The following is a 104,269-nucleotide window of genomic DNA, read 5'->3' on the forward strand; positions in this document are numbered from 1 at the left end:
CACAGTAATTCATTAATTTTCCTAAGGGGCGTTTCAACTGTAGTGTTTTACATCAAGATAAACCATTTTGCCACAACACTGTCAACCATTCGAAGTATATCTCTTAAAATTTCGTCTTGTTAGTGTTCGTAAAACAATTACACAAATTGAGGAAATTCACATTCTATTAGAAATTTCTTGTGAAATAAGCATTCAAGAATTTTGGAAGCAAGCCTGCTCTGTGAACTTGCAGTTTTAACTTGTTCTCTGTGACGAACATTGTATGGCCATATGGCAGATGTGTGTGGACAGAAACTAACTCCTCGTCGACTTAGACGTCATCAAGGTCGGCGCAGTTACCAAAAGGATTTGAAACGTGGTAACAACCGAGGTTTTTAATGAAACCACACCTGTGGCTTAAAGAATACCCTGCACTCTATTACAGTATAGGATGATCGAAAAAAGGTTATTCCGAAGGAAACAGTTACCTACAGAGAAATGGTACCGTAATTATAATTTCGCAAATAAATATTGGTTGTACAAAACAAAAAATAGTGTGACGTGCGGATACGTCACTTGTTTAAACAAAGAACACAAAGCAGAGATATAGGAAGAAATATCTATACTAATATTTTATTTCGCAGCGATTTTTGTAAAAAGCTACTTTTAAAACATGCAAAACTACTTATGTGAAATATTGAACAAAAGTTTCGTAATGTCGAAGTGCTAATCTAGTATTCAGAATCTCATGTAACTCTCGTCAGTAGGTCCCGGGGAACGCCTCCAATGGCACGTTATCGTTCCAGAAGTCCATGCGTTCACCAAGCCTGTTGTGTGCGAGCGTGAAGTTGGCCTGCATTAGCAGGTAGCTGCGATTGGTCAGGTTATAGGGCTCCCACACCACAGGATCCGCCTCGGGGGTTGGATTCCTGGGAAAACGTTCGAATGAAACCGTAATTACGTTTAATTTTGATATGTTACCTACAGTTCAATTAACACATCACTTAAGCGATTTTTCTTACTATTTTACAGTAGCTGTTAAGGAGCGATCACATAGGAGAGAGAGACGAAAGAGGAGAGGCATAGACTTGTAGGCAGTGGTCTTGAGTTAGGGATTATGTGAACGATTATTAGTTTTCCTTACATGTTTTTGGTACATGTCGCGCAATAGTGTAATACAAGACTTAATCTCATAGTTATGTCCATACGGCAGCCTAAAGTAGCTGCATAGTGTAACATACATTTAAATAATTTTGAATAATGTACCATCATACTAGTCTTCCTTCAGTTATCACTATTCTTAAGCAAAGTGTAGGATGTATCGGAACTACAACCACAGAAAAATAGTTGATGAACTGCAGAATATGATATAGTATAAGACGACAGTAATGGAACTATGGGCATACCGGCCCATTGGTCTGGGAGCCCATTCCCCGCCCTTCATGGTCAAGTACACACTCTCTCCTCTCCTTCGCCCCTCCCGTTAATGTTGGTTGGTGAACTTGCATGAAGTGTGTTTATTTAGGACCTCCTATTTATCATTCACTTTATTGCCCTTACCAAAACAACTTATTATGCAACTAATTTCTGATCAAACATGGTCCCCAATTTGAGTGCCAAAATCAAACATGGTGGTCCAAGATGGCAGGAAGGTAAAGAGTCACCAACATGATGGATGTTTAGAGTTCATATTAGCCGACCCTCGACGTCACCCCATGACATCACAGTGGACATAATCCAGTGTAAGACGACGTTAAATTAAGTAAAAATCTTACTGAGATAGCTTATTTGACATTCTTAAAACAGCTACATAGTTCATGATCTATTTCTTTAAACAATTAGGGACGTTCCTGAGTCCCTACAGAGATGTGTGTAGCAATGCTACGTTACTAATATACAATGCAAGAGTTCTTATATTTTTCGTGTGGTCGCGCTGTATCACAAGGATTATCAAGGATATATCTGTTTTACACAGTTACATATTACGTGGTCTATTTATTTAAATATTTAGGAAAGTTTGCAGCTCGTCACAGGACATGTGTGTGGCAGTATTTAAATACAAACTCACTGGAGGTGGCATGCTCAGACTCTCAATACATCGCTGATTGAACGAGCCAACACCTTCTGCCGGCTTCTACAGTGGACCTCACGCTATGTGTGCAGCCACTTGCTTGTGGCACCCACACCACGCCAGAGCTGGAACCGTCTTTTCTCCCAACCACAGCCCCACACCACGCCTGTTGTGAGTGACGTGCAAGGGACATATATTTTGAACCCAGTACGCAAAGGAATATCAAGGAGAGCATGGGCCAGCACAGCTAAGAGAACCTGAATATTATTAGTACATTTCTCGACAAAATTTCTTGTAGAAATTCAGTTTAACTATTCATCACTAAGGCTGAAAGTCAATTTACTTTTGACTCCTTTATCGAGTCGTACACTTCCACGTATGGAATGTGCGAAATATGCAGGAACAGCTAATGTTCGTGCGCCATCGACTCTACTGCATGAGGGAGCTATGAGATACTGGACCGATCACAGGCAGTCGCACACTCCAATGAGTTGGCCTCCATGGCGTTCTACGAGTCGCCTTTTCTTGTTACAGTGTGCATGCACATAAAATGGACGGGTGTTATGACTAAACTTCATTTAAATACAGCATGGTCTACAGCAGAAGTTTTCTGAATATCAGAAGCAACTGCATCAGTTGTACATCGGTTTTAAATAAGCATGTGACAGCCTGGATCGGAATAGACCCTCAAAAATATGAAAGGTTTTAGAATCCCAACAAAATCATTGAGGCTGATGGGAGTGAGAATAAAAGTGACAGTCTGTAAGGACAGAATAGAACAAAAGTTGACAACAGAGTTCCATGCAGGGAGGGCAGGAAGATGTGATCTCTGCACTACTCTTTAAGTTAGCGCTAGAGAAGGTAATGCGCAAAGACCGATTAATCCTGGGAGTATATTATTTAACCCATGGGTCCACGTGGTTTCGTACACTAATGGTGTAGCATTAAGTATGAGGAATGACACAGGTCTGAAGGATTATTATGCTCTATTAGAAGGAGCAGCACGGAAGTTAGGAGTGGAAGTGAACACGGGCAAAAAAAGGTATTTGATGATGGGGCATCAGGAGGAGATAAAGAGTAAAGAATTTAAAAGACTGGAACAGTCTAACCGAAGATAACAGGACAGCAGTAGAAAAGGAAAACAGGCTAACAAGTGGAAACTCGCGCTATTATTCCTTTCTTATTACATTAAAGTCCAGGAATGTTTGTAGGAATAAAATAATTAAAATGTAACTGATTATATTAAGACCTACAGTAACGTAACTTATGGATCTGAAGGCTATGAAGAAAAATGGCAGGTTACTGAGATGGGAAGGAAGATTTTGTCTGATATATTTAGGACAGTGAGGGAGAAAGAAAGCAGGTGGTTGAGAACCAACTCAGAACTACTAACACTTTCTGGGCAGATAAATATTGCAATGAAAATAAAGCAAGGAAGAATATTATCAGATAATCATGTACAGAGAAGACCCAGAAAAAGATGAATTAAAGTTATGGAAGAAGAACTCAAAGCAATAAGAGTCAGGAATTGGAGAAGGAAAGGAATGGACACAGAAAAATGGAGTCAGGTGCAACGGAAGACCTGGTTTTATCAGTATTTAAACATCCAGGATCATTTCTAATTAATTGCAGGGCATCCACAAAGCAGTATTTAGTTACAAAAACAGTGCACGTGACGGTCTCGGTCACGCAATACATTCTGACCACGCAAGACAACGCATGTCGCACTCCTCTGCAGTGCTACGCTCAGTATGGCTGTGGCTATCCTTTTGCAGCAACCACACCACGACAGTGACACAGGTCACCTTAACTTCCAACCTCACACCACACCCAGCGCTAGGGGCGTATTTTTGCCTACAAACATGAAGAAACACCTCAGAGACCATGCACCGGCACAGCCAATAGTTGCTGATTACGCCAAAAACTGTTGATTATAACGGAAACCGCTTGCAAAATTCAATTTTCTGGTTTTTAATTTTTGACAGAGGCGCAGTTCACGTTTGACGCGATTTTTAGGTTGTGTACTGTACACGTGAAATGTTGGAAACGAGCAGGAACAGCTGGTGTTTGAGAGCCGTCGTGCCGTCAGCCTGTGGAAGCTCTGTGGCAGTGAATCCATCGCAGGCAGTTATACTGAACAATGTGTGCACTGCTGTACTCTCCTCCAAGTCGCCTTTCCTTGTTAAAGCATGCTCATAATGAAGGTGGGTTTTATGTACACATTTTATTTCAATTTAGAATGGTTTATAGCAGAAATTTTATATCCCACTGTTGTACACAAGTTTTTCTATACAATTTGTTTAAAGTAATTTGTTAGCCTTACTTGCACGTGTTCAATAAGCTGCTCTTTCTCCGGTAGTAGTTAATATTATTCCTTCACGGCAATTCCTTTCAACCATATGCCTCAGCTTTCATATTTTGACTTTGATCCCCTCCAGATCTAGTATTAGTTTTTGTAGACATAAGCATTAACTGTACCTAGAGGAATAATAACTTTAATAGAGAATGGTTCAAGTCTGTTTGACATAGTATTTCTTTTTCTTTCCTAAGACCTGTGGAATAATATTGTTTGCTTCACAGATACGAACACACAGTCCGTTCCATGGTTATAAATCGTACTTCTAGTCTGGCAATGCCATGTTCTTTTGACAGTAAAAGTTTCTCACTGCTGCATATATGGTGACCTTATAAAATCTGTAAAATGGTTACCAGCAACTTTGTTCACTCCTGCACTTGTGTTTTGACATATCTGAGACGGATTGCGAAAAGGAGCATCTTGCCAATATTGGATTTTGAGTTATTTTTATTTTTAAATTCAGCAATAATTTATGAACATCTCTTTAAAAATAGATTTCTATTTCTAAATTTGGGTAAGTTATGAAACAGCGAAACTTTGAAATGTAAAAGAGATGTTTAGAGATAATACATTTTAAAGTTTAATTTTACTACAACTGTTTAGTTGGGCATATTTGAAAAACAAATACAGCATATATCTTACCCTTAAAATGCGTTTTGCCAAATGGTACATAATTTTTTTATTTAAATTTACATGTTGTGTGGTTAACCCCTTCAGAATTATAGCACACTTTATTGTATATAAATTTAAAACCAAATAAATTGGCCCTACACTGAGAAAAATTAGTGAATCCTCTGCCCTTTTATTCTCGCAAAGTGTTGTACTTTTATTCTGTGTTACGACAAATTGCCATTTGACAACATCTGAAAGGATTTTTCACTCTAACATAAAAAGTGAACACTTGCCTTCTTTGACATTATTGTAAGCACAACATGTTCTTCTTTTATACAGTACTACTCTGTGCTCCTTAAAATGCCTTTAACGTGTAGGAGATGCCATTTTGTGAAGCGTTGCATACCAGGTGCGAGATTTCGAAAAGGTGTCTTTCGTCAGGCCTATTTTATTTCCCCATGACGACAAGAGAACCATTTGCAGAAGACTGGCATCCATTGCTTTTGATGATATTATTGCCTCCTTTGTAATCGATACAGTCATATACAAAATAAAAAATTTTTATAAAACACAAAAAACGAAAATGGGTATTTTAGGTATTACCGAAAGTTTTTGTGTGTCCTGAAAATTTCGATACTCCTACAAGAGCTCCTTTCACGCTTTCTGTGTGCTCTGTTAAACACCTTTATTCTACCACAGGATCTTGTCCATGTTAATCAGTATATTCCGACTGTCTTATCGTTGCTTCCAGTCAAATTCCTTTTTCCTTGGTAGTCTCCTCTCACACCAAACTCTGCAAAATCATGCATTATATCCTCGCCCATGAGATAACAGTCGTGTATACGATGATGCAGCAAACTGTAGGCAGTTGATCCATTTCACATCCATTTTAATATCAGACAGTATCAGTTTGTGTTCCACCTACATGATTTGTGTATTTCTTCGAAATTGTTCTAACACATTTATTCGAATACGCATCTTTCTGTCATGTTCCCATGTGGAAAAGTGGTACTTTTTTCCTTTACACCTTGTCTTGCAGAAATGATCTTGAAGAATTTATCAAGTAGATAAGTGTAATTTTTTTCATTAATATTACAAACCGCACTTCTTTCGTTGTTCTTGACATCCCACATGATAACAGACGTTAACCACCACAACGTTGTCTCGAAACAGTCCCGCAATGGATATGTAAATTTTTCTTTTTAAGGAGAATGCTATTTATGGAATAGTTCACGTTACCAACGTTAATAAAATATTGTCCAGAGTCTTCAGTAACAACCACAAACCAAACAGTTCATCGGTTGGCCTCATCTGCACCCCTAATAGCTGAGAGATTTTTAGCACTTTGGAGCGAGATATGATGACACTGTCTGGTACCACAGAACACTGATGAGGTGCGGTTTCATGTCTTGTTATTTACTATGAGGATCCAACATGCTGACGCTTCTAGTCATGTGACCACGTTAACAGTTCCAGTTACACGCCCTACATTTAAAAGGCAGTCGAATGCCGCACTCTTGTTTCATGCAATTAAAAAGTCATAGCATTGTGTATGTATAGACAAAATTTACCGAAAAGCAATTATTTTTAAAACATGTCATCACCTTTTAACGTCTCCGTTAATAAATATACAGTCCGCCCACGTTAGCTGAGTGGTCAGCGCTGCGGAATGCCCGCCAGGGGGCCCGAGTTCGATTCTCGGCTGGGGCAGGAGATTTTCTCCGCTCAGGAACTGGGTGCTCTGCTGTCCTCATAATCATTTCTTCCTCATCTCCGACGGGCTAGTCGCCCAATGTGGCGTCGAATGCAATAAGTACTTGCTCTCGGCGGCCGACCTTCCCCGAATGGGGGAGTCCCGGCCCACAATGCCGTACGCTCATTTCGATTGCCAATAAATATACAGTCCTAAGGGTAACAGTATGCATACAAAACACATGGAATTTACTTATCATAATACGTACAGATCTCTAATCATGAACAAAGGAAGCTAATTGATGTTTGATCCAAGCAAAGGTGTGTTATTACCATATCTAAATTATCTGCATCATTTTGCAAAAACCAACTGGTCTTATTACTTCTAAAATCATATCAAAGTCTTTCATTCATTAAAGTGAGCCCCCAAGCAAGGATACCATTTGACATTAACACCTGGTTGTCATTCCCTTGTTTTTCTTCAGTTGTTCTAGACATTTTCTTCGGCGGGATGTAATGTTCACTTGGGAGAGACATGTCACAGTATCAAGACCTTGAGGCTGCTCCTTTACCGACTGCACACCGCTAAATTTCCTCCATGGGAAAGTGTTTCAGTGGGAAGAGCAACACCATGCATACAAAAAATTCCCAAAAGTTGCATGTCGTGATGCACACTTATGATTACAGCTCCAAGATGCTGATCACAATCATCGAAAAAGCTGTAAATAGATTAGTGTTTTTCAGCATGTACCACTTCACTGTGCAAGGGAACAGTTTGGTTGCCAAAAAATACTAAAAATGGAGGGGGGCGGGGTGATTGTGTTTCAATACATATACACCGAGAAATATCCTGTCTGTGTAAGTGTTGTGGGGTGGAGCGTAATAGCACGTGTGTGAAAGATGTGCAGGTTGCTTATCATTATATGCAACTACTCCCACCGATCTCTGAACAAAAATTTATTGGATCTTGTTTCATAATAAACTTTTCCATATTATTATTTTTGAAAATACATTATATTTCGAGTACAAATGCCCATGACACTTCAGTGGTAAATAACTTCTTCTTTAGTAGTAAAAAATACGTATGGATCACACATAGGCACTATCGATGAAATGTCACTTGTTTGGATATGGCTAACCTGCAAAGCAGCAGCACCAATATAATTATCCTGTGGATAAAGTCTGAAACTTCGTGAGGCTGGTTGCAGATGAGGAGATGGGAATGCGAGTAGAGTGTAGCGAATTGCAGGCAGATTTGCAGAGGATCGATGGTTGCTACAGGAACTGGAAGTTGGCACTGAGTTTAAGTATGTGTGATATATTGTACCTACATAGGGCAAAATATCCAGTCCTGTATGGTTACACGATTGATGAAGAATCACTACAACCCAAAATAATCGCGGAATGCCTGGAAATAACCATCCAGTACAACATAAAGTGGAACGATTACATTAAAATAAATGTACAGATAAGCGGACGCTAGGCTCAGATGTATTGGTGGTATCTTAATGGAGTGTAATTCATCCACAAAAGAAGTGGCTTAAAAACACTCCTATAGATTTTAAGAACATTATCAGGTCACATCAATGGAAGAGTTAGACTAGTTCTAAGAACATGATCGTTTAGATGGCGAAGCGACATTAGGGCGTTACAGAGACGCTGAACGAACTGCAGTGGTACACTGTACAAGAGCGGTGCATCACGGAAATGTTTTCTGGCGAAAATCCAAGACAATATTTTCCAGGAAGAATTTGTAAACATATTACTTCCTTCTAAATAAATCTCGTGAAATAACCACAGCGAGAAAATTAGAGGTAATATGGTGGTTTATCGACAATCGTTCTTTCCTCACATCATCCACTAACGAAGCGGGGACCAGAAGTACTCTCCACTACATATCACAAGGTAGCATACGGGTGTTACACGTCTGACCACTGGTACGGTTTTCGTATATACAGTAGCATGGCCTGGGAAAATCTTTATGACGCGTACAACATTATCTATTGTAAACAGCGCTGGGAGCGCACACGTGGATTGAGTAAGAACTGAAACGTAAATTAGACACGTCCTTGCCTAGGAAACTATCTATCCTATATCGTAAAGATTCTGTACCGCGCGGCAGTACACTAAAAGAGGGCTAACAGGCGTAATGTAGGCAATATCTTTTGGTATATTTACTATACCTTCTAAGTTTTCTGACAGTAACACACAGTATTCAGCTTTCCCTTCGCTGTGACCTAAACACTGTTGTAGAGAGCAGTCGCGTTACTTCACACTTTCTGTGTATGTGCAGGTGTTATTCATAACGTGAAACACGCTAAGTAATGCACAGTTATTACTAATTTAAAGAGGGAATTTTTTACATTATGCTCCATTGGCACAGTAATACACATTTAATGGAACAGAAGAAATCTATGTTACGTATCTGACCCATTTTGCTTTCTCACAGTCAGTGTCAGCTCGTGGATGCTATAAAGATTATAATACTATGACAGCTGACAAGTCTTCCTTGGTCTGTGCATAAGTAACGAGCTGAAATTTACACTGTGTGACTACTAGTTGAGATAAACACATCAAAATAAGTTTTGCATTACCCCGATTCCCAGAACACCTGAGACAGACTTTGACTGTCTATATTTTATCACAGACACATTCCCTTTGACTGTTCAGAGATGTCACTAGACCGGCCCAAAGATGTAAACAACCAGGCACGAGCACCGCCTATTAGGCGGAGGGGGTCCGACAGACGATCAGTTCCAGTCATTCCGCCACGAAAGAGGTACATGGCTCGTGTAGCTTTTAACATTAACATTTAGGTGGATACTCTACAAATCACATTCAAGTGCCTGGCAGAGGGTTCATCTCTATTATTCCAATCTCGTATAGTGCCATGAAAGAACGAACACCTATATCTTTCCGTACGAGCTCTGGTTTCCCTTATTTTATAGTGGTGATCGTTTCTCCCTATGTAGATCGGTGTCAACAAAATATTTTCGAATTCGGAAGAGAAAGTCGGTGATTGAAATTTCGAGAGAAGATTCCGTCTCAACGACAAATGCCTTTCTTTTAATGAAGTCCAGCCCAAATCCTGTATCATTTCAGTGACACTCTCTACCATATTTAGCGACAATACAAAAGGTGCTGAACTTTTTCGATGTATTCCGTGAGTTCTATCTGGTAAGTATCCCACACAGCGCAGCACTAATCTAAATGAGGACGGATAAGCGTAGTGTAGGCAGTCTCCTTAGTATCTCTGTTACGTTTTCTAAGTGTCCTGCCAATAAAACACAGTCTATGTCTAGCGTTCCCCAAACATTTTCTGTGTGTTCCTTCCAATTTAAGTTGTTGGTAGTTGTAATTCCTAGGTACTTTGTTGAATTTACGGCCTTTATATTTGTCTGTAGTTCAACCATGCCTAGACGGTCAACACCGCGGTTCGATCGATTGTTACTTTGTGCCAGAAAGGGCTCTCAACAATGGAAGGGTTCAGGCGTCTCAGAATCAACCGAAGCAATGTTGTTCGGACTTGGAGGAGATACAGAGAGACCAAAACTGTCGATGACATGACTCGCTCAGGCCGCCCAAGGGCGCTACTACTGCAGTGTATGACCTCTACCTACAGATTATGGCTCGGAAGAACCCTAACAGCAACGCCACCATGTTGAATAATGTTTTTCGTGCAGCCACAGGACGCAGTGTTACAGCTCAGTCTGTAAGCAACAGGCTGCATGACACACAACTTCACTCCCAACGTCGATGGCGAGGTCCATCTGTCCACAGCTCGTGGTCATGTGGTAGCGTTCTCGCTTCCCACGCCCGGGTTCCCGGGTTCGATTCCCGGCGGGGTCAGGGATTTTCTCTGCCTCGTGATGACTGGGTGTTGTGTGATGTCCTTAGGTTACTTAGGCTTAAGTAGTTCTAAGTTCTAGGGGTCTGATGACCGTAGATGTTAAGTCCCATAGTGCTCAGAGCCATTTGAACCATTTGAGGTCCATCTTTGCAACCACGACACCATGCAGCGCGGTACAGATGGGCCCAACAACATGCTGAATGGACCGCTCAGGATTGGCATCACGTTCTCTTCACCGATGAGTGTCGCATATGCCTTCAACCAGTGAATCGTCTGAGACGTGTTTGGAGGCAGAACGGTCAGGATGAACGTCTTAGACACACGTTTCAGAGAATGCAGCAAGGTGGAGGGTCCCTGATGTTTTAGGGTGTCATTATGTGGGGCCGACGTACGCCGCTGGTGGCCATGGAAGGCGTCGGAACGGCAGTACGATACGTGAATGTCATCCTCCGACCGATAGCGCAACCATATCGGCAACATATTGGCGAGGCATTCGTCTTCATGGACGACAATTCATGCCCCCATAGTGCACATCTTGTGAATGACTTCCTTCACGATACCGACATCGCTCGACTTGGACATGCTACCGGGTATTAGTGGTACCGGTGTGCACAGCAATCTGGACCACCACCTCTGAAGGTCCCACGGTATGGTCGTACAACATGCAATATGTGGTTTTCATGAGCAATAAAAAGGGCAGAAGTGATGTTTATGTTGATCTCTATTCCTGTTTTCTGTACAGGTTCCGGTGCTCTCGTAACCGCGGTGATGGAAAACTTTTTTTCGTGTATGTATTTAATCTTGTCCGTTAACTGCTGTGCAGTGTATGGTATTTAAACAAAATGTGGAAGTAAGCAGCTATCTGGTCTATGTGTGCACACACTACAGCGAGAAAAGGCGACTCCCAGAACGGCGCTATGCTGTACACATCCCAGCACAGAACTGCTTGTGATCAGCCCATCGCCTCTTAGTTCCCCCATGCTGATGGCTCGCAAACATTAGCTGTTTCTGCGTATTTCCCACATTCTACATGCGCCAGCTAGTGATATCGACACTTTTATATGTCGTCTCACAGTTTTCATGGTCGTATAATGAAATGCAAGTGCCTAGTCTTCTCACTTGTTTAGGATTCCTGCTAACTGATTTCAAACCTAGTGAAATATTGAAAAAATAACAGACTTTTGCTTTTTGGGTGACGAGGAGGGAAGTTAAAATTATCGTTCACCCTTACAGATCGGTTTCCCTTGAATCGCTGATTCACTAGAGACAAACATTGTAGTGGTTCTTTTAGGTAATGCGTGCACGATTTCTTGTTCCATGTTTCTCAAATCGGAGTTGGTGCTTCGCATCTAACGTCGACATATCATTAAAACATTTATCTTCCCTCCTATTTTCTTTGCGGAGCTCTGCATATGGAACTGCTTCAATAAATTGTTATTGTGTTTAATATATTCATGATGTCTAACGGATTGTCTCTATGATACTTAAGTATTTAATAAACTTTAACATGACTATGCAGTTTCACTCCCATGAATGAAAACATATGTTGATATTTTACTACTGTAACTATTTTCTTTCCAATTCCAAGGCAGTGTGTCGCTAAATCTCAGAGCCCGAGTGCGGATGCTGTTAATAGTTTTTAATAGCAGGTGGAATATATAGCAGGTCTATTGAAGTCGCTACTCCGGTTACACCATGCTGACGCTTACGTACGGGAGATCCAAAGACGCTGTTCACAGAGAATAGCACGGTGCACAGCTGACAGAACATATTTAACGAATTTTTCGAAACTGTTCTTCTTGTTCTAGTTTTTAAGGTAACTGCTAATGACATATATTTCTCTCACAGGTCTGCGCGTATAACTGCTCAAAGCAAGCAAATGAAAAGCAGAAAGTCCAACAAGCTTTCGTCTTGAAATGTATTTGTGCGACACAAAAGATTAGGCGGTCGCACTCAACTTCAGGTTCCAACACGCATTTCTGTATGTACTACCAAGTAGTCTCTGCAGCAGCTAAATAAGGTAATCTCTTGCCGAAGGAATATGAAAAGCAAAACCCATTTCGTTAGCATAGTGAAAAATTTCAGTTTGTAGTCATCTTCTGTAGAATTTCACATAAATTAGGCACTCTCGTAATTTCTAATTAGCGATTTCAAGAAAAAACAGAATAAAATTTTTGCCGGTAAATTTTGGTACATTACACACTGATAGTGATATCCTGAGGAGGACTACTAAAGTAAAACATCGGTGCCTTCCATATCTCATCTTTGTAATGTGGAAGACCGAAAATGTGATTTTATTTCTATAAGTTGTAATAGTTGTTTGATAAATATAGCATTATCATTACATAAGAAAGACAAATACTACAGATCACTGAAACAATATAAAACCCTTCAATAATTATTTACATACAGACACCACATATTTGGACTTAGCTATGGAGATCCCCTGATCTCCTCTGTTAATCAAACTTTTGTACCAATCCTATTTAGTAAGAAGAAGTATTCATACCCGTATTTTACGAAGTTGGTCCATAGACGCAGCATGTTCCTCCGCACTTGATCCTCTTCAGATTGTGGGTCCAAGTTGTAATTGAGGTCGTTATTATAATGGAGAAAGAGGAATCCTTGCTCTCCACCGTGTTCAACGCCTGAAACAGAGACGTGTACCGATCACAGATAACTGGTCGGAGCACAACATGATGGGTTGCACCTGTACCTTAAGTAATTACATAGAATGCTACTATAGTGTAAGAATGACGTCCCTCATTAATTTGGGAAAGGTAGGTTGGTACTGAACCAAGAAATCTCTTTCTCAAGGAAAAAATCTTAATTAATCTGGAGTCTTGTAACACTTCGCTGTACACCATTAATAAGAATCTACAAAGCAGTCATCTAGCCTTTGAGAAAAACAGTAGCAGAGTTTATAGTGCGAGCGCACTGCCCGCCGCCAAATTTGTGGTAAGTTCCCATGGGACGAAACTACTGAGGTCATCGGTCCAAAGGCTTAATATAACTTAAACTAAGTTGCGCTAAGGATAACACACACACCCATGCCCGAGGAAGGGCTTGAACCTCCGACGGAGGGAACCGCGCGAACCGTGGCAGTTGGGTAAGGAGTGCAGCTCAAGATTACTTTCTTTTAGCAAAGCTGCGCAGTCAAATCATCGAGGCGAGCCAACCTACGTCCTTGTGAATCTGCACATCACACACATTTCATTTGCGACATTCCTCTGGTCGAAATCCAGAAGAATCTAATATACATTTAATACAAGGATATGAACATCAATGTATTCTTCTATAAAACTGGTACCAATGAGAGTCTTTCGATCATCCATTTCTTAGCGTTACTTTGCACAGCACAGGGGCTAATCATTTTAAAATACGGGACGATACCACTGTGCCGTGATTATCGCGGCACGGTTGTAGTCCTGTCCGGAACTACAGGTGGCGCCAAAGCTGCAAGAAGTTTTCTCTCTGAGAGCAAAAGGGCACTGGAATCATCAGGGCAGGCCGCAGTTAGCGCCACCGGTGTCCACTTAAGAATGACTGGAGCCAACACGTGGGGTCTTGCTGAAATGAGCGGAACGAGTGGCTCACCTGGCCAGCGGCATAAGAGATACACTTGGCGGCTGGCGGCTTAGAAGGCGGACGAAACATTGACCTCATTTTAGCGTATTTAAGAGACTTGCAAAACTGCAAAGCAAGGCGCTCCGAGAATTTTTGAGGAAAAATAAAAACACTGCAGAGCCCTCTCTTTGTTAGCCCATTGGCTGTCTAGTTGTCCAGTGTACACAGGAGCATTACGGTCACTTTTGATCCTGGCACTACGAGAGTTTTTTTTCCTGAAGTGTCCCGGCAGCGCCTATGCATTGCCTTGAATTGTGTGCTCTCTACTTCAGTCCAAAAGTAGAACACTTTTGTGCTTTATTGACGTTACAATGAATTGACTGTCTGTGTCATACGGTAGAGCATGCATAATGTTCATGTATCTTAAAAGGTGAAACTTTGCAGTGTATTGGTAGTGAGTGCACTACTGATTTCCTGTTGAAGCTTCTAAATACGCTAATTCCATTTCGTTTTACATATGTTTCCTGCACTGTTAAAGGGTGTCAGTAGGTATGAGGAGGAGACTGAAACCCAGGAGCAGGTAACAAGCAGCTTGGCCAGCGGTGAAGAGGCTAAACCGTATCTGTTGAAGGACTCGACTGTGTATTGCAAGGCACTCTATTACCGCCCTAAGATTACAGTCCTCCCTGAGCTTGTCCTGACGCTATTGGCCAACTGTCATCAGTTACTCTAAAAGGTATACAATACTTGTGTCAATATTTCTGAGGAGCTTACTTTTAAGGGTGTGGATTTCAGCATAAGAACGATGATACGGACCTGTAGAATATGTTCTATTAGTAAACCTTCGCAGGACACCAAGCAATATGTGATGATTTCGCAGCTAGCAGACAAATGTGGTGGTTGTCTCACTCAAGTTTCGGAAACCAATAAGTGTGGATATTTTTCGAGGGTTTCTTGGCTGTTTCCCACCTGTGTAGCCACGAGAAAGGCGTCGTTCGGTTATGTAAAATGATTATTTGATGTCAGTGGACTTTACGAAATTTTGATATCGGATGCCGCTACCATTTTCAGTACCATTCAAGCAGTTTTGTTTTGTATTACAGGTAAGGTACTCTATCACCACTGGTTGTTATCCGAACCCCTCATTCGCAGAGAGGGTCAAAGGGAACCCTTGCAGTGCGATTATTGCTTAACAACATCAAAATCATGGGATGACACATTGGGGTTGTTGACGTATGCCTTCAACACTGATAAAACGTTTTACACTCATGATCCCATTCATTAATATTTATTATTGACGACCGTTTTCAGTTGCTGATACTGCCATTTGCAGATCTTCAATTTTTTTTCGTAAACCGTGTTCAATTTATAGACAGTAAATTTTGAAGATCGTAAGATGACACTTCCAGCTATTGAAACCGCTCGTCGATAATAAATATTAATTAATGCGATCTTGGCTACAAAATGTTTCATCAAGTTAAATATAGATCGCTCTTTCCATTTTGTCATCATGAGAAACTTCAGCCTTCAACATTCCCAAAAATGAGTAGCGTAAGGACACACCAAGGGGGCTTCGGTCTTCTGTACGGCCGAATGCACTCGTGTGATTTAAGGTGTATCTACATATAACTACCTAATAAAAGAAATATTTATTTGAATTTCACGCTACGCGTACACCCTGCTCTTATTGCATCATTGTTATCCCTAGCAGCATTTCTTGTGTATAAGTCTTTGAGACTATTTATTTCCAATAGGTATAATTAATGTCGTATGCAGACAGTTGATAGTACACGGTACTAGAATCAAGAAAGTGTAGTAAATGTGGGCTCAACAATGCAAACGTGAAGAGCTGTTCAATTGAACATACGTCTTTCGCAGTAGTGAAGATGAACAGCTACTCATAGCCTTATAGGTATGCGCTTCAGATCCCAAATTAAATGGACCCTTTTTTTCTTTTATTGGTCTAAACTAGTACTGGTGGTTGAGCAGATTTGTTTCGCAGTATGGAAGAGGAAGAAGTGAGAATACCTCTTAAAGTTTTAGAACTCTTGCTTACCGGACGTTTGTGCTCTTATTTCATTTAATTTCAACTGCATGCGTTTACGCCATTAATTATGACGCATCTTGTATTTTATTATGGTTTCATAATACCAGACACGTTTTTATTATCCTATCTCGTTGTTGCTAAGATATATATCCATTATGTGATCAAAAGTATCCGAACACCTGGCTGAAAATGACTTACAATTTCGTGGCATCCTCCATCGGTAATGCTGGAATTCAGTATGGTGTTGACCCACCGTTAGCCTTCATGACAGCTTCCACTCCTGCAGGCATTCGTTACATCAGGTGCAGAAAAGTTTCTTGGGGAAAGGCAACCCAATCTTCTCGGAGTGCTGCACTTAGGAAAGTGCGATCCAAAAAATCCCAAAGGTATTCTATAGGGTTCAGGTCAGGATTCTGTGCAGGCCAGTCCATTACAGGGATGTTATTGTCGTGTAACCAATCCGCCACAGGCCGTGCATTATGAACTGGTGCTCGATCATGTTGAAAGATGCAATCGCCATCCCCGAATCGCTCTTCAACAGTGGGAAGCAAGAAGCTGCTTAAAACATCAATGTAGGCCTGTGCTGTGATAGTGCCACGCAAAAAAAAAAAAAAAAAAAAAAGGAGGTAGAAGACCCCTCTATGAAAAACAAGACCACACTATAACACCACCGCCTCCGAATTTTACTCTGGCAGATAACGTACACAGGGCATTTGCCATATTCACACGCTGCCGTCGGATCGCCACAGTGTGTACCGTGATTCATCACTCCACACAATGTTTTTTCCATTGTTCAGTCATCCAATGTTTACGCTCTTTACACCAAGTGAGGCGTCATTTGGCATTTACCGGCGTGATGTGTGGCCTATGAGCAGCCGCTCGACCAGGAATCCAAGTATTCTCACCTCCCGCCTAACTGTCATAGTACTTGCAGTGGATCCTGATGCTGTTTAGAATTCCCAAGTGATGTTCTGGATAGATGTCTAGCTATTATACATTACGACCCTCTTCAACTGTCGGCGGTCTCTGTCAGTCAACAGACGATGTCGGGCTGCACGCTTTTGTGCTGTACGTGTCCCTTCACGTTTCCACTTCACTATGAGATCGGAAACACTTGACGTAGGGATGTTTAGCGTTGTGAAAATCTCGCTTATAGACGTATGACGCAAATGACACCCAATCACCTGACCATGTTGGAAGTCCGTGAGTTCCGCGGAACCTCATTCTTTTCTCTCAAGATTTCTAATGACTACTGAGGTCACTGATATGGAGTATCAGGCAGTAGATGGCAGCAAAATGCACCTAATATGAAAAAGTATGTTTTTGGGGGTGTCCGCATACTTTTGATCACATAGTATATATAAAATATTTTGCATCACCTCGGTTCCGAGAGTTCGGGAACCTGCACAGAAAATTGGAACAGAGATCAACATAAACATCATTTCCGCCTTTTTTATTGCTTATGAAATCCACGCATTGCATGTCGTATCACCATACACCGAGACCTTCAGAGGTGGTGGTCCAGATTGCTGTACACACTGGTACCTCTAATAGCCAATAGCACGTCCTCTTGCACTCATGCATGCCTGTTATCTTCGTGGCATAATGGCCACAAGTTCATCAAGGTACTGTTGGTCCAGATTGTCCCACTCCTCAACGGCAATTCATCGTATATTCCTCAGAGAGGCTGGTGGATCACGTCATCCATGAACAGCCCTTTCCGATCTATCCCAGGCATGTTCGATAGGGTTAATGTCTGAAGAACATGCTGGCCACTCGAGTTGAGGAGGAGGAGGAGGATATTAGTGTTTAACGTCCCGTCAACAACGAGGTCATTAGAGACGGAGCGCGAGCTCGGGTTAGGGAAGGATGGGGAAGGAAATCGGCCGTGCCCTTTCAAAGGAACCATCCCGGCATTTGCCTGAAGCGATTTAGGGAAATCACGGAAAACCTAAATCAGGATGGCCGGAGACGGGATTGAACCGTCGTCCTCCCGAATGCGAGTCCAGTGTGCTAACCACTGCGCCACCTCGCTCGGTAGAGTTGAGCGATGTCGTTATCCTGAAGGAAGTCATTCACAAGATGTGCACGATGGGTACGCGAATTGTCGTCAGTAAGACGAATGCCTCGCGAATATGCTGCCGATATGGTTGCACTATCGGTCTAAGGATGGCGTTCACATATTGCGCAGCCATTGCTGCGCTTTCCATGACCACCAACAGCTTACGTCGTCCCCACATAATGACACCCCAAAACAGCATGGGACCTTCACCTTGCTGTATTATCTGAAACCTGTGTCTAAGACGTTCATCCTGACCGGGCTGCCTCCAAACACGTCTCCGACGATTCACTGGTTGAAGACATATGCGACACTCATCGGTGACGAGAACGTGACGCTAATCCTGAGCGGCCCATTCGGCATGTTGTTGGGCTCATCTGTATCTCGCTGCATGGCTGTAAAGATGGATCTCGCCATGGACGTCGGGACTGGAGCTGTGCATCATGCAGCCTGTTGCTTACTGTTTGTTCCTAACACGACGTCCTGTGGCTGCGCAAAATGCATTATTCAACATGGTGGCGTTGATGTCAGGGTTCCGCCTAGCCATAATCCTTAGGTAGCGGTCATCCACTGCGGTAGTAGCCGTTGGGCGACTTGAGCGAGTCGTCTCACCGACAGTTCCTCTCTCTCTCTGTATCTCCGAACAACATCGCTTTGGTTCACACCGAGATGCCTGGACATTTCACTTGTTGAGAGCCCTTCCTGGCACAAAGTAACAATGCGGACGCGATCGTACAGCGGTATTGACAGTCTAGGTATGGTTGAACTACAGACAACACGAGCGATGTACCTCTTTCCCGGTGGAATGACTGGAACTAATCGGCTGCCAGACCCCCTCCATCTAATAGGCGCTTCTCATGAGTGGTTGTTTACATCTTTGGGCGGGTTTAGTGACATCTCTGAACAGTCAAAGGGACTGTGTCAATGTTAGAGTATCCGCAGTCAACGTCTGTCTTCAGGAGTTCTGGGAACCCGACCGATACAAAACTTTGATATAAAGGTCAACTTTATTGCCTGTAATACAGCATACAGTCACCTACAATCCTTATTTTACAATCGTTATTGCCTACTTTGGCCCAAATAAACGTCTTCAAAGTAGAGCTTCTTCTTTCTTCCAGTAGACAAAAAAAGGGCCTATCTTGAACCAAAGTACCATACGGGACCTTAACTAGCAGTCCTGTACTGTCTGTTATAGTCCGGATGTCCCAATCAAGATTATATGTATCAGGGAAAACTTCAAGGCCACCATAATGTGCATGATTCCCCCATATAGAAGCAAGGTAACCAGGTACTGCTTCCAATCACAGCACAAACATCACAAATGAACTGCACTCCCAGTTCACAAAAGTCTTTTTGGACCACCAATAAGCTGCTGCTTATTGAATTGGCCAGCAAGGTCAGTGACTATTGCATTCAAGCACTTGCACACATGCACACTGCGCCGCCAACGGCGACGATAATAACGTCTGATATGCATTGCACCGGTATGTTTACACACAGTGTATGGGGGAATCATCCAGATTATGGTGGCCTTGAAGCTTTCCCTGATGCAAATATTCAGGTCTGGAAGACTTGGAGTGCATCAGAGACATCAGGACTACTATCTAAGGTTCCGTATGGCACTTTGGTTACAGACAAGCCTTTTGTTTTGTCAACAGAAGAAAGAAGAAGCTCAACTCTGACGAGTATATGTATATTATTTATTATTATTTTCGATTATTCCCTTTGAAGAGAGCGATTGAACTTGAGTAGTTCTGGTTTCTTCTTCTTTCTTCGTTCTCCCCAATTCTCTTCATACGTTCACTGTGTTCTCTCTTTCTTTCTTCTGACCATCTTCCCCCCCCCCCACCCCCACCCCCGTTGCTCTTCATGTGTTCTTGTTTACATATATACCATAAGCTGTTATCCGTGCGTCACAACTGTAGTACTAATTCTGGCAAGGTTATACCTTATTTCATATTAAGAACATCCTAACCTTAATAACGTGAACTAGCGGAAATTTCCCAAACTAAACTTAGAAACAACTGAGGGTAATACTGTAATAAGGATCTGATTTTTTTTTGTCCAGAGTGTCTGACATGATCTAAATGGAGACACAGGACATCCTTAATTATAGGGAATGATTTTGACGTAATTTCAACACCAGATATATTTATTTCACGCAGTTTCGGTTTCGGCCCCCAAAGCCAATGTCAAGTGTGATTATCTCAAGTGTCATGAGTGACGAAGGCTGAGATAATGCCCCTCGGGACCGAAACAAGTGATGTGCAAAATAAAATAGCAATTGGTGTCGAATTTTTTTTCACTTACCCCATTCGTTTGTAGGTACGTTCTCTCCGCGGTAGTCGAACTCGTAGTAGTAGACTGGTAGATCGGTAACTTCCACTATTTTCCTGACGAGTGCATCAGTGGGATTGAAGAAATCTATGTCCACCTTAAGCTGTAAGAAAATGAGATATATGTGTTACTGCCGAGTGTACAGAATATTCTTGACTTACTTTCCAAATACATTCAAAATTCGCAGATCTTGCAGTAGCCGTGTTAGCGAAAAAATTACTGGATATTAGTTCTACCAGTTATGCAAATAACTGATTTTTACATACTGGTATTACCTCCAACTTGTTTCAGCACATCTTTGACAGCGCGAGTGGGAATTCCTTATTTAATTTTGTAAAATGCTAATTTGTTTTAAGTAATAGTTGTTCCATCGGAATTAGACCAACAAACGGTTTTTCTCTGTTTGTGTCATTACCTTCATTTTTCTACATTATTATGTTATGTAGGACGCTTTGTGCATAGTTGGATATTGGTAGCTTGTCATCTGCATCTGAGTATTGTTACTGTGAGTTTTGATGATGCTCTAAGACGTGCCCATAAGACCTTGCGCAACAATACCGAAAAACGCAACACACAATGATCGCACACAAGACACAATATGTATCGTGCAATGTACCGAAATTATTATTTTATATGTCTCTATTATCTGACGGATTGTAGCGTTAAGGCATAGCAATTTAGTTGTAAGTTGTATTAAAATGAATATTTGGAAAGAAAGTGCGAAGATGCAGGTACAAAAATATGCCAATAGGAAACGGGCGATCGACATCTTAATTAGTTTTAGTGTCAGACAGACACAGAATATCGTTAAACATTACAATAATTGTTAATTACTGATTAATTATTTCAGGTTAACAATTTCATCGAATATAATGATTATTAATAGCATTACATCATACATATACCACTACAAATTCTTTCTCGTAGACATATCAGCATAATGGGGATAAAAATGGCAGAAAGGTATTTTATAGTTTCTCTTATGTCGCGATCGAACAAAGTACGACAAGAATCAAGTTGTGCTTGCAGAGCATCAATGGATTCTTGCATTACTGAGAGCACAGGCTACTATGGTCGCAGATAATAATATTCTAAACTTCATATTAAAACATAGCAAGAACCAATACACAAAACAAAATGGCACATACTCACCTACAATAATAAAGTAGTTTACAAAATAAGCAATATGTTAAGGAAACAGCGACATCAAATAGGACACAGCACAAAGAACACAGTATAGAAAAGCTTTGGAACACAGAAAATATCCACAGACAGATCCAACGGATCAGACATATATAAGCTTATATGTAACTCTTATCATTCATTACACAGAGTGAAAACATGCAGCAAGTTTAAAACCAAATATTCAGAAAGTCCCACAGCTCTATTAGGCACCAGCTCTAATAGCACATTTGGGGACCACTGATTAACCCATAACCATAACTCAACTGCAACAGAAAGTGATTTAAAAATGCTAAAATCCTACCATATCGATATCATAAATTTGCTCTTTCAGAATCCATTAGCAGAAGGAAGACAGATTATGAACAACAACACTACACTATGCCATTAGAGACTACGTATGTCATCAAAAGGAACTCTACCAAAAAGTCAAAACACACACAGACACACACACACACACACACACACACACACACACACACACACAGGAAGAGCAATTACAAGTAAATGTTAAGATCTGGTGCTAAACGGATGTAACAAATGAACATCAACAGGGCTGGGCACACAACAGCTTTATTAATAACGTGTTTTGTAAACCGAATGAGATAACTGCTAATGAGGTTCCGCAAATACCTACGACGTTTGTGTTTGTGATTCAAGAAGAAATGAGACTGCAGAGGAAAAAAGATATTTTGAAAGCAGTCTTTAAATAATCACAAAATATAGTCACGAGATACTTTTTCACAACAGAACTGTGTTTGGAAATAAAGTCATTCGCCAACAAAATGCACAGTAACATAATTTAGTTGCAGGTGACAAGTTACCGATGCCCAATAATGTACAGTGGGTCCCTCATAACCCAATAATGGAAAAATTAAGGTAATGACAACAAGAGACAAGAACAGATTTTAGACATAATTGTTACTTGAAACGTGTTTACGTATCACAGGAATGAATACGAACTATCCAGTGGCTTTGGGGCACAGGTTCTGAAACATGTTTGGGTTTATGCATAAAAAGTAGTTGTTTGCGTAAGAAGAGAACGTCATAGGCGGTAAATTCGAAATACAAGCTACGGACTTGAATTCTACACGTGGGTATGATCTTATGTGGAAACATATACAAACAGCCATGGCTGAATCAATTATTTTATAAGTTATTGTGTTTCATGTCACTATCAGGTGAACAGCGACAGTTGTAAAATGTGCTTATTTAACAAGAGCTGACACTTGCAAGTAAACGACATGCACACATAAATTTTTAAAGTTATTACTTGGAGCAGATGGCACGAAATCAGATCCGCCTCATATCATGTGACACAAGGGGCTTGTAATTGTGACATAAAATCAAGCAGGAATAATGGAACAATACTGCAAATCAGTAGGAGTATTGCACAATTGCTGTATTGGTCACTCAATAAGAAACCACCAACTGATACACCAATGATTATATTCGATGCGTTTCGGATAGAATCTATCTTCAGATTGTTATGAACATCTTGATGATCATATATATAAAGCCTGTCAAGACAGCTTTGTTTGTTACATAGTGTAAATGGCGAATCGTGATGTGCTGCTAGCTGCCGAGAGAAGATTTCACCTCCGAGACTACAGCCAGCGGACTGTAGTGAGACTTAACCAGTGGAAGGGCCATGCAAGGTGCCATTACTGTTCGACAGCCCCCGAGTTTGAACAAGATGTCCATGAACCTGGCTCTACATTGTATTGCTGGTACGGGTCCTGGGCCTCCAGCTTCACGACATCCGCCGTCCGTGATATGCTGCTGGCACCCGCTCAAGTGCACGCCCGTCTTTCAAAGCACTGGGGTGGGCCGCACAAGCTGCCGGTGAGCCAGGATAGGCTGGTGCCTCAGCTGACTGAAGTTTGTTGATTCATTGCCCATCAAGGTGAATCATTTATATGAAGGTGTGGTGTCTGTTCTTTCAGACATGTCCGAAAGAACTGACACATGTATTCGTATAATAAGTACGATTCCAGCGACGCCTTACAGCCTATGACAGCCGTCCACACCTGTTCTCCAGCTCGGCCTCCCGCACAGATAGCGTCACAACATCACCTGATCAGCTTATATAACCCCAAAAGGTCTCACCCGAGAGCTGACCGCTACACTGCTGTATAATTTTCGGGAACTCTGCAGTCTTAAATGTTTCAGCGCAGTGAGACTGCGCAGTTATTAAATTGCTTTCCGTTTTCTCAGAGCTGAAAATGTGGCACGGGAACTACTACTTCATGGTTAGTATCTGACAGCTTTTTGCGACCGGTGTGGCCGCGCGGTTCTAGGCCCTACAGTCTGGAACCGCGTGACCGCTACGGTCGCAGGTTCGAATCCTGCTTCGGGCATGGATGTGTGTGATGTCCTTAGGTTAGTTAGGTTTAAGTAGTTCTAAGGTCTAGGGGACTGATGATCACAGATATTAAGTCCCATAGTACTCAGAGCCATTTGAACCATGTGACAGCTTTTCCGCTTCCTTTGGTACCAAGTAATTGAAGTTTCTATTGAATGGGTACAGAAATTAATAGCTTTCAGACTGTTAGCCACGTTAAAATTTATATTCATTTGGATATTAATGGTATTAGCTCGCAACCTACGCACCAATGTAGTCGAGGTCAATAACGCACGCCTGTGGTGGCCTAGCCTCGGAAGTAAGCCAGTTCGAATCCTGGTGCTCAATTAAAGTATTTAGCCGTCGAGTGTGCTGGTTTAAATTCCAGACCACCTCAGAATGTATCATGAAATGAGGGAGTGTGATAGTTCCGGTTGTGATCCCACCACTGAGAAGGGATATTAAGCTCAGAAACTCCTTTGGTGCATATCTCATCTTCATCGAACAACACAAGCATAACAGTACACCACGTATACTTTACTCTCCACAGCTACACTCTGCACACTTACGAAACAAATTTCATACATCCGCAAGAAAAGGGTCAAGCGTGAGCGGAGGAAGAACAGCCTTCCGACAGACGACTGAACCTATCCCGTGGGATACCTCAGCCAAGAACGCCATTCGATATTTACATTTATACAAGAATTTCCGTTCAGTTATGGTTAAACGATCAATTGCACAAATCTGAAGATTGTTCATTGAACTAAATACCTTACGATTACAATTTCCTACTGTTTAAATTGGAACCATCAAACTAAAACTATTGGGAAGACGAGTCAAAGACTGTGTTTTAGTGGCAGTTCACTTAGGCATCGCAGCAGATATATTAACGGCAGATATCTAAAAAGTTCAAAAAATGGCGGCTCGTTTCGTATTATCGTGAAATACGAGAGACTGTCACCAATATGATACCCGCAAATATAGAAACAAAGGCGTTTTTCGTTGCGGCGAGTCCGATTCACGAAATTTCACTCACCAACTTTGTCCTCCGAATGCGAAAATATTTTTTTAACTCCCGCCTACATAGGAAGAGACGACTGTCATAACAAACAAGACAAATTACACCTCTCACGGAAAGATTTATGTTTCTCTTTTCCCGTGTGCTACTCGGGAGTGGATCGATCGGGGAATACTCTGAAAGTGGTTCTCTGTACCCCCTGCCCCGTAATTAAGCGTGAATTGCGGAGTAGTCATGTAAATGCATATCTAGACGTAGCTGCTGATATAGTGTTGATGGTTGTTTACTTTTAACACATTTTCCACTGCTGTTTCTCTGTCTGCGTGTCTTCTCTACTCTGTTTGTGACAGACTTCATGTCTAATTGTCTTTAACATGTAACGTTCTGATCAGTTAACTGTTGTTTATGGCTATTTATAGCGAGATGGCCACGTAACAGAGTCATTTCGTAGAAAATGTGTCCCCAAATCTCACAGTCGTACGGACTTAGAAAGACGGCGACTTGACGATGTTATGTTCCATCTTCGGGTAACTGACTTCAATATCTATTTTTTATAGAAACTATTATTACTGATACGATAACATAATGCTGAGCTGGGGATGCGAGCCCTGCTTCCGGTGCTTAGTGGCAGTGCGATACCAGCTGACATTGCTCGGTATGGCTACAAAACTTCAACATGCCATAGGGTTGAAAATCTATGGTGCCTTCCTATTAGCTGATATAGAAAGAATAGGTGAGCCAGTGATGCATTCATAGTCTGACACAGCACTCAATGATCTGAAACCAAGAAGTCACCATAAGCTGATGATACACTTTTGCAGCTACTCAAGTCTGTGGTAGTTGAAGGAAAGGTTATTTGCATTGATGTTGAAGTATCTATGAAAAGTGTGAATTAAGCATCGGATACCCTATAAACCATTACCATCGCATTACAGAGAGAAGTAAGTATGAGAAACTGTGAAAAATTTGTTTACTAAGCAGTGCGTCATTTTCACTGCGCGCCTCTATCCAGCTATAATAACGTCAACGATATGGAGGACAGACAGCTACAAATAAACTTAATCAGAGGTGTTTGGTAAGGAAGTAGACGCTCGTAACCATGCTCGTAACGTATACTAATACCACTTGTTGCTTAGGAAGCTCATGGTCTAATATACAGTCCACCACGAGGTTATTAGAGATGGAGGACGAGCTATGAAAGTATATTTTTCTAAAAAAAAATGGAAAATATGACACCCTTGGTCTACTCAATAACACCGTACTCTAAAAACATATAATACCAGAGATTTGTTGCTACTTTCTAAGGTGCTGCTTACACGGCTTTTCATTTATCTTTTATATAGGAAAGTGTCGGAATCCCCCTTTTGGCTGAACAAGGTCACTTACTGTTTTAAACATATTTACCTTGGTTGGAAACATAATGTGTTGTTCATATAAATTATTCTCTGATAATTAATGAGTTATTTATATAAAAGTATTCTATTTGGTAGCAGTGTATGAAACACCCAGTTAAATGTAATTAATTAAACGTAACTGTAAGTTAGCATTTTCACAGGAGGCCGTTTTGAATAGGTTTGCAACCCCAGTGTTCAATGACTAAACGATTTGAGTTTCATGTTGGCTCTTTCATTAATCATTCCCGCATTAGAGAAAGAATCTATCCTTGTATCAGAAGAAGTTCGAGCGCATTAATTTTTTTCTTTGCGCTTTCGCTGTCAAAAGGTCATGGAAAACTAGTAAGAGATACCCAACGATGGGAGATAGGTAAATGAAAGTGTTTAACATCAAAGTAATTACGTTTTCTTGCAGCAGTCACTCAGATTATGAGAAATAATCCCATGGCTATTAAAATGTGCTCTCAGCCGCGGCATAATATGTACGCGAAACTTTTCGATTACTCGCATCGTAACATACCACGTGACTGGAGGATCTTTCCTTTGTGTACTTACCACTAAGTTGAAGGTTCATTTCAAAGTTCGGAATGGGAAAGAATGTCTAAGAAACTTAAAAATGCCTATTCAGACGAATCATCCCGCCATTTACCTTTAATGATTTCGCAAATTCAAGGAAAATCTTAACCTTCGTTATCAGCCTGGAACTTGAGCAACAGTTCTCCAGAATACAAGTCCACATTCTTCCCATTGCACAAGTCATAACCAAAACACAAGTTTCATAACATTTTTTGGATTGAATTTTTAATTATCACAGTATTTACTTACCTGGACCAAAGGCTCAGGATTATCTAGGCTGATAGTTTCGTTGCCAAAATAGAAATTCCTAACTGTAAGTGCTGCTTGCGTCTGTTCATTCGTCGTCTGTAGATGAAGACATGGCCCCACCACACCTTCAAAATTTTCGTTGAGGTTGGCAACAACGTCTGTTTCATTCAGAATATTGGCCCCTAGATGAAACCACGTGTTATTAATGACTCATCGAAAAATTAAAATGTGCAGTAGAACTAGTAATTCATATCTATCTTAACTTACTTTCTGAGCCGGTCTCACCGACTTTATTGTTCACTTATCATGATGAAATCGTCAAGTGTTACTGTTTTATAAAATTTCGTCACTCAGCAATGAGTATGATGTACACTGACTTCCTAAACCAGTTAATTATTTCTTAAGAATAAATTTGTCAAAAACTGTAACATCTATCTCACGACCCACAATACCAAACGACTCTTAACATTCGCATACACTTTATGAAAGTCGTAAATATCTATTGTGATTATGATCCATGGCTTAAAGCGATCGTGGAGTTACTGAGAGACTTCATCTTCGATGCCTTAGCTGTGATTCATACGTTTATACCACGTAAAATCCTAGTTTCGAACTTTATATTCATATCAACAATCTGTAATAGAAATACAAGTGACTTTGTAAGTAGGCTGTTTAGGTTTTCTTATTGGTAACGCCACGTAGCGCTCTGTGTGAGAATCACTGGCTGTGTTGTGTGCAATCTGTGGCTGGTTTGCATTGTTGCCTGCTATTGTAGTGTTGGGCAGTTGGGCTGTTAACAGCGCGTAGCGTTGCGCAGTTGGAGGCGAGCCGCCAGCAGTGGTGGATGTGGGGGAGAGAGATGGCGGAGTTTGGAAATTTGTAAGACTGGATGTCATGATCTGTTATGTATATTATGATTTTTCAACACTATTAAGGTAAATACATTGTTTGTTCTCTACTAAAATCTTTCATTTGCTAACTATGCCTATCAGTAGTTAGTGCCTTCCGTAGTTTGAATCTTTTATTTAGCTGGCAGTAGTGGCGCTCGCTGTTGTACAGTAGTTCGAGTAACGCAGATTTTTTGTGAGGTAAGTGATTTGTGAAAGGTATAGGTTAATGTTAGTCAGGGCCATTCTTTTGTAGGAATTTTTGAAAGTCAGATTCCGTTGCGCTAAAAATATTGTGTGTCAGGTTAAGCACAGTCCTGTATAATTTTTCTAAGGGGACGTTTCATATGTCGACCCTTAGCCGAGGATACCTCACTGGAATGTTCTGATTTTTTTCTTGTAGTTTGTGTAATTAGTGTAGCTATTGTTTATTGCTAGCGCGTAATTGTAGAGAGAATCTCCTTCGTAGTTGCAGTCTTTCATTGTTATACAGTAAAACAGTTGTGGCATGCATGTAGATTTGCGCCAAGTATTTCGCAGCTGCGCTTGCAATTAACTACATATTAGTTTCAGTGCTATGTTAATGTGTTCTCTTATTTTTGCTCTTCAAATTGTGCTTTCCTGTGTTATCGTGTGAAATATTGTGACAATAATGGCGCGTGAAAAACGTAACACTAGGCTTCAAAGTAAACTGAGAAATAATAGTGACGACGAGCGTAGCATATCAGCACCACTGTGTAGTGAATTAACAGACATTCGAAGTAGTAATTTGGTAATTGTGCATAGGGAAATGGAGCGGGCGGCAAATAATGGTGTAAACAGTGAAACAGGTAGTGAGCAAGGAAGCATTATCGATCAATCGGTCGGCAACAGCTCGCCTCAGGAATCCGAAATGACAGAACACAATATTGCAAATACTGTAGACTTAGGTTTTGGATCCTCACCGTTTTCTCAAATGAGTCAGGACACATTTTCTGCTTGTCAAAATGTGAATGTTGCCGGTGAAAATGCACTGCCAAAAAGCATAGAGAAACAGATTCCAGACACTAATACATTATTATTGCAATTAATGCATCAAATGGAACAAAATCAGAGACAAATGGGACAAAGGCTTCAAAAGTTAGACACAATGGAACAACACCAGAGACAAACACAGCAACAGTTACACACAATGGAACAAAATCTTCAAAAGTTAGACACAGTGGAACAAAATCTTAAAAAGTTACACACAATGGAACAAAATCTTCAAAAGTTAGACACCACGCTTGAACAAACAGGTGAAGATTTAACTACTGAGTTACATAACATCGAATCGAAATGTCAAAAAGTCTGTAATGACGTAAAAACACAAATTTGTGAGCATTTCTGACCTATTTTTTCGCGTCATGAAAATGCATTACAGAATCACGAAGCAGCCATAAAAGAACTGCAAACTATTGTTCATGAAAATCACGACACCTTGCAAGTTAAAATTGACTCAGTTGCATCTACCGATTCGGTTACGCAACTTGCAAAAACTCAAGAAAACTTAAAGGACACAGTAGACACGATTTCAACACAAATGGACACTCTGAAACTTGGTTCAGAAAAACACACTGAGGAAATAAGTACACTATCGGAGAAAGTAGCCGAACTTTCGGATCAGTTCACTAACTTAACTGCAAAGGTAGATGATGATCTGAATGACACAAGACCTGTAGCCATCACTGACACAGAAGAGTATGAACAAATTAAGAAATTCAAACAAAATCAGAATCAAATTAATACGCAATACAAGATAGAAATCCGGGAAGTACAAGATCAGTTGGTACAAGTAATACAAAAACTTCATATTTCAGAGGACACTCGTGCTCCAACACGGGATGACGAACTTAGAAATACGGAAAAGCCACAAAATAATAACACAGGGCATTTCGGAAATTATGAAAGAAATTGGCAAGGTGCACCGAATTTTGAGATGGAACCGCCGACACGACGTAACAATGACCGAAATGCTACTCGCCGGCACGATGATTTTGACTATAAGCTGTTCATTACTACACGTAAATTCAAAACGCTTAAGAATTCGGCCAACGACATTCATCCACAAGCGTGGCTCCATCAATTCTCTCATTGTTTTCCTCCCAACTGGTCATTGGAGCACAGGTTAGAATTTATGTGTTGCTACATGGAGAATGAACCAGCTGTAAGAATGCGATCGGTCATTCATGATTGTCACAGTGAAGGAGATTTTTATCATGCCTTCCTCTCAGCATATTGGTCTCAAGCTACACAAGACCGAGTAAAACATAGCATCATAATGATGAAACATTTCGAACAATCTGAATTTTCCAGTCTTGTGAAATATTTTGAAGACATGTTGCACAAGAATCAGTACCTGTCAAACCCATACAGCCCCTCAGAGCTCATCCGCATTTGCTTAATCAAACTGCCTGAACATTTACGACGTATTATTTTAGCAGGACGTTGCAAAGAAGACATTGAAGCTTTTCAGGGACTGTTACAAGAACTGGAAATTGACACTGACAATCGGGGAACGCGAAAACGGGAGCACAACAATTACAGATCACATCCGTCACAATTCTGCGATGACAGAAATAATATACGACAAGGCTATTCTTTCAACGTAAATCATGACCGAAACAGACACCACCCATATGACAACCGTTGGCAGAGTAGTAATAATTACAGGGAAAGATCAACTCTCTGCGGTAATGACTATCACAGAGACAATCAGAGAAACAGACAATATGGGAACCAAAATAATTATTATCAAGGGAGACAGAATAACTTCAGATGCAACGGTCCAGCACGCAGTTACGATTCAGGGAGAAATTCTCCACCACGTGACCGACAAGAAAGAAACTATGGAATCTACCGACATGACGACAGACGATATGATCGTGACGACAGACCTGAATTGCATCAGAACTGGCGGGATTCAAACAGAGCAGAGCCCTCTCGACAAGGTGAAATTGTAGAAGTTAGGTCTCCAAATCCCAATAACGACACGCGCCAACAAAGACACAATAGGCAATGACTCATACCGCTGGCAGCCACAAAACGTACTTATGAAACTGACGACGCAGCTGCCGTAGCTAGTAATTACGTAAAAATGGAAGACATTAGGGACATCTTACTCCAGGAACACGACGTAAAAACTAACAGCACTGCATATCCTGTGATTCATATTACTGTAAATGACGTAAAATTTACGGCAGTACTTGACTCTGGCAGTCCCATTTCAGTAATTAGTGAAACAGCTTTTAGAAAATGCAACATATCGAACGATTGCCCCACACTTCCGTTACGTAAGATTAAATTACAAGGTGCAATCTTTGGAAAAAGTGTAGATGTACGCCAACAAACCAATTCAGAATTCTTTTGCCAAAGCCACAGCTTCTCTATGAACTTTCTTATTGTTCCATTATTGTCGACGGAAATTATATTGGGAGTAGACTTTTTGAATGAATACAAAGCAATCTTAAACATTCGCGATGCTGAAATATGTTTAGACCAGGAAGGTAAGTCAATAGCTTTGATATTTGAAGATTGGCTCTCAAACCATGACGGGGAAATTAATCGGCTTTACCTTCTGTTAGACAACAGTTCGGAATTTTCTACGGAACTAGACACTAACAATCACTCTGCAAGTACTGACAGGGCTGATATCGACGGCATATTTGAAATTAATGAGTTAATTCAGAATAAAATTCAAACAATTGAGAATTGTAAAAGACCTTGATAGGCAGGACCTTTTTGAGATTTTACAAGCACATTTCACATTTTTTACTCACAAAACAGGAACAATCAAGGGATTTCAATACTAATTTCGTGTTCGTGAGCATACTAAATTTTGTGTTAGACCATACGTAATTCCAGCACATTATAGGGACCATGTTGGAACAGAAATAGAATCTATGCTTGACGAGGGCATTATTGAGCCTGCAGTAAGGTCATACAACAATCCATTACATGTTGTTGAGAAGAAAAATGGATCGATCAGGCTTGTCTTAGATTCGAGACAAATCAATACTATCATTATTCCAGAAACAGACAGGCCGCAAACATTGGAAGAAGTTCTTCAAAATTTTAATGGTGTAAAAGTGTTGTCTTCCATTGATCTCAGATCCAGCTTTTATCAGATCGAACTTCATCCAGAATGTAGAAAATACACAGCTTTCCTTTGTTTCGGCGTTTGTTATCAGTTTCGGAAACTTCCTTTTGGTTTGAACATTTCTTCGGGGGCTAAATTCGCGGGCTAAATTCCATATTACCTGAGTTCTTAAAACGTCACATCACCTTATATGTGGACGATATTCTAATAGCAGAAGGTTCATGGGAACAACATAATCGCATCCTCAACAGTTTGTTACGTATTTTTGCAGAATCTGGAATTACAGTTAACTTGGAAAAGTCTGAATTCGTTAGGTCAAAGGTGAGGTTTTTGGGACATATTATTTCTTCTGAAGGCATTCAGCCGGATGCTGAAAAGTTAGAAGCAATCAGAGAAATTCCAGTTCCATCCACATAAAAACAAGTCTGCAGTTTTCTAGGTCTCGTAATTTTTTTCCGTCGTTTTCTGAATATGCAAATTCTTGTTACACCAAAACTTTGTTCTCTCACTGGAAAAAATACTATTTGGAACTGGGACGAACAAGCACAGTTGGAATTCAATTCTTTGAAAGAATCGCTACTTAACGCGCCAATACTAGCTCATCCAGATCTGTCACAAGATTTCTGCCTTAGCACGAATTCTTCTAAAGTCGGTCTTGGTGCCCATTTATTTAAAGACGCCATAGAAAATGACACTACCATTCAGAAAACCATTGCTTTTGCTGGCCGAATGCTAACAAAATCTGAAAAAAATTATTCCGTTACTGAATTAGAAGCTTTAGCTATCGTTTGGGCATTTAACAAATTCCGTTTCTTTCTTTCTGGTAAGCACGTAAAAGTATACAGTGATCATCGTGCATTACAAATTCTTATGTCTTCAAAATTAAATCATGACAGGTTAAAACGTTGGGCATTGTTTCTGCAACAATTCCACATCACAATAGTCAACATTCCCGGCATGGAGAACATTGTTGCGGACGCACTGTCACGCGCACCGGCTGGGCTTGAGAAAAGTAACACAGAAGGCAACCTCGAGAAAAATTTCAGTATTCTTTACATTCAGAAAGTCGCCTTTGAAAACTTCATCACCACATCTTTAAAGGACATTGCTCATGAACAAGATAAAGATCTGATTTGGAAAGACATCAAAAGCAAATGGCATGAAAAGACACACACACAGATTCGACATTATTATCTGGTTAGAAACAACATACTGTTCAAACGCTGCACTGTTGATGACAAGCTATGGGTACTTTGCATTCCTGACGATTTTGTTAATAAGCTCATTTGGTACATTCATTTCAGCTATGCACATTTTGGCCCATGAATATGTTATCATATTCTTCGAACGACTTGTTATTTTAACAATATGGAAAAGAGAATTCTAAGAGTCTTGTCTATTTGTAAACTTTGTCAAAAGGCGAAACCATCTACTACCTCCCATCGTATTCCGCTGTTTCCTATCATTCGTTCTAAATTAAAAGAATTTCTGCTGTTGATCTCTTGGGACCGCTTGTCAGAACATCTAATGGATTTTCGTACGTTCTAGTCGCTGTTGAACTTACTTCAAAAGTTGTTTCTTTCACACCGTTACGTAAAGCCACTGGACGGTCTGTATCCAACGCCTTTGTTAAAAATTTCTTACGTGAAGTTGGACATGTTAGTAAAGTCATTTCAAATAACGGACCGCAATTCAGATCTGCTATTTGGTCACGCTTGCTTCGGAATCATAAAATCAGACCTGTTTTTATTTCATTGTACTCACCACATTGTAACCCCTCCGAACGGATTATGAAATAAATCAATAAGCTTCGCAGACTTTATTGTCACAGAAAGCATCAGCACTGGGACAGATATTTACACTTATTTCAAAACGTGCTGAATGAAATGCCTCATGACTCCACTGCTTTACCACCTACTCTTGTACTGAAGAATGAAGAACCACCGAACAGAATCAGAGAGCTTGTACCTTTCTCGAATACACGTAAACTTCGACACAAAGACATAATTGATTTGGCTATTAAAAATATAAAATCTGCAGCAGACAAAAGGAGAAAACTACACGGTAAAGCAAATGCAAAGAAATTATATATTGATCAGAAAGTTCTCATTAAAGCTCATTCATTGTCACACAAGAAGAAACACTTGAGTCACAAATTCTTTCTAGTTTACAATGAACCTTACAGAATCCGACGTATACCACATGATAATTGCGTTGGAGTTGAAACGCTGCGTACTAAGAAGAGTAAAGCTTTACACCACATTTCACATGTAAAACCGTTTATTGAAAGATTATCTGCTTTTTAACTTTGTCTTTGCCATATAACTTTTCACATTACATTGCTAGTAGGCTCTGTCAGACTTAGAATCTGTTAATATGCAACAATGTTTGAAGTTAAATATCCAGTCAAGAACCAAGAGAACTTATTTCAACAGAAATTATGAATGCGTTGTTATAGTGAACAGACGACACAATGTTGTTATTTGTACATTATTGCTTGTTAGTTGCACGATTATGTAACGACTATAAGGCTCACATACTTAGAACATTTACCTGTACTGCTAATGAGATTTTAATGCAACATTGTGGTTTACTTAAAATTTGGTGTATCATGAGGTAAGTACATTGGCTTCAGCAGAACTTTGCTTACAGAGGACGATAACTACGACATTTCCACAGACATTATCTTACAACAAGACGCACATTCAGTGCTACAGGACAAGTATTTGAGCGATTAATTTTGTACTTAAATCATTTATTTTTAAAGATATTTGAAGCACAATGATACCAAGGTTTTCCATGATACATTTCATTTCATTGTTGTAATCTGTAACACCTGAGGGTATAATTACATTAATCCTCAGGGGGGTACACGCTTACTTTGTGTACCATGTGTTTGGCAAGCACAAGGAGCCCTAGCTAATATGGTATTTGCTTATACAACTTTACACATCGGTACCATATTTGTCTAACACAGAATTACACAGCTATCTGATCATTTAACAGAGGAAGAAACTTTTTTTACTACATCAGTGACAGATGTTTACGTAATTACACAGTTGGATAACTTCACACTTACGAAATTGTATTTTGTCTGTACTTTGTGAAATGCTCATATTTTTCAGGAACCATTGTGATATGATGAGAGCTTTGAATGATGTATTTGGTAAGGGAGCATGATTTTTAAGGTAAGTTTGAGGTAAATGACACTACTGACATGAGCAGAGAATTTTTTTTTTAGGTTTTGACGTTATTGCAGAAAGCTATGACGATTTCGAGATTTGACTGAGGTGTTGTGATTTTATTTTTATGATGACGATGTGTATTATGCTGTTGAGGTATGTTTATGATCAATAAGCTGATGCTATATATGGAATGTGATTACGTGTTTATATGTATATGAATAATGAATAGAAGTTAGGGACTCTGGTTTGTGACAAAGGACGTTGGAAACCGAGAATCGTACTTTAAGAGTTATGAAATGTATGTAAATGCGTGAGTGTATTACAATGCTGACGAAAATTTCTTGGACACTGCTATATCAATAGGATTTTGTTTCTACACATTTGTAGCGCAAATTCTCAACCTGTGATTTTTTTTTTTATATGGGACTGCCACTGTAGCGGAAACTGCTGTCATAAATATTTCAGTAAGTAAGGTAAGCGACCTTGACGTAATGCGTTTTGGATGCCCAGCTGAGAGGTAGTCTTCAGACAAAAGAAAGCCATTAGGTGAAAAAAAAAGAGGCCATTATCCTCGCTATTGACATTTCTTTGTCGAAAGCATCGCCAATACGACACGCTCAAACTTAAAATATATGATAACACTGTGGCGCTCTTAATTCATTATATTTACTGAAATGTCTAATGAAATGACGAGAAATATTTTATGTCTATACACCTGATTATGACCACTGTTTTTCTAGTTGAGAGATTTTCTGTACTACCTTATGAAATGCCATATGGCTAATGAATGATGTTTCATGCCTTCCTTTGTACATATTTGCTCATTTTCTTTAATATATAGTTTCTAGCTGCACTGCTGCATTGGTTATTATAAAATTTTATAGATGTACTAATAAAAATATTTTCTGTCTACAGATCGAGTAAATAATAATTTTTTTCAAAAAAATGAGGGAGCACAAAAAGACATTTTCCTTCACAGGAACTGCATTCATAATTTTCTTTTCAAGTACTTGGTAATTTATTTTGTAGAATAAGTTGTGGTGTACCACTTTAATTACATAGACATTAAGATGTGATTATACATTTCCCTTATCTGCATTGTTGTCTTTACTGTAATATTTTTCTGCTTGAGTGTTGTCATGTTTAGATATAATTTATTGCTTTTGCTCTGCTGTTTGCCAGGCATAGTGCTATTAAATTTCACTTTACATTACTCTGTTAAGCCAGTTTTACTACTGACTTATTTTTCTTGTTTGCTGCTCATTGCGTAATATTAGTTGTAATATTGCTGCTTGTTTGGCCAGTTTGAATATTTTGTCATTCCTGTTTGTGTTAATTTTTTGTACTGCTCCATTGCCTCGTCCCTTAGTTTAGCATCTGAGCTCTGTAGATTTAAGTTAGCTTAAAATGGGGTAGGATATATAAGAGAATGAGTTATGACGAATAGGAAGAAATGCATTGAGAAGCTATAAGAAAATGGTTTGGCCAAAAAAGTTGTGTACAGTGGGGAAAAACTATTTTTGAAAGAGGATATGAACAAAAAAGTAGGGTTTAGAGACAACAAGTTTAGGTAGGATTTTCTTGGAAATAAATGATGTAAGATAATGCAAAAAAAATAATGAGGTAAGAAATATGTGAACATATAAATACAGAAAACATGCTTGGATAGGATGTTTTGGTGGAAACAAATGTTGAAATAAGACGAAAGATCTATGGAATGAAGTTTTGGGTTGGACTGCAGTACCAAATGTTACACTGAAAACAAACCCTGTCCTTTCCATTGTGTTATCCCCCTATGTGTTTGTGTACTCTTGTATATTTCTGTTTTTCCTGTCTTTATGTGTTTAGCCAATAAGAGTTATGTTGTAGAATTTTTCTACTAATATGATATTTTCTTTGTAAAGATGTTTAGACATTATTTATTCTGTTTTGTTTTAATGCCCACGTGTGAAGTTGATGTTTCGAAAGTTATTCAGACCTTTTATGTGTGTACTTATGTCATAATTCCTGTAACACTGATGTATATGTTATTTCGATTCTTTTGTAAAGTTTGTTGCTACAAATGTTATCTGTATTGTTATGTTCTTTAATGATGTATTTTGTACCTTTGTTACTGTATTCTTATGTTATAAAATTGTAATTGACACCAGTTCATCAAATTAAGTAACTTGTAAGTTACATTTCACTGCACACATTTCTGTTGGTCATAGTATATGGACAATATGTGAGAAGTAGGGACTGATAGTGTTTGCACGTGTGTTAATAATTCAGCAAGGGACTGGATAACAGCATTGCTGGTTCTAAGGACAATTCCAGAAACTTTGTAAGTGCACAAGTTGTGGTTTATGGACTTGCTATATTCTCTCCAAGACTCTTCGATGGTGATTGTGCACCTGCACAGTCGCAACAGATGGCTGCTAGCTATCTCTACAAGGATTACAGTGGGTCTACACCTTTGATGACTCACCAACACCATTATTTCTACAAGAACTGCAGTGGGTCTGCACCTCTGGTGGCCCACCAATACCGTAACCTCTAACAAGACTGCAGTGGTCTGTTCTGTGATGACCTACCAACCAATATTCCTCAAAACTTCGACTGACTCTGCGGTGGGTTTGCTCTGTTGTGGCCCATTAGTCTGCATGTCAAGAGTCAGCACTGTCTTTCCATTGGAAGGACAACACTACTTCTTCAAGACAGCATGGAAATCCACTACTTCTGTGTGCATTTTCTTTTACTGCTCAGACTTTGAGAAAAACACTGCTATTTTACTGTGATGAACGATCAGGACTGTCTTTATGGACTGTGAGAAAATTTTAGCTTTTTACCGACAATGTATCAATAAGTGTGTGCATTTGATATCTTTGTTATTGTAATTATGAAAAATTTTATCAAATCATTATTGGCCACTGCCCAAAACAATTTGTAAAATTTCTTGTGGGGAGCATGGGGGCTATGTAAGTAAGCTGTTTAGGTTTTCTTATTGGTAACGCCACGTAGCGCTCTGTGTGAGAATCACTGGCTGTGTTGTGTGCAATCTGTGGCTGGTTTGCATTGTTGTCTCCCATTGTAGTGTTGGGCAGTTGGGCTGTTAACAGCGCGTAGCGTTGCGCAGTTGGAGGTGAGCCGCCAGCAGTGGTGGATGTGGGGAGAGAGATGGCGGAGTTTGGAAATTTGAAAGACTGGATGTCATGATCTGTTATGTATATTATGATTTTTCAACACTATTAAGGTAAATACATTGTTTGTTCTCTACTAAAATCTTTCATTTGCTAACTATGCCTATCAGTAGTTAGTGCCTTCCGTAGTTTGAATCTTTTATTTAGCTGGCAGTAGTGGCGCTTGCTGTTGTGCAGTAGTTCGAGTAACGCAGATTTTTTGTGAGGTAAGTGATTTGTGAAAGGTATAGGTTAATGTTAGTCAGGGCCATTCTTTTGTAGGGATTTTTGAAAGTCAGATTGCGTTGCGCTAAAAATATTGTGTGTCAGGTTAAGCACAGTCCTGTATAATTTTTCTAAGGGGACGTTTCAACTTTTGCTTGCATCGCCGAGAGTGACGGTATTCACTAGAAAATTTGAAACACGTCTAATAAAATATAAAAATAGAATATGCATAGAATGAGACGAAGACGGTGTTGTCAAATAAATAAAAACATACAAATGAGGATGGTTACATACAGTTGCACCTAAGCACAGACGAAGTTTTATAAAACGCTGTATTGACACATTATTCTTTCAAGAATAGTTTACACCCCTAATCATATGATTATAATTTACAATACTGTTACAGCATATATCACAAAACATTCAGCTCTTATCTGTACTGAGAAGTCTATATAAAAACTTACTTTATAGACCTCTGTTGACCGACATAAATGTTCCTCCTTTGCAGCCAGCAACGTAATAACTTGCATCGAAATTGAGTTTTCTTATATAATGAATATGGATCAACGACATGAACTATACCGATGCGGTCATACTCGATAACTGTTTACAACGTGCCACAGTGGTGAAGTAGAGATGACAAATTTGGTATGTTATACTTTTGGTCTATCAGACCGGGAAACAAGCTGAAACTGGCCTACACAAGCCTACACGACTGTCGTGCGAAATGTTTCAATATCCTTTCGTCTTAGTCGGATATTTCGTTAACCTTGTGCATTTAAACTTTCCCTTGGGCATAATGAAATAAAAAAAAAACTTTTATAAACATTATGCTAGAACTACTTACGTTTACAGTTCGATAAAAACTTAATACTTACAACCACAGTATTTACATAGTTAGAACGCAAGATAAAAAATTGATTTAATTGTTAATTTTGTGTTATTGACATTTACTATATTTCAGAGTAAAATTTACACAGCCGTCAATTTTGCGTTTCGAACGTTCAAGAACAGGAATCTCTTAGTATTCAGGGATGATTTTAGGCAAACTGTCGCACGGCGCGTATGTGCTGTAGCTTAGGTGGCTTTTGTTGGTCTGCTTCAGGTTCTTCCCAGGTTGACAAGCCACAAATGTGACATATCTGTTCCTCCATCTCGACTTCATCTATTCTTCTTTTCGACATATCTACACCATTGTCTTACGTTGCAAGCTGTTGTTGTCAACACACTGTACACTACCTACACAGCTGGTCAACATAATAAGACACAGCAAATCACTGGACCTATTCATCATCACCAAACAGAAAAAAATGGTTCAAATGGCTCCGCGCACTATGGGACTTAACTTCTAAGGTTATAAGTCCCCTAGAACTTAGAACTACTTAAACCTAACTAACCTATGGACATCACACACATCCATGCCCGAGGCAAGATTCGAACCTGCGACCGTAGCGGTTGCGCGGTTCCAGACTGTAGCGCCTAGAACCGCTCGGCCACTTCGGCTGGCACCAAACAGAAAAAGGAACCATTATAGTATCAGAGACCTTTAATTGGTTTCTAAACTCAGACATAATGTTAATATTGTAAGGCAACACTTTTTTCTGCGTTTCTTCTTTTTATACACTAATGAAGAATAATATTTCTTTTCCTAGGCTAGGTAGAATCTAAGGGAGCGAAAAACAATGCCTGTTGATTTTGTTTTTAGTTTCAACGGAATCGCTTCTGAATACCGTTGAGAAAAACGATAACAGTGCCATTTATCTGTGAGTTGAAGAACTCTTGAAAATGACAGTGATGTCATCACCTGTGAATGAGGTGGAGTGCACGCATAGGCCAACTAGAGACGTAATATTCACCACCAGTTCAATTCTGCTGCCTCAAAGTAATGAAAAATTACTACTATGTGTCATTTACGGTGATGTGACATATGCGTTTTATTATTTGATGGACATATACTTATAAGGACATCAGACACTAATATAATCTTAAGATTCGTCTGTTTTCATATGAGAGGAGAGATAATTTAAAAAAAAGAAAACTTCTTACACGTTTGAAGGACTGCAGCTTAAAATTTCCTATGTAGAAGCTTCGTCTTTAAAAGTAAACCCCATAAATAAAATACCTTTAGGTCCGGACATACCTCAGAGTACTTAAGATACCATGGAGATCGAGAATAACAAATGAAGTTTTTAAATAACTTTCCAGAGACTGAGAAATAGTCAACTAGCTAGGAAGAGAGAGGTTGCGCATTTAGGACATATCAAGCGAAACGAAAGATAGCAATCTGGTGCCGATAATGGTAGGTAGAAGAGGAAATGGAAGAAAAAGGGCGGCTCGGCTGAAACAAAATAGGCAGTAGGAGAAATTAACAGCAATTCAGTAGCTGAGGCATCTGAGAAGCTGCGGAAATACACTAATAGGCCAAAACATTATGACCACTGTCCACCGCAAGGTTGTATGCTGCCTGGTGACGTTGAGGCCAGGTGACATGGTAAGAGAAGCATAGGAGTGGAACAGAGACGGATAGGGAATCATTCTAGGAACGATAAGTTGCGCAAAAGGGGAAATCCGACGACTTAAGCTACTTTGACAAAAGCCAGGGTGTTGTGGCCCAGCCGGCCGTTGTGGCCGAGTGGTTCTAGGCACTTCAGTCGGGAACCGCGCTGCTGCTTCGGTCGCAGGTTCGAATCCTGCTTCGGGCATCGATGTGTGTGCTGTCCTTAGGTTAGTTAGATTTAAGTAGCTCTAAGTCTATGGGACTGATGATCTGAGATGTTAAGCCCCATAATGCTCAGAGTCATTTGAACCATTTGTTGTGGCCCGGTGCCTGGGAGTGGGAATCTCGGAAACGGCGAAACTCGTAGGATGTTTGCGTGCTGCTGTCATGAGCACGTATTGGGAAGTGGTTGAAGAATGCTAAAATCACGAATAAGCGACAAGAAGTTTGACGTCCATACCTCATCACAGAACATAGCATCGGAAGGTTGCCCGCTCTCTAAAACAGGATAGACTGCGATCTGTGGCAGATCTGACGACAGAGGTTAGTGCTGGCGCAGCCACATGTATTTTGGAGCACACAATTCTGTGTACAGCGTTGAGGATATTGTTCCGCAGCAGCAGGCTCTTAAGCGTTCCCATGTTGACACAACAACATCGTCAATTATGATTATAGTGGACACGGGATCACCGAATTTGGACCGCGGATCAATGGGATAGCGAAAGTTGATCGGATGAATCCGGTTTATTGTTAATCCAGGTCGATGGTCGTGTCCACATACGCCGCCACCCAGGCGGACGGCTGCTCGAAACACATAGGGGGGCCCGGACGCAGGCTGGTGGGAGCAGTGTTATGTTATGGGCGGCATTCATCTGTGCTTCCATGGGACCTGCGGTAGTAATCGAACGCACCATAACAGCAGACTACGTGAATATTATTAGGGAACACCTGTAACCACGTCCATCAACGGCGACGGCATCTTTCAGCAGGAGAACTGTCGGTGCCACAGGGTCAGAATCGTGCTGCAGTGATTTGAGGAGTGTGATAGTGAACTGGCGTTGGTGCCTTGGCCAACAAATTCGGCTTGTCTGAATCAGATGGAACCAAACTGGGTCCGCGCCCACAAACCTACAGCCAGTAAATTACGGGAAGGGTGTCACCTGTGAGTAGGCATCTGTTGCCACAAACCTCTAGAAACCCGTCAAGTACTTGTCGAATTCATACCACGCAGAATCACTGCTGAATTGCGCTCCAGAAGTGGTCCAACGCGTTTTTAAGTAGGTGGTATAGTGTCTTGGCGCATCAGTGCATGATCGCAAATACCCTTTATTTGATAAACATTGTAGTAAAAAGAAGAATGAAGCAATTCTGATAATAGGAATACAGCGTAGAATCATTTTTTAAATGGTGACTTTAGTAGCTTGACAGCCCGTCACATTACACCGTGGTTTGTCGTAGTCGAGACACGCTCGTTACGTACACTTACCGTTCTCAATAGACGTAACGCCGATCATGATGGGCACTCTGTTGAAAGTGCCTGCACTCACAGTCCGAATTGGAGACTCTCGTACGAAAGCACCTTCGATATCCGGTTCGATAGTAGGTGCCCAAACGTTGTAAGAGAAGTACAGTTTTTCCTGAAAGACAAACGAAAACACTGCATTAAATTTCCATTTTCAGTGCAAAGGTTTGTAAGCGTGTTACTCGCAGCACGTAACGTAAATCCATTTGCTCTAATTTATTTTTACAACATTGTAAGTAGGTAACTGATTGTGTAACAATAAATTCGATATTTCTACACACATTTACACGCTCTCGACAAAAATTTAATTTGTAATGCTACAGATATCCAGACAATTTGTACTCTGTCTGCACAATTATGGTCAGATATTGTCCATCATAACTCCGTTTCACCTTCGGCGCCATGAATGTAATTGTATAATGCAACTTTCGTTCATCGAGAAACCCCACAGGAAGGAAATAACCAGAGAGATACACGTAAGAGATACTGTCTGTGTGCACTGTCAGTTTGTGTAAGATAATATACAAAGTAAGGAAAATAATAAATTAGTGTACAATATTAATGGATTATTTCTCAAGCGCATCACAATACTCGAATATTTAGGTGTTTAAAAATTGATACGAAACTGACGGACGCATAGATGCCGTGGTAGGGAAGGTGATCCAAGACTTAGTAATAGTAGCAGTTTTATTCATCCATGGATTATTTATACAAGTATGCAGAAAGTGTCATGACATAATAGTTCAAGAACACACGACTAAAATATTGGCACGCACATAAAGACTTTTACGCACTTACTGGCCTAATTTAACTGGGACGAGACAGGTTGTTGCCCATGGCTTTGTAACAAGAACCATGGCGGAATTTGTCTCAAATACATATAGGCAAACCACATAAAAATGTAGACCACATTAGCCCCATGGAGACTGGAGCCTCCGTCCAGATTTCAGTGCCAAGCATTTCATAACAACGCAGCTACATTCACTATATTTCTATGTGCCGTTTGAGAACAAGCTATTTGATACTGTGAAACGATAGTTCTACACTGTAAACTCATCTCTCACTGGCAGTGACTCCATTCACTACAGACTCTATCAGATGACATCAGGATCTCATCGTTTATGTTTTGTGTACAGCAACTTCTCATTTGATTGACTGAAAAATTGAATCAGAACTCTCCATAACGAGTGAGAAGTTGACCTCGCAAAGGGCATAACTTGATGTTATTATACATTACAGAGTTTTTTTACTAATATATTCCAGAAAATAAAAAAGTAGAATGAAACATTACAGCACTAAAGTCAAGTTACAGAGATGTTTTATTATTGTTGTTTACTAGCTGCCCCCGACCCTCCTTGATGTAATTCAGTCTGGTTAAGTGGAAAGGAAAGAAAAGAGAACACGCACGTTTCTAATATGCATGGCAATTAAATATGCGTCCTAAACTCCTTCTTCCCCCTCTCCCCCTCCCCCTACCACCTCCGTTCGTTCAACCCCTATGTCCACCACCTCCTCTCCCTTCCTCTGTCAGTGTCTTCCTCCCCATCTCCTCTAGTCCCCTCTCTCCCCCAAAATCTCTGCCCATCACCTCCTCCACCTTTCTATGTCCATCTTCCCCATCCATCCGCTCGTGCCCTCCCCCTGTCCATCTCCACTTTTCCCTCTCTTTGATCTTGAGTCTCACTTATTGATCTTCCAAATTCAGATTCTGTAGCAGTATTCTAATTATAATCCAATAAACCATAAATAGAATCTTCCTGATGGTTAACAATGTTTCGTTGTTGCATACTACATATATTTATATATTACATCTACTAAAAATACATAGACTACGCCCGTCTGTACGTTCATTAGAGTATTGTGTAAAAATTATCGTGTGTATTTATATACCTATATATTTGAATGCAACTTTGTGTGGAAACATCAAGGGAATTGGTGAAGAACTTTCGGATATTTGTTTTCAACAGTGGAACATGAAGTTTTTGCTAACAACATATCTGCTTTACGAAGTGTATTAATATGGCATATGACGCTCTAATAGGTATATAGAAACGCGCTCGGATTTAAATCCAACATTCTGTCAAAATTTCAAAGCAATCGGTGTCTAACTTTCGAAGGCATACTATTTGGAACCACCGAACATTTAAATTTTCATTCACATAAATTTGCGTTACTTTTTTGGGGAGTTCGAGTTAGTATTCACACCAAGACTGCTGACATTCTTAAAAATATCCGGAATCCGATACATCGATATTTATAAGAATGTTTTTATTGAATGTCGATATATCGGGGAAATATATCGTTACATCGAAGAAAAAATATAGATGTACCGTCCTACAAAAATATCGGCTGCACTTGTAAATATAATGCCCGTTTTAGAGTTGTATATTTAAGTATTGATTCATTGTTATATATTCCGTACATCAACAAGCCAGCAGCCTGCCTATCCCCCTTAGAACACGAACTGAAAGGAAAACAATGCACTTTCATGCTTGGCGATAACCACTTTGCTAACAATGGTAACTGCATGTAAGTGCCGCGATAAAAGTTGTCCGTCGTCCAGTTTCGACCCATATGGGATTTGTCCAGAGTACTTTATGACGATTTCCCTGTTTTTTCAATTCTGCCAACCCCAACGACCTAGCAGTTGTAGTTTCAAAATTGCGTGGTGAAGTTAAACGTTGCAGTTTCAGTTGGTAGCGCCGAGCGCCGATTACATCAATATTCGATTAATTAAGACTATAAGAAGCCACAGAATGGGCTAAGAGTGTGTTTGTGGCGCACTAATTCCCGTCATGGCCATCAAGTACCACATCTGTAAGTTCTTATGTAGCTGATTCTGTATAGCTAACACTTGTGGAATCCCTGTTGCGATCCTCTTAGACGGTTGTACTTATTGAAGTAATTCATTAACTAGTATTCCATATATGATTCTATTACTTTTGAAAATGCTGACAGCAGGATAATGGGCTAGAAATTCTCTAACTCTTCTACATTATCTTCCTTAATTAGAATCACCACGCTTACATGTTTTAAATAGTTTTGAAATTTCTCTGATTTGAATAACTAAAATATGAATTTAGTGTGTTTCTTAAGATTGCATACTACTCTTTAGCACACATACTGATATTTCATATGAAGTTTTGAACAATTTTACTGACTTCTTGTAATGTGGTTGGTAATACGTTCATTGTACTTAGTGCAAAATTTTACAGGTGTTTTATTTGTTGTAATTTCACTGTAGTACCTGAAAAATGACGTTTAACATAGTTCGCTAGTTCATGTGGGTCATTTATTACTTCATCCTCTCTCTTTTGTTTGTATGTTATTGTGATTTTGTTTTTCGCTCTCTGTTCGGTAACGTCCAGAATGCTCTGCTTTTATGCCAGTAAAGGGAAGGTTGTTTGTGAGGCTACTACTGGTGGAGTCTATGACACCTGTGTTTATGTTTGTACCCAAGCATAAAATTATATTAACTGTTGTTGTTGAGACTTTATCTACACTCCTGGAAATGGAAAAAAGAACACATTGACACCGGCGTGTCAGACCCACCATACTTGCTCCGGACACTGCGAGAGGGCTGTACAACCAATGATCACACGCACGGCACAGCGGACACACCAGGAACCGCGGTGTTGGCCGTCGAATGGCGCTAGCTGCGCAGCATTTGTGCACCACCGCCGTCAGTGTCAGCCAGTTTGCCGTGGCATACGGAGCTCCATCGCAGTCTTTAACACTGGTAGCATGCCGCGACAGCGTGGACGTGAACCGTATGTGCAGCTGACGGACTTTGAGCGAGGGCGTATAGTGGGCATGCGGGAGGCCGGGTGGACGTACCGCCGAATTGCTCAACACGTGGGGCGTGAGGTCTCCACAGTACATCGATGTTGTCGCCAGTGGTCGGCGGAAGGTGCGCGTACCCGTCGACCTGGGACTGGACCGCAGCGACGCACGGATGCACGCCAAGACCGTAGGATCCTACGCAGTGCCGTAGGGGACCGCACCGCCACTTCCCAGCAAATTAGGGACACTGTTGCTCCTGGGGTATCGGCGAGGACCATTCGCAACCGTCTCCATGAAGCTGGGCTACGGTCCCGCACACCATTAGGCCGTCTTCCGCTCACGCCCCAACATCGTGCAGCCCGCCTCCAGTGGTGTCGCGACAGGCGTAAATGGAGGGACGAATGGAGACGTGTCGTCTTCAGCGATGAGAGTCGCTTCTGCCTTGGTGCCAATGATGGTCGTATGCGTGTTTGGCGCCGTGCAGGTGAGCGCCACAATCAGGACTGCATACGACCGAGGCACACAGGGCCAACACCCGGCATCATGGTGTGGGGAGCGATCTCCTACACTGGCCGTACACCACTGGTGATCGTCGAGGGGACACTGAATAGTGCACGGTACATCCAAACCGTCATCGAACCCATCGTTCTACCATTCCTAGACCGGCAAGGGAACTTGCTGTTCCAACAGGACAATGCACGTCCGCATGTATCCCGTGCCACCCAACGTGCTCTAGAAGGTGTAAGTCAACTACCCTGGCCAGCAAGATCTCCGGATCTGTCCCCCATTGAGCATGTCTGGGACTGGATGAAGCGTCGTCGTCTCACGCGGTCTGCACGTCCAGCACGAACGCTGGTCCAACTGAGGCGCCAGGTGGAAATGGCATGGCAAGCCGTTCCACAGGACTACATCCAGCATCTCTACGATCGTCTCCATGGGAGAATAGCAGCCTGCATTGCTGCGAAAGGTGGATATACACTGTACTATTGCCGACATTGTGCATGCTCTGTTGCCTGTGTCTATGTGCCTGTGGTTCTGTCAGTGTGATCATGTGATGTATCTGACCCCAGGAATGTGTCAATAAAGTTTCCCCTTCCTGGGACAATGAATTCACGGTGTTCTTATTTCAATTTCCAGGAGTGTATAACTGTTAATTTGTCGAAAGTAATCCCGGCCGATCACCGTAGCAACATGTGCAAAGGCAACTGCCATCGGTGGCATTTTCAACCACAGCTCTATTAAAGCGTGACCGAGCATTACGTCAGAAAAGATTGACAAAATGTAAATTGGTGCCACAAGTGAACGACGCTATCTTGTACAGGTTACCACCCATTTCTCAAGGCACAACACTGTCCAAGATGATGGCTGAATTGTGCTACATATGTGCTGCTCCCAGGCCTACTGATGCTCTTCTCCTTTTAACTCTGACAATCCTTGATACCCCCCGGGTTGGAGTGACAGCATAACGTCACTTTCTCTTTCTCCGTGCCTTCTTACCAACAGCCAGTTCCAAATCAACCTCGTTTCTTCTGCCTTGCATTTTCCAGCTGTTCCAGGAAGATATATTTCCTACAAGACTGAAGACGAAGATACCCTCTAACTAACCTGTAACAGATCCCAAATTTCTCACTCAGTATCAAAGTAATTTAAGAAAGAGGAGTAACTAAATAGTGAAAGACTGTACATAAATTTGTCATGCACATGAGTTGAGTTACATCTAAACAAAAACGATAATAAAAGCTTTTGTGCTGTTGCAGCTTTTTGGGCTGATTTAGAGGTTCAAATGACGGAAGAAAAAGTTATTAGTTGATTTTTACTGAGAAAATATGCTTCAGCAATATTGTTTAGTTAGATTTTTAGACGTTTATAAATCGAATCATTTAGGCCCTCACAAAAGTGTAGCAGGGATGCTCATGAAACTTAAATGGGAGCCTTTGGAAACTACAATATCCGCACTTTCACTTGGTGGCCCATCGCGTCATATTACTTGATGACTGATGCATACTTCGTCACAAAAGTGTTCGCAATCCTCGGATTTCCTTTGACCGTGAAATGTGCAGCGATCTAATAATATTGTCATTTAAATGCCTGCAGAGCGCTTGCTGATAGTTCTCATCCTTTTTTTCTTTTTTTGAAACCAAGGTGAAGGTTTCGGCGCCTGATGTAGTCTCATTCTTCGTACGCTGCTGGTGCCGGTATTACGTTTCCTCCAACTTCGTGAAATCTTCTGACACAAGAACAGAGCAGGGCTCACCTCATCCGTCATTAAGAGTGACTGGTCCACTAGAAGGTCAGTGGCGTTGACAGATCGTAAGAACTCCACCAGCTGCTGCGAGTTTTCCGCCTCGTAGCCGAGGACGGAACCCAGTGCGAAGGCGTGGTGGCGGGCATCGCGCACCAGCGACATGCGGGCGACGAAGGTGCCGCTCTGGTCCACCAGCTGTGAGAAGAGACCTGCAGCAGGCGTACACACACACACACACACTTCAGACACTCAATACATGCGTACCTAAACGTGGTAGTCAGCATTTGTCGGGTAGTCTGTGGTATGATCAGCATTACTTAATTCGTTTCTATTTGGTTTTCCTTGCCTTACAAGGCCTTACAGTTATCTGCTTACGATTTTTGTTACCTTAGATGTATTAAGCACAATAATATCTTTATTACTTTCCACTGTTTGGAATTCCAAAGAAAATTAAATGGAATGCCTGAATTGTCTCAGTCGTAGGTAAAACCAGTAACAGATTCGAAAGGATTCTGGGAAGACGTAAATCAGATTAGAGGGGGAACTGCTTACAAAATACTAGTGTGATCAGTCCATAATATTTGTCAAGTGTATGGGACCGAGCGAAGTGGCGCAGTGGTTAGCACGCTGGACTCACTTTCGGGAGGATGACGGTTCAATCCCGCGTCCGGTCATCCTGATTTAGGTTTCCGTGCTTTCCCTAAATCTCTACAAGCAAATTCCGGAATGGTTCCTTTGAAAGGGCACGGCCGACTTCATTCCCCGTCCTCTCCTAATCCGATGAGACCGATGACCTCGCTGTTTGGTCTCTTCCACCATACAACCCACTCAAGTGTATGAGACCCATGCTAAAAAAGACTCACAGGGTTTTTATGCTGCACCTACACACAGTAATTACAATTTGAGACTGCTGTCAAACACAGAAATTTTAATTAAAGACCTGTTTATAATGTTCTGTATACCATAAAAACAACCGGAATGCCGTTTTTTGTAAGGAAGCATTGGTTACAGAATGACAAGCCATTTCCATTAAATACCTTACTTCTATTTGCCTACGGTTTCTTAGAAGAAAAGGGTGTACAAACAAACAATTATACTGTGACTGGGTGACTAATGCTGTCAACAAATGAAAACTCGTGCTTAGTGAACAGTGATTTCGTGTGTACGGCTCGTATATCCTTACATGCCATAGATTTACGTGACATTATTTCCTTTTTATTTGATTATAGCTTATTCTTTCACTGTATTCAGGCTGACTATTGATGATAGGTACGCGACAGCACGTCGAATAATATCCTCCTTTTGAAAGAGTGCAGGAAGGTACATTGCTGACTGCCAAACGGAAACAGTATTACAGCTTCAAACATTTGCAGTACTTCCTTGTGAACCACGTTGCTGTTCACTCGTGGAAAAGCTTTATTCTCACATACTGATCCATGGGTCGTTTAATATTTCAATACGACGTGAGAAATTAACTCCTGAGTTGCAAAACGAAGTTGCAGATTCGCGCTGCGAACAGGCGCGCATTCGAGGATTTCAGTGCGAAATGTCTCAGCTGTGCCACTTAGTACACATTCTCTCTGACTTTATCGTGAATCTTTATGGGGTGCTGTATAGTAAACAAATTAACAGGAATGATCATTGTATCGTAATACAGAATAAAACAGGCACTACCATATTGTAAATATTCGCCCACAGGAATGTATATAATGGATTTACGAGTACAGGTTGTAGACACATGATTGATATATGGAACTTTGGGTCTGGGTGTGAGTCGTGCTTGGACAGCCTACTGGTTCGCAGTTCGCCATCGGCAGCGAAGCGGTGCGGATGGAGCTCTTTACAAACTCGCTGCAGCGTGTGCCTCACGGTTGGTTGCCTTCACAGCGATATTCGGGCGTGTTAGGACAACGACGGAACTGCCAACTCCTGTCGTAAAACCACATTGAAGTTCATCTTGTGAAACGAATATGCCCGACCAAAATCAGTGAGGATACTCCGTGAAGACATGATCGGAATACGTCTGTCCACCGTTAGTAGCATGGCTTGCATCAAACTAAGAAACGACGCAACATGCGACGAAATCTTAGCATGGACGAAAGACGGCCACAGATCCCAGAATTTGGACAGCCACATCATCTCAATAAGTGCTGAAAACGCCGGCCTGGGATTATGCATGATTTGTATCTTCGAACTTCCGTTCGAAATGCCGACAGAAGATGTGATAGTGTCGCAGCGCTCGTTTGGAACAGTACTTGCTTCTCCCCTTTCAGCTGTGACATCCCTTTCATACACCTACGTGTTGGCATTAACCTCATGCCCTCCAAACACCTGCACAAGATCTTTCACAACCTGCAGAGACTGGGAAAGACGATGCTGACCACCTACAACAGAGACTGGCCCTCTCCCCTTGATCCTAGTGCCGGATGAAGATATTGACAAACGTCAGAGTTATATTGATCTTCATGCCATGGTTGTGTCTACAGCCTCCTAAACATCGTGACTGTATCCCATCGTCCGACTCGGAACCACATTCTCACAAACGGAGGTAACCAAAACGATCCAAGAAGAAGGATGACGTCGATGACGGAGTCGGACTCGTGTTTCCGGGATGAATGCGTCAGACGCCCACCAGAAGATTCCCAGGAGGAGGTCTGATGTGCAGTTGCCAATGTCCATCCCCATCACTAACAGGACTATTTACCAAGTGACTCCAGAACACAGCAACGCCCTGTAGACACCCAGTTTGATCGATTCTCATGCCACCAGCATACACTCACTAATGAAAATGACTCATTTTGCATCATCGCTAGTCGGATCTGATTGCCCCGTTTCGTGCGCGGAGGACGTTGTTCCTGAGCCCTCACCAGACGAAGAAGAGCCACAGGCCACCCTGGTCAACAGGGCACGATCAGTAGATCTTCTTCTTCGGTTATCAACCCACAGGTTGGTTGGCAGCAGCACGCCATTCCGTTCTTTTGTCAACTTTCTTCTTCATATCTGCATAGGTCTGGCACCCGATGTCATTTATTACTTGTTGAATGTAGCTTAATCTAGGTCGTCCTCGGCGAGTTCTTCCTTCAATGATTCCTTCTAATATTCTCTTAATGAAATTGTTATGCCGTAAAATGTGACCTATGAAGGTTATTCTTCTTTTCTGTATATTTCGCCAAAGAGATCTGTTTTCTTTCACTCTTCTGAGGACATCTTCGTTTGTAGCCTTGTCTCGCCAGCTGATTTTTTCCATTCTCCGGTAGCACCACATTTCGAATGCCTCTAATCTTCTCTTTTCTTCTTTTCCACTAGTCCAAGTTTCACATCCGTAAAGGGCTGTACTCCACACATAGGTTTTCATGACTCTCTTTCTTACGTCTAAACTAACATTTCTACTCGTCAGTAAGTTTCTTTTTCCATTGAATGCTATTTTGGCAAGTTGTATTCTGTTTTTAATGTCACTTTTGCTCCTTCCATCTGCTGTTATTTTGCTACCTAAGTAGTTAAATTCTGTAACCTGCCCTAGTTTCTCTCCCTTTATTGTTATTCGTATGGGTTCATTGTAGTTCAGGGCGCCACTCACCATCACTTTAGTCTTTTTCTTATTTATTTTCATTCCATACTGTTCTTTTAAGGTGTTTTCCATTTCATTGAGTGCGGCTTCTAAATCTTCTTTCCTTTCTGTAATTATGGCGATATCATCTGCATATCGCAACATATCTATTTTCATTCCGTTAAGTTTTATTCCTACTTCAATATTCTCTCTTATTTTGTCTATTGCTTCTTGGATATATGCGTTGAAAATTACTGGAGATAGTGGGCATCCCTGTCTCACTCCTTTCCTTATTCTTGCTGTTTCTTCTTTGTTTTCCTTCTTAACTAAGGCTGTTTCATTTTGGTATATTTTAAAGATTATCCTTCTATCATTATATTTCAGACCAGCCTTCTTCAGAATTCTAAACATTTCTGGCCATACAACATTGTCAAATGCCTTTTCGAGGTCTACGAAGGCTATAAATACTTGTTTGTTTTTGGAAATTTGTTTCTCAATTATTAGTCTTAAAGATAAGATTGCTTCCCTCGTCCCTACACCGCTTCTAAAACCGAATTGGTCTTCACTTAGAGTGCTATTCAATTGGTTTTCAACTCTTTTCAAAATTATTCTTATTAGAATTTTTGATGCGTGTGAAAGAAGACTGAGTGTTCGATGGTTTTCACAGTCCATAGTAGATGCTTTCTTAGGTATGGGGAATATGATGCATTTCTGATAGTCTTCAGGAACTTCACCTGTTTTGTATATTTTCTGTATGAGTTGCAGTAATGTAGCTTTCATTTTGTCTCCTGATTTCTTAATTAGTTCAGAAGGTATATCATCAACACCTGCCGCTTTCTTATCTGGTAGTTCTTTTAGTGCTTTTTCAAATTCATCTTTCAGAATTGTGTCCCCTAGTTCTTCTTTCTCTACTTCTTCGCTTAATTCTATCATATTATCTGTTAGAGGGTCTCCTTGATATAGCTCTTCAATGTATTCTTGCCATCTCTTCAGCGTGTCATATCCAAATAGTACCTTGCCCTCTTTGTTCTTTATAGTTCCTGAAGATTTTACTTTCCGTTTAGCAAAGTTTTGTTTTATTGTTTTATTGTTCTGTAGGCCAAGTCAGTTTTTCCTTTAACCATGTTTTCCTCCACCTCTTTACAAATGCTGTTGAGGTAATTTTCTTTTGCTTTCCTAGATTCTCTGTTTATTTGGTTTCTAAGCTTTCTATATTTGTTTTCGCTTTGCTCGTCAGAGGCATTTTTGTATAGTCTTCTTTCTTCAGTAGATAGACAATGCTTAAGACTGTAGGACATTTCATTCTAACCGATATGAGAATGCATGGCAAGGTGTTGCCGAAGCTGGCATGCAGAATTGCTACCATCAGTTTAAATATAATTGGTTCCTACCTTATACTTCAATTGCTATGGGACACGTTATGAGCATCAAACATTTACATTGCGCTATTGTGCTGTTCCAAGAGATACAGATGGAGAATTGGTCCGATTTTTGGGTTATGGTACGTACATCAACCCAGCCACCAACCAAGGTAGTGGAACAGTCACTATCAGGCGTGAAGGTATTGCTGAAGAAGATGTCACTTTATTTCAGCCAGCATGAGAGCTGGCACTAACAGTACATGGAATCACGCTAGTGAATGTCTATGCGCCATCCAGCACACACTAACGACGAGAGCCCTCAAGTTTTATTCTAAAACAATCACGCTGCTTTTTCTGAGACGATATGAGTACATAACTATCGGCGGGTGTTCTCGAGAGGGAAGACCAATACTCGAATTTCACCACCTATCTCAAACTTCATTACTTGGTGCATCGACTAAATCTCATACGATCATGGGAAGTTGTGTCCGCCCCGATAGCTGAGTGGTCAGCGTGACGGATTGCCGTCCTACTGGCCTGGGTTCGATTCTTGCGTGGTCAGAGATTTCCTTCGCTCAGGGACTGGGTGTTCTATTGTCTTCGTCATCATTTCATCCCCATCCGTCGCGCAGGTCGCCCAGTGTGGCGTCGAATGTAGTAAGGCCTGCACCAAGGCGGTTGGACCTGCCCCACAAGGAGCCTCCCGGTCAATGACGCCAAATGCTCATTTCCATTTTCTGGGAAGTGGTACGCGGCGATCGCTTGAGATATACGTAATTCATGAACTGCTCAGTTGGTCGATTGGATCTCATCTGACTTCTCTGGTAGCTTCGGTCGTCCGGAACGTGGAAAGGTGGCTCTCGAAATTCTCAAATCATGGTTCTTAGGTGTACATGATCAACCTCCGACGTCAAACAATATGGTGCAGTTGGGGTCAGTGGAAACTTAACATTACCTACTTACAGGAACTGGAATTTCGACGAATGGTCACGATGACATGGAAATCCTGCGAAAGACGCATCACACAATACATGTCCAAAATTCTGTGGTAATTCAATGTGTAAATCCAGCCCTACTCTGCACACTGGTCCGGTGTGGAAAGAAATAAATGCACTGGCGCAGAGACATGACAGAATTTTACTAGATAATCCTCCAGGACCTTATCGAGCACCATATTTCCCCATAAAGTCAGGTCGAGGTTCAATGTATCAAGTTTAAAATTTTGGCCCATACTCAGTGCAGACTTCAAGGTGTAGTTGCCCGAGTGTGGTGCCAAGACAGCATCAATGGAGAAACGCCCTCAATGCATGATGTCGTTGCAAATCTCATACACCATCGGTAAGTGCTGATCTGCTTTTTGCATTTACCTGTTGGTCAGTGGTTGGTATCACAGGCGAATATCGCAACAACCTTCGAAGGTCACTGTCGTCACTTCTGTCGTGAGGACTACCCTAACGTTGAGGCACTTGCAGAAATACTACAGACAGACCATCATAACCTTGATGGCCAGACAGCAGACTCTCTTTTAACAAACTTCTCCACTGAAGACATCACTGATAGGCTAACCAAAGGGGCTCTCAGCCGATCGATAGGACCAGATGGCCTGCTGTTTTAACTTTATAGGACCTTCGAGGACTGCGATAGAGGTAAATGCACCAGGAACTGCTGCCCACTATGACGTCGCCATCTCCAGCATTTCTGGTTAGCCTTATTATTCCGATACCTAAACATCAGGAGAGACTCAACCTGACAGCTATCGGCCAAAAACTTTACTCAACTCAGATTTTAAGATTTTTATGCATCTTCTCTCGATGCATCACAGACGATTCGTATACCATATCACAGAAGTTCTACGGCGGAGATCCTACTATACTATACTATCAACGCTATGTGATTATGAAGACGTCATAACCATTGCAGCAGTCTGTCGATTGCAGGGAGCCATGGCTGTCATCAACTTCGATCAGGCATTTGATCGTGTGAACCACACTTTCCTCGCAAAAATGATGGAACGTATGGCTTTCCCACTTGGCTTGATTCTGATGGTCAATGGACAGATGACAACATCGATGTCGATAGCACTGTTAGTCAGACACTGTTATCTCCTCTCAGTGACCATGTACGCCATCACACTAGAATCACTTTTCTACAGCCTGCGACGTCGTTTATCAGGAATCATTCTGTGAGGACACACATTCAAATACCATGCCTATGGCCGACCGGGGTGGCCGAGCGGTTCTAGGCACTACAGTCTCGAACCGTGCGACCGCTACGTCACAGGTTAGAATCCTTCCTCGGGCATGGATGTGTGTGATGTCCTTAGGTTAGTTAGGTTTAAGTAGTTCTAAGTTCTAGGGGATTGATGACCTCAAATCTTAAGTCCCATAGTGCTCAGAGCCCTTTGACCATGCCTATACAGATGACCTCACCAGTAATTGAACTAGGTAGTTTCTGGGTCAACTTACATTCTACAGGCTGGAACCGCTCGACCGCTACGGTCGCAGATTCGAATCCTGCCTCGGGCATGGATGTGTGTGATGACCTCAGATGTTAAGTCCCATAGTGCTCAGAGCTATTTGAAACATATGAACCAGCTTACATTGCTGACACATGTATCCAAGACGGCGGATGTAAGACAGCGGACATAGATGCGGCAATGTCGCACTGACGTCGTGACAGGGTTCAAATGGCTCTAAGCACTATGGGACTTAACATCTGAGGTCTTCAGTCCCCTAGACTTAGAATTACTTAAACCTGACTAACCTAAGGACATCACACACATCCATGCCCAAGGCAGGATTGGAAAGTGCGATCGTAGCGGCTTCGCGGTTCCAGACTGAAGCGCCTAGAACCGCTCGGCCACAGCGGCCGGCACGTAACAGGCAATTCAAATTTTGGCAGGAAATAGGACAAATAGGGTGCCTCTACTAAACTAACTTCTTTCACCCCTCTCACATTCCTATGCTGTTACCCAACCCTCATCGCAACCCTGCTCCTGGAAATGGAGCGCAACGGTCAGTCTCTTTCCAGCTGCCAAAGACGAAAGTTAAGTTAGTGTACTTCATTTATTTTTGGTGAAAAAACTAAAGATCGCTCCAAATTACACATCTATAGGCATTGTGCTACAAGAGTGCCTAAAATCATAATAAAATTGAAGATGTCACACAACTGGTGTTACCCTGCTGGAAAAAAATTCACAATACCGTTTGACACTAGTAGCAGGCGAAGACAAAATAGACAGTAACTCTAAAGAGACACCCTTCCTTCACCTACATATCGAAATAAATTTCTCTGCTCCACTTGACAAATGGCGAGAAAATGACTCATCTAAAGTGATAACTGAAACAACCCCCTAAACTAATATATGAATAAAAATTATAGTGTTAAAAAACTAGAACTGCAGTGTGTTAAAAAATCGGACTACACATACCTGCCACTGATGATAAAATATGATTACGCAGAGAGTAACATCACTTCGATTATAAACAACTGCCGTATGCTGCTGCGGGATAGTATACCAACAGGAAAAAGCTTGTTAAATTACTGGGTATTACCACTGAGGAGGTTAAAGACTGTAACACACCACACTCATAATCACGTATTTCACGCACAGCGTGCCGCAGCATGAAGTCCCGGGATGCTGGTCGGGAGGAGCGGGGAGAGGGTGGTTGATGCATTGTGGTGGGGTGGGGTGGTTCGCTCGGCGCTCTGACCACAACAGCAGCTTGTAGCGAGGCTGTCACACATCCTGCCGAATGTCGCGAAACCTATAGCCGCCGGCGGAATTATAGCTGTTGCCCGCAGCGAGTCATGCAGGTTCATTACACGTGGCTATTGTTTGACGAGACAACTACCTCTACATAAGCTGGCTTCGTGAACAATTGAGGAACCCTCAACGGACAGTGGTCACTCCCCAAACTGACGAACAAAGGCTGGACTGGTTCATCTGGCACAAAGGCGTCCGCAAACAATACTCTCTTTGGTCTGGCCAGCTTGCTGCCCTGATTTTCTGTAACTACTTGCTGTCACCTCCAGATTCTGGGATTAGAAGAATATTTACTTTCGGAGCTCTGTCAGTGAGAAATGCTTCGCCAATCGCGAGTTAATTTACCGATATCGAAACTGATGTCAGCTGCAATATCCGATTTCACGCTCCAAAATGATGAAATTTGTGACAGTTTTATGCTGAAATCATCGAGGAGAATATAAAAACTTTCAGAATTTCTCGTATTTTCACATCGTTTGCCAGAATATCATAAAATTTATGCGACTGTTCTCGATATTAACAACACAGCAGTATGCTACTGATTGCTTTTATAGTACAACACGGAAGATGTACAGTGGAATTTATATCTCTGGAGACTCGGAACTTTGGCGAGATCATTACGTGGCACATGCTGCACACCATTAATACGGAGAAACTTACCTCGTGTGTGAAGATTTTTACACGAAAACTCGAAAATAAAGGAAAGTGATAGTTCCACTCGTATTTTTTAAAGAATACCGATGTCAGTGACGTAACAGATTCCAGATCATCCTTGTACATGACGAAGTCAACTAAGGATTTAATACTTATAATAATACTATTTCTCTTGTCTTGAATACCATTAAATGCGACTTCCACCGATGTTTCACCATCTAGATGCAAAAAACACATCAAAATCAATGTTCTCGCAGCCAAATAAATAAGGGAAATCTAGAATGGCAATATACCTCGCAGTCGAACAAGAGGCTTCTCGAAGTCACTGACTTGCTGGACCAACGATACAAAGGGAGAGAGAGAGACTTGTAACGACCTGTCTCACTACACCCCCGATAAAAATATGTGACATCACTGATCACACCTCCTCACGAGTAGAACAAGAGGCTTCTGTTTCTGGTCTGCAGAAATCAGTCACAGATAAATAAAATGCACAAGTAAAGACACTTCCAGCAAGCCGTTAAACGTTCTTATTGGAAAGACTGGTCGTCCTGGAAGCAAAACCGAAATATTTGACTGTTAATCAAGGATTAATAAGTGAACAGTCAATTTCTGTGTGATTTCAAACTTTCTGGATGTACAGGATCTGTCTGATACTCGGGTAAGTAAAATCGGCCCCATGTAGGAAATCATTCGGCTGGGCAAAGCTCTTTGATGCCTCTCACTACAGATACTACAGATACCTCTATTCCTCCATCATACCTGTATCCGCCGGCAACTTTTAGCACTGAAATATGGTCTCCAGTGCGTATTCCCGTTTGTCATATTTAGAGCTGTACGTTAAATGAGTGCTATTTCGTGTTGAAGTTTTCCAGAATAATTTCTCTGCATCCCTTCAGCTGGTGTGTTAGACTGGCCGAAGCTACCTTATGGTGCTTCTCACGGGCTATCCCATCTTTCACAGTCCTTCAGCTAGTGTGTTATACCGGTAAAAGCTACTCTTCGGCACTTCTCATTGCTGATACCTGCACACCTATACAGTGATGGCATGTCGGATCCTAACAGTCGTCGATGTCCATGTGCTGACAACAGCTCTTTACGTACGTACAACCACTTTTTAATGCGGACTCACCGCCGGAGCGCTGTCGAAGAACGTCACCCAGGGGTTAGGCAGCTGGCGGCGTGGCACGCAGTTCATCAACCACATCTCACCACGGAAATGAGTGCCGCATCATACATCGTCGTTACTGGTAAATACCCGACGAAATTCAAACTCCATACCATCATCCTGGAAGCCGTTCCCCACTGCCTGAGTTGCTATGTGGACGACACAACGAACACCGTTTCTTCTGCGATGCTGCAGCGGTTGTATAGATCCCTCTCAAGCACAAACTGGATTTTTATCCCTGGGTACCAGAAATGGACCCTTGAACGTAACTGATTTTTTTGAGGTCTTTGCTAACAATACTACATAGTGAGACATGTCAGATACCAGTCACATTTGGTGACTACTTAGGGAGCATACTTTTCGAACCATCGCGCAACTGGAACCTCCACGGTGAGCGGGTTTGATAGGTGCAGCTCTGTTCTCATGATCACCAAAGGCTCGACGTTGCTTTCTGAAGGCATGTCCCCAAACGGTGTCTTCAAAACGAGCGGTCGCCGATTCGTTTTTGGATTACGAGAGCATCTTTGAGTTATTTTTTTCTGTTTCAGGTGTTAAATAAATGAGTTTTATGTTATCCCTTTTACGCTGTATACCTAAAAAATACACAAAATTGTTTCCTTCGCTACCTGTGTTCTGTAATTTCTTGTCAATGGATAAAAGTTAATTTGGGGGAAAGTGGTGTTTGAAGTAAGAACTATGATTATTATGTTCATGTTTATAAATTTGTTTTGTTATCAACATTCCAAACTAAATCGTTGTATTTTCTAATGACGGAAACCATTCTTGTAAAATTTATTTATCAGTGCAATAAAGAGCGGTAAAAAGAAAAAGAAAATATGCAGCGCTGCGGTTTAACGAAGAAAGAAAGGAAAAAAAGTCGATGAGGTGACTGTTTGCGATAATCAGGAAATCCTGGTTCGAGTTCCGGTCCGGTACAAATTTAATTGTCGTCCTTCCCTCGTATAGCTGATGATTGTCGATATTCGCAACTGCGATTACATTTCTTGTATGAATGTAGTTGGTTCGGTGCACCTTTGTGTCATTTTGAATGTCGTGTCGCACCAATTAACTTCATGAAAGAAACGAAACTCAAAGCAGTAGGTGGTAGCTTGTCGTCTGCATTGAAATTGGCGAAGTCGACTCTACAGAGGGGTTCAACAATTAATGCAATACCTTTTTCTGAAAACAGGTGGGTTTTATCCAAGATCCAATACACCATATTATTTCCCACTCTCTTTGCTACAAAACCCTATTTTTCAACATAATCTCTGTTCAATGCGATGAACTTACACCACATTACTGGGAGGACCCGTATTCCCGCACCATACCACTGTATTGGTCGAACTCGGAGGGAATGCCTTGCTGCATCAATAACCACCCCATCATTCACGTATTGCTTCCCGTGGAGTGCATTCTTCGTTGGGTCAAACAGATGGAGGTATGAAGGTGCGAGACCCGGGATATGGGGTCGATGAGGAACAGTCGAATTGAATGTTTGTGAGCTCCTCTCGCATGCACAGACTTGTGCGAGGTCTTTCGCTGTTATGGAGAAGTTCATTTGTTTTTTTTATCGCAACGAACACACTGAAGTCGTTTCTTGAATTTCTGGGGCCGGCACGCCAGAGATTGGGCAGATTTTCGTGACCATGTTGCGATGATGAGAGAGGGCTTGCGAAACGACTCACTGTGCTTTTGTTCATTGCCAGGTCGTATCAGACATTTTGCAAGAGCCTAACCGTGTCTGCGATGCTCTGATTTTCCACACCTCAGCTACAGACGCCATTTGGGTGGCTATGTACAGAACCGCCAGTTATTGGAACGTCATAAATTACCGTAGTCGAGGCGGGAATATTCCGCAAAGTGCCACAACAACCTCGGCATTTTTTCAACCAAAGCAGGTGGAGCAAAAAATGTGTTGCAATACTTGCGGAGCGCCTTTCAAATCTACACGACAACTAAGGAACACTTCCGTATCAACTGGACAAAAAATAATATGTATTTAAAAGGTAGTATTGGAAACGGAAATGATGTGTTTATCATCCAATGCCAGTGCTCAAGTAGCAGCTTCAACACAGCTAAGCTGATGAATTTCATGTACGAGATATTGGAAAGTCCACGTTTTAACTTTCTACCCACTTCATAGTTAACGAAATTTTTAGAAGGAAAGCGTCTCCAATGAAAACGTTATGGCAGCCGCAAACCTTAGAGACTGATTCTAAAAGGCTGGGATCTATTCACTTGAAAAAATATGAGCCAGAGTGAACTGACCCTTTCATTGTATTTAAAATGTTCATTTAACGGTCGCAAACCTTATCAGGACTATCAGAATCTATGTATTTTGGGGCAAAGAAATTATATACAGGCGAACAAGGGATGGTGAAAGGCTGAGAGCATGTGCCTGTTCCGAATACCGTGTACCTGTTTCTATCTTGGATATAGCTGACAGCATTTTTGCATCGACACTTAATAGTTAATATGTTGCCTTTCGTTACACTTAATTACTAAGAAGAAATACTTGCTGTTAACGTCACTGTTAGTTACACAACAATTCAGCCTCCCAAAGAATATGGTACCGTCGAACGATTTTGTATCCTTACACTAGGAGACAACGAAGTCCGAAAATCGGCGCATATTTACTTGACAAACACCACAGCCTGTTACTGTCCAGTTGGTAAGGTTCACTTTGCCTTGCACAAACCTGCAGTCAAAGGTGACGTGAGATGCAGGGAGACAGCGTCGCCGCCAGCGCTGCGTCCGTCCAGCGTCACACGTTGAGGATCACCGCCGAAGCGCGCAATATTGCTCTGCACCCAGGAGAGCGCCAGCAGCTGGTCTTTGAGTCCCGCGTTGCCAGGGATCACCACGTCCCTAGTACTCAGGAAACCTGAAATCAAACTGACATCTTAACAGCGCTATCGTGTCTGGACCTCACACGACTGGTAGATAACGGGTGATGCAATAAAGGCAACAACTGCGAATTTCATCTCTCAAAAATGTTTCATCAAACTTAAATGTTTACTGGTACGTGGAGTGATCCATCTTCTAACAAAAGCCTCTATAGTGCGAGTAAAATTGCTTGATGGTGGACAGATGACGCATGTTGTAGCCCTGGATTTATGCCCACGTCCTGACCGAACCACAACTTCCTGATGGGCAATGTACCGAGAATACGTCAGTCAACAACAGCGGCAGGAACTCGCTTTGTTCACAGTGATTAAAGCTAAACTTAACCATTTGTCGGAATGTGTGTGGAAATCCGTTAAGTTGGAAAAAAATGGAAAAACATTTTTGTCTACCGTTATGCATTTAGCAGTTTGTAGGGAAGCAGCCTACTCACGCCGTATAAAATTCACATCAGTCTTTCCATTGTGTGCCAGCCAGTCCCTGTAACTAGCTCTGACGTCATAAATGTTGCACAATACTTTAAAAATCAAGTAAATAACCTGAAACGTTTCTAGCATGTCAGGAGTAATACTAAATCAATATGTGTTGAATATCAGTTCAATAACTTTATCCATTTTCGAAATTTGGATGTTCTTCTGTAAAAATCATTGGCGCAACAGAAAAGAGCTAGAAACTTAAAAATTTATATTTATATTCCTTTTTCATAATAATTTAGTAGAAACAGTATTCTGGATCTCACAAATTAAAATTTTAGTAGAAATTCATGATTTTCTGATTTTTATCTTAATAATTAAGGAAGCAAGATAGATTAAGTTGGCGAATAAATAAAGCTAGGATGTTTAAATTTTCGTAGAAGGGAGATCCGCTATAATCATAGAGATATGAGAAGTTTCAACTAAATAACTATAAAACTATAGCGATAGCGCATCTCCAAAGGGCAAGTTCAGAGCTCGTCTACTGAGTGTAGTGTAATTAAATTAATTCTCTCGCCTAAAATATTTGACTTAGCCACGTCAGACTTTTATTATGATTACTTACCTGTGTGCTGATTGCACATTTAAATTGAGAGATTCATCGGCCATCAGCAAAGGAACCAATGATTTATTCAATAACTTAAAGTGATGCATTACTAGCCCAGCGGCTAGTCGGGAGAGCCGATTTGATCAGGCGTTCCCTTAGCCGACCGCACCGCGGCTTTACATATAAGAACGCTGCGTGAGAGAGAAAGGCCCCAGTTCTCTCCAGACACTGATTAGCATATCATCTGTGCCGTGAGGCGCGTCGCATCGGTATCATTGCTATAAACAGCCTCGGATGCCGTAATAAGTTACTCGGGATACGCGTAACCATGAAATCGTTTTCGAGTGAAATGTTAATTCTGGGATGACTTTAATGATCTATCCTCAGTTTGCGTATGTCGTATTTTCACGTGCCGCCGCGGGACAGACATTCTACCATTATTTAGCGTGGCGTTTGATGAACATTATCATCAAATTAAAACCTTTAATTTGAACAGTTATAGTTGCATCAGCGCATTAGACTCTGAACTGCTCTGGTAGTTGGATTGTGTGGATTCCTTTTTTTTTGTCTGTGACTTTCAGAATATAGTGAACCTTTTATAGAGAATGGTTTTTGATTATGAATCCCAGACAATCTCCTAATTCCTCAGAGCTATAAGCTGTAGCTATAAGTGTATTTCTCAGATGAAGTGGGCACTAGGAATTCTAATTACAGGCTTCTCGTTTTGCTAATCACTTTCTGGTTGCCAGTATTGTAGTTAGAGAGCCAGTGTTGAGAACGGCAAACAACAGGAATAAATAAATAATAGGAACATTCTACATTTTATAATTACAATTATTCCACCCGCCGCCCCACATATGTTGCTAATCGGCCGGGAAATGCATCTTTCTACATTACATTCTACATTATATATAACAATAATTTCCACCCGCCGCCCCACAAGTTGTTAAGGTTCTGCATTCCATACATTGTTTCAAGTATACTATCAGCTGTTTGTATTCTTTTGTGGCAAAATAAATGCAACATTGCAAAATTTCCGCTTATTGCTTTAATTTTGGATACCAGTGTACCTATGGTGAGGACATGCTACCTTCAGTGCAGATTCACACCAAGCTCCAACTTTTATGTGAATTGGTGAAAATTTTCAACTTTTCCCATTGGTTTTAATTAATGACCTCTGGTAGCTGATGTCTTTAAATCCTTTTTTGTGTTGATTCTTGGTAGCTACAGGATTAAAATTGTGTCTTTGCTTTCGTACAACACCTAAGAATGGACACTAGGTAATTATCGAAAGAACTGCTACCCAAAAATATCAGTGACGTGGGTCGAAGAACTTGAGATCTCAGGAAAACAGGGAAAAGAGAAACATTCAGAGAAAAAGTAAAATGTTGCGTGGGATTCCAGGAAGGATAAAAAGCTCCAAATCGACAGATTAATGATGACAACAACGAACGCGAAGAAAGAAAATCTACTGTAAAGGAAAAAAGCTAAAAGAAAGAGATGAGTCATTTCAAGTGGTGTTCGATACACCCAAGAAATTAAAAATCTTGATGCGTGAAGAATAAACTACAAGCGGCGATCAAAAAACGTGATCTATGGCATCGTTATTACCAAACGTGTCCTAACAGGACGCTGTGGAAGGAAAAATACTCGTAGACGTCCACTGGAGACTCAAGAATATGTATAGGGCAGCATGTCTAGTGATAACCGCCATTGTGGAATGCTACTCCAAGTTCCATACTGGTCGAAGTTCACAAAAGAGTCTGATCGATCTGGAAGGCCAGCCTCATCATTATGGACGAGACACTCAAGCATCCGTCCTACAGACCTCATCTTTCCGCAAACTTTCTGTCCCCTGAAGGGTTCCCAATTCCTGTCGGGCAGAGATGCACAGGAGGAACTTCCAGACATCTTCGGCAGCAGGACACGGTGTTATATCAACGGTTATCTTCAGCCTAGTGCGTCGGTGGGATGATTCCCTCAATACACACGGCGATTTTGCCTGACTGGTATACCAGTTCATCTACATCTACATCACATGGATGCTCTGCAAATCACACATAAGTGCCTGGCAGATAGTCCATCGTGCACTTTCACAATAATTCTCCATTGTTCCAATCTCTATCAACGTGCAGAAAAAAACGAACACCTATATCTTTCCGTGCGAGCTCTGATTTCCCTTATTTTATTATGATGATCATTTATCCCTACGTAAGTCGGCGGCAACAAAATATTTTCCCATTCGGAGTAGAAAGCTGGTGATTCAAATTTCGTGAGAAGATTCCGCTACAGCAAAAAACGCCTTTGTTTTAATGATGTCCACCACAAATTCTGTACCATGTCAGTGACGACACTCTGACCCCTATTACTCGATAATACAGAACGTGCTGCTCTTCTTTGAACTTTCCTGATGTACTCCATTAACTCTATCTGGTAAGGATTCCACACCGGGCACCAATACTCCAAAAGAGGACAGCAAGCGTAGTTTAGGCAGTCCATTTAATAGATATGTTGCCTCTTCTAAGTGTTCTGCCAGTAACACAAAGTCTTTGATTTCCCTTCCCCAAAACATACTCTATGTCTTCTTTCGAATTAAGTTGATCGTAATTGTAAGTTCTAGGTATTTAGTTGAATTTACGGCCTTTAGATTTGACTGATTTATGGTGTAACGGAAGTCTAACACATTTCTTTTAGTACTCATGTGGATATTCCTTTTTATTTAGGGTCAATTGGCAATTTTCGCACCATACACGTATTTTTTATGAAACTTTTGCAATTTTTTTAATCTTATGATGGCTTTACTAGGCGATAAACGACAGCGCCATCTGCAAACAACCGAAGACTGCTGCTCAGATTGTTTCCCAAATCGTTTATATCGATTACGAACAGCAGAAAGCCTAGAACACTGTCTTTGGGGACGCCAGAAATAGCTTCTGTATTACTCGATGACTTTCCGTCAATTACTACTCGATTGTTCGGCCTTCGAATGGAAACTTTTTGATTGCCTCCTATAATTTAACGAGAATCAACATCAAGTGATGAGGGAACAAGAACTAAAATATTAACAGCGGTCCACAGACCACTACGAGGCAAGCTGAGTGAGTGAGAGGATTGTTCTATCAATGCTATATTCAAAAGCATTTCTAATTTTCCACATATCGTCACATCTAAAGCTTCAGGTATTACATTTATGTATATGGCATGGACGGATTTTGGAAAATGATACGGAGTCAGTGGAAAATTCACCCTAGCTAATGGAACTGGATAAAAAGCATCGTTAATTTGTCACCGTGTGATGCACGTTATTAATGAAATGCCATTGATTCCTAATTTATTGATACGAGTCTAAATAGCCAGAAGTGTCTACCAGACATGCTGCCGCAGGTCGGAAGATATCCTATGGGACATACACCTGTCAGTTTGATATCAACATGGTGGATGTGCTGACAGTCCCACACATATAGCTACAGACAGTCTTAACAGATGATATGGAGATCAATGGATGGTTTGGGAAACACAAAATGACCTACCGGTACTCGCTCAGCATACGAAACTCCTCTGTATTTTTATTTGTAGGGAAAACCAAAGGAATAACGAATGTCCGTGAAATGAAATCTGACAATTCGAGATGAAATATGGTTGTTGTATGGTCTGCCCAGAATAGATTTATAGCATGTACCGTTGTTCAGGATAAGTAATCTGTGTACTTGATATGGTAACCATAGAAATAAATACAGGAGTTACTTGTTGTATATATTTGGTACAGCAGGGTAGGGGTTTGTGGTACCACACCTCCCGACTGCGGGAAAGTGGTCTGTGCTATTGTTATCTTGCCACCTTTTGTTCAAGATCAACACCCGTCAAGTCCCTGAAGCTCTCTTCGAAGACTCTTCCAAATGTCACATGAAAATGATACAGTTCCAGTTTAAAAAATGTTTCTTAATTTGGAAGTCATAAATGGCCAAGATTACTTGAATATTTCACTGGTGTAGGGCTGTGTCTTTCACTAGTAAGCATAGTATCCTAAGGCCTGGTTTCTAACCTCATAAGTAATTCAGTTTTGAATCAAAATCATGAAGAATGACGGCCGATATTTTCCAGCATAAGAAGCTACTCTGGTTCTGCCAACAGCCTTCTCACAGAGGGCGGAGAAACGGATGGAGGCTCTGGGTGCTCTCTTGCCCTTGAGGTTGGAAACTACGTCTAAAAGGCGGAAGAATCAGCAACGATCACCCGCACGGGAATACATAAGGCTATGGAAAACGCTCCATTAAATACAGGTAATGTGATCCACAGGACAAGTGACCAGTAACTGGAAAGGTGTCGTGATGATCTCTTCATTGGCAAAAGATTCTGGACTAGTCCTCTCTCAGATCTCTGGGAAGGGTCAGCCATGGTGGATACGACCAAGAAGAAAATGTTGAATAACCAACGAAACGATAAGGTTCTACGGGTCGGGAAGTGATTTGTCAGAAGTCTGAACGTATTAGAATGGCTAGATAAATTGAAAAGGAAAATACCAAGGCTCAATCTAGACATACTGACAGGACGTACTGAGAGTCACCGAAGAGAAATGGAAAGATGACGAGGACCTTTGGTAAGTTGAGTATAGGGTATTATCAACAGCAACAGAAACTGGTATAACGGGAGTAGGACTTATCATGAATAGGGAGGTAGAACAGACAGTGAGTAGTTATGAACACTTCAGTGATAGAATTTTATCATCAGAATCGACTGGAAACCAACGCCGATAACAATAATTTACGTTTACACGACGACATCACAAGCAAAAGTTGAAGAGATGGAGAAAGTATATGAGGATATGAGGAAGGGGTTATTATGTACACAAAGGAAGATGACAATCTAATAAACAGGCGGACTCAAATGCTGTTGTATGGGAAAGAATAGCTGAAAGGGTTATGGGAGAATATTGACTTGGTAGTAGAAATGTGAGCAGAGAAAGATTAATTGAGTTCTGCAGTAAATTACATGTGGTAATAGCGAATTCTGTGTTCAAGTACCTCAAGAGGGGAAGGTGTTCCTGGATAAGGTTGGGAACAGCGGGAAGATTCCAGTTAGATTACATCATGGTCGGGCAAAGATTCCGCATTCAGATATTGAATTTTAAGCAGATACAGACTCATATCAAAATTTGGTAATAATGAACAGTAGAATGAAATCGAAGAGACAACTCAGGAAGCATCAATGCGCAACGAAGTCGGATAGGGAAGTACTTAGAAATGAACACATACGCTTGAAGTCCTCTGAGACCATAGACACTGCGATAATGAATAACTTATCAGGTAGTTCAGTTGAAGAGGAGTGGAAATCTCTAAATAAGGCAGTCTCTGAAATTGGACAGAAAAGCATAGGTACAAGGAAGGTAACTGCGAAGAAACCATGGATAACAGAAGAAATACTTCAGTTGATCTGCGAAAGAGAGATTAAAAGTGTTTTGGAAATTCAAGAGTAGTAAAATACAAGTCACTTAGGAGTGAAATAATTAGGATATGCACGGAGCTGACGGTGAACTACACTCCTGGAAATGGAAATAAGAACACCGTGAATTCATTGTCCCAGGAAGGGGAAACTTTATTGACACATTCCTGGGGTCAGATACATCACATGATCACACTGACAGAACCACAGGCACATAGACACAGGCAACAGAGCATGCACAATGTCGGCACTAGTACAGTGTATATCCACCTTTCGCAGCAATGCAGGCTGCTATTCTCCCATGGAGATGATCGTAGAGATGCTGGATGTAGTCCTGTGGAACGGCTTGCCATGCCATTTCCACCTGGCGCTTCAGTTGGACCAGCGTTCGTGCTGGACGTTCAGACCGCGTGAGACGACGCTTCATCCAGTCCGAAACATCCTCAATGGGGGACAGATCCGGAGATCTTGCTGGCCAGGGTAGTTGACTTACACCTTCTAGAGCACGTTGGGTGGCACGGGATACGTGCGGACGTGCATTGTCCTGTTGGAACAGCAAGTTCCCTTGCCGGTCTAGGAATGGTAGAACGATGGGCTCGATGACGGTTTGGATGTACCGTGCACTGTTCAGTGTCCCCTTGACGATCACCAGTGGTGTACGGCCAGTGTAGGAGATCGCTCCCCACACCATGATGCCGGGTGTTGGCCCTGTGTGCCTCGGTCGTATGCAGTCCTGGCTGTGGCGCTCACCTGCACGGCGCCAAACACGCATACGACCATCATTGGCACCAAGGCAGAAGCGACTCTCATCGCTGAAGACGACACGTCTCCATTCGTCCCTCCATTCACGCCTGTCGCGACACCACTGGAGGCGGGCTGCACGATGTTGGGGCGTGAGCGGAAGACGGCCTAACGGTGTGCGGGACCGTAGCCCAGCTTCATGGAGACGGTTGCGAATGGTCCTCGCCAATACCCCAGGAGCAACAGTGTCCCTAATTTGCTGGGAAGTGGCGGTGCGCTCCCCTACGGCACTGCGTAGGATCCTACGGTCTTGGCGTGCATCCGTGCGTCGCTGCGGTCCGGTCCCAGGTCGACGGCCACGTGCACCTTCCGCCGACCACTGGCGACAACATCGATGTACTGTGGAGACCTCACGCCCCACGTGTTGAGCAATTCGGCGGTACGTCCACCCGGCCTCCCGCGTGCCCACTATACGCCCTCGCTCAAAGTCCGTCAACTGCACATACGGTTCACGTCCACGCTGTCGCGGCATGCTACCAGTGTTAAAGACTGCGATGGAGCTCCGTATGCCACGGCAAACTGGCTGACACTGACGGCGGCGGTGCACAAATGCTGCGCAGCTAGCGCCATTCGACGGCCAACACCGCGGTTCCTGGTGTGTCCGCTGTGCCGTGCGTGTGATCATTGCTTGTACAGCCCTCTCGCAGTGTCCGGAGCAAGTATGGTGGGTCTGACACACCGGTGTCAATGCGTTCTTTTTTCCATTTCCAGGAGTGTAGCTGCATGAAAAATCTGAAGAAGTCGAGAAAGAATGAGTCTCGGAAAGACTGACTTAGTGCATAGAAAAGGCAAAACAACCTACTGTGAAATTAAAAGCAGAGGTGGTTGTACCAAAAGTACTGTCGGGTTTCCAACGTTATATGCAGTGGAGAGAGCGGACATGTGTAAAGTGTACACTGCAGTTCTTCGTGAAGGGCAAGACATGTCTTGCGGTGTAACAGAAGAAACAGGAGTTGAAAGGAAGAGATAGGGGATCCAGCATTAGTATCAGAATTTTAAATATCTTTGGATAACGTGACATCAAAGGATGCGTAAGGGACAGATAACACTACACTGGAAATTCTAAAATCATTGCAGGACATGGCAACAGATCGACTATTCACATTGGTGTGTTGAATTTATCGACTGATGACTTACCACCAGAATTTCGCAACAGCATCCTCGACACAATTCGGAAGCTTGCAACAGTCGACAGGGCGATCATTATTGAACAATCAGCTTAAAAACACTTACATACAAGTTTCTGACAAGATTAATATACAGAAGAATGAAGAAAAGAATAGAGAAACTGTTAGATGCTGATCTTTTGGCTTCAGGAAAGACAAAGGCATCAAAATGGCTCTGAGCACTATGGGACTTAACTTCTGAGGTCATCAGTCCCCTGGAACTTAGAACTACTTAAACCTAACTAACCTAAGGACATCACACACATCTATGCCCGAGGCAGGGTTAGAAACTGCGACCGTAGCGGTCGCGCGGTACCAGACTGTAGAGCCTAGAACCGCTCGGACACTTCGCCCGGCGACAAAGGCATCAGTGAGGCACTTTTAGCGTTGGGGTTCTAATGGAACCACGTCCGAAGAAAAATCAAGACACGTTTACAGGATTTGTCGACTTGGAAAAAACGTTCGTCAATATAAAGTGGTGCAAGAGGTTCGAAATTCTGAGAAAAATAGAGCTAAGCTATAGCGAAAGACGTCTAATATACAATATGTACAAGAATCAGGTGGGAACAATAAGATTGGAAGACAAAGAAAGAAGCGCTAGGACTAAAAAGGGTGTAAGACAGGGATGTAATCTTTCGCCCCTATTGTTCAATCTATACATGGAAGAAGCAGTTATGGAAATATAAAGAATCTTACAAATGGGTTTAAAATTCATGGTGAAAGACTGTCAGTGATAAGATTCGCTGGTGACATTGTTGTTCTCTGTGAAAGTGAAGAAAAATTGCAGGATCTCTTGAACTAAATGAACATTCTGCTGGGTAAAGATTATTGACTGAGAACAAACCGAAGACAAACGAAATTAATATGAGGTAGCAGAAATGGGAACAGCGAGAAACATAACTACCGGATTAGGTGAAATTAAGGAATTGTGCTACCTCCCATGAGGGACTGAGCAAATGGACACAAAAAGCACAGGGAAAAAGGGCACTCCTGGCCAAGAGAAGAATTGGGGATCAAGAAGCAGACGAAGTTAAGGAATTCTGCTACCTAGGCAGTAAATAACCTATGATGGACGGAGCAAAGAGGACATAGAAAGCAGACTAGCACTGGAAAAAGGCTATTCCTAACAAATAGAAGTCTACTAATATCATAGGCCGTAATTTGAGGAATAAAGTTCTGAGAATGTACGTTTGATCCACCACATTGTATAGTAGTGAAACATGGACTGTGGGAAAACCAGAACATAAGAGAATCGGTGCATTTGAGATTTGGTGCTACAGAAGAATGTTGAAAATTAGGTGGACTGATAAGATGAGGAATGACGACGCGCAGAATCGGCGAGGAAAGGAACATATTGAAAAACACTGAAAAAATAACAGATTGGCTGCAAGGTTATCCGTTAGGACATCAGGGAATATCTTTCCTGGTACTAGAGGCAACTATAGGGTTGCAAAAACTGTAGAGAAATAGAGATTCGAAAGTATCCACCAAATAATGAAGGACGTTGGTTGCAAGTGTTGCCGTGAGATGAAGATGTTGACACAGGACAGAAATTCGTGGTGGGCCACATCGAAGCATTCAGAAGATTCATGTCTCAAGAAGTTCGGGAAGTCACCGCGTTGTCCGCTACTGCTTAGTTTTTTACTCGCGTTGGATATATTCTCGGAAGCTTGTCTCCCTGCCTCACCCTGCAGTAAGTGTTCCAAGGAGGTAATTCACTTTGTATACGTAACAATATTTTTTGTAAATACCCTGTTCTGTAGCCATGGTTCAGCAACCTAATTGATATATTTTCAATAAGAAAATTAGCATAGGTTGTAATGAAACCAGAAGCTTTATTGACCCATTTCGCCTTTTTGAGGCATCTTTAGAATTTATTTATGAAATGCGGGTAACTCATTAGGCATAAAAACTAAACCGAACTCCTTCCAAATAGGCCATGAAGGCCAAACGTTACTGACCGGCCTCCGTTTTATCGTCTGCTCATAGGCGTATCTGGACGCGGATATGGAGGGACATGTGGTCATCACACCGCTCTCCTGGCCGTATGTCAGTTTCCGAGACCGGAAACTCATTACGCATAAACAGCAATATTGAGGTAAGCACCTCCAATCAAGCCGTGCAGCTATATGCGGTCATTCATTCACGTCAACTACAATAATTATTCCAATACTTAAGTGTCAGGATTAGAAGTGCAGTTCTGTCTTAGCACAGCTACCTGCATGTTACGTTGTGTAATACGTACCTAGCGGCCCAAGGCGGTAGTTGATGGTGACCAGTATAACTCCATATGAGACGAGGAAGTCCGGTCCAAACTTCTGGTCAGAGCCGCTGCCCCTGACGAAGCCGCCTCCGTGCACGTAGAAGAGCACGGGCAGCCCGGCGCCCTCCTGCGGCGCCCCTGGCACGTACACGTTCAGGTAGAGGCAGTCCTCCGAGCCCTCGCCCGTCTCCTGCACGCAGTCGCTGCCGTACTCCGTGGCGTTGCGCACGCCCTCCCAGCCGCTGGCAGCTTGCGGAGGCTGCCGGGAATTAACTGTCAGCTTATGTAGTAAGCGTACATACACAGCATGAACACTGATAATGTCGACAAACTGCAGGACGAATTTCTGATTGGAAGTGGAGGAAAAAGATCCTATGAACATGGTCGAAATGGACGGCGTGCATGCAACGATAACAATTTGTCCTGGAACGCAGTACAGAGCTGTGTCGCTTCCATGTCACAAGAGATGTTTGAAGTGGCTTCAATGGTATGCAGTGCACGTTTCACACGTTGCATCATGGATTTCCACACTCTTTCACATGTTCCGGACTCTCTCTCTCTGAAAAGCGTCACAGGCTCGTCAACACGCTGTTGAAGGATCTGCACATCAAGAACTGGTTCAGGACGCACAAAGCTTTTCAGATGCCCCCAGGAGGTTTAAGTCCGGTGATCTAGCACACTATGCTATATGGCCTCCGCGTGCTATCCAAGACTTTTTGGGGTGACGGTGAATTCTAATGCGGAAATGGGGCGGTGCTGCTTCATGCTGAAACCACGTAAACTGTCGTACTGCCAAAGACACATTCTCAAACTTCCCAGGAGGAGTATACCAGAGGATGTCCAGGTATGTTTCTCCGTCAAAGCAGTGGGGAATAATGACCGGCCCTGTCCACACATTGATGCTGAACCGAAGCCGATGGGACGCCTCAACCATTCCCCATGGATTGCCTGTAGCCCACAGATGACGATCATGATGATTGATGATGCGTGTTCAGGTACAGGTTTCTTGCCAGCCCAGCTAGCCACGCGGTCTAATGCGCTCCTTCCCGCACGGGAAGGCGTACCGATCCCCGGCACGAATCCGTCCAGCTATCCGCCCGGTCTAACACGCTGCTTCCCCCATGGGAAGGCGTACCGATCCCCGGCACGAATCCGCCCAGCGGAACAATGTCGAGGTCCGATGTGAGTAGTTTTTAAGGCGGCTTTCCATCTACTTCGGCGAATGTGGGCCAGTTCCCCTTATTCCGCCTCAGTTACACTATGTCGGCGATTGCTGCGCAAGCACTGTCTCCACGAAAGCGTACACTATAATTACTCCACCACGCAGACATTTGCGGTTACACTCGTTCCCCTGGGGGGGGGGTCCACAATACACAAATATTGCTTTGTCGGTAAACAGGACATATGACATAAATCCCATAGTTGTGATGGTCTGGTGAAAGAAACATCCAAAAAATCCTTCTGTTGTAGAAAATTCGCTGCTAATAATCCTTGCATTCGTTACAAGTGATAAGGATAGTACCGATTGTCAAGCAGGATACACATAGTCGTATTTTGCCTTACACCGTGTTGACGGGCCGCTTTCCTGGAGCTTGTACAAGGGTTCGGCTGAATATCCTGTAGAACCTGGTCCTCAAATGTGGTTTTTGCACCGTCTGCCGCCTTCCTGCACGTTCGCCTGTCTCAAAGGAACCATATCACACAAACGCTCAAAACTAGCTTCAAGTATTGTATGATGTAGCTGGTGTCTGTGAGGGTTCTTGTTTTAGTACAGCCATGTTGACTCTCGACCGTTTCCACATTCTTGCCAGTACACAAATACCATCTCAGCTTGTTCCCGACACGAATACCGAACCACTCTGCCGCTTGCAACACACTGCGTCAATCACTCAGCGTGCAACACACAAGAAACACGCGGCACGTGATCAGAGGAACTATCACTCGTCAGCGCCATCTGCCGTGACAACGATTTATTTCCGTACACATGTTGTTAGGACCTTTTATAATGGTGGCAGTTCGTCAGTGGTGAGTCCATGATTCACAACCATAAGCTGCATTTGTTTAAAGTTATAAAAGATACCGACAAATCGGATATTAATCATCGACCATGCTTGACGTCCTCGTAACAGATGGACTTTTCACCAGGACTTTCGAACAAGGAGCGACATCCTTGGAACGAGATAGCTTTAGGCACATGAATTAATTATCTCTGATTTTTGGATGGGAAACACATGTTTATTTTAATGGAACGGAATAAGACAATTTACTGAAATTAGTGTACTTCGGCAGCCACAAACTTTTCCGTCTTTAACAAATGGATTTCACAATAAAAAGAAATATGTTATTTTAAGGTGTTTCATTTATGGAGACAGTTTCTGAGGTAATTAAAAGATGTGAAATGATGTTGAGAAAGGCCATGCTGCATGAACAAAAAAGTGGCACTCCCAAGGGGTGATGTCTGGTGAATGTGGTAGTTGCAGTAACATATCCCATCGACGTCCCATGGATGGTTTCTTCACTCGATTTACAAGTAATTTGGCATTGTCATAAAGCAGACTGACTTTCACATGTCTCTAAGTATTACAGGCGTTGTCTTTATCCACACAATTCAGATTAATTAGGCTTCATAGCATTCAACATTCACCGTCTGACTGGTTGCAACAGCTTGTGGTACATCACATTGGCCAGGAGGGATGTCAAAATTGTCGATATCAGTCTCTGCACGTTGTTGAACTTGTAAATGAACAGACTGTGGATGAAGTAGAGGACATTATTCAGTCGGTAGAACGTAGTCCTTCAACAAGCACACGTAGAACTTCTGCACATATCAATGTTCCACATGCAAGAGTGTAGCGGACATTACATATGCACGGGTTCCATCCGTGTCATTAACAGCCCATTCGACACCTTCTGGCAGGGGATGAAGATAGACGATTGGGAATTTGTCCAGTCCCATTTTTCCCATTTTCACTTTTCCTGATGAAGCCAATATCGCTCTAGAAGGCATCAGTGACACTTATAATTCACATCAGTGGTCTGAAGAAAACCAACCCAGTGCCATTGTGGAGACACATTTTCAACAACGCTTCTCTGTAAATGTGCGGTGTAGTTTGACAGACAATCAGCTGATTGGGCCTGTTGTGTTTCCGCGTCGTCTTAGACGACCTTGTTATCTGCACTTTCTTGAAAATGAGCTTCCACCGTAATTGTAAGAGATTGCCTTCGCTGAAAGAATGCCTTTGCTCATCCAGCAGGACGGGCTCCTGCACACTGTAGCCGTCAGGTGACATCATCTAAACCCAACATTCTCCGGGAGATGCGTCGGTAGATATGGGCACTTTTCACGGCCACCAAAGTCCCCGAACCTTACCCCTTTGGATTTTGCTTGTGAGCATGGTTGAAAGGCGAAGTCTATAAAGCAAAAATAACCACAAGAGCCGATTTGATAGCTCGGATTATGAGTAGTGCAGCCCTCATAAAAGAACTCAAAGACGACCTCAGAAGAGCTACATGTGGTGTTATCAAGAGAAATCAAACGTACATTGAAGTTGGCGGTGTATTTTTTTGAAAATGGTTCAAATGGCTCTGAGCACTATGGGACTCAACTGCTGAGGTCATTAGTCCCCTAGAACTTAGAACTAGTTAAACCTAACTAACCTAAGGACATCACACACATCCATGCCCAATGCGGGATTCGAACCCGCGACCGTAGCGGTCTTGCGGTTCCAGACTGCAGCGCCTTTAACCGCACGGCCACTTCGGCCGGCTATTTTTTTTTTTTTTTTTTTTTTGAAAATCAACCGTTAACATCCTTATATCCCTTTGCTTTAAGTGGGTTTGTGATACATACTAACGGCTTTATTCCTATACTCAAAAAAATTGGACATATACTATAGGTCATTTTTATTGCAATTCATCAGTACTACCGCCTCCTAAAATATTTATTATTCCTCCTGAAACACTTCGTCTATGCTTCCAGAATGAAATTTTAACTCTGCAGCGGGGTGATATGAAACTTCCTGGCAGATTAAAACTGTGTGCCGGTCGGAGACTCAAAGGTAGGAGACAAGGTAGTGGTGGAAGTAGGCTGTAAGGACGTGTCGTGAGTCGTGCTTGGGTACTTCCGATGGTGAAGTCGGCTCTCAGCGGTGTTGCGAAGCGGACGTGCGCGGGGCTCTGTGCGGCGCTCCGCAAGCGGTCCATTATTTACTCGCGCGGGTAGCGGTATTGCGGTGTAAACAGATCACCTAGAACGACGATGGCGCTTTCTTATAGAAAGGCCACGATTAAATTAACGTTCCATGTACGGTACACAAGACCTAAGGTAGATTATTTCCTGCTTGAAGTAATGCACGTCGTTCCACAGGAACTTCTCGGTATAAATCTTTCGATCGTCTCCAGCACAGCTTACCTGAAATTTGCCGATGAAGCAGCGTGCGAAGGGCTTATTCACCGTTTTACCGATGTATATCGTTGACCATGCAGGACTCGGCGTTCGGAACATCCGAATCTTCGAGCTGCCGTTTGAAGTTCCGGTCACGCTTGTCGTGAACGCGTTGCGGCCTTACTGGGAAGTAGAAAGTCATATGGAAGAAAAGTGGCATACGATCGAGACGTATCCTGTACTGAATGAAGTGCGTCAGGTGCGAATCGAACTGCGCAAACATATCTCATCGTACGTGATCTTTGCTGGCTGTCGAGTGATCGTCATTTATGACGGTCAACGGCGGACTTGTTCAGGGTGCGGGCAGGAGGAGCATGTACACTCTGAATGCCTGCAGCGACGAATCGTCCAGGTACCACGTGCAGACACACCGCCTACACCGTAATCGACAACGCAGCCTATTACATACGCTGAGGCAGCGAGGAACATGACGGACGCGGACGTTGTTTCGCTACAGTTACCGACCTCCGAGGGCCCGGTTTCCACGACCACGACGACAGCGGCCACGTCTTTACTCCAGCCGTGTGGGGAAGGAGAACACCAGAAGATCGATTCGAGCTCGGACACGGGGATGCGGGAGGTGCCTACTGTTTGTCGTGATCCACAGGACGCGGACACACGTTCCCGCAAGCAGAAGTTGCCCAAGCGACGAAAGAAGAGGAGGCTGTCTGCATGAAATGCTTCGCAAGACGGTGACACTCTGCAGGAGGACGAGGAAAATCCGTATGCGGCCCGGCCTGTCGATCTCACTCCAACGGTTCCTGGCTCGCTGCTGGCAAGGTCCGCCCGACGACAATGCCAAGTTGACGATGCTCACTTGACCGACGAGCCCCCTGGCGATTTTGCGGCTATGACATTAGATGAACGCCATGCGTTGCCTAACGTACTACCCCTCAAGTTGGTGATTGGGGGTGCGAGATGGAGATGAAAATAATGATATCAGACTCGAGCGACAACCAGATGCCAGGGGCCGGCGGATCGACGGACGGACATCTTATCTTAGCCGATCAATAATAGATACGGTGCGAGTGGCAGGGACGGCCGGACGGGCGACGTGCCGCTTACTCGCTTAAACGACTGCAGGATACGTCATCGTACTATCAAATGACCCTGGTGTATCAGACAGGTACAGTCAATGTCAACCGTATTAGTTCTACGACCAAAACACAGTTGTTAAGGGACATCATTATGACGGCGGGCCGGCCGATGTGGCCGTGCGGTTCTAGGCGCTTAAGTCTGGAACCGCGTGACCGCTACGGTCGCAGGTTCGAGTCCTGCCTCGGGCATGGATGTGTGTGATGTCTTTAGGTTAGTTAGGTTTAATTAGTTCTAAGTTCTAGGCGACTGATGACTTCAGAAGTTAAGTCGCATAGTGCTCAGAGCCATTTTTTCGGCGGCGGACATTGATATCGTGTTCCTTCAAGATGTACGGCCTCATCTGCGCCTGGATGTTTACGGATATGCATTTTACGTCAACCCAACTTCGTCGGTGGTGGTGGTACGGCCATACTACCGTGCGATGACATCGAACCAACGGATATTCAGTATATGCCATCAGCGAGAGGCATTGCTCTCACCATCGGCGGCAGTCCGCCTTGTAAATCTGTATGCCCCGTCTGGTGCTGCAAAGCGTCGAGAGCGACCACTCTATGTACTCCACTGACCTAGTTCCCTTGTTTCAAGGCGCTACAGAGCACTTCGTGGTAGGTGTCTTACGCCCTGAGCGTCAGATCCCTCATATGTCCCATGTCCAGCCGTTCATGCTATGGTCAGGGATCTCGTTTTGCATGATACATGGACACTAATCCAAGGTGGCCGACGTGGATATACACACTTAACCAGCCACTCGGCCAGCAGGTTGGGCAGGATTTACGTCTCCCGAGGTCTTCAGGCACCAACTGTCGGTGCTGAGCTGTGGCCCACTGCAGTCACCGACCATCAGGCCTTCATCTACGCCGTGACTCTGCCACGACAACAGACGAGCCGTAGTAGAGGACCTTGGACTCTTCAGTTCAACATTCTCCAGTAAGAGAATGTTGCCGTGTAACCGTCACTGCTGCCTGGCACAAGTGTGAGAGACGTGTCATACCTATGATATCACAACACGATGGTGGACATACTGCTTCAAACCAGATCATCGCCGCACCCTCATGGCGTATGGACGAGATAGGGCACATTGGTTCCGATCGACCTCTGAGTTTTACTGCACGGTCTTGCGAGAACTAGCGTCACAACAACCTTCACCAGAGCGCTAAATGGCCGTCTACCGGACACAGGCACGGCTTCTGCAGATCACGGATGACAGATTGCACGGCACGCAGGTTCGAGTGAGACTGTAAGATTACATCTCAGAGGGACGTGGTTCTCTTTATCAGGTAGTCAGAGAACGGAGACACTGTACGAGATGACTCATCAAAGCAGTTATTTCTGCAGACGAGCAACGCGCAGAGACACACAAAGCCATGTCCCGTGCCCTCACATATTATTACCCCACTATCCGTCAAGCAGATCAACGGCGTGACAATGACATTGAGGACGTCCTGCACGATCTGCCACCTTCGGGTAGGGCGCAATGCAACGCCACTTCTTGGAGGCCGTCACGTAGGAAGAAACGCACATGGCCCTGACGCGGGGGGCGAGAAACAAACCCCCTGGACCGCATGGTCTTCCGCTAGATGTTTTACAGCACCTTTTCTGACCTGATGGGGGAAGTTTGGCAGCAGATGTGCTGCGAACTCCTGGATCCTGACTTTCACGTCCCCCCCCCCCCCCCCATATTTGTTGGAGGGCATGATCATCACTGTGCCAAAGCCACAGGGGAGGGGTGGGTGCAGTTCACAAGACTACCGGTCGCTGACGTTAGTGAATTCGTATTACAAGCTATTCCCCTCATTCTTCGTGCTCGCCTCCTCGATGTTCTTAAAGATGCCTTTCATGTCGACCAAGCATGTCTGGGAGGTGGCAGTAATATACATACGGCGTTAAGCTCGTATAGAGATATAGTGGCGATCATGCCGGCTTGACCTAGGTCACGCATTTGACCGAGCTGAGCTCCATTTCTTGCAGGCTGTCTTAGAGAAGATGTAACTGTCCCCAATATCCGCAGGTGTGGTTCTCCGTCTCATCCACGGAGCCCTTCCGCAGTCCTGGTCAATGGCTACCGCTAGCTTAAAGTTCACTACTGAGCGCTTAGTGCGACAAGGATGTGCTCTGTCAGCCTTTCTCTTTGCCGTTGCCCTCGAGCCTGCAATTCATGGTCTACGACAGCCTTTGGAGGGCATTCGCTTCCCCCATGTGCATTTTAAATGTTGTGCTTGCGCGAACAATGTAGTTTTCTTGTCGAGTCGGCAGAAGATATGAGTACGGCGGTCGTGTGGCATCAACGATACGGCGAGGTGGCCAGAAGTGAAGTCGCACAACATGGATGTGGGCAGAGGACTGAATATGAATACGCCAGTGCCGATTACCAAAGTCAAGAACCGTTACGAGACGCTAATGTTGCTCACACATGCACGCGGCATTGGAATGATAAACGCACACAATAGGGCGCGCGCTCTCTTCCTGCGTGCGACGCATCGCTTACGTACTTCGGACAAGGACACCCTCCCTGGTACATTGATTCAGGAGGTGATGCCTCAGTCCTTGCGGTCGCCGATTCCTGTTGAGCATATCACGCCAGAACTGTGTCACATTCGCACCTACCTGGTCGATTTGAGTTATCTGTTGGATGTCTTACCGACCACGCGGGATCCAAAGACTTCTACCGCTACTTTTAACGGACGCTGCCTGCTAATGTGGTTGAACACCGCCATCCTGCGGTTGGCTGGAGACGGGTGTGGAGTAACATACACTCGCCTTTCCTTCCCACCACGGTCAGGGCGCTGTGGTATGCGATTACGACTGATAATTTCCCCAGCCGACAACGCTTACACATGATACACCTTGCCAAGGACCCTCTCTGCCCCGGATGCGCCGCTGTCGACACCGAGCTGCACCGTTTCATTTGTGGTAGGGCTGCCGACTGCTGGCGCCTCACACGACGCATGTTGGTATTGTTGCTGCGACGGACGCCTAAGTCCGTAGAGCCCATCGAGCTGATCACTTACTTCCCTGCTAGTCGTAACAACGCCACTGTGTGGATTAAGTGTATAACATTGTGGTACTTTTTTAGTGAGAGCGATGCAGGGTTGTTAGATTTTTGACATTATTTAACGAGCAAGTGGTCGGTTTTACTGCCCGACAGCACTTAACTTCGGTTATCTGACGGGAACCAGTGTTACCACTGTGGCAAGGCCGTTGGCCTGGAATGTGTAATTTTCGTTAATTCAGTTTGTGTGATTCCGCAGACTTGAAAGACTATCTAAACTGGTTAATTTTTTTGTTAATTTTTGTTAGAAGCTTGGAAAAGATTAGGAAAGGCTTCAAATGTTTTCACAACTCAGGCGAATGGAATCCAGAGGATATCACGACAAAGAAAAAAGAAGAAGTGACGTGGGTGTAGACCGTAAGCAAGAATTATCATGCATATCGCCAATTGGTGACATTTGGGTAGCACTGCACGGCCAAGTTCTGAGGTTGGTGAAACAAACCCTCGGTTGAGACGCAGACGAAGCTTATTGGAAGTCAGAGACGCCGACGGCAAAAAGAAATGAGGTGATGATGCCGCACCATTTTCCCATATCTTGTCGTAGGTTTAACAACCGAAGGAAACAACGCAGAGAGAGAGACAACAGTCCTTTCACAACTATCTCTAAATGCAACGATCATCGCTACAGCCATGAGAACAAATGTCGTGAATGAGTGTTGTTAAGTGGGAGAGAATAGTAGGAAGTGAGATTCAAAGCGAAGAGAAGGAAACAGAGGAGTAGGCATTATGAACTTGGTAGTATCGGGAATCTCAAGTGCGTTAGTTTTTATGTCCAGCAGTTAAATCTTTTGCAGGTTATTTATGATTTTTAAGCTAATATAATTAAAGTAAATAATATGACAAAATAGGTCTGGAATGAAGGAGAAGGTGGGAGTAATAGACGTGAAAGATAAAGTTATTTAAAACTAAGAGGTTGTATTTCCAGTTAAGAGTCTCGTTGTGACAGAAAATTCTATTGCAGGTATTGACTTTCAAATGTCTTGGACTTTTAAAATCAATGGAGACGAGTTGAGACGCGACAGTGATCTGGCAGCTCACTGACCAATCTCATTTTCTAACACTTAAGTTACGTAATCAAGTCAGTACAGTAAGGAATACACGGTCGTGGTAGATATCATCACTACACGCTCTGTTTGGTTTAATTGTGATTGGTGCAAACCGCATCTTAAACCAACCTTAGAATCGGTAAGTACTTCATGAAAGAGCTTGCATCGAAATTCATGGGAGTTTCCGATCCTTGTAGCACTGATGGCCGCTGGCGCCAGCTAAAAACGCAAGTGAGACTTGGCGGGCAAGGAGCGAAGCGTCAGGAAGTATTTATGCAGGGATATTGTCGGGAAAAACTAAAAATAAGACACAGTTTGTGGGAGCAGACACCCCTTAGCAATAGGCAGTTGGACTCACCTCGAGCATTGAAAGATGGGAGAAGCGAAAGGTCTCCGTGTAAAAAAATACGTTTTTGAGGAGACAGCACAGTCATAAAGTTATTTCGCGTAGAGTTGCCGGAGATAGGTATTGTAGGAACTGGCATGTGGCATTATCATAACAAAATTGTATTTATTAGGATACGATTCCTTAGCCGAGTGGTCAGCGTATCTGACTGCCACGCAGTGGGCCTGCGTTCGATTCCCGCCTGCATCGGAGATTTCCTCCGCTCGGGGACTGGGTGTTGTGTCGTCCTCATCATCGTCGACACACAAATCTCCAAATGGTGACAACTGAAAAGATCTGCACCGTGGAAGTCGAACTTTCCTGGGTGGAGAATCCCGGCCAACAATGTAGTACCCTCATTTAATTTCGTTTGAACTTACCAGGGGAAGTGATTTGCCTGATGTTACAAGAAGCTAAAATATGATAAACAGAGATCACAGGCCTTGTACAAAATAGGATGCTTCTGGTATTGATCTGTAGCTGATGGCATTTCCAACTCAGTGGCACAATAAACTTTTTCGTCGTTCAACTTAGACTGAGAAAGTGAAAATATAAACAATTGCACAGGAACTGACTTTCGTTGCTGCTTTGAAGATTCATTCTTGAGTGTGACAATATCTACAGCCTTAGAGTTGGTAACTTACATCAACAAGGTTTATGGTGGTTCATTTCATCTTCTTGTTGCTGGTAAGTAGGGCGATGGTTGTCAACCTTTTGTGAACTTTCTTGGCATTGTGTTAAATAGTCACTGATGATCTTTTGTCCATAGTTGTAGGTGCCAGTAGTTGATATCTGGAAGAAAATGGTGCGTAGTTCTCTGTGAGATTCAAAACTGCCGTGTAAATTTGGTTTCAAAGTTCCACGTGGTAGCAGTATTACTGTGATCTCAGACGAGAGTCGCTAGTGAATTAAATGCAAATGAGTTACTTCTCTGCATAATTTGGTGGATACCACATAGGCTCCATAAATTCTGGGTCGTGGCGGCTGTGTCTGCTATTGTTTTGTTACTACTGTACTCAAAAGTATTTGGAGAACACTGGAGCTCTAAAATATAGTGTGTTTTTGCCACAGTGCGTGCTATTTATTTAATAGTGTTTGGTCTTCTTCCTGAGTTGCGTTTGTATTAATTCAGTGCGTAGCTATGACACACCAGTTGAAGTACAGCGTACGAACGATTGCAGAGCAGGTAAGGACAGGCAGAGGACGTGTGTATGGGCTACGAGTGCACAGAACCAGCAGGTTGATCTTATCACTCGACTGCACACACCTGTCATTACTGCACTCATGGCTCCAAGCAGTTCGCTGTTACACATGTTGCAAGGCTTGGGTGCTGTGCGTCTTCCTCCAACCTTTTTTCAATAGATTCACTCATAATTAATGCATAGGGATATTTGACATTACACAGTTACCTCACAAATTTCAATTTTATGCTGGATAAGTCACATGATATTGAATTTCGGCTATTTCATTTTTCTTGTAAGGTTAAGCCATCACACGCCTGAATGTTGATTTCAACACAGCAGTGATATACACTGAGTTCTACAAGAAAGTGTACACCATAATTTTAAAGACAACGTCCGCATCTCTGGTAGTGGTCTCGAATTTGAAATTAATGCGCTTTTGCACAGTGTATGGATAAACAGTGTGTGAGTTGAATGTTTTGATCTGTCGGTTACAGTTTAAAATGAGTGCAAAATATCTGAAGCGTCACGAGGCAGTGTTCCTTGCAAACCATCCAAGGGACCAAAGCTTTCGTATGGAGCTGCTGCTAAAATTCTTAGAAACTAAGACGTTCGTGGCGAAGTGGGTCAAACGATGTTTAGAGATTGGAAACGTGGCTGTTTGCACTTATTTACAGCCAATTTAAACGCTGAAAAAAATGTGCAATATTTATCACAATTGCCTTATGAGGTCCGTTAAGAAGCTATTTGGTTCGAAAGAGGCAAACTGTGTGCTTCGAGAGAAAAATGATCCGAGACATCGCAGCCATCTCTGTACAGCGTGGAAACAAGACAATAGGGTGTCCACGATGGATGGGCTTGCAATGTCTCCGGATGCAAATTCGAAGTCTTGCAACAGACTGGGGATAGAATTCCAATGCCTTTGAATCCACAGTTTAGATGTTAGCAACTAAGCCACCGCGCCACAGAAATTTTTTCTTTTATTCACAGATTTAGTTTGTTGGTTCAAGAAGTGGCCAACAAGCAGAAAGAGTAAAGTGTGAGCTGCAGATCTACATCTTGCTTAGAACTGAAGCAAGAAAAATGTCAAACAAGACAAGACATATTGCATGCTTTGTGCGCTAAACGTTCACACCTCATCAGTAAGTTAATAACAGCAGAGTGAGCTCACCTCCAAATGAAGACACGTAGATGATCTTTCCTTAATGAGGGCCACAATCACTATGATGTCTTTAAACTACAAGCCTGCTACCATCTTATGTATATTTGTTTATTACCTCTTCTTTCAAGACGTCGGCTTTTGGCCTTTAGTAAGTGCATCTGGGAAGGATCAGTAAGTAAATTATAATATTCTGATGAGGACATGTTATGCAGTCATACCAGTCCTGTATGCTTAGAAGCCGAAATATCACTAGGGAAAATAATAAAAAAGTAGTTAAAGTCAAATGGTGGTACTATTATTAATGAGAAATTGGAAATAGTAGTTTCTCTGAAACATTTGTAAATTGTGACTATTTTTGAATATAAGCTCTTTGAAAGAATGAACCAAATGGTTAAAATGGCTCTAAGCACTATGGGACCTAACATCTGAGGTCGTCAGTCCCCTAGACTTAGAACTACTTAAACCTAGCCAACCTAAGGACATCACACACATCCATGCCCGAGGCAGGATTCGAACCTGCGACCGTAGCAGCTGCGTGATTCCGGACTGAAGCGCCTAGAACCGCTCGGCCACCACGGCCAGCAATGGATGAACCAATTAGTTCTCCCAGAACTAAGTTCTTTATTATTCGTAGTTCGGACTCTTGATATCTCTGCAACAGAATGAGATCATAAACACACAAATACTTGCATTTTAATTTTGTAGCGGTTGTGGATAATTCCTAACTAAACAACATACCCATTTCATTAAAGGTAAAAGTTGGTAGGCTACTTGGCCACATCATGTCCCACTTCAGTTTTTTCTTATGCAAATGACGTTTCTGTACCTCTGATGGACTCTTCTTCATGATCTTTCCCCTGTTACAAAAACGCAGTCAAAAAGCAGTGTCGTTTTCATTTATCCTGAAGAAAATTCCATCAGAAGTATCGAAACGAAAATTGAAGAAGGAAATGACGAGACCACGAAGTCTGGAGACAACCATACCGATCTAGACTGTTTTTTTTTTCCTTTGTTAGTTTTACGTTTCCTTTGTGCGTTATTAAGTACTAATTCGTTGACTGCATGCTTTCAGATTAAGCCTCAGTAAAGCAATCAAGCCGTACATTTCGTTTCAGGATGCACAACGTGAATATATCTGACTTTATTGGGAATCACCTCGAAACGCAGGTCGCCCACAGGTGGTTCGGCGTACGGGATGCCCAGGAATGCCGTGTAGGACGTGTTGTAGACGCTCGTGGCCGTGGTCCCTCTCAGCGTGCCCTGCTGTACGGTCACCAGCACTTCGTCACCCTGTAGCAACGTTACATCACTTTGATTACAGCATTACACACATTATTGTAATTATTTCTTATTGTACTCAGCTGCTAGGCAACTCCCAAAATGTAACACAGAATACACAACCGTTAATTCAGCCAAAGGTGGTGCAGCTGCAATATTTTATTTTTTTAATTCTATGAGACAATCATGTAGGCCAATTCCAGACGACTATTGCAATTGTTTGGTTGATTTTTCAAACACTTCCGAAAAATGTTAAAAAGGGAAAAAAACTAGATGTGTAGCACCAATATACGCAAGTTCTATGAGAATAATGCATTTTTATTTACAACTACTAGAATCAAAAAATGATGAGTTGAAACAGAAGTTACACATTCGTTTTTTCTGAGAAATCGTTTCGCAGTTGTAGGGTATTTTTTACATTCTTCAACAACATCGTTCCCAACAACAGTAGTCTCAATTTTCTTTGCTCTACTTTTCTCAGTAGGATCATTCTTACATATCGAAGGATTTTTTGTCGAAGTCGACATATATATAAAATATCCAAGGAAAGCTTTTGGACCTGGAGCTCAAAAAGACGAGAACCCGACTTTTGAAAATGAAGAAAAATCACTTTGATGCCGGATGTAGCTCTTCTATTATTTTACTCTTTCTTCACTCCCACCTGCCTGCAGCGTATCTTCAGCCATATTTGCCTTAAACGGTGTTGTATCTTCATAAATAAATAAGAGTAGGGACATAATTTCAGGAATTGAATACCAGAGATGGTTGGATAATTTTTCTTGGGATCAGTATTGCGATGTTTATTAGTTTCTGCATAATCAGAGGGTGTTGATTACGCTACGGGATGATCAATTAACGAAAACCTGTCCAGTTGCTAATAAGAAATTTATTAAACCCACGAATGGTTTCAACCTTCAAATTAGGCCATTTTCAAGTGGGCCTGAAAGTGACTGAGACGGTTCGTGGAGTTCTTATTATCAGATGTGAGGCTTTTCCTTAATTCTAATAGTTTATCGGTTGACGTTTGAATAGCAAATCATGACAATCTGCCGTAATCACTTCCGATACTAAAAAGCCAGGTTCATAGCACGTTAGAGCATATTCTTCTTAATAGGTTACTTTCCTCATAAGAGAGACTGATCTCGAAAACTGTAAGTCATCAGACTATTAATTGCCTTCATTTCTCACCTCCGAACGCCCCAGAATGAAGTACCTCGAAGAGAAACACGCATTTTAAGTGTAAAAGTCTCGTTTATCTTTTCATTCGTAACTGATCTTAAATAACTTATGTGTGTGAATTCCTAAGGGACCAAACCGCAGAGGTCATCGGTCCCTAGACTAACACACTACTTAAACTAACTTATGCTAAGAACAACACCCACACACCCATGCCCGAGGGAGGACTCGAACCTCCGGCGGGAGAGGCCGTACAATACGTGGCATGGCGCCTCCGACCGCGAGGCCACTCCTCGCGGCAAATAACTTACTTATAGGGGGGTCAGTTCTTCCAGGGGGCACTCGTACTGGAGCTTCCTGAACCATAGTTCCTGATAATAACAATGTAAATTTAGATTATAACACAAACGAAAAGTCGCACAACATTATTCGCATGGCCAGTGATTTATTATACTGACTTAGCAAAAGCAATTCGTCTGCAACTGTTCTGTAATTCAAACAAAAGCATTTACCCTATCCCCAAATTATTATTGCATAATACAGCACATCGGAAGACGCTACAACAAGGATATTCTAGATGAAGGGGTACGACTCATACTTTGCTGAGTGTGTCTTTAGACACTGCTTGCTCTGATAATTCTATGCGGCGTCGATATTCGGCTACAGCTACTGGGAAAGGATGCACGTAGACGGAGGCCTACATGGACCATCCCAAAAAAAAAGCCAAGTACATGAGGTCAGGCGACGTTAGAGGCCAGTGGGAAATGCGATAGCCGGATACCGTTTATAGCCAAATCCGTCGCCGAGGCAACTCTTTGTTAAGAAACGCTCTGACAAGAAGGTGCCAGTATGGTGGTGGTGCATCATTTTCAGTACGTTTTCGCAACTGAATAATCAGCCATAACTTCAACACGTCCTCAAAAAAAGAGCACTCCGATTTTTTTTTTCGGGAAACGACACAAAACGCGGTAACCTTTGGGAGTCTCTCTAGTGCTCGACTACAGTACGTGACAACTGTGTTCTCCATGTTCTTACGTTATGACGGTTCACTTCCACCGTTAAGTGGAATGTAGCCTGATCAGTGAACACTAAAGTTGAAATGGCATTGTTATCTTTCATCTAGACGTTCATAACCACGCATAGCCCCACACGTGTTCTTCTGTCATCAAGTTCTTGTTGCAATTAAATCCTGCATTGTTTGAAAAACAAAGATTGCTCAACGGCATGTGGACAGCAACATGCTTAATGGCTTATTCTCGGCTGGCATGACGAGAGTGCTTGTGAGGACATCGTACAAAATTCACGTGAATGTTTTCTACGTCACTGGGGCGACCAATGGATTTCACCTTACATCAACAACTAGTGTCTTGAAACTGCTCATTCGGCCGTGGAATACCTTGGTCTGTAGGCGGCATAGTCCCTCACTTTTGTCACTTTATCGCATCCCTTGAAACGAAGACGCAGACCGCCTTCTGTGCTAAGCTATCGTAGTCTGAGCTAGCGAGCCAGCTGTCGGTACAGTGGGACCTCTACCAGCGAACACACAAACCGTAAACTTACAACTGGTGCTAAGATAGACGTTTAGTTTATATGCTTGAGAGAAGATTTTCCTCAAATCTTCATTCTCTATGCATTCTGTGTCCCAAATTTCCCGACATATCTTTCATTAGGGGGAACATGTTACGTTCATGCACATACACAAAGCTTAGTACATTCGAAGAAATAAATTAGAGAAATTCGATGTGACAAATAGAAGTATAGGCAGACGTTCTTGTAACCCGGCGTTCAAGTATCAAGAGTAACCACGGTGAGGCGCTTTCTATGGGCTTCACGATTTACAGCTTGGTAGTGGATCTAGACCGCATTACCTTCTCAGTAAATAGTAGAGTGTAGAGTAAAACACTGATAAGCCAAAACACTATGAATTCTTGATAGCAAATAGACAATCAAACACAGCATCTACCGTTATACGAAAAGAAAAGTGTTTCTTCCACGGACTTTAGATTCGTTGAAATATGCTTACGAGACTGAACAAAATAACACTTCATTTTAGGATGAGGAGATGTGAAAGCAGAGTGTACAGCCTCCAGTGACAAAAATGAACCAAGGCGTATGCCCAGTCAGATCTACGGTATACCAAAAGGGTTAAAACGATTAACAGATTTACAATACATGCAGATACGGACCAGAGAGTTGATGATGCAAATTAGGAACCAGGGAATACAGTGAGGATGGAAATAGTACTTCGACTGTCCACAAAGACGTCTATAAAGTATTACAAACATTCATTTTACACTATAGGATATTATAAATCTCAGTCTGTTTCTAACAAAGCAGGTCGTTGCTGTTAATGCAGACTCATTCTGAACTCTGTTGAACTGTAAGGTAAACAATGTCACAAGTGAGGTATCACTAAAGGTGGGGCTGCGTTTACCTTGACCGTGGCCGCCAAGGAGAGCAGCAGAAGGACGCACGTGGCAGACATTTGGATTGACTGCATGGATACGAAACACTGGGGCACGTTAACTGCCTTATAGCTGCGGCACAAACTGTTAGCCACGTCTCACGTAAGTGCGTCACTGTACAAAGATTAGCTGCTTAGCAGCTGGAGGGAGACAGGAAAGCACGCTGTGCCCTTTGTGCCCAGTCGCTGTATTTGCACTATCACATTTTAATCACATTACTTGATAAAGTGTCTGTCGAGTGGGTTCAAGAAAGTGATTGAAGTGGGAGCGTCTAATACCTTTACAGTCCAGAGATAACAAAACAGTAAATGTTTCTGCTTATGCGACCCGTCTGTATAGAAGCACTGTAGCAACGAAAATTACGCAAAGGTATCACAAAGTGGTCATTCAGGGAATATTACCACAAGCATAGGGGATACCTGTGGGAAAAAGGGAAGGAGAAATTCGAAATTATTGTGAGGGCTTCTTGCACCATGAGTCTGCTAAATACGTCGAAAAAATGTGATCATGTCAAGAGAACCACGAGTAACAGACAGTGACAAAACTAAAGACCACTTAGACTCAACTGTAACACGTTAAGTTTTTTAAGATGTTGCAGTCCATTCGAGAAAAACCAGTTGCGTCCTTACCTGCGGTTAGTCATACTTTGGATACTGGGGCTACGCACGACGCTGTTTAAAAGCAACAGCTCGATGTAGTTATAGGGTCGAGGAGTGCACGTCTGCTTTCATACCCCGCAGCTAATTCGGTGTAAATAATAACCTGTAGTTGTGATGCTGCAGCCAAATACACTGTGCGTAAGCTAGAACTGCGAATTAATACATTACACGGAAATATAAAATAAAATAAAACATAAAAGATTAATTTAATAATACGGGTTCTACTGCAACGTCTAAACTGGTTTAGATGACAGGGAATTGTGATGAATAATGTTTATTCAACAAAAGGACATCTCAAATAAACGGGAAGTGATCCTACATTATTGAATTGAAATGGAGATAGAAGATACCTTTATGAAATGCAGTAAAGTTACGTTGAGAGTGTTAGGAGAATGGTATCAAAATCTCCAAATTAAACAATCATCAAAGATACGCGAAAACCATGTCCATTTCGTAATAACAATTCACGAAAGATCCACCAACTTAAATAGTCCACAGTTCAACTCGATTATTAGCAAATTAACATACGCAATACGAACAATGGTTTTCATACTCTGTCTGTTCTCAGTTCCGTAAATCAACATCCAAAAGTTAAGAGTCCTACTCTGGAGCAGGTTTGAAAATGTCTCTCTTCAAATACTGTTAAGAGATTCCTTCTACTGTTCCACAAATAGCACAGCTTCCACATCAGACTATTTGAGTAGCCCTCTATGTGATGTGTAAATCTTTTCTAATGCTTCCAAAGCAAAATTCTTTAAATTATTATTCTACATTACAACTTCTTCTGTCAAAATATTCTTTGATTAGCTACTCCACAAAGTTTCTCTTCTTTTTAGTTTTGTTCACTTTCTTATTATTTCTGTTATACTGACACTAATCTTTTAACGACTCGTTACTTCACCAGTATTGTGTCTTTATTAGACACTTTACACTATCTTCACTAGCTGTTGATGTCTACAAGGTAAAGTTGTTCAGGTCCACTAAGGGTCCTAGCTTACACATTTATTTGTCCTATAAGGTATTTCAGTTGAGGTATACAATTGTGAGTCTTCTTACTAAGCCCTGTTTGTCTAAGTACAAGACGTTCCAGGACGAAACCACCCATATCATAAAAATTGACGTGTGTGTGTGTGTGTGTGCGTGTTTGTGTTTGTGTGTGTGTGTGTGTGTGTGTATGTGTGTGTGTGTGTGTGTGTGTATGCGTGTGTGTGTTTATGTGTGCGTGTGTCCGTGCGTGCGTGTGCGTGTCTGTGTCTGTTTTACACAGTTCCCCCTAACTTACTGGACCGATTGCCACGGAACTTAGTACACACGTCCCTCATAGTCATAAAACCTATCACAGTTCAGGAGATATGACGTCATAAACAATGAGATGCGTGAATACCTCCCGCATCATGAATGACGTTTAAATGTCTTACATTTGTGCTGATGGCTGTATTCGCAATAAATTTCGCAGGCAGCATTCACATATGCCACTAAATGTATCGCAAAAGTATATCATGTTACCACACTAAGTTCAGGAGACACGAAGCAATAAACACAGAGATGCTTGAAAAACTGATGCATTGCTAATAATTAAAGATTAAGGAGTGTAATTATGTCTACACAAACTAGACATGATTGTCTTATTGGGATTGCCGCGATCGTTCTTTGAATAAAAATATGGCATTTAAGTCTTTGGTCGCTACTTTTTATTTTCAATGAGCGGTTTCAGGCTGTCAGGTAAAGTTAAAAATATAATTAACAAAAGAGATATAGTTACAGATAGAACTATCGTAGTTTACAAAAAGAAATTTTGGAATGCCAACGTACCATACACTGCAGTTACTAAGGTAATTTTTAATCTGTGAAAACCTTATATCACAGTTTGGAGAAGCCTGATCGGTAAAAGTAAAAAGTGCCCTCTATGTGTAAGATTCGTGCATTTGTGCTAAGTTGTTACTTTTTTACCATTCATATTAATGGCGAATATATTTTCAATAATAAGACAGTTTTAAAGAAATAGCATATGAATAATCTTTTTTGAGTGGAACATAAACTGAAATAAATTACGCTAATTTAAATTTTTTTAAATAAATTTAAAAATATAGTAAAATATATATATTCTTTTCGAAAATGTGCGTTTCCTCTTCTTTGTATTGATTGGTGGTGGAGAGAATTTCCCTACGTCAGAACGTATACAGCGCCCCGCCAATTCCTCTTCCGCCGAATCCAATTCACTTCGCAGCCAGTAGGCTGAGGGCCGTTCCGCTGCAGCTGGTTCGTACTGGAGCGTGCTGTTGCATTCAAGAGTAAGCCTCAAACATGTCTTTAAAAATCTCATAATAACTCCTGTGCATAAAATCACTTGCTCATTTAGTAGGAGGCCTGGGTTTTTCTATTTGATGAGCATATATTTCAATCTCTTCGAGATTGAGACTTTTTGGAGCTTTATGTAGCACCTCCATTTGTTCATTTATATTGCTCACGACATGTTTACTATCTTTTACATGCGCTCCAAATGCTGTCCGATTGCAATGGCTGCAATGTTCCCTGTATCGAATTTCAAAATTCCTCCCTGTCCGCCCTATATAATAACTGTCACATTCAGCACATTTGATCTTGTACACTCCGAAATTGTATTTGATTTGTTTTGTCGTTGCTGGTTAAGGACATTGCAATTCCAGAGGACACCGTCCTAGCCCCGTTTGACATCGTGGACCTCTATACTAATATACCAGTTGAAGAAACTTTGCACATTATAAGGAAAAACCTGATAAAGAATAGGTCAATGAGCATGGGTGAAATCGTCGAACACGTGGATATGCTAGAGTTCACATTGAGTTTTAATAGTTATGTCTTTAACGACAAGGTTTTTATTCAAGATGAAGGTTTAAGTATGTGAAACAGTCTATCAAGCATAAAAGAGAGTACTTTCATGCAATGTGCAACAGAGCCCTGAGATTGCCACTAAATGAGGTTGAGTTGCAGAAAGAACTAGGCATTATTAAGCAAGTAGCAGCAGCTAATGGGTACAGGACACAAGATGTTACAAGTACGTTTAACAAGATCAAAAACATATCCGCGGGTACCAGTAATAATTCTAGGAAAATTAAAGTTAAGAAGAAGTTTGTCACCTTGACATACAAAGGGCGTGTGTCGGAAAGAATTGGTAAATGCTTTCCAAAAACATTGCTGTGGCATTCCAGAATGAAGGGGAAATGGCACATAGACTAAAACATAAACCAGCAACGACCTTGCAGATAGCAATTAACGCCCACATAAATTATTTACTCCATCTCCTGTAAGTGCCTCTCTTATAGAAATCCACGGTCGCGATATGATTCTACTCCTAACAGAGCGCAAGAGAACACGTTTTCAAGAGCGGCAGCATTTAATCAATTCAGATATGTGCTACAGATGCAGTTCCGCTTCGAATAGTAACAAAAATAAATGACTGCACTAATCAGTGCATAGAAAAATTGCCTCCAAGTGAGACAAAATCTGTCTTTTAACTATCCGCGAGTAATTGTGGGGGTCACACTTCTGCGTCACCCACACTCACGTGAACATGCATGGAAAAGGCACAAAAATTGGTAAACAAAATGACTAAAACGTAAAACAAAATTGTATACCTAAAATTACATACAAAGAAGAAAAACAGAACTAAAACACTCAAACATGGTACGAAATACTGTCGTAATAATGAAACTTGGTTGGTGAGTACTCAACTGCTACTCAGTGTATGTCCTTGTGAGTATGTCTCGTCTCTATTATAACATGTGTTTCTCTGTGTGACCACTGACGTCTCTGTCACCTCTCGGCTTTCCACAAAATATTTTCAATCGACTATAATTGGTACACAATTATCGTCAGGAAAAATATCAGGTCAAGATATTCGTCTGTCTGATATCATGTAAATGGCATAATCCGTATCACTTTAGGCAGGGGGAGAGGGGTACCTTCATAGTCTCGGATGTTACTGAATTTAGCACATATTGAAATTCAGGAGTAAGTAAGAAACACGTATTTTTTTGTTTTCTCCAAAAAAATTCCTGCCCGAGATACGGGCCTCCAAAGATGACACAGCGAACACCATGCGGATTTCGGAATTTTTTTAAAAATCCAGACTCTCTGTAACAGTTTTAGATATTTTGTTAGAGGTTTTTTCAGCCGGCCGGAGTGGCCGAGCGGTTCTAGGCGCTACAGTCTGGAACCGCGCGACTGCTATGGTCGCAGGTTCGAATCCTGCCTCGGGCATGGATGTATGTGATGTCCTTAGGTTAGTTAGGTTCAAGTAGTTCTACGTTCTAGGGGACTGATGACCTTAGAAGTTAAGTCCCATAGTATTCAGAGCCATTTGAACCATTTTAGAGGTTTTTGTCGTGTCAAAGATAACTGCTTTGTGATTACAACGGTATCTTCCGTTTGGACGTATCTGTTAAAGGTTCTTTACTGTCGTCTTCTGAATTTTTTTTATAATTTACATTTTTTTCAGAAGTACTAATCCCGGAAAGATAGAATTTTTTCTGTTGATTAGTACCATGTAGCACTCTATTCTCTGTAAAGGAGAGCTTCCACTTTTAAGTTTGTAGAGAAGCAGCCAACTCGCGGATTGTAAAATTCATATGCTTTCCATTGTGTGCCAGCCTAGTCCGCTGTAACTAGCTATGACGTCATGAATGTTGTGCAATACCTCAAAATTAAAGCAAATAATCTGAAAAGTTGACAGCGTGTCAGGAATGAAGCTAAAATAATGTGTTAAGTTTCAGTTTGGTAACTTAAACAGTTTTCGAAATTTGGAGTTTTATGTAAAAATCATCGGAGCAACAGGAAGGAGCTAGAAACTTCAAACTTTATATTCAGATTCCTTTTTCATTGTAATTTGATGGAATTAGCATGCTGGATCTCATGAGGTAATATTTTGGTTGAAATTCATGATTTTCTGTTTTTGTGTCCTACAAGTTCGGAAGCAAGATAGATTAAGTAAGTGATTAGATAAAGCTAGGATGTTTAGATTTAGGTAGAATGGAGATACGCTATAGTAACAAGTATGTGAGAAGTTTCAAAAAGGTAGCTATAAAACTGTAGCTGTAGCGTCTCTCCAAAGGGCAAGTTCAGAACTCATCTATTACGTAGAGTACAACTAAAATAATTCTCTCGCCAAAAGCATTTAGCCTAGCCACATCAGAATTTTATTACAGATACTTCCCTGTGTGCTGATTGTACAATTAAATCGAGAGCTTCATTGGCCTTCAGTGAATGAAGCAATTAATTATTTAGTTACTTCAAGTGGTGTTCTGCTAGCCCCAGTGGCTAGTCAGTAAGGCAAATGTTGTCGGCTGCTCCTTCTGTGGTCCGCACCGCGGCTGTATAAATAAGGGCGTGAGAGCTAGAGTAAGTCCCAGTTCTCTTCTAGATTCGAATCAGCGCGCACTCCGTGTCGGAAACCGCGTTGCGTTTGTGCAGTTGCCTGGAACAGCTTTGGATGCCGTATTATGTAACTCGGTATGCAGGTAACAATGAGTTCGCATTGGGGTAAAGTGTTAACTGTGGAACGACTTCAGTGATTTAGTCTCAGTTTGCGTACGTCGTATTTTCACATGTCGCGGCAGGGCAGACTTTCTACCATTACTAGCGTGGCGTTTGATGAGTATTGACATCAAATTTTGGCGAGCATTCACTTTAAACATATACATCGATAACGATTAGTGAACAGTTTCATTTTCTAGGGATAATAGGATCCATGCAATAGACTCTGAACAGCTCTGATATTACAATAGCTGATATGGGTAATCATTTGTCTGGAATTTTACACTTTATCGTTTTCAGAACACAGGGAAAATCGTTATAGTAAAGTGCATTTTCTATGAATCCCAGGCATCATCCTAAATCCTCAGAGTAATGAAGTTCAATAAGCAATAACTTTTATTCTCCATCAGAGTGGGCACAGTGAACTCTAATTACAGGCATCACGTTTTCGCTAATCACTTTCTGGTTGCCAACGTTGTAATTAGACAGCCTGTGTTAAGAACGGCAATACAAAACAAAATATAATAACTAAATTTTTCTATCCGCCACCCCACATATGGTGCATCGGCAGGGAAAAACACTGTTAAACTGAGTGAAAGTGATTTTAATTATTGGGACTCCGAGTGAAATGCGACATGCAACTGAAGAATAGAACAGTGATAAACAGTGTTACGAGTGCACAGTGACGACCCAATTGGATTAACGACGCCTTGGATTACAATACATCTGGATTGACGAAGCTGGCGCTGAATCGAGCTGTGCCACAGGCATCGCAAGAAGCCAGTCTCGCCCCACTGCAGTCGTCTGTTGTGGCCGGAGCCGCGCCTGCTGTTGCGGGTCGCACACACATACACACACGCGGGCGCGCGCACACACACACAAACACAGCAGCAGCTGAAGAGGTGCCGTCTGCAGTTCAACGCGCCGCGCCGCATCAGTAATCCAGGTACGCCGCACCGGCATCGCCATACGTCGTGCAGAAGGAACTAAGTTATTTATTTATTTTATTTATTTATGCATTTATTTTACCTGGCAAGCTTAAGTGAAAAGCTGTTCAACTTTTTACTAACCTTCTCTAAAAGACTGTTGACGAACGAACCGCTAAAAGAATCTGAGGTTAAAATTAAATCAGAACCCGTGTCTGATGAAGAAAGTGCAAATCCAGACAACGGTTCAAATGTAAATCTGCTTGAAAATAGTGATGTTAAATTGAAATCCGAACCATTGTCCCCTTACAATAATGTGAAAGGAGACAATGATTCAATGACAGAAACCCCTGCAGTGAAGCAGAAATCTGAGATTGTTAATTTACCAGATGACAGTTTCTCTGATTATTTAAAAATGAAACAGTCATCAGAGGTGGTAATGTTTAAAAAGGAGAAGTTGAATATAACAGAGCAATCAGATGTTTCATTAGGTTTGATGATTCTAGTATTGGGTCTAGTTTTTCGTCACCTGATTGTGATAAGAAACCTTCTAATGAACAACCCAAAGATACTGGGGCAATTGATTTAAACGTAATATTGCAGGCAATATCAGCCGGTAACGCTAAAATGACAGCCAGTAATGCTAAAGTGACAGCTGAATTAGAAACTTCTTTCAAGTTTAGCTGCAATAAGTTGAAATAGGATTTAGATAACCGAATTTTGTCCAGCCGAACCAATTTCAATAAAAGGTTTGAGGTAATGGACAATAAATTAGAATCCACTAAAGCAGAATTAGAAACTTCCTTCAAGGCTGGCTGCAGTAAGTTGAAGGATGATTTAAATAACAGAATTGTGGCCAGCCAAACAAATTTTAATAAAAGGTTTGAGGTAATGGACAGTACCTTCAAGACTGGCTGCAATAAGTTGAAAGAGGATTTAAAAGCTGAGCTCAAAGCAGATCAGGTCAGTTTAAATTGTAAGATTGATTCCAACCATGCTAACATTAAGGGAAAGGTTGCTCAGGAATTATCTGAGATACATAAAACGGTAAAGACCGAAGTTGCCGAGGTTCGCAAAGACTTCCAACAGGAAGATGCGAAACTGGAGAAAAAGTTAACAGAAAAGATAGAGGAGGAATCAGAACTGTGCTCAGATAGATTTAAAGATGTTAATGTAAAAGTGAACATATGTCAAACAGAGATAGAAGCAATTAAGACTGATACTACTTATGTTGAAATGAAAGTAGAAACTATTAGCACTAACACTGCTAAAATTAAGACTAAAGTAGCTTCAGTACCTTCTGTTAATGGTAGTGTACAACAAGTTGTAGCTGCAAACGCAATTTTGGAGTGGGAAACGCTTAAATCTATCAAGGAGTTTGCCAGATCTTGGATTTCACGTCTGTCACATTTGACGGAAAAACTGAAACCTGAAATCATAATACTTGGTCTTGAAGCTAAATTGCCATGGTATTGGAAAACTAGAATCATTTCCGCCCCTAGAGACAATCGTGACTGTTTAATTGAATATTTGGAACGTGTAGAGCGTGTTGCTGCCAATGAGGAGCAGGCATGTAATAATAGAAATAGTAATAGCACTAATAGTAATTTTAAGAATGAGCAGAATGGCAATGTAAACATCCGAACAGTAAGTGTTCGCCATTCTAAGAAAGGTAGGAAATGGAGAAATAATAACCATACCCAACAATGGCAACCTGATGATAGTAACTTTGTTTGTAACGAAAAGGTGCTGGTAAACAACAGTGTTGAAAGCAATGCTGTTCCAGTTACCTATAATGGCAATAAGGGAAACAGTAGATGGCAGGGGCAGGAAAACTAGTTCCCGTCTATGAGGACACTGGCGCTCACCAGGCAGTTACTTTTCCTAAACCAATAATTACAGCGATTGGTAAGACAGATCAAAATACTCAAACTGAGCATTCGGATGATGAGTCGGTAGCATCCAATGATACAGCAGAAATATTAAACCACTCACAGTATTTAGTTGATGCCGTGTTAGTGAAGCTTTCTAAGTGGGAAGAGCAAGAGAAAACGCAGCAACGTAATGTTAGGGAAGAGCTACCAAGTACTGAATTGTCAGGTGAAGAAGTAGAAGAAATTCGTGCTTATATTTACGATGAGAATGATGTGCTCTTATCTAAAGTGCCTGTGCAGTATGTTGATACTGTGCTGATAGATTTAGGGCAGGAGGTAAGTGAAAATGTAGTAGGTAGCCTGTTGTGTGTCAATGAACCCAGTGGCTGTGACCAGTTGTCACTTGAGAAGGAACCCGACGATAGTAATGAAAGTGATTTGGCTGTAACTAGAGTTGTGCCCGGTTTGGAGGCGCAGAGTCGCTCCGACCGCAATAATTTGGGTCACGTTCAGCAAACTAAATGTAATGAAGTCGTGCGGTGTTTTGATTTGAAATTCGTAGACCGACTGGAAAAGGCAGCAGAAAATGTGGTTCAGGAAACCCCTACACACCTTGACCTAAATGTAATGAAGACAGACGTCAATCACTTTAGTTGGAGACAAATCCAAAAGGAACTGTTGGATGAATTTGAGGAACCACCAGTACAGCCTAGAATAAGCCACCCTATAATACTAGGAAATATATTAGGTATCAATGTACGCTGTCTCTTACACAGTCGCGGTGAGGTGAGTGCGTTGTCTCAGTCTTTTTTTGATGCATTACCTAGTAAAGATAAGCTTACAGTAATGAGGGTATCAGGACTGAGAATAATTGGTGCTACTAGCAAGGTGTCAAAAACGGTAAAGCAAGAAACTTTGCTGCCCTTTAATGTTAATGGTAATGTGATTGATCATCCATGCTTAATAGCAAACAGTCTTAGTATCGAGGTTCTACTTGGCATAGATTTCTTGTCAAAGTATCAGGGTGTTGTTGACTTTGAAAGAAACCAGTTAAAATTGGTCTTGCCAATAACTGGAGTACTTACAGTACCATTTATTGACAAACACATAGTAACTAACGATGAGACTTGGGAGCTGCCTATACGAGTTCTGAAAAATAGGTATTGAGACGAAGATGTTGATCTTAGTAAAAGTAGGTTCAACACAGCGGAAGAAGCAATTATATTGGACAAAACAGAAGCTAAATTGACAGATCTCAGCTAGTCAGAAAGAAGAAGTGAGGCAGGTTTTAAAAAGGCATCATAAGGTATTTTCAAATTGACCTGGCATGGTCAAAGGCTATGAATGTCAATTGAAGGTAAAACCTTGCCAAATATTTTCAGGAAGCCATACTCAATACATGTAGCTAGGAAGGAAGCGGTTCGGAATGAAATACAGAGAATGTTAAAGTGTAGGGTAATTGAAAAAGCGGTCAGTGAGTACAATAATCCCATTGTTGTTGTACCAAAAAGAGACGGAAGTGTCAGATTGGTCTTGGACGCTCGTTGGTTGAATGAAATAGTGGTTAGGGAAAGTGGTAGACCGTAGAACATGGACGAGTTGTTGCAAAAGTTCCGTAGAGTTAAATTCTTAATGTCTATGGACATCACGTGTGGGTATTGGAATTTGCCACTAGCGGAAAGTTCAAGGAAGCACACAGCTTTCTTGTACGAAGCAGTTTGTTACCAGTACCATGCGGTCCGTTTCGGACTTAATATCTCTGCTTGCGCCTTCGTACATCTGATGTGCCAAGTATTAGGACCAGACTTAATTAATAAAATCACAGTCTACGTAGATGATCTTTTATTAGCAACACCCACTTGGGAAGAGCATATAGTTTTGTTAGAAAAAGTGTTAGAGGCTATTGATAGAGATAGAATGAAACTAATGACTGAAAAGACAGAGTGCGTTAAAGAAGAGGTATGTTTCTTGGGATATATGATAGGTGGAAAAGGTAATTTGCCCTACCCAGGCAAACTAACGGTCATTGAAAAGTTTGAGGCTCCCACAAACAAGAAGCAGTTGAGATCGATGTTCGGTCTTTTCGGCTTCTGTTGGCGTTTTGTTAGTGATCTTTTAATGCGACCTGTCTTCACCTCCTGTTGCAAAAGGATATCCCTTGGGTTTGGACAACAGAATGCCAACAGGCGTTCGAGGAGCTTAACCAGTCTTTGATTAATAGTCCTATTTTAAATCACCCTGATTTTGAAAAACCATTCTGTATGTCTGTGGAGGCAAGTGACTACGGTATAGCCGTGGAGGTATTCCAAGTAGAAATAGATAGCGAACAAGAGGTGCACAGAACTATCGCTTTTGCAAGTCGATCTCTACAGGCAGCCGAGAGATATTATGGTATTTCAGAACGGGAAGGATTGGCCATTGTATTTGGGGTGCAGAAGTTTGAGCAGTATTTACTAGGTCATAAGATAATTGTTTATAGTGACCATAAGGCGCTGACCTTTCTAAAGATCTGTAAGTTGAGGAATGTACGTTTGGTAAGATGGTCATTGTATCTCCAGCAGTTTGACCTTGAGGTTAGATATATCCAAGGAAAAGACAATCTGGTAGCTGATGGGTTATCTAGAAGTGCGGAGCTCTGTGATGACGCGGGAATTACAGCAAGACACAAATGAAGTACAAATGTTTGCATTGCATGAATTAAAGGAAGAAAATGCATTAAAACAGGTAATTAAAAACTTGAGACGTGAGCAGAATGCAGATGACCAGCTGAAGTTAGTAAAGATGCAAACTATCCTAAGGTTTCGCAATACTACTGTTTGCATAAAGGTATTCTGGTTAGAGGGAAAAATGTAGGTGTTTTAGAGTGGAAGCTGTGTTTTCCCTCACAACATGTAGACTTACTAATCGACTATGTACACCTGAGGTATGGACACTACGGTGCAAAGAAGTGCATTGCCAAATTGAAGGAGAAAGTTGTGTTTGACAACATGTACCACCATGTTCCCAAGCGTCTAGCATCTTGTGTAGTGTGCCAGAAAGTCCGTGCTGCTAACACCAGAATACAAGGGGATATGCATTCAGTAGAGCCATTGGAAACCCTAGATTTACTGGCCTGTGATCTGTTCGGCCCTCTTCCTGCTTCGCGAGGTGATTGAACCCAGTGGTGTTGTTGTCGTAGATGGGTTTAGTAAATATTTTAAGCTATAGCCAAATAAAAGAGCTAACGACAAGACGCTGGTAGAAAAATTGGGAAAAGATTTCTTCGTGAATTTTGGCGTTCCGAGGAGTTTGCGGTCAGACAATGGGCCTCAATTTACATCTGATAGATTTAAAAAACGTCTGGTTAAGGCTGGAGTGAAACGTCTGAAAATGTCTGCGTATTTCCCTCAAGGAAGTATGAGCGAACGTATTATGCGGGAATTGAATAGGCTCTGCAGGAGTTATTGTGCTCGGAAACACTCAAGTTGGGCCGAGCACATGAAGTATTCTGAGAATGTCATTAACAACCTAAGGCATGATGCAACTGGTTTTGCACCTTGCGAATTGATGTTTGGCCAAGAACCGCACAATGTGATAGCAGGTATGGTCGAATTCCCTCTTCTAACGCAAATATTCACCGACGAAAAAAAGTTAAGAGCTAGGGCAAGTATAAGTAAACGAGCATTTGAAAGGAAAAGCGCCATGACGCGAAAGCTGCACCTACCAGTTTTCAGATTGTCAAAAACAAGGAAAATTATAAGAAAATTAATGCGGAAGCAAGGAAATTCATGTTCGTATACCAAGGAACTTTCAGGATTATGGTAAAACCACATGCAAATGCGTATAGACTGGAGTACCCAAAGAGTAAAATAGTATTAGGTCTCAGAAACGCGATCCACCTAAAGAGGTTCATAGGTAGTGAATGAATTCTGTAGGGAGGAGGTTGTTATGTAACCTCTAACAGTGTGGCAGGTGTGCAGTCCCAGCTGTGTGAGATATTCATTCCCCATTTCAGGTTCAAATACTTCAAATGGCACTGAGAACTATGGCACTTAACATCGGAGGTCATCAGTATCCTAGAACTTAGAACTACTTAAATCTAAATAACCTAAGGACATCACACACATCCACACCCATAAGAAATTTTGCAAATATTGCCAGTAACAAACCATGAGTTCTGTAACTATTCTATCCACCGATTAGCGAAGAAACTACTGGATGTGATATATCTAACAGTGACAAGTAAACAATAGAGAGGTATGAAGTAATGAAGACATAAATGCATCTGAGTAACAAGTATGTATATATACGTTTTAGGTAGAACTTTGGTAATATTGTAAGTACAAAGTGTTGTTTTATTAGAAATGGTTCCACAGTAATATTAAAAATGTATGCAAATTCGTTTGTAAGCTGAAGCTGAAGTGGCAATGAGACCTATTGTCTGCGTCAGAGCTAACTGTAGATAGTAGAATAGATTGCTTAGTGTTATGGAATATATGCAGATAAGTTGTAATGATGAGATCACCTAGTATAGCAAGGAATGGCACTAATAATGAAACTGGTGTTTGTGGTTGAGACGTGAAGGACACGTCCTTGAAGTATTTATGAGGTAGGAGCTGGCCGTTATTTTGGAGCAGTGTGTGCTAGGACACTCCTACACGTATTAAGGTTATGAGTTGGAGGCGTGAATGCGACCGTACGTACCCTTATGTTAGATGAGACGAAGCAGCTCATGGTGTCCTATAGGTTTAAGAAATTTAGCATAACGCATATCCATGATTACTTAATGCACTTTAGCGATAGTCGAGAGAGACTACCTGCGGTTTCAGCATCCGATCGAGTGGTAATGGATTGCCACGTGAGCAAACTGATCAGGTGCAATACACCATAGAAATGAAATCAATGTGCTATCCTGTGCTTTAAATTGTTAATACAGTGAGTATTGCATAAGTACATACACTAGCAACGTAATTGTATAATATAGCTGCAAACGTG

The 104,269-nt window shown here is 41.9% G+C and overlaps 1 protein-coding gene across 1 annotated transcript; it reads right to left on the minus strand.

Moving 5' to 3' along the window:
- Positions 1–586: 586 nt before the first annotated feature.
- LOC124607260 (juvenile hormone esterase-like) lies at positions 587–90,407 on the minus strand. Its single transcript, XM_047139535.1, has 10 exons — positions 90,295–90,407; positions 86,562–86,696; positions 73,024–73,300; positions 62,147–62,332; positions 48,962–49,161; positions 42,889–43,039; positions 27,334–27,515; positions 20,544–20,673; positions 13,070–13,208; positions 587–908 (listed from the first exon to the last, which is right to left on the minus strand). The coding sequence occupies exons 1-10, from the start codon at positions 90,358–90,360 to the stop codon at positions 740–742; spliced, it is 1,635 nt and encodes a 544-aa protein (XP_046995491.1). The 5' UTR covers positions 90,361–90,407; the 3' UTR covers positions 587–739.
- Between the last annotated feature and the right edge of the window lie 13,862 nt (positions 90,408–104,269).

Source organism: Schistocerca americana, chromosome 3, assembly GCF_021461395.2.
Source record: "Schistocerca americana isolate TAMUIC-IGC-003095 chromosome 3, iqSchAmer2.1, whole genome shotgun sequence".
Taxonomy (NCBI): Eukaryota; Metazoa; Arthropoda; class Insecta; order Orthoptera; family Acrididae; genus Schistocerca; species Schistocerca americana.

Excerpts from the sequence above, each read along its gene's own strand:
- LOC124607260 (XM_047139535.1), bottom strand. The coding sequence starts at position 90,360 with ATGCAGTCAATCCAAATGTCTGCCACGTGCGTCCTTCTGCTGCTCTCC. Across the intron at positions 20,674-27,333 it reads ATCCTGAGCCTTTGGTCCAG|CTTAAGGTGGACATAGATTT; the intron begins GTAAGTAAATAC and ends ATTTTCTTACAG. Across the intron at positions 909-13,069 it reads ACCAACTTCGTAAAATACGG|GAATCCAACCCCCGAGGCGG; the intron begins GTATGAATACTT and ends ACGTTTTCCCAG.